This window comes from Fistularia commersonii, chromosome 3 (assembly GCF_037954325.1).
Source record: "Fistularia commersonii isolate RoL2024-O1a breed Wild chromosome 3, RoL_Fcom_v1.0, whole genome shotgun sequence".
NCBI classification, from domain to species: Eukaryota; Metazoa; Chordata; class Actinopteri; order Syngnathiformes; family Fistulariidae; genus Fistularia; species Fistularia commersonii.
The window spans coordinates 13,430,036-13,550,662 of record NC_141286.1 but is presented as its reverse complement, the minus strand read 5'-3'; the positions used below and the strand labels follow the sequence as shown (position 1 = coordinate 13,550,662).

General features: G+C 39.9%; 6 protein-coding genes and 1 long non-coding RNA gene across 10 annotated transcripts; 4 read left to right on the top strand and 3 right to left on the bottom strand.

Moving 5' to 3' along the window:
- Positions 1 to 9,934: 9,934 nt before the first annotated feature.
- On the bottom strand, positions 9,935 to 41,428 carry LOC147235583 (CD81 antigen-like). The gene is made up of 8 exons (XM_086143693.1): positions 41,148 to 41,428; positions 28,381 to 28,495; positions 14,846 to 14,943; positions 14,687 to 14,761; positions 14,421 to 14,540; positions 13,831 to 13,926; positions 13,339 to 13,422; positions 9,935 to 12,368 (listed from the first exon to the last, which is right to left on the bottom strand). The coding sequence occupies exons 1-8, from the start codon at positions 41,211 to 41,213 to the stop codon at positions 12,306 to 12,308; spliced, it is 717 nt and encodes a 238-aa protein (XP_085999819.1). The 5' UTR covers positions 41,214 to 41,428; the 3' UTR covers positions 9,935 to 12,305.
- On the top strand, positions 41,362 to 62,061 carry LOC147235581 (uncharacterized). Of its 2 annotated transcripts, XR_015105913.1 has the most exons (4): positions 41,362 to 41,459; positions 46,838 to 46,947; positions 51,326 to 51,470; positions 54,777 to 54,876. It is a non-coding gene; the product is annotated as an uncharacterized LOC147235581 (long non-coding RNA). The 2 variants fall into 2 exon arrangements; XR_015105914.1 differs by lacking the exons at positions 51,326 to 51,470; positions 54,777 to 54,876 and adding an exon at positions 62,012 to 62,061.
- Positions 47,466 to 56,782, bottom strand: LOC147235582 (tryptophan 5-hydroxylase 1-like). The gene is made up of 11 exons (XM_086143691.1): positions 56,522 to 56,782; positions 54,790 to 54,936; positions 54,304 to 54,487; positions 53,621 to 53,721; positions 53,465 to 53,532; positions 52,365 to 52,561; positions 51,524 to 51,659; positions 51,317 to 51,443; positions 50,837 to 50,932; positions 50,092 to 50,225; positions 47,466 to 49,599 (listed from the first exon to the last, which is right to left on the bottom strand). Exons 1-11 carry the CDS (start codon positions 56,555 to 56,557, stop codon positions 49,425 to 49,427), a joined length of 1,401 nt encoding a protein of 466 aa, XP_085999817.1. The 5' UTR covers positions 56,558 to 56,782; the 3' UTR covers positions 47,466 to 49,424.
- A 5,211-nt stretch (positions 62,062 to 67,272) lies between the features above and the next one.
- On the top strand, positions 67,273 to 88,578 carry LOC147235580 (AP-2 complex subunit alpha-2). 2 transcript variants are annotated; one of them, XM_086143689.1, is made up of 23 exons: positions 67,273 to 67,530; positions 69,068 to 69,136; positions 71,821 to 71,963; positions 72,056 to 72,249; positions 72,979 to 73,108; positions 73,192 to 73,293; positions 73,899 to 74,007; positions 75,094 to 75,244; positions 76,514 to 76,682; positions 76,947 to 77,084; positions 77,167 to 77,349; positions 78,183 to 78,280; positions 78,735 to 78,966; positions 79,278 to 79,442; positions 79,573 to 79,659; positions 80,299 to 80,432; positions 80,760 to 80,842; positions 81,308 to 81,398; positions 82,051 to 82,173; positions 82,260 to 82,376; positions 83,983 to 84,052; positions 84,580 to 84,714; positions 84,803 to 88,578. In XM_086143689.1, the coding sequence occupies exons 1-23, from the start codon at positions 67,464 to 67,466 to the stop codon at positions 84,878 to 84,880; spliced, it is 2,868 nt and encodes a 955-aa protein (XP_085999815.1). In that variant the 5' UTR covers positions 67,273 to 67,463; the 3' UTR covers positions 84,881 to 88,578. The 2 variants fall into 2 exon arrangements, with proteins under 2 accessions (XP_085999815.1, XP_085999816.1); XM_086143690.1 differs by lacking the exon at positions 79,573 to 79,659.
- On the bottom strand, positions 87,467 to 93,459 carry LOC147235579 (protein C19orf12 homolog). The gene is made up of 3 exons (XM_086143694.1): positions 92,404 to 93,459; positions 89,101 to 89,282; positions 87,467 to 88,579 (listed from the first exon to the last, which is right to left on the bottom strand). The coding sequence occupies exons 2-3, from the start codon at positions 89,258 to 89,260 to the stop codon at positions 88,314 to 88,316; spliced, it is 426 nt and encodes a 141-aa protein (XP_085999820.1). The 5' UTR covers positions 89,261 to 89,282; positions 92,404 to 93,459; the 3' UTR covers positions 87,467 to 88,313.
- A 143-nt stretch (positions 93,460 to 93,602) lies between these two features.
- LOC147235578 (tumor protein p53-inducible nuclear protein 1) lies at positions 93,603 to 97,570 on the top strand. The gene is made up of 4 exons (XM_086143688.1): positions 93,603 to 93,741; positions 95,484 to 95,617; positions 95,806 to 95,953; positions 96,709 to 97,570. Exons 2-4 carry the CDS (start codon positions 95,491 to 95,493, stop codon positions 96,935 to 96,937), a joined length of 504 nt encoding a protein of 167 aa, XP_085999814.1. The 5' UTR covers positions 93,603 to 93,741; positions 95,484 to 95,490; the 3' UTR covers positions 96,938 to 97,570.
- Positions 97,571 to 97,698: 128 nt separating this feature from the next.
- On the top strand, positions 97,699 to 114,004 carry ccne1 (cyclin E1). 2 transcript variants are annotated; one of them, XM_086143686.1, is made up of 13 exons: positions 97,699 to 97,871; positions 99,372 to 99,536; positions 108,190 to 108,240; positions 108,464 to 108,551; positions 109,079 to 109,141; positions 110,051 to 110,196; positions 110,682 to 110,817; positions 110,907 to 111,053; positions 111,387 to 111,482; positions 111,654 to 111,788; positions 112,199 to 112,310; positions 112,407 to 112,564; positions 113,021 to 114,004. In XM_086143686.1, exons 2-13 carry the CDS (start codon positions 99,439 to 99,441, stop codon positions 113,189 to 113,191), a joined length of 1,401 nt encoding a protein of 466 aa, XP_085999812.1. In that variant the 5' UTR covers positions 97,699 to 97,871; positions 99,372 to 99,438; the 3' UTR covers positions 113,192 to 114,004. The 2 variants fall into 2 exon arrangements, with proteins under 2 accessions (XP_085999812.1, XP_085999813.1); XM_086143687.1 differs by lacking the exons at positions 97,699 to 97,871; positions 99,372 to 99,536 and adding an exon at positions 106,864 to 107,704.
- Positions 114,005 to 120,627: the final 6,623 nt, after the last annotated feature.

Below are 120,627 nucleotides of genomic sequence, written 5' to 3'. Positions count from 1 at the left end.
AATTATTTCCAGACTTTATTCTGCACATTGTGAATAGTACATACATACATGCAAACATCCTTTGAAAGTTTTTTTCTAATTGCTTGAAAAAAAGTCTTGTCATTATGCTTTCTGGCTGTTGCGTCATGTCAACGTTGCCACCTAAGGAACAAAAGACCAAAAACACTTATTTGGACAAAGAGAAAGAGAGAAATACCCCAAAATAACACTAATGTGTTATTAATACTTACCTAGTTTAATTCCTTTCTTTTATTTTTTCAGATGATAGTGGCAAATTGGTGACTGGTAAGGGTGGTACCTGGCTTCCTCACCTGCCCTTGTGACCCTTTGTCCATGTAGAGCTGGCAACATAGCTAATTCACAGCATATACTACTAAATTGAATAACATATAATGCTTAAGATGCAATGCATTCATGAATTCATTCAATATCTATACCACGTATCCTGCACTCAGGGTTGTGGGTGGGAGGGAACCAATCCCAGCAGTGGGGTTCACGCCAGACTGGTTACCATCGCAGTGCCACATATAGAGACATACAATCACTCACTCTCTTTTTCACAGGTCTGGAAAATCAGGGTCTCCAGTGAACCTATTTAATGTCTGTTGACTGTGGGAGAAAACCAGAGAATTCGGAGGAGAGCCACACCATGCAAAAGATAAATACTCTACACAGAGAGGCCTCCTATTGGATTAAAACTTGGGAATTTAGCTGTGAGGTGGAAGCCCTATCCTCAGTGTTAACATGTCACCTGTTGTAAATTTCTGTAAAATGAATTTTTAATAATATTAAAAAAATATCAAGATAAAAATTAAATGTTTGTGTGGAGATAAACAGTATCCAGATCAGACCACTGATGATTATTAGATTATCTCCAGATATTTGGATCCCTATTGTGTTGTTTGTGTAAAGAAGGAGAGTAAAAGATACCATGTTCTTTCACATCACAGCTTCTGGCCCTTGTGTCTCCCACCACACACACACACACACACACACACACACACACACACACACACACACACACACAAACACACACACAGACTGATTTTCAGCGCAAAGCAACACATTTACTGTGGTCTCCGAATAAAACATATGAAGATATGGTCGCAAAACACATTTCAAACAAATTCAGTACAAAAACAACAAAACAACATATTCACAAACACAGGTAAATTTCTAAAAATACGTCATCACTATCAGTGTCAAAATTCTTTGCTGTGGTGACAAATATTTCCCAGTGCCTCTGCAGAGGAAGAGTGGGAAATGAAAAGCACTCATCGAATGAACAGATGATGTGCAATAATACAAATGAATTCAAAGATTGTGTCACAAGCCTGGCCTGACTTTGCTTGAATTAGAAGCCTAAATATTTAGAGGAAAAATTATATACGATTGCCACAGACAGTCTGATTGGTATCTGATAGATGAAAATTTGATGTTGAAATGAGAAATATTTTTGTGTAAAAAATAGCTGCTCTTTTTCAGTAAATTAATCCTTAAGCGAAAGAAATGTGGCCTCGGATCAGATGAGGGAGAGAAAACAAGAGGCTGAAGTGGTGCATGAAAAAATACTGTATATTACACTGTAATACAGTGACTATATAGCCCATGATAAGACTTAATGAGAAGGCTGTTGTATATTATTTATCTCCACAATGCAATTATAACCAAATGGCATATCCATCCACTCATCCATCTTCTTCGGCTTATTCTGCACTCAGGGTCATGGGTTATGCTGGAGCCTATACTAGCTGTCATTGGGCAAGAGGCGGGGTACAACCTGAACTAATCGCCAGTCAATCGCAGGGACATATAAACAACCACTCACTCAATCATTCGGGGCAATTTTCCCAGTTTTTTCCAATTAACCTGCATGTTTTTGGACGGTGAGATTAAACCAGAGAATCCAGAGGAAACCCACACAGACACGGGAAAAACATGTAAACTCCATGCAGAAAGGTCCCCTTGTAATAAAAAAAAACGTTTGATGTTAATTATAATGACTACATTTTAATCAGTGGAAAATCTAGGTTCTTCCATCACCAACCAATCTTCATCAGTGGTTTGGTGAGGATCCAACTTTTGGTCCAACTTTGCTCCTCAGGCACATTCCCACAGGGTGCAAAACCAGCCTCACCCATGGATGCTACATATGGCGTCACAACCAAGTCCTGGCAGCCACCTTAGAAGAGAAGCGAGCCACCATCAACTCCACCCAGCTACATCTGAAATGCTATGGACAACCTTTGTATGTGAAGGAACCGAGGCGACTGCAAGCATATCGAACCTAGCTGAATGAGCCCAGCCGGGCCGGGCCCATGACTGGAGAAAGAGGGCAGACATCAGCCACCACCTGGTGTTTACCCGTAAAAGTGCCATCACAGCCCAGAGACCTGACCTGGTGCTCTGGTCCCCTTCTCTGAAGAAAGCATATATCATCCTGTATACCATTTTTATTTTTATTTTATTTATTTATTTATTTTTGGTTCATGGTCATGGCAGGTCCGTCAGTGGGTCAGAAGAAAACTAAAACCATTTTTAGCCATTATTTGAGATTAGCAATAGCATAGATTAGCGTTCAAAGTCACACAAAGCTTAATATAAATTCAAACTCTCAGCACATCCAGTTCAACAGCTGCTCAAAATAGGGAACACTGGCCAGAACTAAAAATTACAACTGTACTTAAAATGTTTTATTTTCAATTTAGTTTCTTCACCCCAACAATTAAAAATACATGAATCATGTAGATTTTATCAAGACAACATAGTTAAAACATTTTTAAATGCTTTTAATTTTGGCAGCTTCCAGAGACAACTAAGAGGTCTCTGCCAAAACAAATTTTATTTTCATTTTCATTATTGTTTCTTTTTGGGGAAAAAGCAAAATAAAGAAATCAGTTAATGTACACAGTACCTACAGTACATTTTCTTCTATACTTTCTTTCTATTTTCTTCTTCAGATTTCCACAGAAGAAGGGATAGACCTAATATTAAATGATAAAAATGACCAATGTTCAGATGAATTTCACAGATATTTATTCTACAACCAGTGAGGTCCGAGGCATAAGATTAGAGTTGTGTAATGAAGGTGTGATTAGTGGGAAACTGTGGGGTAAAACAGGCTATGGACAAAATGCTCCTGATGCAACAGGATAAAGATCCAGCTGGATTCTTTTGTCAACATTTCAGTATGAACTGAGGTTCTGCAAGCAGCAGCGTCCAGCAAACGCATTCCTGGCTTTCGTGTGGAAACAGTGTGAGGTCGTGACCTCAGCGGAGAGTCTAATGCCCCCAAAAATGCTTCTTTTATCATTAACCAAAATATTGAGAACTGAGTGGGAAGCCGTTTGAATGCAGTTATGGACTGAAAAAAAAAAGTTAATAACACTTGTCTTTTCTTTTTAAGTCAAATCTAAATGTTATCCTCATATTTTCTTTTCTTTTGTCACTCTCCCATTTTTTTTGTAGCTGCTCACTCGTTTTGCTAATTTTCAGGAAATGTGTTTTACATTGTCTTACTGAGCAATTTCTGAGTTTAGGTCACTTTTCACTACTTTCAGGTTGTTTTTCTAGTTCTTGTTTTAACTTCAGTGACCTTGTCACGGTGGGGTTTGTGCATTCTTGATCCATGACACGTGTTACTAAAATCGCAGACACTGGCACACAAACATGCATGCATCCGCACCAAGTTTGAGCCGGTCGATCCCTCCCTAGCCTCTTTCGTTGGGACAGATTACCTCCCCTCAGGATCCCTCCTGAAGCTTTAGATGAGATTATCTCCACATTCCTGCGCCCCAAGCAGCCTCCCCTTCAGCGGAACACTGTTCTTACATCACAATTTATCTGAAATATCAGAAAAAAATAAATTAACCCGAGCCATGTTGGCCTTAATTTGTATTAGTCTGAATTTGGAGGCGTCTCCTAAGTGACCCCTGTTGTGATATCACTGTTAATCTGAAGTGTTAGTGTTTACAAAACTCTGACCCTGAGTCAGCACTTCTCTCTCTGACGCCTGCTTTCTCCAGTATTTGGATAATGAAACTCCTCTTTTGCAAAGATTTTCTAGATTTCCCTCAAGCAACATGCTGATAACAGCTTGAATGTTGTTACAGGACTATTAAAGACAAATCACAACAGGATTGCCATTACATCCTCTCATGCCAGAGGCTAAAAATAAGATTTAAAGTTAACTTGGGATCAAAGAGCCACGGGATGTCTAGTTCTGTCAGTAACTGAGCACCATTTGCATCCAAAGAAAGAGCTGTGTGTCAGGGACTGATTTCTCCCTCATCTGCGGGGAGGGGGACAGACCTGTGGCAGCAGATGTATGAATTCTGAGCATACTTGACCCAGGGAAGCAACTGCCTCCATTCAGAAGGGTTGGTGGACGTGAGGCGTCCGAGGGTGGCCTCAAGTTCCTGATTCATCCGCTCTGTTTGACCGTTTGACTGTAGATGAAAACCAGAGGTAAGAGACTTTGGCGTTGAATGCGAGGCAGATCTGTTTCCACACCTGGGAGGTGAATTGAGGTCTACGTTCAGACAGAATCTACTGGGAGATGGAAGACATGTTTGACCAGCAATTGAGCTGTCTGAAAAGCTGAGGGGAACAAGGTGACATGCCTTGATGAAACTGCCTGATGGTGAGAATGGTAGTCATACCAGGGGGGAAGCTTGGTGACAAAAATCAATCTCAATATTGGACCAGGGTCTTGTTGGAATGGTTAAGGGTTTAAGGAGTCCAGAGGGAGGTTGATGGGAGGATTTGTTGCAAGCACAAACAGGACAAGCGAGGATGCAGTCTAACATCCCTGTAGATCAGGGGTGTTAGACTGCATGCCCGTTAGTCTTTTTAATCCGGCCCGCCAAAGATTGATACAGAATTCATACTTGATGTGAATGATTGAATGATTGGATCAACGAATGTGGGAGCTCAAACTGGAGATTATTTCATTTTTGGAGCTACTTGAGAATTTTCCTGAGCTGAATGACACAAACTGGCTTTGTGATTTAGCCTTTACTGAGGACATAGTGACACACATGAATGAGGTGGATATGAAGCTACAAGGAAAAAACTGGTTCGTGCATGAAATGCAAACAAACATCAGAGTCTTCAACACCAAGCTGTTTTTATTTTTAAAGGAATTGTCAGACGAGTCCGATATGTATTGTTAACAAATGCGTTTTTTTTTAATATATGTACCGTATCTTGTGCTCACCCACCCCGTCCGTCAAATTTTAAAAGTCAATCTGGCCTCTGAGTCATAAAGTTTGCTCACCCCTGCTCTAGGTGGATGGCCACCAGAAGTGTCGGTTTGAGGGCAACGGTTCAGCAAATACCAGGATGCCCGGAGCACTTGAAAGAGCGGACCCAGGGCAGACTGAAGTAGGGATGTATTTCCTGCCTGCTGGACCAGTGGCGGGGTCTGGTTTCATCTGGAGTGCGTAGCTTATGACATCTTCAATGCAACAGGAAAGAGCCCCAGGATGGAAGCCAGGGTCTGGTCGGTGTCATCTGCAGAGCTGGCAGGAAAGGGCATCTGACTTGGTGTTTTGGGCACCTTGGCAATGAGAAAGAGACATTGAACCAGGAAGAGAAGAGACTGACGCGAGTTGAGAGGTCTGGCTGACTGTAGCTAAGACAGGGTCTTATGATCTGCCTGGGGTGGTCAGCCCCCCCAACCAATGCCGTGACCCCTCAAAAGGAAGTTTGATGCCTGGTAGTTCCAGATTCCCCACATCATAATTCCTTTTGGCAGGGGACAACTTGTAAGAGAAAAAGGCACCAGGGTGAAGTTTCCCCCCCCCATCAGAGTCTGTGCGTTGCGATGGGGCCGTACCAACCCCCCTTTCAGAGGTATTGACCTCGAGAACAAGATTGTTTGCGGGGGTCAGGCTGGATGAGGACAGGTGCTTAGGAGAACCTCCTCTTCAGGTCCAAGAAGGCCGAGTTGGCTTTAGAGGACCATGAGAAGTGATCTAGGTGGAGGTGAGAGCACTCCATGGGGAGGCGTCCTGACTAATTTCATAGGAAACAGCGGTAGAGGTTGCCGAAATCCAAGAACCTCTGGGGCAGTCTGTGTGTGTGGGACTGTCCAATCCTGGACCGCCTTCATCTTCTCAGGACCTATGCAAACTTGTCCGCCCTCTAGGATGTAACCAAGAAAGGAGACCACTTATGGAATTCACATTTCCTCAGTCTTGACGTAGAGACAATTCTCTAAGAGTAGCTGGAGGACCAGGCGAACATGTCTCTGGTGGTCAGCTAAAGTTTTGAAGTAAATAAGAATGTCACCCAAGTGAACTATATAAAAATAGTCAGAAAGTCACAGAATGCATCGTTAATCAAGGCTTGAAACACAGCTGGGGCATCGCAAAAGCCAAAGGGCATGACTAGGTACTCAAAGTGTCCTATGGGGGTCTTGAAGGCTGTCTTTATTCATCTCCCTGGAATATGTTATGTTTACTAAAGACTTTACTGAACTCATGGTATTCTTCAAGGATAAGGGACAAATCCACTGTGTCAGTACTCTCGGGGCTCGCGGGAGACGGACGGCACACTGTAGACAGCAAGAAAGGCAGTTTGAGGACAAGAAGTGATCCTGGGTTCTGACCAGTTAGTGTCGATTGTGGCATTGGAGCCAGACAAACCCAAGTAAGATGGATGACTGTGGGGAAGACAAAGATAGATACTTGTTCACGGTGCTTTCTGGAAATTAAGGCCTTGGTCTCGTGGTTGATGTGGGGCAGGGCTCTTCCATTCAGGGCAGTGACATTCAACAGAGTAGACAGAGGTATGGTTTCAATTTTGGACTGCAGGACCAGAGAGGGATTGATCAGATTCAGCTTGCAAACAGAGTCAAGTGCAGTGAGACAGAGTGTCTCCATTAAAAAGAAGAGTAGCAAGGCATGAGTTGAGGAGAGGTACCAATTCTAAGATGGCCTTCCAGCATCTTCTGGCATACCTGCTCTCCACCCGGGGCTTTAGTTTCATCCAAGGGAGCCAATGCATCCTTCAAGGAGTCATTGAGGACATGAAAAAAGGTGCTCTTAAGCATGAGAGCATTCCACCCAGATGCAGCAGCAAATGTTCTTGATTTAATGGAAAATTCAGAACGTGTTTTCTGGCCTTGTTTAATTGTCACAAGATTTCTTGACAGGGCAATATGATCTGAATCCTCACTTAAGGTCTGTTTGAGTTCTTGAATGAAATGCTTAAAAGGTGAAACCAAAGCTGAAGGATCTCTTAGGGGTTTGCCAAAGAGGAGTCCAAGGAAGAATGAAGTATTGGCGATGTCATGGGGGAAGCAATGTGGTGAGCTATTGAAGGCTAGGGTGCACTGTAAGAGAAACCCCCCACAACGGCCTACTTCTCCTGAGAATTTTTCCAGAATGGGTGAGCTAACATCTCGGGAGGTGCAGAGGGCCTGGGAGACTGGTGGGACAGTTGGGACCTCTGTAGGAGAAAGATTAGAGAACTCCATTCAGATAGGCTTCTCCTGAGAATGTCTGCAAGGTAAGAATGGCTAGTGCATTCAGTCACGGTTTTCAGAGGGTGTGCCTGACCCAAATGCAAAGACAATTGAGGGAGGTAAGGCATTAAACGTGTTTATTTACAAAGCAAGAGGCTCCTTTTAAGCTTGAGACCTGATGAGCCGCAGGTGTCCACTGCACCCTAGCTCATATCCATTCTCCTACTCAATCGGGCTCGCTGTTGAAGAACTCCGGTGAAAGGAGCTGCACAAAGACACATAACCTTGGATCCCAATGCATTTGGACAGAAAGTTGTATGTAACTGGCCACAAGTTGAGAATGTCATCCCATGACTCTGCATGCAAATGCTGGAGGCAGTGATCCATTATTGCAGCACCGAAAAAGGGATTATCTTCCAGATGAATGGTCTTCCCCTAAATGTAGACTTTACCCTCAAGATTTTTTAATGCTTTTCTGTCATCAATATGAATCAGTTCTCAAGCTTTTCTTTAACAGGGTGTAATGTAAATAATGCTCTTAATTTTCTTTCTCCGTTCCTTTCATATCAACATCAGCTGACATCATCGTCAGTCCGCCCAGAGGGAGAAGGAGTTTACGGGTGTGACGCTTCAAAGACATTCCTCACCCCAGATGCAGTGCAGATGCTCATCTGGAGCCAATTGTCCAGGTACTCAAAAAACACGGCAGGTCAGGAATACCTGCCCAGTCCATCTGGGTGAGGTGAAACTGTTCAGAACATTTAATTTGGTGTGTTCAGGGGCTGTGGGACCATTGGATTTGATCAAGTCTCTGCTTTTTGCAGATGATGGGGTTCTGTTGGCTTCATCAGGCCATGAGCTCCAGCTCTCACTGGAATGGTTTGCAGCAGAGTGTGAAGCGGCTGGGATGAGGATTAGCATATCCTATTGCGAGACCATGGTGCTCAACTGGAAACGGGCGGAATGCCCACTCCGGGTTAGGGAAGAGGTCCTACCTCAAGTGGAGGAGTTAAAGTATCTCAGGGTCTTGCTCACGAGTGAGTGAAGGATGGAGCAGGAGATTGACTGGTGGATCAGTAAGGGGTGCAGCAATGTTGACTCTGTACCTGTTTGTCATGGTGAAGAGGGAGCTGAGCCAAAAGGCGAAGCTCTCAATTTACCGGTTGATCTATGTTCCCACCTTCACCTATGGTCAAGAGCTGGGGTAAAGACCGAAAGAACAAGATCGCGGATACAAGCGGCCAAAATGAGTTTTCTCCGCAAGGTCTCTCCTTCAGAGATGGGGTGAGAAGTTGGGTCATCCGGGAGGAACTCGGAGTAGAGCCTATGAGGAGTTAGATTAGGTGGCTGGGGCATCTGGTCAGGATGCCTCCTGGACACGTCCTGGGGGAAGTATTCTTGACATGTCCTTCTGGGAGGAGACCAAAGGGGAAGACCCAGGACATGCTGGAGAGACAGTCACCAGGCTGGCCTGGGAAACCCTTGGGGTCCCTTCAGAGGAGCTGGACCATGTGGCGAGGCAGAGGGAGGTCTAGGCCTCACTACTCCAGCTGCTGCCCCTGTGCCCGGACTCTTGGACGGATAATAAAGTGTCATCAGGGACTCAACCCTTCATCCATTAAACACATATAGGGTTGTATGGCAACATAGTGATGCCCTTGTGGTTCATGTTGTCCTTTCATTATCATTTGAAAAATAGGCTGAAGAAATAAATTTCATCAAGTTACGGCTTTAAATTTTTTTTTTTTCTAAAACACATGCCACAGTGGCGCTGGTGTATATTAATATACAGTATTTATGAGACTTCATTCCCAAAACTTTCTTTGTTAAACAAGTTGTAAGATGAATTTCCCTTTAAATCAAAGGAACATCTTGTGTTCCGTCAATTCTGAAATACCGTAAAGGTAATTTTATCAACTTTTCATGAGAATTTGCAGCTAACGTCTGGATAGATATTTGTGGAACTTTCACCAATTTTCCAGTAATTATTTTGTGGATTATTTCAGTAACCTCAAGCAAAACTTAACACAAATTCTCTTCTGTGCTCAGGAATTTTCCATTTAATTGTGGTTAAATGAAGTCTTTTCTTGATGCGGACCAGCTATTTCTGTTTGGGGGGAGACGATTCCATTAACTCCCAACTGTAATTGCCTGCTGCTTCTATGTGCAACTCAGACGCAAGACATACTCTACGGCCTATATTGTCAAGACCCCTGTATTTTGAAATTCGTGTTAGTTCTGCTTTTTACTATCAATGGCACTGCATATCGGTGTGTGTGTTTTAGACGTGTGAAAACACACACACAGCAGACGGCAGACGGCAAGCCAGGGGCTTCAATGTCTCCCTTGCAGAGGTGGAGTGCCTGGTGGACTTTTCCCCAACCTTTATCCCAATGGCCCCTTGGGGACAAATATTTTTTTTTACTAATTCTGTTAGGAAAGACGATGCAAGACAAGGAAAGATTACTTGTAAAATACATTTAATCCCTTTATATTTGGGCAAACAAAAGTCTACATGAGTAGAGGACAGGGGGTGGAATAGGATGTGAGGGTTGGAGTGGCAGCCAGTCTGAAATCAACATGTCAGAAGACACTAACATTCTTCTTTATCAAGAAAAAAAAAATTATCAGCTGGACCAATGGGTTTGGAAACTCAGTCACAGTCATCGTGCCACTGACCCCCCTCCCATCCCCCCGACCCTGACCCTCCACCCTCCACCTTTTTACCAGACTACTTCAACGTACCAGACAAAGATAATCACAATATAAAGAGAAACAAAGGCATATATTGTCTCCTACAGCCGTCATTTTTTTTCATTAGTACAATACGTCAAGAGCTGTTGATCACAGGACACTTCTGTTTCTCAGGATGTGCAAGACAACGTCATAGCATGGAGGGTTAGACCACATAAGGCGGAACGTTAGTGTGTGTGAGATTTGAAAAGGGTGGCATGATATACACCAGTGGAAGGAGCCAGCCACGGAGAGCAAAAGGTTAATTGCCGGGCCTCTAGGTCAGCAACTCCTGCAGCTGTGTACTTTTTATTTAAAAAAATGTGATCTGACAAGACAAATATTTATATGTGCAATAACTGCAAATATTGCCTTCCTGTCAGATATCTACTATCAATATTTTTTAATCTATTTCAAGCTAATTTGCTTTTAATCAGTTTACAGTTTTATAGGGGGAGGGGGCAAATTTCTCATTTTAGGTTTGACAAGCATGTGTAAGCTTGTGCATGTTATCTTGCCAGTTTTTGTAACATTACAATTTTTTCCATGATTTAAGTTCAATTAAAACTAATATATAGACTAAATAGGAATAGCCGAATGGATTGGCACGTTTTTTTGCGGTGGCTGACTCCCCTGTCTGGTGGTTGAGGGTAATGTGTAATTGACAGTCACACTGCCCCCTGCTGGAGATGTTAGTACTGCAGGTTGTTAAAGACGAGTAGCTCGATGGAACCCCGGACGGTCTCCTGCCACATGGGAGTATTTGGAAAAAATTTCATAACATTCTGGATTCGTGTTTCAGAGCCAGCCACGTGGACGGACTCGACAAAACTGAAAGGCAAACAACATCACCTTGGTCTTCCCTGTCTTAAAAAAAGGAATACTCCCTGATTTTATTATCTGACCAGAATGTTAATCTGTAAGGATTCAGATTAGATTGATGCTTTAGCAGGGAATTGAAACCGCTTGAGAACTCACACTGTTTCGAGGGGAAATTCAGGCATTTGTTTCACAGAAAATACTACATGAACCTCAACGGAAACACTTGTTCTTATTTTCCTGGCAGGTATGCAGTGCCGTATGTCAGGCAATTATGGCTTTGTTTTCATGGTCTCTGGGCAGGAGTTTGTTCTTGTTTCCTCTACAAATGGCTGACATCCAGGCAGACAGGAATGTCTCCTTCCAATTGAGATCAGTTGACTTTTCATTTAATTCCACAGGAAAGGAAAAAAAAATTCGGGTTTGAGAAAAGATGACGTAAAGCTGCCTAACAGCAATTTCATTCTTCCACTTTTAAGACTTTTCTCATAGAATCATAGAATTTAAGATGTTTTCTGAAACATTAAAGGAAACCAAAATATCCTTCTCATTTTCAGGTCCAATAAAAGATCTTGCCATTAGATTAACAATTTAAAAAATAAAAAAAACTTCTCCTTTATTAAGACTCAATCCGCAAAAAATGTTTGGGCAAATTTGAAAGCTCTAAGACTTCATTAAAGGTGAGAAAAGGGTCCAAAATCTGGATTTGGGTCGTAGAAAAGACTTAAATGTTTCATTCAGCAAAGCTCCGACTGGTCAGAGTATGTAGGTTAAAAAGCCAACATGACATGATGTGGGACCCTCCTGACTTTGGTTCCAGCTTATAGAGCAAGTTCTTGCTTGGCCATATTGTGGGGGAGATGCTGCAGACGTGGGCATTTGTCTGGTTAAGAGTTGGGAGAACAGGCAGGTAGAGTACAGTTGAATACGCTTTTCATGCTCAGGCAGTCATAAAGCACTGTTAATATATATATATATACAGTTTATACATAAAACAGTGAAAAACATCCATAAATCTGAGATTATAAGAGCACGTTGACGGGCAAGAAAGCGTAAACCATTAAGGATTAGAGCAGCAGCCGGAAGGTGTGACTCAGTGTGGTATCTACAGAGTAGGGGACGCAGGTCAGCATCTGGTGCTAAACACAACTTCACTGACAGTGTAATAAAAAAAAAAAATCCTCCGAGCCGACTTCATCCAGCAAGCTAAATATGTGATGTCTCCTGCTTAGAAAAGAAAAGAGAATGAAACGGCGAGCTGGTCCCTCCGTCTTGCAGTGCCTCAGTAGACTGGGCTGTTACGGATCCCGCAGCACAACACCATGCTGAATATCATTTCGAAGATCTGAGGAATAGACACATATGTTTACCGTTAACGACCACAGGTGTAGTGACCACATGTGACTGCAGGTGTAGTTACTTGGGATATAGCTGGTTTATTTTCAATAAAATTAATATGCTCTTGTCTTTCAAGTAAACATTAAGGTTCATAGCAGGTTATTTTCTCAATTGTCGGTTTGTAATTATAAACTAACATTTGGAGGCACTTTTAATCAATACTCAACTATTTTGCCTTTCTTATTTCTTTCTATAAGATAACAGTGTCAGGGAGCATGGTGGTTGTAGTTAGTGGAAATAAAAATGCCAGGTGGCCATGCTAGTCTTTGCATTAACCCTGAAAATAGCCGATAGGATCAATGGAAAAGAAACAGTGCTCTGAGTGGCTTTTAGGCTGATAAAAATCATGTCACAGTACTAACTGCTGATACTTGAGAAATTAATCCAGTTCATCATCCGGTTACTAATGAGGCCGGTTGATGAGTCACATCCTGATTTACTGATTGAACTGTCACGCACACACACAAGCACACGCACGCAGGCGCACGCAGGCACACAGACACACAGACACACACACAACTGGATTTGATTTAGGGGCCACTTTATGTGCCATCGTGTGAAATGACACAATAAATAACGCAAGAGTAACAATCGAGTCCACTAACAAAAAGACACTGGAGTTTCATATTATTAATACTGTAAGGTTTTGTTAAAAAAAGGTTTTCTTTTTATAATTTGAATAAATAAACTAATCATCTAATCATGTGACTGATAGTCACATGGACAATAGGGATTTTAAGATAAAACCAAACTCTCTCATATATCCCATATAATAAGTATACGTATGCACACACGCATACACACACACATAGTATGTGTGTGTGTGTTTTTGGGCCTGCACTCCTGTCACATCTGCATCAGTTACAGTTGACTATTGAGTTTGCATCTGCAGTCGATGCATTGGTTTTGATACTCACCATGATAACAGCTACCACAAGGGCAGCGATACCAATCAGGTAAATCTTATCTGAGAACAGTTCTTGAATTCTGGTGTGGCAGCTCTGCAGGGACAACAGTATATTGCTCATACATCACATTTCCAAGGAAAGTCAGTAATATAAACCAGAGTGTGAAGGATTGTCAAATGATAAAAAGATAATTTTTTCAACAAAAAAGCAAGATTTTACAGTGGCAACAAAATGGTGCCTAGAGTTGTACAGATGTTTTTATTTCATCATTTATAAAAACAAAAAATACTTTAAAGTTACAAAATCAATTTAGTTTTTTTTTTTATTAATTTCTACATCATTGATGCGAGATCCAATTTCTTGTGAACATAAGTGCTTCAAGTGCTCCAATGGGGCCTGAGTCCATAGTCAGGAAATCCTGTTTTAGTATGTAGACTCCTGAACTGACAGTGACATTCTCTATGGGAACACAGAGGGGTTGAGGTTCCCCGACCAACTCACAGTTAAAGCTCCAGAGGGGCAGATATCGGTGACGCCCACTAAGTCAGTCAACCGGGTGAAGATAGTCGAACCCTGGCCTTTTCCGCAGCACTGGAGCTGCAACATGGACACAAACAGACGAGTGGTGTTGTTATTGTATATCCAAATGTCCCACCTAGAGGTGCCCATCAGTCTCGTAGTTGAATACACATAGGTACATCAATCATCTCGAGTCTGGCTGTTAGTTGGATGGTTGAGCTCAATGTGACAGCATGAAAAATCTAATCAAGTATTCAAAGGCTGCTAAAATATTGATTGATACTGTGATGTGTATCAGAATTGGTGACTTTAAGGTAGTGTTGTGGTAATTTGGGAGCCATCTATTTCTCATTTTGTAATCTGATTTTTCAGTTATTCTTTTTACAAATGTATTTGAGATTTTCAGGTTTTTAACTAAGTGTCTTCCTTATGTTTTAAAGGATTCTTTAAAACCCACCCAATTTCAGATTACAGCCTAATTCAAAACTGATATACAAATTATCTTTTTCCTTGTTTAGGCTTACATAGAAACACAGTTGACGCAGAACAATTGTAGTGTATTTCATTCTTACCGTGTCATGGAAGACCTTGAGCACAGTGGCAGCAGCCGTCTTCTTTTCATTATCGATAAGGCTGTCTGTGGTGGCTTTGTCGAAAACTGAATCGTAATAGTTGATCATCTCCTTTGACACCTAAAAAACAGATGATGACATTTAAGTCTAGATTACTTAATGTGCTACATAATCATTACTATAATATTACAAGCGGCACTTCAAAGGTAGGTGTGTGTGTGTGTGTGTGTGTGTGTGTGTGTGTGTGTGTGTGTGTGTAGTCTCACCGTGTCTTTGTGCATGAAGCCCCAGATTCCAGCGGCCACTTCACAGGCGAACAGGATGACGAGGCAGGTGAAGAACTGCAGAGAGATACATTGAAAGTGACTTACACAAAAAATCTTACTTGACTTTTGACTGAAGATGTCGAGTGGAATGAAACTCACAGTTCCCAGCAGACACTGGGACTCCTGGATGGCACCATAGCAACCAAGGAAGCCCACCACCATCATCACGGCGCCAACAGCGATCAGGATGTGGACACCTGGAGAGACAGAGAGCAGAGTGACCTTAAATCTTCAGAAAGCTCAGAGCCTGCCGTCTTTGCTGAAAATAAAGTTAAACTTAGTTTGTGTAGTATTGCCAATAAAAGAAAATCCAGCACTTTTACTATTTTGCTATTTTTTATTCGAGGTCTAAACATGGAATCAGATTTCTTACAAGTCAGTATTGAAAATATGACATGTTTGTAAGAGCTATAAACAGGAACAATATCTCAAGATTTACACCTTTCATATGTTCTTTGGACCCATTAACTACAAAAATAACCAAAACAAAAATGTTGACATGACAAAACAATTATCAAACTCTACAGGTCTTGTGTAACTATGTATAATTGATTACCCCCATTAACCAGACCTGCAAAAAAAAGCTCAGGTTCAGAATCTGCGAGTATCTGAGATTTCTTAGCCTATTTTCAGAGCATTATTTTAACATGAAATATATTTGTTTTATATGGTTCATGTCACTATATCCACTTAAAACGCAACCACAGCCACATAGCTTTCTCTCAAAATCTAACTATGATTGCTTTCTATAGCGAGACGTCTCTAAACCACCAAAAACCACAGCAGTATCAAAACATCCTGCGTTATCCTACAGTGTAACTACTTGTGTTTGCCGGCAGGGGGAGCAGTATCGTTTTCCTTTGCACAACACACATTTCCTAGTTTTGCTCACAAGTCAAGTTCAACATATTTTTTGTCATCTAGGAAGATGGGTACATCTGACCTCAAACAAACAGAAAAGGAAATGTAGTCACGAGCCAGTGTGTGTGTGTGTGTATGTGTGTGGTGTATTGTGTGTTGTGTGTTTAGTGGTGAAACGGGTACATTTGACCTCATATCACCCGTAGGTGATTGTCTCTCTAGATTGAGTGCGTGCATGTGTTTATCGGTTGCCTCTCCTTATCTGCTATAGATTTTACTCTCAGCTTGATTCATCATGGGTGTGTGTGATCATAAATACTTGGTTGGGATTTTACAAAACAAGATTAGAAAAACAAGTGACAAACAAGCTGCTGTGAACTGAGGTCAATGGTCCGACTTTCCTGCATCGCCAGGCAGAGTGCCAGAATGATGGCTGGATAACTGAAACCAAAGAAGAGACCAAACATCTGGGAGGTCATAATGTACGGGATCATGATTTAAGAAACCTTGAAGAAGATAACGAAAGTGTCATAATAATGAGTTAATTAAAACATGTCCACTTGTCTGAAAGAAAACACTCATTTTACGCCATTCTCTGAAGATTACACTAAAAACACAGTATACAAGAGCCTTCCTGAAAGGTGGTTCAAAGAAATTATGTTCTAAAGTTTACAATGACTTACCATGACTGAACAGGAGATAACCTCCACTGACATGCATGCATGCATGAATGCACACAATCAAGAAACTGCCCTCCCAAAAATAAAAAAACAATTCGAGAAAAACAAGGTATGATCGAGAAAATAGTTGAAATTGAAAATTACTTGATGTGACCAAAATGTGCAAAATATATATTTTTTCCTAATATAAGGATTACTTCAAAACTGAAAGTATCCTGAATATCACAGCATTTGTTTCATTTTTCCAAAATTTAAAGCCAGTGGGGCCTGAAAATGCGAAATTTCAGATAGTCAGACAAAGTCAGTTAAATATAACAGGGAGTTTACCCGTTTTTTTATTTTTAATGTTCTAATATGCTTACTATGCATTGCTTTCTGATGTTTCACAAGTTGTTTCAAGTGACCCATTCATTCTCTACCGCTTATCCTACCCAGAGTCAGGGGGATGCTGAAGTGTATCCCAGCTGCCATCAGGCAAGAAGCGGCGTACACCCTGGACTGGTCGGAGGGACAGAAAGACACATCACACATTCGGACTCTTTTACCATTTAACATGTGGCATGTTTTTGGACTGTGGGGAGACTCAAAAAGGTGCCCTGTCGGAATTGAACAAAGGCCCGTGCTGTGAGGCCGAAGCGCTAACCACTGTGCCACCATACCAACTGATAAGCTAGACCATAGCTAACTTGATGAAACTTCTGGATGGACAGATAATTAAGGTAATTTGATTTAAGACACAAATAAATATTCTCTCCTTAATGTTGTGGTGCAGGAGGCAGGCTCCCTCACCTAGTCCAAGCTCTTCCCCTTTAAGAGTGTCTGGAAAGGGATTTCGGTCAATCCCTGTCCAGACACTCTTAAAGGGGAAGAGCTTGGACTTTACCAAGCAACATTATCATACTCCTCCACAACAGCACAAACAGAAGCAGATTCCATGTTTGTTAGCAGTAACTACATGTTATTAAGTCTCATTTCGTATAAAACGGATACCCCTAATGCTCCATACTGACTAGAGCAAGATTCAGTGTCTTGATTTCATAATTTGTTGAAATATTTATACCCTCGAGGGGCCTAAAAGAGCATTGGCATATTTTTTGGTTTGATGTTCACTTGGTTTTACATAAGAAAGCAGTGACAATGACTTTTCAGACCATCATTGATGCTGTGTCAGGAATTCAAGTCTTGAAATGCCTGTGGAAGTTTTTAATCCTGATGGACATATTTTCTTCCAGGCAATTTCATGATTGAATTTGTTGCAATATTTTAGGGAACTTCAGATTTTTTAAAGTCATTCTGCTATTTTTATGGGTAATTTTGAAATTGTGTTTTGATCATTTCAAGATGATTTTTAAAATCTTAATTCAATTTCAGAAATTTCTTTCTCATTTTTTATGTAATTATTTGTTTAAGTAATTTCTTGCTGACATTTGATATACAGCAGATATACAGTAAATGTTGTCATATCTATTCCCATTAATTATGGAAGTAATTGAGTTAAAAAAAATCTTCAACATTTATTTACTAAATCCCCCCCAACAAAAGAAAGGAAAATCAAAGTGATTAAAAATCCCTAATATGACATTGCAGGTGTTAGTCAATACATATTGGAATTTCAGCTGCACCAACATTGTGGCTTGAAACAAGGGGTGACTTAAGCGACAGGCATTCTTCCAGTCTCTGGTCCAGCAACAAGGACCAAAACCCTGGCATCATTACTCCTGCTTGTCAGCTTGGACATAATTCAATTGGGTTCTGCCGGCCAGTCCTGCCTCCACCTTGTTCTACCCTCACACACTCGAGCTAATATATAAATTGATATGTTGGCCACAGACCAGACACAGCCTCCATCTCCCAGACTACCCTCCCCCCACGACCACACCACCATCGACCAGCAAATTTCTTCTTTTCAGACGATGAGCTCAATAATTCCATTTACTTAGATGTCTTTTCCTGTCTGTCCTGATTAAATCTGTTCATGGCTCATCAGCCTTTTGTGCTCTGCATCTGCCTCCATTCACGGGCCAGTTTGGGGAGGAGCTGGTAGCTTTCAGATTATAGATGCCACAAGACTCGGTCTGTTTTCCAAGCTGCAAATTAATATAATTAATACATATAAAAATAATACAGTTGTTGCTGCAAATTAATGATACCACAGTTACCAGACAGTGGCATGAAGAATGAATTGGACTTCTTTTTGCTGACTGGTAAAAATGTTCTTAAGCTTTTTCCTACTGTGTTGCTTTTTCTAAAGCAACTTCTAATTGTCAAACTAAAACACATTTTTTAAGTAATATGACTCTTTAAATTTAGATGAATAGGAAATGACCTATAAATTAAAAGGTATTTTCCAAAAAATTTCAAGAACAGCAAGATAGTATTCATAAAAAGAAACAGACTTATGCAACCAATAACCAAGAGACAGTAGCAGAGGACTTAAAATTCGGGAAGGTATTACTAGAGTAATTTTTATGATCAAAAAAGCCTCAGGTTCTGAAGAGGCTTCACAAAATCAAATTGTCCTTTTAGTGCGATATGATCAGGTATGCCCTGCACCACTGACGCTAGGCAAACACTACGACTGCTGTGGCCTTTTTTTTGTAAGTGCATTGACCTTTAGGGGATATAAACCACCATACGAACTTTGTTTAGGAAATATCCAACATAAAGTATAGCCTATTGTCACTGTACTTCCGCAATTAGCTTATAAATTTGGAGGACCTCCCTTCACATCAGGAAAAACCTACAATGTATGTTCAGATATTTTAACCAGATGGGTTGAGTACCTTCTTTGGAATTATCCGACTATTGTTCATTAATGAAATAACAATGAGGCCTTCCTTTCTGCTGCTTCCTGTTATCGGGCTTCTTTTTGGTAGTTTACTATTTATTCTGCAGTCCGGCTATGTGATTGTGTCACGTATCCAGGGTGAAATCCAAACAGTAGGAGAGTAAAGATGAAAATACATTTAAGAATGTCATAGTACAAAAATCTATGTCCGCAGACAAACTTTTTCCATTTCAAAGTTCAACCATGGAGGGGGAAGGATCGAGGACTCTTGATTCAATTAGTATCAATGATTAATATCAATTAAGTTTTTTCATTCTGAAATGAAAGCTCACAAATATATTCTTTACAGACTACAGTGGTGTATAGCATATGTTGTATGCTTTACTATATTTTGCCTTTGTGAGATTCTTTATTTTTCTTAATTATTTTAGTGAGTATTTTAGATTGATTTTAGTGATTACACAGGTGACAGGGAGACTGAATCTCACCCAAAGAGTGCTAGAACTGGCTCAAGCAAATGTGTCCCAGTGAGCAGGCAAAGCTGAATATTCTTATTCGACATATTGAAATGTAAGCTCCCACTAGTGTTGGGAACTTTCAGGTTTCTGATGCGTTTGAACCTTGTCTTCTGAATTGTTGAATAGATGACAGTGAATGTGGATGCTGGAAACAGGATGCAATGACTAACCTCTTGCCTGGAAGTTGTCCACTTCAATAGAGGGCATCCTATTGCATGTTTCCCGACTCTAGATTCTACACTATGACATCCAACAATCTGAACTGCTTTTGCGTTTTATGCATTCATTAAACACAGTGTTCAATATGCACGAGTTGTCTAAGGTTGAGTCCCAATATCTGAGGCCTGCACTAGTTCAGCCTGAGTTGAGTGGGTTGTCACCCAAGACGAATTACATTTGAGTAATTGTAGTTGGGTGAGTTCTGGTTCCTTCTTGGGCATCCTGTTTTAGTGTGAGATGATAACAGCAGAAGAAGCATGTCACTTAAAGTGGAACATGTCTGTTCTCCAAGACAATAAATTACATAATGGTAATAAAGCCAACAAAACTCAAGTCCAAATTATAAGGGGTTTCTGTAGAGCCTAAGCTGGCAGACTCCAAAACGGTCCCCTGATGCCAGCTGCCACTGTCTGAAGTTTTAAGTGGTAACTGTGTGGCAGGCTGTTAAAAAATAAAGACATGGTTTTACATTGTGTTTTTAAATGGGACTTTTGTTCTTTTATTAGCTATCTGATTAAAATATGCTGATGTTGACGATAAGTTTATCTAAGATTACAGAACTGTAGTAATAGCTGATATTTCTTAGGGATGCGATAGACATATCTTGTTGGGACTGCAGTACAATGCCTGTTCTTTAATAATAATTGGTAATACACGTGTGAAAAATTCTGAGTCCAATATTTACATCTCAGGTTTCTGTGTTGTCCTAGACCAGTTAATTCAATTCCAAACCCAAGAGAGGAATCTGGGAACCCAAGCAGGGATATTCCTCTGACTCAAAAGCTATTTTAGGGATCTGTTTCGGTGCTCTACACTGGATGTGAACAAAAACAGAGTCTGAAGGAAACAATTGTTCCAGTGTGTCATACTGGCTTTCAACTTTTCTGAGAATCACATTGTTGTCCACATTAACAGCACCAAAGTCCATTCAGTAGCTCAGATTTCCATGGAGACTGTGATCATTGATATGGTTGCATTGAGCTCTTTGTTGGTCTTCTGTTGTTAACTGGCTTCTTATCATTTTTCAATCAACAACTCTGTAGTTTTTTTCATTTAAGGTCGAGTGACAGTGGAGTCATTTCAGAGCTTTTGACTTGGATTAAACTACTTTGCTCAAGAATGGACTGAGTGAAAGACTGCACTTTTTTAATGGATCAGTAAAATGCTTTAATTAAATTAGACTGATCAAAATAAACATGTTGGTATCATAAATAACATCAAAAGAAATGTCCTTGGTATTAGTTCCAGGCCTCCTTGGAATTTGTAAGAATTCAGAAGGGAAGAAGTGAAAAATAGTTCAAATAACTGAAAAAAATTACCTGAAAATGAAATGGTTCATCTGCATCTGATTTTTAACCAGGAATTTGCAAAATGAGAAAAACAGAAAGATCCCAATTATTTACAATCAGTCTCTAACAAGTGCTTTGGTGTATTGAAGGATGAGCCTTGTACAGTGTGACTCTGTCCAATGTATTGTAACACTGCCAGCTGTGCAACTTGCCCTTCTTGACTACCAATGAAATGAATTTCATTGGAAAGCAATGAAAGCTGGAAACCGGACGCCAGATGTCAAGTATAAAGTTAGGCCTTCTCAAATGTTTTGTGCTTTCAGGATTTACACAAATGTGTCATTGTTACTCATCAATATTCTAAGGTAGTGGATGATTCGAGGCGAACATGTGTGGGCGAATCGGGGTGAGAGAAAGGCGGGAAACGAATGTAGTAACCATACTGAAATTGTTCGTGGCTATGGGGGGGGTGGAACTGGCGGCTTGGGGGTGGGGCGGGGCAGACAGAGATACAGAGAAGGAGTGGAGGACGCAGGGAAAATAAAGGGAAAAAAGAGACAGCACGACTCAAACACTAACCACAACCAGATGGGGAAGTGAAGAGGGGGAAGGTGGAAAGAAGCAAGGCAGGAACAAGGAAAGTTTTCCAGTGGAGGGAGGAAGAGGAGGGTGGGGCAGTAAGGAGGGGGAGGATGGCTAGTGAGGAATTTTTTTCCTATAACTAGCATCTTTTTCTCCCCTCCTTGCGAATGAGAGGGAGCTTTATGTAATGGGAGGATGCAGTCACTGAGTGACTGGTTCTCCCTTGACTGTAGCTTCATTAAGCTACAGAGGCATCTACCCTGTTCGTCCTAGGCCTGCGTAGTAGATACTCAAGGGGGATTCTAGCATTGCTCAACCATGGCCACATTTATCTATTTAGGTCAGAATGATCAATCGTAGCAAAATTGTTGTGTTCCTCTTTGCTACAAATAGGCTTGGAATACTGTTTTCAGTGTGGCGCAATCATCAGGGACACAGGTTTTGCCCTCTAGACAAATCAACTGATGTCCATCCATCCAAAGTTCAGTCATATTTATTTATATCACGACACGCGCTGGTCCCCAGACTGGCGGGACTGACTGCACTCCCACAAAAAGCCCTCGACAGTTGGAATTGAACTAAAATAGTGCAGAAGATAAGAGTGTAACAGAACACCCAATATCTTAATTTACATTTGAAAAAGATTGTTTTACCTAAAGCATATCTTTGTTTTGCATTTGATTGAAACCAATTGTTACTCAAATATTCTGAATGCTGTGAAACATGATTTAATGTTCTCCTCTGCATCTCTGCAGGAATTCAAAGTGCCAGGAGAATACAGTGTGTGGAAAAAATAACCTGCTAAATTGGTATTACAATAACCTTCTTCTTCTCCTCCTTTTGGCTCTTCCCTTCAGGGGTCACCACAGCGAATCAACTTTCTCTATCTAACTCTATTCTCTGTATCCTCCTCTCTCACACCAACTACCTTCTCTCACGACGTCCATAAATCTTCTCCTTGGTCTTCCTCGAGGCCTCCTGTCTGGCAGCTCCAAGTCCAGGATCAGTCTACCAATATATTCACTATCCCACTCTGTACATGACCGAAACATCTCAGTCTGGCTTCTCTGACCTTCTCTCCAACACATCTAACATGTGCTGTTCCTCTGATAGGCTCATTTGTGATTCTATCCATCCTGGTCGCTCCCAAAGAGAACCTTAACATCTTCATCTCTGCGACCTCTAGTTCTGCCTGCTGTCTTTTGGTCATTGTAACAGTTTCTAGGCCATGTTGTGAAAAGGTGGAATCTCTACAAATAGTAGCAGGGAAAGGGAAAAAAGCACAGAAGTGTAAAGAACCTATTTTGCTGAGGAACATAAAATAAGTCTAAGGAATTCAGGAGTTTTTTTTCTTTTTTAATGATGTTATACCAAAATTTTTAATGGACCTTGAACTTTTTAGGTAAGAATTAATGATATCGAACTTCAATGTTCTTTTAGTGGATGAGGAAGTGGAGTTGATTTTTTGTATTGATTACAGCAAACTTGAAACACCGCATATTCTTAAGAACTGTCAACATTCCACTACGAGACTGAGGCTAATTTGCTATAAGTCCCTTAACTATAGCATGACCTACAGAGACTGTTCTCTGTGAAGCACTAACTTACCATGGCAAGAATTTTGGGCTGAGTCCCATCAGAAAATCAAAACACAGCCTCCAGCTCACAAAGCCAACTAAAAAACATCCTCACAAGACGGCGCCGCCATGACAAACATTAAATAATGTATGACGTCACCTGCACATCCTCTGTTAGGTATACAGATGTTTTCCTTTGAGGCATGCTTTGCAGCTCAAAGAATGTATCACAATACATCGAAATGTCATCTCGCCAGACCTGAAATTTAGATATTTTCCTCAAAGGTTGTTTTTCAGTCCGGGTGATGCAGACTTATTTCATTTGCACAAATGATTCTTAATTGAATTATTAATTTCCTGTTTGATATTTCTTGCACTTTGGCATTGAGTTTGTAATATTTTGTAATGTCAGCTGCCACAGAAGAACGCTTTATGTGTTGCCTCTGATCGTCCCCAGTCTTTCATCCCTTTGGAGGCAGATGACTTGGGTTTTTGAAGCAGGCGGTATAAAGTGGGCGTAGACTGGGAGGTTAACCTCATGTGCAGCCTTGAACAGAGTCATATGATGAGGTGCGTGCCCACTGTTAGTCCTGGTCACAAGTGTCGGTTGGTCTCCATCCACCCAGTTTCACACCAGCCTGAGATTCTCATGTTTGAGTTACTTTTCTTTCCACAAATACTGTAACCAGGCTGGGTGAGAAATATGTTGACAGGGCCCCACATCTATTGTATAATTGAAATAACAAGACACGGTTATAGTCTAAATATAAATTAATAGGGCCCTTGTGGTCTGTTTTATCTCATCTCTCCAATATATTGACTACAAATATTCAATGATATATGTATTATTTTGTTATTCATTAAAGTGGTACTGTGTCTCTAATTCTTTGACAGGTTAAGTTTAATTTCATTTTCTTACAATTTCTTGTTAGTTAATAGTAAGAAAGAATAGTGGGGAACAAAAATCACCAAAAGTAAAAGAAATTGGGACATAACAAGCCCTTTATCAATTTGAATTAAAAATAGAGTTAAGCAGCAAAGTTCAGCATCAAAACTTTAAAAATAATATAATTTTGAAGCAGGTTCTACTTAATAAACAATGTAAACTACTTTTATTGAGCATAAATGAGGAAAACTTTATCAGGAAATCAGAAAAAATGTCCCAAGTAGATTTTTGGATCTCATTTCCTACATTTAAATGATATTGTGAATTGTGTTATAGGTCTTAATTTTTAAACAACAGTACAAGATACATGTTTTTTAGCAGTAATATTCAACCACTGATCAATAATTCAAGGGCTATGCCGACCGGCTACGACACTGAGGAAAGGAATGACGAATCAAAAAAAATGAGGCATGGAAATGTCTGCAATTATTTTCCATCTTAATGGCTCTCTCTGGCCTGCACAGCTGAGAGCAATACCTTTTACATTTTGGGCGAAACCAGTGAAGGAGGGGTTACGCTGTTTTTACAGCTGGTTGATCCAGTAACTGAAGCAGCTGGTCAGGAATGATGAGACCACCAACCTTATGACCTCTGTCACAGTCTTTCAGAGTGAATCTGTTGCCCAGCTAGACTCTTCAGCATGGACAACTGTCTCTGCAGTGGCCTTTTTACATCTATACTCACTGCATAAAAGTACATAAAAGAGACCGTCACTTTGATACCACAAACAGATTAATAATGAATATCACATTACCGTATTTTGCGGCCCATAAGGCGCACCGCATTATAAGGCGCAATATAAATGAATATAAATATTTTCCAGTTATATGGCGCACTGCGTTATAAGGCACATGATAAAACATACGGTATATAAAGTGAAACAATACTGTCAGTTTAGTCGAACTTTATTAATCTCTTTCATCTCGCTTCATTCCCTTGGAAACTCTGTTTGGTCTTCTTTACTTGCCGCAGTTCATCTGTTTGCTTCCTCCAGTTCTGTACCATTGATTCATTTATGTTAAATTCTTTCACTGCAGCTCTATTCCCATGATCTACTGCATGACTGATAGCCTGGAGTTTGAATTCCCCTTCGTAAGCATGTCTCTCAACAGTTGCCATTTTTGTGGGTCCTCATACTCAAAAATGTACAGTAATATGTTGAAGCACAGTATGTACCGGTATTACAAAACAGTTGCCATTTTTGGGGGTCCTCATACACACAAATGTACGGTAACATTATGTTTAAGCACAGTATTTACCAGTATTACAAAAAGTGGCGAAGGTAAACATACTATGTACTGTTCTCAGATTGGTTAATTGTTGCAAGCGATAGCAGACAACTGAAGTTAATGTGAGTAAGCGCAACAAGAATTCATTACGGCATGACCACAGACATAGCAATGTGTTGGTATTTCACTCAAGATAAAAATTTGCTTTATAGCCTTTTTAGTGGAACAATTGACACTGATGACCTGATCATTAGATGTTTTTTTCCCCTTTGAAATCGGTCAGAAATATTTTGGTGATGTTGCTCTGCTGATCTCATAATTGAGAGAATAGAGACTGACAGTCTGAGTATCCTCGCTACAAGTACGAAAGAACAGTGATTATTGGTAAGCAATCTTCTATTCTCTTATTGTGTCACTTGTAAGTGGACGGATATAATAACAGGGTTCCCACGCTTGAAATGATTTTACAGGATGTTTCTCCTCCTAAAGTATGACAGAAAAGTGATCAAGTCACACAGTAAAATATTACCACATCCCAACATGCGTTGCAGAAGACTTCTTTTCTATACCGGAACATCGCATTTGCTACATCTCACCAGATTGATTCGATGTAAATTCCACTTGCGCTGCCAGAGATCTGACCTAAAAGATGTTCAGTATTTGGATTTCCAAAAATCTCGAATAATTTCATCTATTCACATTTCAATGCTCAGTATGCACTGGTTCACAGGTACAATTTTCCATAATTTCCTAATTAATCTTAGTAAATATTAATTAACTTGTCAAGCATTTGAATTGCATTTGTATTGTTCAAAAGTTGCAAACTAAAGAAACATTGACACATTGACTGATTTATTGTTGTAATGTCAATACTACTGCCTATTTTTCACATTTCTATGGTGTTCCTCTTCTGTGCAATCTGTGTGCTCCTCACTCGGGCGTTACCAACTGCTTTCATTAAATGGAAGCTAGTTTAACATCGAATGAAAAGTCTCTTGAATTTCTTTTCTCTTCTGTGCAAATATATAGTATTTTTAATGTAGCTGTATTCTAATAAAGTTGTTATTCACTTACTTTCTGTTGTCAGACAACAAAACAAGTGTGAAACATGGCCAATTTAAGACAACCTGTTAACTGTAGTTACTGTATCTTGAAGGAGCTGCTTTGCTGAAATCAAGTGTTTCATCTTAAAGAGCACCGCCAACACAGTATGAAACAACATGCCCACAACAACAGCTCTCTGCTGTTCCTATGTCTGCCAACAAAGGAGACAGAGAGAGAAGCCTGTGGCGAAAGAAGAAAGTCCTTACACTTGTGGACCAATACTAGCAACACTCAACATCTGAAAATCATTAATCTTGTCTCTAGGCATTTCTTTGAGAAAAAGAATTCTTAAAGAAGTCTGAAACTTTGCTAAATAAAGCCACACTATCAAATGGAAGCACTGCTCTGAGGGGAACATGCAGATTTGATTGGCTGGTAGCATCATGTAGGGCAGTGACCCCCAACCCCCGGTCTGCAAACCGGTGACGGTCCACAAAGAAGATCTTTCTTGGTACAAATTATATTTTTTTCATCAGACCTTTCAGATCTTATTTTGGAAAATGACTGTTTCCGCCTTTGCCATACTACCACACTTAATATTGTAACTGCCTAATATACTGTAAAGAGTAATCATTGTATTCATATTAAATACTGTGAACTGACAAATCTTTAACATGTGAAACCCTGCGCCTCTAACCGGTCCGCAGAAACATTTTCATGTGTAAAACTGGTTCCTGGTACCAAAAAGGTTGTGGACCAGTGTCATAGGGGACCACACCAGTTAGATGAAGAGAAATGCTGTGTCTCAAGTTTGCACATTGACGATAGAATGGCAACAGACATGTGCATTATTTTTAATCCTTTGCATTCATTCACAAGGCAGAGAGGCAGGGGGGGGAAAGAATAATATTCCAGGACAAGTGAAGCTTTTCGAGGTCATTGACATTTTGTCTCATATTCTAGGAGTTTTCCGTGACTTGAAATTTGGTCATAATTTTCCAGGTTTCCTGGTTGGGAATTAAGCATTTCTTTTGACAACATGCCCACTGGCGAAGAGTGCCCATTTTAGGCCCCTAAACTGATTAAAAGCTGACATATAGCTTTTACCTGCATATAACCCCAAACATGCTTGGTTTTGATTTTGACATTGGAGGTCCATACTACATTCTTTGAAGCACTTCTGTACAAATGACCCACAATCCCCTTTCAACAGGATCAGTGTCTAGGGACATCTGCAAAACAGTAACTTTTCTTGGACATGCACACCACAAACACAATAATTTCATATTGTTGTAAATTTAACAAAGTAGTCCAGTGCTTGGTAGAAACAGTTAAATGAAAGTCATTGACATCAGTGCCAACATAAATTTGTTGTGTGTCCTCAAACTTATTTTTGACAGCCATTAATTATACCAGACACCTTGTCATCTGGGTGAAATTAAACTAAGCCCGAATGCTTCCTGCACAGACAACCGAGAAACTGCTATCAAAAGGATATTTTGTTTTGAGCTAAAAAACAATGAGATCAAGCTCTGCTTTTTAATTTTATTCTGTGCACAGTCCTTACACCACACATGACAAGTATTTAACGCGTTGAATTTTGCCGGCCTTCTCCAGTCTTGATGGATTTTAAATACAAAATAATATCTTCCTGCAGGCTCAGCAGAATGTGCCTGTAACTTGAATAAATAAAACTCAGTAGATGTTTCCATTTCAACAGATACATAGTTGAGTGCAACTTGTTTTTGCACTGCAGCACAAAGTGCAGAGCTGCTCAAGAATCTTGTCTTTAGAGTTCTAGATGCAGGGATCTTTAACACTTTCTCAGGTTGACAGCTGACTGATGGATTGTATTTACAGGCTGAAGCCACAAATTAAAAAAGAGACAGTGAGGTACGTACTGATGTAGAAGGTGCTGGGTGCATAGTTTCCTTCAAAATGAGTTTGTAGCAAGTTGCTGGTCTGGGGGTCATGTCTCAGCCATAAGGCCACACCCAGGATCACACCTCCTGCAAGCTGCAACAAAACACAACACATGCAGCTCTGTAAGGAATTGATGTATTTTTCCACATACCATATGCAAAAAAGGCAAATAACAAACAGGACATATCGATGTTCAATAGATTTCATGAAATACAAGTGGAAATTAACTGGGCTGATTGTCCAGTGTCAGAAAAACACCATAAAATCTTCAACATGTGAATCAGACATGGTTCTTTGACCAGCACAAGCCAAGTGATACTTTTAGAATTTCTTTGTTACCTCAGTTCATCTTTTAAAACCCTGATGTACAATATCAACCCTAAAAATTAACTATATTAATTATTTACTCTCACAAAAAATTGGAAATGATTCACCATTTAAATTGATGTGCCAGATGTAAACAACAGCAAAATATCTAAGAAATAAGAAAACAAATTAAAATAAGTGTCTGAAAAAATCTCAAGGAAATTCAGAAAAAAGAAGAGACCAAAAATAATAACTACAAAATAATAATAATAATGATGCCACTACTAGCAATGACTATTATCACAGGCAACCAAGAAATTAAACGATCAACCATACTGGAAAATCCTTTAATCTTTTTCTCTGTCTGTCTTTCTTAGTCATTCTGTCTTTCTCTGTCTGTGTGTATCGCATTCCTGTTTTTAGTAATTTCTTTGGAACTAAGATACTGTGCAATGTTAAATAAAAGGTTAAAGGATTCTGGAATTCAAATTCATTAAAATACATACAAAGGCTTGAGCAGTTATTGCAAGAGAAGTTCCCCTGTATGATGCATTTCCTGTTTTGTCTGCAACAACAGATAAAATGTAAATCAATCAGTACGATGCAGTTTGCATTTCTTATTTTTTATGGGAAAAGAAAAGGCTTCAGTCAATTTGATGTCTTTTTCAAGAAAAGTACAGTTGTAAACTAATTTATCCACGGTCATCTCACTTCTTGAGATAAGGCGTATTTTCCTGTGAGCTTGAAACACTCTCGCTGATTAAACTGTTAAAGTTGTTTGGATGTTATGTAGACAGAAGACCCTGAATCTGAAACCGAGGACAAGCATACCAAGCAGCAAAAAGGCCATTTGTGTTGTTTCATTTCCAAGTTGCCCCAAAAGCCAATTTCCTTAGGGAAACCCTGTGCTTCTGTGTACACATGAATGTACACAGACAGCAATGTGTAACTTTTAAACATAAACATGCTTTACTTTCAGACTTCTCTGGTCTTTTGTTTGAACCGGCACAAAGATTGTGAAAACCCCTGTTAGCCTATATCTCAACAGAAACACTAGAACAAACACAGCCCTCACAAATGTGCTCACATACACACATACAAATAAACCCCTGACTTGACAACCATCCAGCCCACATGGATTTGAAGCTCTGAGGATTTCCGTAGGAAATACTAACACAGAGAAAATCTCGGCTTAATTGGTCAACATTGGTATTTTTAAGTTTTCAACAGAGCTGCCTCCCCTCCCTCCTCCTCTCTTCGTGAGGTTCATTCCAGAGCACAGAACTCCTGCTGCCTAGCAACGAGATCAACACCCGAACTGCCCCGAAATTCAACACAACCACACTTGCACACTTGTGCGCGCGCACACACGCACACACACACACACACACATACAGATACAGCAACACTGTAGAATGTCAAATGTTTGGACCATGTGACTTGGCATGAAGATTAGTCGCTGTAATGCAAGAGGGTGAAGTTAATTTTACCAAATAAGTAATTTAATGTGTTTTATAAGATGTGTTGTCTGGTTTTATAAAGGTTATCAGTTTATAAAGTACCTCTTAACTTATTTCCTTGTCTTCAGTGTAAACATTAAGGCTTTAACTGCAGCCCTCCTCAGCTTATACACACTTCAGTTACCATGGTTACATTCCACTTACATGGTCTCATTCAATTTGATTTGCATACTTGATAGCCTTCTGTGTTTTCTGTTGTAAAATTGTTATGAAAAGAAGTAGAAACGTATACTTTTGTTGAAGAAAACTAGATAAAGGAAAGTACCTCTTGATTTCTGAGCCACGCCAGTTACAAAGCAAAATGCAATTATTAAGTTAACAGTTAAAAAAGGGTGGTTGAGAAAACAGAATAGTGAGAGCAAGTAAGATGGTCATGAGCAACATTAAGGACTCCATCAACATCACTGTGGACCCCCACCAATATGCCTACAGGAAGAACCGTTTCACAGAGGACGCCATCTCATCGGTGATACGAACAGCCCTCCCCCATTTGGAGAGCAGGAACTCCTACGTCCGTCTGTTCTTCCTGCATTTCTCCTCAGCCTTCAACACTATCATCCCATTGACTCTGGTGCAGAGGCACTTCTACCTAGGACTGAGTCCCACACTGGGGAACTGGGTCCTGGACCACCTGACCACCAGGCCACAAACCGTCAGGATCCACAACACCATTTCCTCCTCCGAGACCCTCAGCAGTGGCTCACCCCAGGGCTGTGCGCTGAGCCCCCTCTTGTTTACTCTGCTGACGTATGACTGCTCAGCAAGATACCCGAGCTGTCATATTGTGACGTTTGTGGATGACACTGTAGTAGTGGGATGCGTCACAAACAATGAGTCCAATTACATAGAGGAGGTGGAACACCTGGTGCAGTGGTGCAGACAAGAACCTCTGCATCAATGCGCATCAATGCAAAGAAAACCAAGGAGATGGTGGATTTCAGAAGGGAAAAGCGCCCTCCCTCTCTGTACATCGAAGGAGTTGCTGAGGAAATGGTCTCCAGCTACAGATACCTGGGTGTGCACATATCTAACAACCTCATCTGTAGTACCAACACTTCTTGGCTGGTGAGGAAGGCCCACCACCACCTCTACTTCCTCAGGACACTGCAGAGAGCTGGGCTTGGCAGCCCAGTCCTGAGGAGCTTCTTCCACTCGTAGAGAGCATCCTCTGCCACTGCATCTCTGTGTAGCGTGGCAGCTGCACTCTTGTTTTTCTCTTTTTGCTCTTCTATTAACCTATTTTAATGGCATGAAACAGCCATGGGTAAAAATTTCGTACCACATACTTTAAGGGGTGCTGGTATGACAATAAAAGTTCCTTGAATATGAGTAGTGGAATGGTAAGAAAATACTTTTTTCAAATAAAACATTTCTTGCTAAATGTTCTGTACCAACTGTTGATTGAATTCAGCAAGTTACGTGATTCAGCAAGTTATGTGTCAGCACTTCTTTGGCAGACCTCCATAAAACTGTTGCATCCTCTTTTCCAATGCTCAAACAATTTTTCTTTCCACATTTATAACCATCAATAACCTTGTATTAACACATGAGGGAGTTCTTAGGTCGTTAAGGACAACCACTTAAACACTGAAGGGTTTTCCTAAATAACATCCTGAGGAAATCCTTATGACGATTACATACACCTCTTTTTTGTTTTGAGGTTACCTTACATTAAAATGATGGCCATCCTAAGCCTGAACACTTTTAAACTACTGGCACATGACTTTTACAGAGGGGAGGCGGTGGCATCCTTTTCACATATTAGCTAGAGTTTCAGGGGTGTGACTCAAACACAAGTAGGGATCCATACATACTGTAATAAAGTTGTTAATGGTACACCCACATGATGCCTTATTTGAGCCATAATTTTGGTATTTGGGAAGGATGAGTCACAGGAACCCACTTTTGAAAAGGTTTTGCCGCAAGCCACAGACTACTATGCACCGGGCCCTAGACTGGCACAGATCGGGCTCTGGATGTAGGTTTCTCCCAGACTAGATCAAGAACCGTCCCTGACCAGTTTCTAAAAAGGATTACTAGTTACCAAACTGCTTCTTGATAAAAGAATATAACATTTATTATTATTGTCTACAGATATACAATCAACCATATGTATTTTCAAAGCTATATTGCGGCATATTATCGTAAACATGAGAAATATAAAATTGCTGCCACCACAGGCAACATTGGCTTTTGGTCAGAAGAAAAAAAAATCCCAGATATACTCCCTGCACCTTTTTCTATGATTTATAACATTTCTGTTTTCAAATCTGTCGATCTGCTGCTGATTGTACTCAGCACTGGTTATCACACATTCCAAGCAGAAAAGCAGCATTCACTCTAGGCAGCACAGCAGGAGAGGAGCCTTGAACACTCAGAGATCAAGTAAAGATTTATGGGAATGTCTTGCAAGCTCACATTTGTTGGAGTACAAAACTAAAGATTGACTGGTGGTGGATCTTTAAAGGTTGACCTATTAACAATAGTTTGAAAGACCAAACCTGATTGACTGTATTTATTTGACCTTTTCAATCTTCTTCTTCTTTCGGCTTTTCCCTTCAAGGGTCGCCACAGCGAATCAACCTTCTCCATCCAACCCTATTCTCTGTATCCTCCTCTCTCACACCAACTACCTTTATATCCTCTCTCACTAGGTCCACAAATCTTCTCTTTGGTCTTCCTTGAGACCTCCTGCCTTGTAGCTCCAATTCCAGCATCCGTCTACCAATATATTAACTATCCCTCCTCTGTACATGACTGAACTATCTCAGTCTGGCTTCTCAGCCTTGCTCTTCAGAACATTTAACATGTTCACCAAGCACTTTCCCACTAGTCGCACTTAGCTCCCAACCCCCCCTGAAAAAAACACAAAACAAAGAAATGAATGTATGTATGTATATGGTTTTGAGATAGCTATTTGGTAGAGTGGTCACTTCTGACTTCCGACAACTGGTACTTCGGATCTTCGGTGACTGAATGGCACTTTTTGTGAGTGCTTTGGACAAAGCATCTGCCAAATGACTGTAATGTAATGTGCTGTTCCTCTGATAGACTCATTCCTTGTCCTATCCATCCTGGTCACTCCCAAAGAGAGCCTTGACATCTTCATCTCTGCAACCTCTACCTCTGCCTCCTGTCTTGTCGTCATTGGAACTGTTTCTAGGCCATACAGCATCGCTGGTCTCACCACTGTCTTGTACAACTTTCCTTTCATTCTGGCTGATAGTCTTCTATTGCACATGACCCCTGATACTTTTCTCCACTCATTCCAACCTGCTTGGACCTGTCTCTTCACCTCTTTTCCACATTCTCCGTTGCTCTGGACTGTTGACCCCAAGTACCTGAAATCCTCCAACTTCTTGATCTCCACCCCCTGTAGCCTCACCGTTCCACCTGAGTTCCTCTCATTCACACACATATACTCTGTCTTGCTATGTCTAACTTTCATTCTTCTCCTTTCCAGCGCATACCTCCACCTTATTTGACCTTTTCAATATTTATTAAAATCAGTGTGAATGAGATGAGCTGCACTCCAGTAAGATTGGAATGCAGGCTTTTTCCTTAAAACTGATTCAAAATCAGACTACTTAAAGTTTACTCAAAAGCTTCTGTGAGTTAAAGACAAAAGACCGTAAGAAGCTCTGTCAGAAATTAGGCCTGTTGCTATACAATAACGTCATACACACAGAACCCACTGGATAGAACTATTGTTGCAGAGCCCTAGACAACCAATTTCTGATGCAAAGCCAGTTGTGAGAAGAGGGGACACAACACCATGCTCTTGGCTCTCTGGGTTGGGTGGAATGGATAGCAGAATCTGTTGGTGTCCCCCTTTATTTCCATCACATCCACACCACATTACAATCTACAATGACTGGCAGAGCAACTATGGGTGCAGAAAAAATAATTACCGTATTTTTCAGACTATAAGTCGCACTTTTTTCATGGTTTGGCAGGTCCTACAACTTATACTCAGGTGTGAATTATAAATTAAAATATATACGGCTATTTCACATGTTCGTTATTTTCTCACTGACAGTTGCGAGACTGCGATCTTGGCTTGTGTCACAGTAACCGCTACTCCTATTACTCATGTACCACAGAAAATTGAAACATCAACTTAAAAATACAACTGAGAACACAAATACCCCTAAAAGGATGCTTGTCAATGGTGCAGTTACGTCTCCACGGCCAGGTAGTTGCCAAGGCGATAAATATAAATACCTTTACGGGAGGACTTTCTTGGTATTATCACTTCATGCTGCGCAACCACCTCTCTAGTTAGTTAGCTATCAGTTATTTACTATTGAATCATTCCCAGTTTATGATAAATATATGGTATATAGCCAGCATTAACCACCCTTTGCAGTGGGGGTACAGGCTGAGGTCACCTCCACAGCCCCTGCTTCTTCAAGGAAATCCCACAAAAGCAGTAGAGTGGCTATGTGTGATCCATAATGGCATAATGGCATGCTGTGAAGACATTTTGCTATAGGATAGAGCTTTATTTCATTGGGAAATAAAAGCCAAAAAAGTCAAGGCATTTGACTGCAACCAATTTAAGGCAGCTATGTTTGTTCAATTTAGGTTTGACATTCAAAAAAAGATTCTGACAGGGAATGGGTAGAAGAATTTTAAATTCTACTGCTTATCGGTGAAAGCAAAACACATTTCACAGAAGTTGACAGCAGACCATGGTTAATAACATCTTAAATGAGAGATGTACTTATTTCATGATAGTTTTGTTTGAAACTATCTAAGAATTTTCTGGCACAGCAGAAGGTAATAATTTGTGGTTACAAATATCTAAATGGATCAAAATTTACTATTTATTATTGTCATTCACACAAATGTTCTAAAACTACTTATTTCACAAGACAAATAATCGCTTCCAATTTCTTTTACTTTTTTCAATAGAGGAATGGGCTGACATTTTGGTGACTTTACTGACTTTTTTCTGCAGCACTTCCCCTTTTTAAATGACAATGGAACGCAATAATGGAAACCCTTTACATCAACAGCTCAAGACGGAAGCATGAGTGAGAAATGTGATGCAAAGTGAGATCAGCAGTTCAAACTGTAGCCTGCCCCCTCTCACGTCTATTTCTGTTCAGGGGGTTAGAGAATGTGGGGCATGCTGGACTTGGAATAGTGGGGGATGGGGTGTGGTCAACATTTTCCCATAAGACGCATATACCACTCCCTGCCAGACCCCCCTTCCCCCAACTGCCTCTTCACCCTCTCAGTGTCCGGTGTGATTTATGGAAACAGGAGGTCTCCCATTTTAAAGAGGCAGCAGCCACAGAGGGTGCAGAGCAACCATGGTCGGATTCATCTGCTCGAACAGGTAATTCACAAAGCTCTTTAGAACCGCCAATAACACTAAAAGGCCTAAAGTGGTCTATGTGTTAAACAGAGGGGTGGGGCCCCTTAGAGGCACTGAGCACCTGATAATGCATGTCCTCAGATGGGTGATCATGATTTACAACTGCACATAATCCCAGCAATTAGCACCCATCTGCAATTTACCTAAAAGATTAAGACCAAGCATGTTCAACAAAATCAACCCTCACATTGGACCTCAATCAGTATGGGTCTGAGGAAAAAAAAATCAGAAAAGAATCTGGTCTTGAACCAGCAAAGTACTTTATAAACTTACAAAATGACTTATGTCTTTGGATGGGTATTTTATTTTGTGTAACTTATAACACAACATGTTATTCGCCTCAACAGTGTTGTTGGTGTTTCAATCAAATAGCTGACATTAGATATCCAAATACTGAAGTTACAACCAAATCAACTAAATGTCAATATATATGATAATGTTGGTGTGCAGCTAATAAAGGAGATAGAAAGTGATTGTTAAACTTGGAATTGGTGCTAGACATTTTTAAAACATGTAAAAATAAAATCTACAAGCGAAAAGTGATTTCTGATTAAAATGAAAAAAGGCCCTTTAAATATAATTAATGTTACTTTATAAAACTCTTGAAAGGATCAATACAACAAAAGAATGACTTCTGTTTGGAACAAACATAGAACATAAAATTTTACATAACAAATATCATTTAGACTGACAATTTTTCTATGATGCAATTTCTTATCCTTCCCTTAAATGTTTTCCCAAATATTAACAAGCAAACCTTCTTTATGTTGCTTACCCAACAAAATTGTTTTTGGACAATAAATATTAAATATTATATTTTTAATAAAATGGCCCCCCAGTCTTTTTGTAGGACCTCCATGTGGCTGCTAGCTTGCACATTACAACAAAGTTAGAACAAGAAAATGAAAAATTAAAATGATTGTTATCACCCTGAAGAAAGAAGAAAATGTAGCTATTCTAAGAACAAAGCATTTTAAGTTGTTTGCTTGTTGAAAGTGCTTACAGCTGCAGTCATTGGCCTTTTACTGAAGAGAAACCCATAAAAGTTGCATTTAGATGCTAAATCATAGTATTTATTTGTTTGCTAGATAGCAACATCATTTTAGAAAAAGAAGTGAACTTAACGGTCCCTGTGGGAATCCTTAGAATCAAAATGAGGACTGTGACAACTGAACACTTTAAAGCAATTTATAGTTAGCCTCTTTAATGGCAAATTGACATTTAAGACTATTTTGACTACTGTCCTGATGTTAAGACAACATCATTCAGCATTTAAATCTGGCAAAAGAACCTTTTACATTCAGTGACACAGTTTAAATGTTTCAGTCACACAAACTCTTAACTGACTTGGGAAATTTATTGACAACTGCCTCTCCTTTCCCGTTCTTTTTGATTTTGAAAAGATCGCACGGTATTTCACAATTCCATTTTGTGCTGGGACATAAAAGAATGGAGATGCATAGTGACACCCTCTCTAGACATCCTACACAACACAACTACTACCAATACTACTAATGGGGCCTTTTGTCAGTGGAATGCAGGCAGGTGAATTAACTGTCTTTATCTGGGTCCTTCATGCATAGCTACTTGTATCTGGATCACTAGCGTTAGCACCCTGCATAAGGTAAGATAGCATAAATGGCATTGTGGTCAGCTGATAAGGTTTGGCAGGCTAATGCGTAAACTGATTGTTCACTTGCCATAAAGGCCAATAGTTGAGATATCCGGGCTATTTTGATTTGTTGATTAAAAGGCTGAGATTTGTTTCTGATGAATAAATAAGTAAGTAAATACATAAAAATCAAGTTTGTAAAAGCAAGTTCTACTATCCAAATGGATTTTATCACTTATTATTAATTAAAGGCAGGAATTTAAATAACATTACCTTAAGCAAAGGTGGCAATATTAATTGTACTTATTCCATTTAAATCACAACACTGATAAATATAGGCGGTGATAGTTGATAGTATGAAAAATCTTTCATACCTGATCAGGCTAGCAGCAATTCTCCTCAGCCTTTAAGTGTTCCATATGCCAGCCAGCATATTTAAAAGTTGCTAAGAAAATATCTAAACACAGTATGTATGTTTTCAGAATGTGTGTTTTAATAAATGATTTCAAGGTCATATCATTAATTATAGACTATTATTCAAGGTGCAATGATCTCGTATTTTGGGAAGCTAGATGCGTCTCATAATGGAGATTAATTTAGCGAAATGATCTTGGTGTGATTGTGAGAATCTGTGCTTTACTGTGAAAGTGATGAATAACAAAGTTGCCATAGGAACTTTGAAACATACATTTGGAGAGGTTGAAAAACATGGATAAAAAGTAAACAAATACTATTAATTCATAAAAGACAACTAATTTGTGAAATGTAAGCTTGTCAGAAGCCGGATGAGGGTGAGTGATGGCTGAGAAGTTACGCAAATGTTGGCACTGTGACCCGGACCGTTGAGTGTCACAGCTACAGGAAGACGGACTTCCCCCAATGTCTGACTGGGTTACGTGTACTATTGCCACATTAACATCCATCAATCCATCCATCCATCAAGCTTACCTACCGCTTATCCTGCAGCCTATCCAGTAACCTGTGCAGCATCCCAACACAAACACGGGGAGAACATGCAAACCCTGTGAAGGTTCTTTCATGCTGTGTGGTGGAAGCATTAACCACTACTCCACCCTCTCATATTACCAGTATTGTTATATCTTTATGTCAGGCAAGAAAAATCCACAGCATTTTAATATCATAACTCAAGACTCATTATAAATTATATATCTGATATTTTTCAGTTTAAAAACATTCGGAATTGATTACACATATACTGAATGTCACTGGCTTATTTCTTTACATTTCTAGATATTCATATCTATCTATCTTTAGACCTATTTATATATTTGTACCAATATTTTGTTTTTCACAAAATTCAATACAGAATGAAAATTTTCTTTTCTTTTTCAATAAACTGCTGACATGTATATATGCTCTGAAAGATTTCTAGCTGGCTCTTATGAATTAGAAATCTGTTGAACATGCTGGTAGCTTGATGAAAATTTACGACATAATATATTGTCAGTACCTATGATGTTATCTGTTTTAGGGATGAAAGACACTGATCTCGGAGTCAGATATTGTAAAATTTTCTTTAAAATGATTGAAAGTTATAAAACTTAAGAGGATGTTACATGAAAGAAAAAAACAACAAAAAAATACAAAAAAGGTGACAGAAAGTTGGTCAGGAAATTAGAAACAAATTAGCTGATTTTTTAAATGACTACAAAGTGTCCACATCTATTACAAAGGTAAAAATTTCAAGGAGTCATGACAGTTAGTGGGGCACTGGGTATAATTTAGGCTTAGGGACTTATAATGTTAGTGACAGCTTGCTTTAACTTATATTCAAGGCTTGTGTGAAATTACGTTTTTCTGCTAGGCTCTGCAAACAACCCATGCCCCATCCAGAGCCTTTGCCTGGACCACACCCATCCTCACACTGCTCCACTATCATCCCAGCAACATAAATATCAAGTTTTAATGGTTGCATCGTGCAGTTACATTGCTCGTCCCAAAAGATATGCTGACAAGACATTGAAACACCTGTCAAATAGCTCAAAGCTGGCCCCTACACCTGCTGAAACAGAATGGGCGTCTCCAGGGTTCTGTATTTCATCTAATTCAGGGATGTCAAACTCAGTGCCTGTGAGCCGGATCAGGCCCACACACAGGTTTAATATGGCTTGCGAGGGTAAAAGACGCCAGGCTTCAGGATTTAATTAAACAATGGGTACATTGAAAGTAGTTAGCAGGCCATGATTTTACCCATTTTACCCACTTGAGAATAGATTTTCCTCTATGTGGCCCCTGAGCAAAAATTAGTTTGGCAGCCCTGATAGATGCACCATATTACATAAAATTATGACTATATCACAGAGCAAACCCACGCTGGTCTGATATCTGCTGATGAGGCAGAGTCTAAATTGAGTGCCATGTCTATAATACAGAGTGTCAAGAAGGGCAGGAAGCCTTGTCGGTAGACACCGATTGAAGATTAGGCAACTTGTTGGCTCATGTACAGAAGACGTGTTTAGGACAAATACAACCTCATCCCTTTCTGTTATTATTATCCATCCATCCATCCATCTTCTGCCATTTATCCTGCACTCAGGGTCACGGGTGATGCTAGAGCCTATCCCAGCTGTCATCGGGCGAGAGGCGGGGTACAGCCTGGACTGGTCGCCAGTCAATCGCAGGGCCACATACATAGACAACCATTCACTCACTCACTCATTCGGGGCAATTTTGCCAATATTTTCCCCCATTAACATGCTGCATGTTTTTGGACTGTGGGAGGAAACCGGGGAACTGAGGCCGAAACGCCAACCACTGCGCCACCGTGCCGCCCTACTGTTATTATCACTCTTTCTTGATTATTCCATTATTGCAGCAGCCTCAAGGGTGACGTCAGTAAGTGGCCACAGCCCCTGTTCCCTGACAATTTTGTTCTGATACTGATACTCTGTTGCATTTATGGTTCTTAATGGTTTCTCGGAAAAAAAGAACAGGAAAAAAAAAAGCAAAAGCAGACTGTGCGACAGAAAAAAAAGGTCACAACATTTTACATGTTACTTTCAATTTCCATTTTCCTCTTCTCGGTAGTTACTACTGTCTGAAGACGAATAACTTTATCTTAAATAAAACGTTGATTAAAATGGTTTTGAATTAAGAGATCCAGGAGACTCACTAGTAGGCTTTGATCCACACACACACTCACACACGCACACAATTTTAAGTATCTGATGAAGTAGATTGGGGGAGGGGAACATATTACGGCCTGTAAAACAGTGAGGCCATGGAGATAAAGGGGCAGAAGGGGAAAAAACCGAAATACTCAGCGGTTCTTAAACAACAGGGGAGTTTTTCAACAACAGGAGAGAACACCCACAAAAATGTTTCCATGATTCAGTTCGAAACGTTTGCGGGGCCTTGACTCACCAAACGGAAACCACCGTGGGTCCCCCTTTTCTCTTCTCTCTTTCTCTCTCTCAAACACACACGCGCGCACATAAATTGGGTGGAGGAGGATTTCAATCAAGCCTTTACCCGCCCAACATGTAAGATTGAATCAGACCTGCTAGCTAAAAATACAATTAGCTGGGAAATAACGCGGTGAACCATATCTGTCTGTTTTACTTTTCTCTAACTGGACAAATAACCCGCTATTCGATGTTAACGGGAGTGCGGTCATTTCGCCGTGGGTTGCGTAGCAATAATACTGGCCACCTCCAGATTCTTGCGTTGTGACGTTAGTTTCGGAAATTAACCACAGCCCCTCGCCCCCCACCCGGTTCCGTCCACATTTCATTTAATATTTGGAGGTTGACTTAATAAGCTCGTATAAACAAATAAAGCCAATATCGGTTCCGCTCGGTACTTGGCGGCCAGCACCCCCGAACGGACCCCAAGAACGATCGCAAGCGTCCGTGCGGGAGGCGGAGGGGACAAACGACATGGAAGGAATACGCTTCTCACCCAGAAGATGAAGTTGAAGAAGAAGAGCATGTACTTGATGCATTTGGTGCAGCCTTCGACTCCCATGGTGGTCCGTTTGATGAGGATATGCGGCGCTTAGATAATGAGACGGCGGTGGGCCTGGCAGCTCGGCGAATTACGGGGCTGTGCCTTAAAAGCAACCTTGAATGTGGACTGGGATACAGAGGCAACACCCAACTCCTCCCCCCGCTCACTCCCGTCCTCCTCTACCACCCCGACTGGGCTCCCGCCATTAGTCAGTCCCAAGCGGCCCTCAGCCTCTTCCGGTCAAGGCTTTCAAGATAATGCAAAGTAAGTCCTGCACTTCTGCTAACTTTCTGATTGCTCTGCATGTTTCCATGTAAGGCAACACAATCTGGTACAAGACATGTAAACCGGTGGTCCCCAACGTGTTTATCACCGCGGACCGGTCAACGCTTGACAATGTTTATATTGAGACTGTAGTAGTAAACGTAAATCCCACAGTGTACTCGTTTGCATCTTTATTAGCAGGTTCCTCGTAACACTGAGCCAACAACATAATATTAGTATAATGAAGGCTTTATTGCCTCACTGCCGCATAATATGCAGAGCCGCTTGGTCTGCGGGAATCACCTGTTACGATAAATTCGCATTTCAAGTAGAACTCCTGGTATTGTCTGTTAAAATCTTTCTTTTTCTTGGAAGTTGTAGGCGGGTCCTCTGTCTCTTCACTTGACCCTTTCTCCTTCGAAAATAAACTTTCCTTCGGACTTTTGTTTTTTACTCATTTCGCTAGTTTGTGGGATACATTTTTGGCGCTCAAGTGACCGAGATGTAACCGAGAGATTCCGGTCATTTTTCAAAATAAAAGGACTGTTCAGACTGCGAATCCAACGGAAATAATTGATTACCTGATACCCGGTACCGGTCCGCGACCCGGGGTTTGGGGACCACTAATGTAAACAATAACACCAAGACATAAAGCAGCTCAAGAGGAGTAAGGAAAAGACGATCAGAGGATTTACCTGTGGTTCGACGATGTGTTGTATGTTGAGCAATGCAGACAAGACACATGTTTTGAATAAGTAATGTAGTAAAGATATTGGATCAGCAAAGCACATAATCGATCTCCTTATTTACCTTAATATGAGGATTTATTTAGCATGTGTAGCCCAAACATGTGATTCAACCATAATAACTAGATCATACCGGATCAGTCAAGGCCCAGGTTAGCAACGACCACAATTAGTACCAATGACCTAAAGCAAACCAATGGAAACTGGACTACTGTAGGTCAAAGAGGAAGAAGAGGAAGAGGAGAAGAGGAAGGCGCGTTCGGAAGCAGAGAGAGAGGAGAAAAGGCAGGAGTCAGGGGCTGAGAGTAAGGACTTTGAATATTGGAACTATGACAGGAAAAGGTAGAGTTGGTGGACATGATGCAGAGAAGGAAAGTAGATATACTGTGTGTCCAGGAGACCAGGTGGAGAGGTAGTAAGGCGAGAAGCTTAGGAGCAGGCTTTAAGTTGTACTATCATGGTACTGACAAGAAGAGAAATGGAGTAGGAGTTATCTTCAAGGACGACTTGTTAGGTATGCTCTGGAGGTGAAAAGAATGTCAGATAGACTTATGAGTCTGAAAATGGAAATTGAAGGTGTGATGCTCAATGTTTTTAGTGGCTATGCCCCTCAGGTGGGATGTGAATTTGAGGAGAAGGAGAAGTTCTGCAATGAGTTAGATGAAGTGATGGTGAACATCACCAGAGATGAGAGTTGGTGCAGACTTCAATGGACATGTTGGTGAAGGCAATCGAGGGGATGAAGAAGTGATGGGCAGATTTGGTATACAGGATAGGAACGCAGAGGGACAGATGGTGGTAGATTTTGCAAAAAGGATGGAAATGGCTGCTGTGAACACTTTTTTCCAGAAAAGACGGGAACATAGGGTAACTTACACTCACCTGCCACTTTATTAGGTACACCTGTCCAACTGCTCGTTAACACTTAAATTCTAATCAGCCAATCACATGGCGGCAACTCACTGCATTTAGGCATGTAGACATGGTCAAGACAATCTCCTGCAGTTCAAACCGAGCATCAGTATGGGGAAGAAAGGTGATTTGAGTGACTTTGAACGTGGCATGGTTGTTGGTGCCAGAAGGGCTGGTCTGAGTATTCCAGAAACTGCTGATCTACTGGGATTTTCACGCACAACCATCTTTAGGGTTTACAGAGAATGGTCCGAAAAAGAAAAAATATCCAGTGAGCGGCAGTTCTGTGGGCGGAAATGCCTTGTTGATGCCAGAGGTCAGAGGAGAATGGCCAGACTGGTTCAAGCTGTTAGAAAGGCAACAGTGGCTCAAATAACCACCCGTTACAACCAAGGTAGGAAGAAGAGCATCGCTGAACGCACAGTACGTCGAACTTTGAGGCAGATGGGCTACAGCAGCAGAAGACCACGCCGGGTGCCACTCCTTTCAGCTAAGAACAGGAAACTGAGGCTACAATTTGCACAACCTCATTGAAATTGGACAATAGGAGATAGGAAAAACGTTGCCTGGTCTGATGAGTCTCGATTTCTGCTGCGACATTCGGATGGTAGGGTCAGAATTTGGCGTCAACAACATGAAAGCATGGATCCATCCTGCCTTGTATCAACGGTTCAGGCTAGTGGTGGTGGTGTAATGGTGTGGGGAATATTTTCTTGGCACTCTTTGGGCCCCTTGGTACCAATTGAGCATCGTTGCAACGCCACAGCCTACCTGAGTATTGTTGCTGACCATGTCCATCCCTTTATGACTACAATGTACCCAACTTCTGATGGCTACTTTCAGCAGGATAATGCGCCATGTCATAAAGCTGGAATCATCTCAGACTGGTTTCTTGAACATGACAATGAGTTCACTGTACTCAAATGGCCTCCACAGTCACCAGATCTCAATCCAATAGAGCACCTTCGGGATGTGGTGGAACGGGAGATTCATGCGCATCATGGATGTGCAGCTGACAAATCTGCGCCAACTGTGTGATGCCATCATGTCAATATGGACCAAACTCTCTGAGGAATGCTTCCAGCACCTTGTTGAATCTATGCCACGAAGAATTGAGGCAGTTCTGAAGGCAAAAGGGGGTCCAACCCGTTACGAGCATGGTGTACATAATAAAGTGGCCGGTGAGTGTATAAGAGCGGAGTTGGGAGCACGCAGGTAGACTACATCTTGTACAGACGAGGTAACCTGAAAGAGATCAGTGACTGCAAAGTAATTGTAGGTGAGAGCGTAGCCAGACAGCATAGGATGGTGGTTTGTAGGATGACTCTGGTGACAAGGAAGATGAAGAGGACAAAGGCAGAGCAGAGGACAAAGTGGTGGAGGCTGAAAAGGGAGGAGTGGTGTATGGTTTTCAGGGAGGAGTTGAGAAAGGCTCTGGGTGGTCAGGGAGATCTTCCAGATGATTGGACAACTACATACAGCTAGTGTTATCAGGGAGACAGGTAGGAGAGTACTTGGTGTGTCATCTGGAAGGAAAGTAGATAAGAGACTTGGGGGTGGAATTAGGAAGTGCAGAAGTATATACAGAGAAAGTGGTTAGCAAATAAAAAATGGGACACTGAGGACTGAGGAGTGTTGTATGGTTTTTAGGGAGGAGTTGAGAAAGGCTCTGGTATTGTATGTGGAAATCTGGAGTGACAGAGAAGTATGTTAGACTGGTGCAGGACAGGTGTGCTAGCTGTGAGACAGTGATGCAGTGTGCTGTAGGGTAACAGAGAAGTTCCAGGTGGTGGCACTCGATCACTCCATCAGGGATCAGCTCTGAGCCCCTTCTTGTTTGCAGTGGTGATGGACAGGCTGACAGATGATGTTAGACAGGAATCTCCATGGACCATGGTGTTTGCAGATGACATTGTGATCTGTAATGAGAGCAGGGAACAGGTTGAGGAAAATCTAGAGAGGTAGAGGTATGCATTGGAAAGGAGAGGAATGAAGGCTAGTTACAGCAAGACAGAGTATATGTGTGTGAATGAGAGGAGCTCAAGTGGAATTGTGAGGCTCCACGGAGTGGAGATCAGGAAGTTGGAGGATTTCAGTTACTTGGGGTCAACAGTCCAGAGCAGAGAACGGAGAATGTGGGAAAGAGGTGAAGAGGCAGGTTCAAACAGGTTAGAATGGGTGGAGAAAAGTGTCAGGGGTACAATGTGATAGAAGGCTATCAGTCAGAATGAAAGGAAAAGTGTACAAGACAGTGGTGAGACCAGCGATGCTGTATGTACTAGCAACAGTTACAATGACCAAAAGACAGGAGGCAGAGCTAGAGGTTGCAGAGATGAAGATATTGAAGTTCTCTTTGGGAGTGGAATATCAGAGGAATAGCACATCTTAGATGTTTTGGCGAGAAGGTCAGAGAAGCCAGACTGAGATGGTTCGGTGATGTACAGAGGAGGGATAGTGAATATATTGCTAGACAGATGCTGGAATTTGAGTGGCCAGGCAGGCAGGTCTCGAGGAAGACCAAAGAGAGGATTTATGGATTTAGTGAGAGAAGATATGAAGATAGTTGTTTTGAGAGAGGAGGATACAGAGAATAGGGATGAGGATAGATGGAGAAAGTTGATTTGCTGTGGCAACCCCTGAAGGGAAAAGCCGAAAGGAGAAGAAGAAGAAGAAGATTTAACATGTTCAGCCATCCTCTGACTTCTCAAAGTTAATGTCCAGAGATGCCTTGGTTTCACCTAGCGTTCTTTATAAACGTGCAATATAAGAATGATTGTACACACATATATATATATATATATATATATATATATGAATAGTTTTGTTTTGTTGTTTTTTTTTAACCATAAAAGCCTTGTTTCTAATTTGGGGGTTGTTTTGCACTCAACTTTGAATAAATCAAGTACAACGTCTCAGGACGTCTCAGGCAAGCGACGTGCTTCCTTGCCTCGTATGTGGCGCCATCTGTTGGACATCGTGTCTCATGACAGCCAAAATTGTGGCTGCGCTGCTTGCGTCTCGGTACCGGGCACTTCCCTGTCGTGACGCACTTGCAGGACTAGAAATTCTTCAGCCGTTGAGGGGTAACCAGGAATTACCTGATGCGAATGAAACTTGCGCAAGCACACTTGCGAGTGTGCTTGCCTGTCCTCTCCAGCACTTGTATGAGACACGTGTGCTTTGAAACTTGAAGTAAAGACAGTTTTTACTGCCCAAATTATGAAGGCAGTTCTTTATTTAAAATCCCACGTCTTTTCAGCTGACAATTCAACTTTTGAGCTCTCTTTACATTTATTTATAATCACTGGGAATAATTACGGCAAATTTTTTCATTTGTGTTATTATGATTGTCGGCGTTTCATGGCAAATTCACTCCATAATGCGTCGGTCTTGTATAATCTTAGATGCGAAAAATGCAGCCAGTTACCGTTCATCCTTGAGTGCTGGGCAGTGCTGGGTTGCAAACAGACCAACAATAGACACTGCTCATCAACACGATCAGACAAGCAGACTGCAATATTATGGGTCACACTTGAAACGTTCTCTCATTTTTAGAGGCAGTTTTGTTATTGTTGTTGTTAATTTATTTTTGTGGAGGTAATTTTGTTCTAAGTATTGTATTGCAGTTTGTTGCTATTTCATTTTTTAGAAGATGTATTTGACTTCTTTGAATAATTTTGTGTTTAATCTGATGTTCTATAATTTCTTGTCTGTGTCTAGATAACTACTGATGTTGAAGATTATTCATGCATTCATTCATTATCTACTGCTTATATCGGACTTGGGGTCATGGGATTCTGGAGCCTATCCCAACTGCCATGGGGTGAGAGGTGGGTTACACCCTGGACCGCTCGCCAATTGATCATAGGGCTACATAAAGAGACAAACAATCATTCACTCACTCGTTCACACATCTAAGTAATAACTGTATAGGTCTCCAATTAAACCTTTGCATGTTTTTCGATTGTGGGACGAAGCTGAAGAACCCAGAGGATACCCATGTATCCTCCGGGAGAACAAGCAAACTCCACACAGAAAGGTCCCCTGTAGAAATCAAACCGGGGTCCTTTTTTCTGTAATGAAAGAAGGATGTTGTGTGTGTCAATGTCTGACATATTGATTAATGTAGAGTTATTTCAAATGTATTTTGACACATTTTATCATTGATTCATAAATCATAAATCATTCATTCATCATCTAATCCTGCTTAGGATCACGGGGGTGCTGGTGCCAGTGGCCTAACCAGTTAGCTGTCGATCACAGTAATGTCTACATAAAGGGGAAAAAAATTATGAATTGCAAAACTGTAATGTAGCACCCTATGTTCATTTTCATATTTGCCTTTTAATTGTGCACTGATATCTTGCATTTCACAGCAATATAGATTTGATCACAGCATTTTAACTCTAAGTCAATTACACATTCACACACCACTACCACATCATTTGGTCATTTGATAACATTTACAGCCTCCAGGACGTAATAACGCATTGCAGTATATTGTGACATAAATATATTCGACATAAATTTATTCACACACTTCTCATTCCATAACACAGGAGGGCGCCATGGTTTCCACTGATTGGTTTGTTGCCTTCCCCAAGGTTCACTAGTCTGCATTAATTTAAAGGGAAAACCTTGAAGAACTTGATCACATATTAAGAAAGGGAAACTGTAAGAAGCCATAAAATTGTTGTATACAATACAATCACATGTAGAAAAATTAATAAATTAAAACCAAAGCATTCTGATGAACAAAAGAATGTTTTTACATTGAATGTATGCCATTTTCGGACTGGACACTAAATAAGTTTATCCATTGCCAGCAATTTAGTCTGCACAACTTTTAACCATAGTAACTGAAAATCATATAACTTAGTGATTTATTCATTTATTTTTGTTGATGTTGTCTTTGTTCTGACCAGCAACGATAGCAGCAGGTACATTCTGCCAGGTTTAGTGAACATTGCGACTACTTTTATCCCACAAATATTATATTTTAGTACAAAGGACAAAGAAATAAAGTGTGATACGGTCGCTAGAGCTGTAGGGAAAACAATACAGGAAAATTTGCATATGCATTGTCTGCGACTTAAACCATTATAAGGTACGATACGGAGGCAAAGAAAAACAGTTTCATGTTCTTAGACCCTTATTTGATCTTCAGGTCAAGATGATCAGGCCAAATCTTTGCTTAAAGAAAATGTTCTGAAACCATGTATTTCGCTTGAAACATATACAACTGAAACAGTTTTGTACATATAGGTACTGTCCTCCTGTTTATCACTCATACTTACTTTGTGGCTTGAATTACTGTAAGATAAAAGTATACATGATTTGACAAATGAATTCAAAATCATAGACCTTGTCATCAGCAGTTGGTGACTTCAGGCCACCAGACTAATTTTTTTCTTCCTGCATAAATTATGAATTTGTCACACAGACAATACTATATTTCAAGCAGAGATTAATTGCAAACAAGAATTATACACATCATCTATCTTCTTCTTCCCTCGGCTTTTGCCTTCAGGGGTAGCCACAGTGAATCAACTTTCTTCATCTAACCATATTCCCTGTATCCCCCCCTCTCACACTAACTACCTTCATATCCCCTCTCTATGTCCAATAATCTTCTCATTGTTCTTCCTCGAGACCTCCTGCCTTTCAGTTCCTGTTTCAGCATCAGACTATCAATATATTCACTATCCCTCGTCTGTACATGACCAAACCATCTGAGTCTGGCTTCTCTGACCTTCTCTCCAAAACATCTGACATGTGCTGTTCCTCTGATAGACTCATTCCGGATCCTGTCCATCCTGGTCACTCCCAAAGAGAACCTTAGCATCTTCATCCCTGAATTATATATATTATCTATGTTGCTGGTAATTGAGACAGACATGATACATTTTTTGACATTTGTTTGCAAATATATTTCTGCTCTGCTTTTATAACCACAAGGATATTCTTGATCAATTTAACAAAATATGAAGGGTCAACGGTAAAACAGTTTAATATACACCTCCAAATTGATTGCTTCACTAAATAGTTGATCGGTGGACATTTTTTTTCACAGGTTTTATTATTTTCTGTTTGGGGACAATCTCAAATAAATTCCAAGGTCCAGTTTTTGTCTCTAATATTGTTTCTGTACCTTTGACTCAAACCAAAGAAAGACTCTAGCAGGACAGGATTCAAGGTCATGTACGTGAGTATCTCTTATTAACCCAACTTAGCAGCTCTGACTGAATCTATCCTCATCTTCTTTCAACCCCTGGCTCTGCTCCCCATCCCCACACCTCAGCACCTCTCAGTTGCTGATGTGTCTGGTGAGTCTGTTGAGCGCATCCTCGACAATGTCCAGCTCATGGCGGATGCCTTTCACCATGCTGTTGATGGTGCCAGTGTCCTTCAGGACATCCATGCTCTGGGTATAGGGGTTGTAGTTGACTGTGAATGGGCGGCAGATCGTCTTTGCAAACTCTCTGTGGACGCAGAAGACAATTGAAATCATCAGTACGTTGCCTCAGCGCATAGGTATGTGTAAGCTGAATAAGGCAACAGTCACTATTCACAAATACCCACTTTCTACGGCTGAAATACACACAAATGTCCGATAAATGTTTGTCCACAAACAATTTTGAAAACTGAAAAAATTATTGGAAAGTCTTATTTTGCCCGTTTTGTCCAGGCTCATGAGAAACATAGGGCAAATGCTGTGTATCCAATTGATTCCTGTTAACTGGATCATTACATCCATCTTAGCATGTGACCTCTGGTTAGAACAAAAATCATAGTTACCTATCAAGTAACATGACAACAGTCGACTTGACAAGCACAGAATATGCAGGCCTGTGGATTTGCCTGAGTACTCTCAAAATGTTTATACAAGGTTCTTTGTAACAAACAATGAGAAGACTGAAATACATTTTTCCTCCATTGGGAAAAGAAGATACACAGAACAGACTCCTACTCGCCTCATCTGGTTCTTGGCTTCTTCAAAACTCTCAGACACAAAGTAAACCTCTTGGAATGCAGTTATGATGCACTCCTGATGGCAGGTCACCATAGGGTCAAACGGAAGGATCAGTGCCTTTCCGGATAACGCATGCTAAGAAACACACAGATTTACACTTATTGACACATTCTCAGCTCATAAATCCTGGCGGAACATATCGGATGAGTTGATATAATATTTGAGGATCACATCACTGATGCTCTGAATATGTTTTTCCATGTTCTGGACCCTGAGTTGTCTATCAATAAGACTCAGACCCCCTTCTAAATAGAACATACTCAACATGAACCCTGATATTTAACAAAGTTGGGCAAATGATGCTGTCACTTATCAAAGGCAGAGGAACTTTGATTGGCCTTATTTACGTTAAGGGCACAATTTTGTCAAGATTCACAAGCAAATATAATTGAAAATCATTTTTTTTACAAAAACAGAAAAAAATGCAATGAAAACAGCTTAAAAGTATTTTAAAAAATACAAGAAATGACTGTGTTGCAATAAAATTAGGTGGTATTGTGCAAAAAGGAAAGAATTCAGCTTTAGAAAATTCTATATTTGAAGGTGAGATGATGACACAGTGTGGGTTTTTTCATTTGTGTACACAGGGAGATAAATTATACACATCTGCAATAAAACACCATCTTTTGAAAGATGGAAAAGTCTTTACTACAGCCTTCAACAGCCTTTAAAAATGACAGTCTTACCTTGAGTTCGTCGGCGGATGACAGGAGTCCGGCTCCATAGGCCCTAAGACGGTCATCCTGCTTGCAAAGCCCAAACTCCACAGTAAAGAAATAACACTGGAACAAATCAGTATAAGCACAGTACTTCAGTTTCACCCCGGAAATTTCATTATCACCAAAGTGTCTTAAATTTCAGTAGTAAATGTTAGCATGGTGACTGATGTTCTCTCTCTGGAGTATGAAAAGATCTGTGATCCTTGTTTCTGCAGCTTTGGTGTGTTCTAGTCAATAATGATTTATTTTGCCAATTATTTCTCAGCACAGTGGTTTGTTCTCCTTGAGAAAAGTATGTAGTCTCAAACACACATAGACACACTCTGATGTGAGTCAATCATAGCTAGAATCAGCACTTAAACTTGAGAGATCTCATTGAAACCTTATTGGTTTTTTTTTTATCAAAGGGAGATCATGTGTATTTATGCGTGTGTTTGTATCTCTCACTGTGGCCAGTTTCTGTACGTCATCATTGGAAGCTCCCAGTGATGCCAGACCAATCTCCTGGGAGAACTGAGCAAAGCTTGGCTCAGCAAGGAGGGGGACGTGACCAAGAAGCTCATGGCACGTGTCTCTGTGTCTCACACACACACACACATGGGTGAGACTTCACAGCATTATTTATCACCATAGTAAAAGAATCTATGTACTCACGGCTCAGGTGTGTAAAGAGGTGCAGAACCATGGCGGATGTACTGAGTGCAGTGGAACACTCTGAAGGCCAGGCCAGCTAGGAAGTCTCTGGGTGAGAGGTAGCCTGCTACTGGCCTGATAGTGAAGCCAGAGTGCTCTACACACACACACGCACGCACACACACATGCACACAAAAATATATTTATGTGTTGGCCTTGAGAGATTAATTTATTTTGAGTGAATTTATTTTTTCTGACTTTGCTGCATTAAAAGGTGTTGAAAATATGTAGAACTTCTGTCACTGCAGAGCCACTCATTAATGTATGTTACTACTTTTATACAGTACATTTAATATTGTTATTATTATTTATTTAATATCATTAACATTTTTTATATTTCATCAGTTGGTTGTTTTGATATTAGTGGGAAATATGTTGCAGGTAAATTTTAGCAAGACATTGCCCGAGAATTAACCAGGCTTCCATCCATCCACTGTCTACCGTCTGACTATCTTAAAAACAGATTTGCCCTGAATTTTTTCAGAAATTATTTAAAAATCAGCAATGAATTCCCTGTAACTTTCATGATCATTATGTACAGAACAGCAAAATCAGATCAGATATAAATAGCCACATCCATTTACAAATATTTGCTGCTCAAAGAAGCATCTGGAAGGTTCCTGACAGAAGTTACAAAATTTTAGACGGACAGTCTGAAAATGAAGTTGCCATGATTCTCTGATTTTCATACTATGGGAAAAAAGGCAATAAGATCAATCAGACACTTCACAGCCATGATGGGCAGTGATGTTCATCTTGATGGGAACTGCTCAGTGTTTATGAACTGATTTTGGATTCGTACCCTTGAGGAAGCGAGACACATCCTCCAGCTGGGGAATGTTGTCCTCACTGTAGTTGCAGTGCTTGACCAGCAGTGGGAGGTTCTTCAGGTACTCCTTGCAAGCGTGACTACTGTAGAGCTTAGTGAGTTCCCTGAATACCACACACCATGTTTGCACCTCCTCATCAGTGAAGTCCACACGTGGAATGGGGTCCCCACTAATCGACAATCATAATAGTAATGATTAAAATTACAATAGCTTTACTGACTGAGTACTAACTACCACTACTTCTAAGTACTGACTACTTCTTCTACTACAAATAATAAGAATAATAATTAGAAATAGTAATAATAATATGAGAAAGAAGAGGAAGAAGAAGAAGAAGAAGAAGAAACACTGATTCAAAACGTTTTAAGAACATGGAGCTATGTACATTTAGTGTATCTAAGAAATGATAAAGTGTAATTTTGGTTTAATTTATTCCCAAATTATCTATGTTTGTATCAGTTTTTACCAGATTATAGTTTTTAGTAGCAAGTTCTTGGGATAGAAGTTGCAGGGCTGTTAGAAAATATACTTTGATATATTCTTTGTTAATTAGTATTTAATTTGTTTTGATATTTATATCAAAAACGCTAAATCTGATGTAATTTTACAAGGAAAATTTGCTAATTTTGATCTCTCAATTTCATTTTCAGTATTGAACTGAAAGTCATCACTCATCAAATCCTAACACTGTATTGTCATCCCTCTAACAAACAGCAACCAAAATGATTTTCCATTTAAACTCAAATCTCTGATGGTGCCCTCCACAGTTACTTAAAATTGAATGTCAAGTGCAGTTATATTGAATTCCATAATGCCTTCTGTTCACATATGAGGATGGTAAATTCGGTGTTCTCCACAATTTATTGAACTTGATTTTTACTTGATGCCCTCAAAGTTACATCTGCCAGTGGCAGCAAAAGCGAACAACAGCATTTGGTGTAAAAACAATATTTAATCAATTTGAGGCAGAACCTCAACACAGTGGAGCTGTTGCAAAAACTTATTTGTATTTGTCATTTAAACTTATCTGATAGTATTTGCAGCTTGATGTGCATGATCACCTGAGACTTACTGTTTATAGCTCATGGCCAGATCAGCAAAATATTCCCTCCTCTTCCGGTAAATGCTGTCCTTAAAACCCTACAGAAACAGATGAAAGGCACATTAGAAAGGAGAGAAGCAAAACTAGAAAATAGGTACTAGATGTTAGACTGGCCGCCAAACGTACCGGATGATCTGCGTCTAAATCTGAGCCATACATCAGAACTCGGTTTGCACACAGATCCAGGTCAGAAATCTTCTTTGGGAACCAGGGCCAGTCAGACGGCTCTGTGTAACAGTTACATTTCGGTGGTTGTGAGTCATACGCCTCGGGCAAATAAAAGAGCTAATCACTATTATTTAGAAAATGTCCAACAACGGTATTGCATATGAATATGTTTTCGGTTTTCTTTTGAAGAGATTTATTTCAACCATAATTTATATCAACACTTGAATGTTTCCTCAAACTGAATTGATTAGATATTACTCTCACAAAATGAGAAATTACACTAATTAGAGGAGCCTAAGGTATATTAGACAACTAGTGCTATGCAATGTCATAATATACTGTAATATACAGTATCTTATTTTTTGTACTGTATTTTGCTTTCCTAAGTAAAAATCACAGGTCCTTGTGCCAATTAGCTGGTACGGCACAATATAAAAACGACAAATAAACAAATGTAAATACCATATCCCAAATCACCTCACCCTCCTACCTCTGAACATTTATTTAAAAGTTATATATAGTATGGTGGTTTATTATTATAGCATTATTTCAAATTATAGTATATCACAGCGCGTGGATTGACAAAAGTTGCTTGTAAAGTTATAGTTTAATTGAAGTACAAGTATGTGGTTTTGTATTACCCTCTTTAGGTAGGGGAGGCTTGGGGGATGGTGCGATCTCCATGATTTCAGCATGCTTTCTCAGTAACTGAGTCAGCTCCTGCAGCTGCTCATGGTTGGAGTCACAGCCCACAAAAATCTCAAAGTCCGAGTTCCTGCGTTTCGACTTGCGGGACTCAATATGTACAAGGTTGACGTGCTTTTCCTGCAAAAGTTGATATGAAACGTCTGAAAAATTAACATTCCTCAATGCAGAGTGGGAATCCATGAGGTGCAGAAACAAAACACAGAAAAAAACTGAAATTTTAAAAAGCGGAAATTCTAAAAATAAATCATGAAGTCATGAATACATTGCAGGGGAATTAATAAAAGTGATGTAACGGTCAAGTTGCAAAACCCATTGCAAAAACGAAAAAAGTATTGCCTGAAAATTTCCCGGACTTTACTATCAATTTGTGATTCTGACACAAACTTCCTGGCTTTTCATGTCCAAGACCAAACACTCACCTGGAACAGCTTCAGAGCCTTGACCAGACCCCCGATCTCGTTTTTAAGGGAGAAAATGATGGTTGCACCGTCTTTCTTCGACATCCCACTGCAGGCGGTACTGTGGTCTTTCTTCTCATCTGTTTTACTGACTGTAACTTTACTCATCTGTGGGTTAAGATATATATATGTATACATATTTGTCAGAAGCATGGTGGTGGCACAATGGTTAGCTTTTTCTGCCTCACAGCACGAAGGACCCTGGTTGAATTCCCACACTTTCTGTGAGGAGTTTGCATGTTCTCCCCCGTGTCGATTCATCGGTTTCCTCCCACAGTACAAAACTTGGAATAATTGGGAAAAATTGCACCAGTGTGTGAATGAAAGTGAATGCTTGCCTGTCTCTGGATGTGGCCCAGTGATTGACAGGTGCAACCCCTGCGACCCCAAGTAGAATAATCGGTCAATAATTGGTGGATGGATGGATATATATTTATACAAAGTTAAAGCATGATTCACTGAGACTTGTCTGTGATGCAAAGAAGCCCTAAAGTAACACCACCTGTTGCTGCTGCTTAGTAATAAAATGTAGCAACTAAAAAAACAATATTTTTTCCCAATCATTTATTATCAATTTAATGAATAGAAATAAAAATAAAAATGATCATGGACTTGAAAGTGAAATTAGCAAACACATCAACAGCAACAAAACTAAACTCATAAAACAGGCAAACAAAAATACGTTTTAAACTATCAATAAACTTGCAAACCAAAAAGTCATAGCTTTAAAGCAAAAAAGCTTTAAAGAGCCATCATGTTGTTGATAAACAGGATTTAAATCTCTCCATGAAGGAGTGATTTCCAGCAAAGTTACAGGTTCAGAATCAGTGGAAAGACAGAGAAGAGTGACCAAATCCCTTTTCTCGTGTTACTGTCATTTAACTATAGTCCTATTTCTAATCCCACTGGGATTAAGACCAAGTGTTACTGGACTCATGGTACATTAGAACCCTTTTAACACTCTGACAGGGAACCAGGAGCTGTAAACCAGAACAAACACACCTGCAAATAACCACAGTACATCATCTATAAAAATAAATAAATAAATAAATAAAATAAAATAAACTTCCTGTGATGTATCAGTGACTCATGGGTTGACTTTTAAAGGAGATAGCAAATTGGATTAAAAACAAAAATTCAAAAAATTATCAGCATAGTTGCAGCTTCAGCTTCGGGAGTTGGTGCTTCCACGAAAATATCAACTAACTTATTTCAACAGCAACATAAAAAAGATAATGAAATAAACTGAAAATGTCAGGGAACATTCGATTAAAAAACATATACATCACCGAAATTAATGTTTGGCAGATTTAGAAGAATTTAAAAGTAAAACATTCAAATTAACATGTTATGTGAATAAATACATTTCATTTACATAATCGCAAATGTGAAATACTGACTCACTATTGGATACAACTGAAACAAATTATTTTGAAAAAATAAAGTAATCGAGTCTAAAATCAAGTATCTAAATGGATTCTGTCTTTTAGAGTATCTATCTTTACAATTTTATCTTTACAAGTGCTTAATTAAAGAAAATCAATTATGTTTTACAAGGAGCTCTGGAATATGAATGAACATTTAAAACTCACACAGACACACACACACACAGACACACACACACACACACACACACACACACACACACACACACACAAAATCATACATAAGCATCATTTACTGTGTTACTAACCTTGCTGCTGAGCAGCTTCTCCCCAGAGTCTGACATCCCTCCCTGTTGCTGACAGTAACAGATCAGGATGCTGTAGTATTTATAATGCTGTGGTGGGTGGGATGGAGGGAGCAGAGGAGGAAGATTAGAAAAACAGTAACTGATTGCATTGTGGTCAAGTAGGCTCACAGGAGAGAACCACTACTTTAAATGACCCTGAGGTCTACCATCATTCATTTGTTGCTTAAGTACATAGAAATGATCAGTTCGGAAAGTTTAACCCCTGAGTGTATTTCCCGATCATCCAGGGGTGTGAATGACTGCAGGAGACTTAGGTTACAGGAGTCACATCACTATGGTATTTAGGGGAAACAATAAATTCTGTAATGTAAAACAAAGACTGTCTGGTCTGACAGACTTACATGAAGTTAAGTCTGCAATTAAACATTGTGGTAAATGTGTGTCTGCACACTTATACTGTATGTATTTTGACTGCAGTGTCTGTAGGTCAGTATATCTGTATCCTCTTTATGTATGTCGCTGTGTTTGTGTGTGTGTGGTGGTGGTGGCAGGGGGCTTTTGCCCTCCTCTGATTTCAGGCCAACATCTTTGTGTCAGTATCCGGTGGTATCCCCTCCGTGTAGGTCATTATGTGTTTTACTGTCTATGAGTGTGTGCATGTGAATAGGTGTTTCAATGCATATTGTTACCTGCAGTGTAATTAACCATCCCATTGCTCTGCTTTTTTTAAATCTTTTTCTTTTCATATCCTGTAAACATTTGCATCTGTTATCAAAAATTACGCCAGTTGTCGAAAGTGTGATACAATTATTCGCCCTGATTAAAGCAACAGCAATAAAACCATCACAGTTGGAATAATGACACAAAGGGTAAAGCCCCCATTTTGGTCTTGAATGTACTGTAAAACTCCCTGCAGATGAACATTTAGTGCAGCACCTGCCCACGGCTTTATTATGACATTTTGCTTCAGCTTCAATTTTGAAGAGTTTGAACAATGAGGAAAACATTAAAATGGTGATTATACATAGCAATTGCTCCTGCTCTGTGTGTGCTGGCTACTTGCAACCTAGATGTGAACTGGCACTGTGCAGTGTTGCCACAACTGGCTTACTCTATAGTGAGCTGATCGTTGCAGCTCGCATTAGCGTCACTCTTTTTTTTATTATCAACTAAAGATCTCCAGATATACTTGAACCTAGAGAACCGATCTATCTCATCCAGGATAAAAGGGCTGTATGTGTTAGTTCTAAGTTGCCTGCCTGAGTGTGTGTGTATTTTTTTGGGGGACCTGTGCTTGCAGTAAGATTAAATTTGTGGTTTGGGGTCGGTGGTGAGCCTCTACATGTATGACTTTTACTTGGTTATTATCACATTAAGCTATTTTAGACTTCAACTGATGGAAATATAATGTGATAATGTTTAATGTTAACTTTGGATTATAGATTATCATCACTCTATTGTCCTGTGCCATCTAGCTTTTACAGTGAAACTTAATCTCTTGATTAATGGGTTGCAAATGCTCTGCTTCTCAAGAGAAATTAAGTTAAGTAAATTTCATCTTCACAAAGCGCCGTTAAGTGAAAAGTGCCCTCATTGTGCCGCAACAATCATCTTGGAGACAAAACAACAAAACAGCATTGAAAAAAAGTATGTACGGAATTCCTCCTCTTTTGGATGTTGGTTTACTACCTAGATGCAATTGAACTAGGAATTTTCCCTTACAATTCATTGTGGCATGACTGCACTTTTGTTAATCCTCAGGATACTATGAAAATATAAATAAATACATTTTTTTATATAGATATATACAATCAAATATTAGCAATGAAAAATGTTGGTGTCGTAAGATTAGAAATAGTTGAATGTCTAACATAAGAATTCCAAATGCAAAAAACAAATCTAAAAAAATGTTAACTTTTCCCCCACAATTCAGATGCTTATTTTTTTCTTAATTTTCATCTTATTACTGTTCATATACAAGTATTAAAACCAGTAATTTACTGGTAACCAGTAATACCAGTTTATTTATATATTTCACAGTCATATTTTGTTGGTTGGGACCCAGTTTTGTGTATATAAACAAATGGCAGAAAACAAAAAAACAGAGGCCCTGTAAACTAAACACATTCCAAATATTGAAAAAGCAAAAAGTAATGTGAACAAAGATTCATCAACAACAGCAACAGTTACCTCAAACGGGGGGACAATACAACAGGTTTCATTCTGTTTCTTCTTTCATTATTTATCGTCCCTTTCCTGGAGAATATATTTAGCCATTGTTCTGACTGATTGGGTGAAAATGTTGTGAAGGAAAGCTGAAATGTTAGTTTCCTTAAGGTTCCATAATGGGCATTTGTGACAAAACAATTATTTACTTTACTCTCATAGATTTTGGGTATGAAACACCTCTGCTTGTTTAGGCTACGGACTTTTTGTATTGCTTAATTTAGTGCTTAAAGTTGCTTTTTCTTACCTGCACATTCTTTTATTTGCTTCAAACATATTTAAATTTAAGTAAAAGTAGTAGTTCATTAATAATGATATAATAACAATAATGATGATAAACTTAGTTCTAAACATGTAGTCTAATTATTGTGTAAAATTCACAAGAAGTTGTGATGACTTTAGCCTCAAGGAGTAAACTTATATGAATGCACCAAATCACCAGTTTGTTTGTTTTTATATTTATCCCTCTCTTTTTGATTTAAGATTGAAATGTTGGCTAATGAGGAAGGCTGTGTGGTTATGTTTAGCTGAGAAAGTAACCAGATAACACACTGATATTAAATTCAGGTGGGTGTCTGGCATCCACATGCTTGTTCATATCAAAACATCTTTCCATGTTTGTAAAACCAGGGTTAAGGTCTTCCAAATGCTCCAATTTGTACACACAGTTTATCATCACTGATCTGCATCCGTAATTCTGTACACATCAAGAGACAGGAAGTCTTTCTATGGCTGGTAAATTTTCTTTCAAACTGTAGCTGACTCTTGCAGGCTCCATGTACAGTATCTGTAAACACATTTACAGCCGGATATGACCTTCATCAATCCTCTGAGAAGAAAATCACTGATGCAGGTTGGAGAAGTAAATCTGACTTTGATGCAGCTCCCCTCCTTTGAGAGGCTTAATGAAAACCAATCAGAGGAGTGTAATACATCTGCTGTCTCTTTACACAATTACACATCCCAGGACTTTGTGTTGCACTGTTTGTCCAGGGAACAAACTGGTCTACACAGTCATCCTTCAACCATTTGTACTAATTTTTCATGAAGTTTATTATTGCAATGCAATATTTAGACATACGTGCCATGAAATATATTGTAGTGAGTCACGAATGTTGGAGTTTATGTTGATGCTTGTTTTCTGTGTGATTTTGGGGTTGCTGGGAATGAAGTGGTTGTGATTTGGGGGTGCAATGAATTCTGGGGTATTTTATTTGGAATTAAACGGGAACGGCTAGTTATATTGCAGTCTCATGTGGCATGGCTGTGGCAAACAACAGCAATTGCTCATTAAACAGACGTTTTACTGTCACCTGAGTGTTTCCCTGACTAAATTTCCTGACAATATGCACCTTCCTATCACATTAAAAATGTGATAGGAGGGGCTCCATCAGAAGTATTTATTCTTTGATGTGAAAATGCAATCAGGAGGAAGGGGGGAATCTACGTGTGAATTTACAACATGATTGCTAAACACACCAGTTCTGGTGCAGTTTATACATATTGTATGGCTTTGCTGCTTTTCTGTCCAAACTCAAGAAACATTAGCTCCAAATAACTATTATTGAGAAAACTCTGCCAAACAACAAAAAGTTGTGAAACTATCATTAAGTACAAACTTTACATTACTACCTGCAGCATGAAATTGATGCAATTGCTAACAGCTAGCCCAGCACTATTTCATTAGCAAGCCACATTTAGCCACATTAGCAACTTAGAGTACTCACACACACACACACACACACACACACACACACACACACACACACACACACACACACACACACACACACACACACACACAATTGTTAACTGTTAAGGATATGCTAGCCATCCATAGCCAGATATATTTATTAGTAAATTTTTTGTAATGAAGCAAATGCAGTGATGTAGTTTTCATTAGATCTAACAAAATACACAAAATACTTTTTACAAATTCCTTTTTTTTCATCTATTTTTGCAGCAACCCAAAATCTAGCATAAGATGTCTCCTAGACATTAAACTTTGAACCTGCTCATCAAGAAAACATATTGTCTGACTTCTGATCCAAAATCTTAACCCAGGTGCAAAGGTACCAAAAGCAATATCAGCTATAATGATTTTCAGTTCTCTTTGGGACTGACCAAATTGCTATTACATCCAAGTAATAAAATCTGGGTATTTCCTTCCTTCAGATTAATTTAAAATTTGAGAGAAAGTATTTTCAAGCATGAGTGCCATGAAAATATCAAAGGCACCGAATTAATTTTAAGCATATAAAAATGAAGAACATAATTTGTCTTTAGAGCAGTCACTGCCATTTTTTCAAACAATGCCTGGCCCTGTCAGTAGACAGAACTAATTTCTTTGCAGCCAGAAGAATACTCTGAATCAGGCATCATTCAATCCTTTTCAAATAGATTAATGTTTGATATATGGGTCAACAGTTTATGAGTACCAATGCCGCTTGCAATTTAGGACAAATGGAAGCTGCAGACCGGACAATAATACTAACAGACCTTGGATTAAGGTGAAGTTTAATTAGAGCTTTAATCTTACTGCCTGAAAGCTCCTGGGGACAGTGGCAGTCCAAGGACAAGTTGATAAAAAACGTCATTACAGATACAATCTAAAACATCTCCCCCATCACATTTCCAGTCAGAAATCTAGTGTCACTTAATTTACGATCTTCTCATTTTTCTTCTGTTATTGATGAGAGGGACAAGTCAGATGTATAATTGAAACAACAAAGAAATTGCTGTAAAAAATTGAAACTAAGGAAACATGCCCTGCTTCTTTCATGCCCTGAAACTTAAAGAATTTCTCCACCAACTTTCACAGCTTCCCCATTTGATCACACCTAAGTTTGTTTGCCAAACTGAAATTTGCTCTCATAGTTGGAGAGCATGTATTAAAATGTCACAGGCCACCATTTCTGCTCATTTTCCTATGTATATTTAAGTATGTCAACAGGTGGAAGCTGAAGGGTACAATTTTTCTTTGAGGTAAATGACAGACACATCACCCAATCGGCACCCTTATTACACAATAAAATAGAGGTGAAATTGCTTGCTATTCTCTTTGGACTGGTTGATGATTCCTAGTTAGATTTTAAGTGTGGAGAGCGAGGGAGTGCCAGTCCAGGAGAGCATTTGCTAGAGCAGCTGTCCTGCTGGTGCAGCTGATGAGGTGCAGCTGGTGGGAACCAAATGCCATGTGCACTGATGACCAGAAAAAAAAAATCAACAATATTACAAACCTTTTTTTTTTTTTTTTTGTTACAGCAGTAACTTCGGAAGGACAACCAGGGCACCGCTCCAAAGTGACAAATAAACCATCTGATGGTAAGCAGTGGCGCAAACTGGATGGTTCCCATTGCAGCAGGTTATTTAAGAAACCCCACATTTAACAGAGCACAGGTACAACACCTGTTGAAAAACAACTTTGAATTGAAGCAGAAAATCTAAAACTTTCACACCAGAAGAAACCCCTTGTAGAAAAGGTTTAATTATTAATTATTTAGAATAATTTGAAAAGTATTTCTTATAGCAAAAGGGAGAAAAATTCCATATCATATATATTGCTTGTTGATCTAATAGATATCGAATAAAGCATATAGCCGAAAATATTCTATGAGAATCCATTCTTCTTAGTGTCAAATTTAGATGTGTAACAACCCGTCTTTCAAGGAGGTTATTGTAACCATCGTTTATGAGGTGCATTAGAGGAGAGGATTTCCTCATTGAAGGGAGTGAATAGAAACCTCATCCAATTATCTCCTAATTTTCTTTAAAGTGTCATCTCTCTTCAAACTGTTTGTAAAAGGGGCCTTCCCAGACGGTTCAAGTTTAAAAATCACATGTATGATCAATCTATTTTTTCTTTGGTCTAATTCTCAGTCTAATTTAAATATCTGAAAATGTTTTTTTATTCCCATGAAGTACACCAATGCTCCGCAGAAGGTCACAACTACAGCATTTTACTAAATAACCGCAACAAAAGATGGTGGCAAATTCCCCAAAACATGTATACCTGACTCAATGCCTTACAAACTACGTTCATTGTTGTAAGAAGACACAGGTCCGGGTCCCAAAAAAGATGTTTTAAATTTTTGTCTTGCAACATGTTGGTCTTATGTATTGATACATACTGGTAATAATAATGTAAACAGATGTACCAAGAGCAATCAACATATTCAGTAAATCTGATGTTCTCTGTCAATAACATTTTAATAATTGGATTGGATTATTATAAGATATATATTTTGTGTCTTTGGTTTGTTCTCTACAGTGGTTTTGTTCAAATTGATTTCTGATGATCAAATCTTGGATTTTGAGAATAAATGAGTGAGGAGATAATTACAAATTAATACCGATTATATTACTTTTCTGTCATCACAGAAAGGGAGACTCATCGGAATTACTGTACTTAACCTATACTGTAATTTTGAAACACAACATATATAATATCCGTGTTTAATCAGAAAAATCCCAATTTTTTGTTAGTTTCTGTTCAATGCTGACAATGCTGGGCTGGATGAAATGAGAGAAGGATAATCAAGATATTAACAAGCCTATTGATTGTTTCAATATAAATAGTTATCTCTTCTTTAGAGAAGCCACACCCCAAAACTCAAAATATAGCGAGAGTGTCCCTAGCTAAGTTATGTTCGATTTAAAGGCTTAATTTGTATCTTCATCTTCATTATTGTAATACATCTGTGCTGGCTTCTACAGTATATACTTAGTTTTAAGTATTACAAGTAGAAATAATATATTAGACATAAATTATATTTTGAACAATTAGGTCATTTTCCAATATTTGGCTAAGATCTGATAGAAATGCAGCCTCAGGGCGGCACGGGCAGGTGTCTCAATGAGACGGTCCCAATCCCCAATAAATGCAGAGGGTTACGTCAGGAAGGGCATCTAGCGTAAAACTTTTGCCAAAACCAAACATGCGAATCAAACTTAATAACCACATCAAACCGAATCGGTCGAGGCCTGGGTTAACAATGACCGCCATTGGTACAGATGACCTACAGGAAAGCAATGGAAATTGGGCTACTGTAGGTCAAAGAAGGAGATGGGGAAGGTCTATTCAGAAGCAGAGAGAGAAGAGGAAAGACAAAAGTCTGGGAGTGAGAGTAAGGACTTTGAATATCGGGACTCTGACAGGAAAAGGTAGAGTTGGTCGACATGATGCAGAGAAGAAACGTGGATATACTGAGTGTCCAGGAGACCAGGTGGAAAGGTAGTAAGGCTAGAAGCTTAGGAGCAGGCTTAAGTTGTACTATCATAGTACTAACAAGAAGAGAAATGGAGTAGGAGTTATCCTGAAGGAGGAGTTTGTTAGGAATGTTCTGGAGGTGAAAAGAATGTCAGATAGATTTATGAGTCTGAAACTGGGAATTTAAGGTGTGATGCTCACTGTTGTTAGTGGCTATGCCCCGCAGGTGGGATGTGAATTTGAGGAGAAGGAGAAGTTCTGGAATGAGTTAGACGAAGTGATGCAGAACATCCCCAGAGATGAGAGTGGGTGCAGACTTCAATTGACATGTTGGTGAAGGCAACTGAGGGGATGAAAAAGTGATGGGCAGATTTGGTATAAAGGATAGGAATGCAGAGGGACAGATGGTGGTAGATTTTGCAAAAAGGATGGAAATGGCTGTAGTGAACACATTTTTTACAGAAAGACGGGAACATAGGGTAACTTCTGAGATTGGAGTTGGGAGCACGCAGATAGACTATATCTTGATGAGGTGTAGACGAGGTAACCTGAAAGAGATCAGTGACTGCAAAGTAGTTGAGGTGAGGGTGTAGGCAGACAGCATAGAGTGCTGGTTGGTAGGATGACTCTGGTGACAAGGAAGATCAAGAGGACAAAGGCAGAGCAGAGGACAAAGTGGTGGAAGCTGAAAAGGGAGGAGTGTTGCATGGCTTTCAGGGAGGAGTTGAGAAAGGCTCTGGGTGGTCAGGGTATGCTTCCAGATGATTGGACAACTACAGCTACTGTTATCAGGGAGGCAGGTGGAAGAGTACTTGGTGTGTCATCTGGAAGGAAAGTAGATAAGGAGACAATGTGGTGGAATGAGGAAGTGCAGTAGTATATACAGAGAAAGCGATTAGCAAAGAAGAAGTGGGATACTGAGAGGGCTGAAGAGAACAGACAGGAGTACAGGGAGATACAACAAAAGGTAAAAATAGAGGTAGCAAAGGCAAAACAAAGGGCTACGATGACCTGTATGCTCGGTTGGACGGTAAGGAGGGAGAGAATGATCTATACTGGTTGGCGAAACAAAGAGATAAATATAGAAAGGATGTACAACAGGTCCGAGCAATCAAGTATAGAGAGGGAAATGTATTGACAGATGCTAGAAGAGTGATGGGAAGATGGAAAATGTACTTTGAAGAGCTGATGAATGTGGAAAATATAAGAGAGGCAAGGGTAGAAGAGGTGACTATTGTAGTCCACAGAGTAGCAGAGATTAGTAAAAGTGAAGTGAGGAAGGCATTGAAGAGAATGAAGAGTGGAAAGGCAAAGGATAGGAACGCAGAGTCCTGATGATATACCTGTGGTGGTGTGGAAGTGTCCAAGAGAGGCACTGGAAGAGTTTCTGACTAGATTATTCAACAGGATCTTAGAGAGTGAGAATATGCCTGAAAAATTGAGAAGTGTGATGGTGCCCATTTCTAAGAATAAGGGGGAGCTGCAGAATTGTGGCAACTATAGAGGGATAAAGTTGATGAGACATACAATGAAGTTGGGAAAGTGTAGTGGAAACTAGACTGAGAGCAGAAGTCAGCATTTGTGAACAGCAGTATGGCTTCATGCCCAGAAATAGTACTACAGATGCAATATTTGCTTTGAGAATGCTAATGTACCGAGAAGACCAGAGGGAGCTGCATTGTGTTTTTGTAGACCTTGAAAAAGCATATGACAGGGTGCCAAGAGAGGGGCTCTGGTATTGTATGAGGAAATCCGGAGTGGCATAAAAGTATGTTAAACTGGTGCAGGACATGTATGCTAGCTGTGAAATAGTGGTGCTTTGTGCTGTAGGGGTAACAGAAAAGTTCAAGGTGAAGGTGGGACACCATCAGGGATGAGCTCTGAGCCCCTTCTTGTTTGCAATGGTGATGGACAGGCTGACACTTCTAGTGTTAACTCAAATTTTGGCGCAAAGAAACAATTAATTAATAAACATGTAAATAGACCCATGCTTGCTTTACATTTCCTTTTTATACAATTCATGACAATTGTACTATTTCATCCTCAGCCTGGTTTGACTTTTAACAATTCTCTATCTAGCATGACTTGGCTTGTACTGAATGTGTTACAGATGTCCAGATCTGACAATTGTGTTTGTGTGCTTGATATCTGACATAAAAAGGAGGAGCACATCACTCGAACGCTGACAATTTTGTCAATGTTTGTTTTCAGATGATGGCAGCCGTCTTGACATGTCATGCAAAAATAAAACAGTTTGTGTGTCAAAAAGTGATGCCTGCTCATGTCGGAGTTATTACAGAGGTCTGGTATAAGACATCAGTTTTACTGGTGCTGAAATAAAGTTCCAAAATCACAAAACCAGATTCATGTTTATTTGTTTGTATTTGGCAGAATAACAGTTCTAACAGATTCCTATATGCTTCTGTCTGACATTGATTACTGCGTATAGCATTATGTTGTGTATTTTTATCCATCATATTCTACTGTATTTTGTTTATTCCTTTGAATTTACTTGAATTTTCTCTTTTGTTAAGACTAGTTATTGTTATTCTGATGTTCTTCTTTCATTTGCTCTCTTCAGAGGTCGCCACAGCAAATCAACTTACTTTATCTAACCCTATTCTTTGCATCCTTTTCTCTCACATCAATTTATTATTACCAATTTAATATATTCTTTTTATATTTATTCTTAATCATGTATCATAGTACCCGTTGCTGCTGTAACGCTGCAGGTTTCCCCGCTGTGGAACAAAAAAGGTCTAGCTAATCTAAATTTAATCCAATCTAAATGGAGATTTGACTAGATTGAGTTATTTCAAGCGCTAAATGAACTCTAGCGGCAAGAATGGAAACTACAACTACTTCATGATCTTCCCTTCATAGATCTTAAACTATGCCAGCTCTGTGCATAACATTCAGAAAAGTTCTGTTTTTTTACTTTGGTGGAGGAAAAGTCCTGATTAGACCACTGTGTAAATGATAAAAAGTATGATACATTTTCTGGAAAATAAAATCTTTTTTTTCCTTTTTATTTAAATGCAATCAAATGCCAAATCCTGAGTAAATACAGTATAAGCGGGATGAATTGGAGTAAACGATTAAGCGGACCACCATAGTCATTAAAAGTCAGTGGATGTGACAACAAACAATGAAAAAGAAAAAGCCGTTCTGTTTTGTGTTTATTAGTGCCATTGCAAACCTTGCATGATGGTTTGATGAAACCTTCACATTCTATAATTGAACGAATATTACACAGCAATCTCTGGATGTTTTTTCCCTTTTCCATGGGATCCATCTGAATGGAACGCAGCCCAGCGGTGAGCTGTCGTTCAGTCTCCTTCCAACTGTGTTCCGGACGCAGCCGCAGTGCGTGTAGTTCCTGTCTGGGTCGACCGTCCGAGGCTCGTTAACTGCCTGGCAAAACAAATCAGAGACTAACTCGTAGTACGCGGTTCGAGCTGTTGTGTCTCACGGGAAACAGCGACTTGTTCACCGGGAGCGGACGACATGCCTGCGGTCTCTAAAGGCGACGGGATGCGCGGCCTGGCCGTGTTCATCTCTGACATCAGGAACTGTAAGTTTGTTTATCACATTCAAACATACATATTGGTTAGCCTACAATAAGTTCGCCGGTAGTCCGACATTACAAACACCCAGTCCGTCTGAGAGTGTATTCGGTCAAAACCCCTGTCGTCCGAACTTTCCGCTGAGTGTTTCGCTAACTCTCTCGTGAAAATGCTCATTATGACACCCTCTCAGCTGGTTAGCCGACAGCGCTAATTAGCTTCTAGCCTCCAGATGCTAACGTCATGCAGAAGGGCGTGGACCCACCCCGCTATCTGGAGACGCCGCCAAACTGGCATTTTTATTAACCGTGGCGTCTGCCCGCCGACTAGGACCTCCATGAAGCTTGAGGTGACTTAAATATCGTCAGCCGCCACGAAGAAGCTGAAAGTGGTTGCTTTTCACATTGTTATTTGTCTACTATTTGACTCAGTCTCGCCTTGCAGTTGAACCAGTCGTGATGAAGGTTGCTTCAGGTCATGGACACTATAAGGGATCATGGCCGGTTCGTTTTAATCTGAAATTTGAACGTCATCGTATCTTGATTTCGATTTATATAAACTTTTATATCTATAAAATTAGAGTATGCCTTGATATGAATGAGAAATATAGGATAAAATACCAACATCAGCTTTTTTTAACCATCATCTGTGATCAGTTCTCATTAGGTGTTGTACGACATATAAACTCATATTGAGCTTAACCTAACACACTTGTGATGACAACATTATTATTATGATTTATTTATTACACTTATCTGGATGCACTGTGGACGGCAAAGTAAGACGTTCATAAAACAGGGAAACATGTTTCCATACTGTACATATGACAAGAAACACCTCTGAATCTTTGGATCTTTAATCTTGAATCTTTTCAGTTGATAGTTGTAAACATTTTTCAACACCACTTATGTATTTGCACATACACAGTATCTGTCATTTTGTCATTATCAAATTTCTCAACTGCTTTCAGTAAAAAAAAAATAAAAACATCTCAAAATTCCATCTCAGTTGAGCTGTAAAATGTACTTAAACATGGAAATTTTTCTGGATCTAGAATCTTGGAAGGATATTTGTTTATCATCACATACATTCATCTTTTAAGCTTGAACTGAACATCTGCAATACCTCTGTGTAATTGCAGAAAGAAAATTAAGTTCAAATTAAAAATTAGGTTAATTTTAAAATACAAAGTGGAACTTGAAAGGTAATTAAAGATCAGTGTGTGGACATTAACATCTGGGTGTTCGCAAACTTTCAAGCTTTGTTGATTAACAGCTTAAAACCAAAGAAATAAGACATTGAGTTAACATCTGCCCCTAAATAACGTGTAGTTATTAGACCTATTGACATTGACAGCACAATTTATGTTTCGCTGAATATTAATGTCTAAACTATGCTGGTGCTCAGCTGGAAATATTGTTGCAACAAGGTATCCTATTTTGAGGGTGTTATATAAAATCTCAGAAACAAGTCAATCAGTGATTCTGTTCTTTTCATTTTCATCATGTTAAGACATAACACACAAAAAACTTTATATACTTACAGGTAAAAGTAAAGAGGCTGAAGTCAAGAGGATAAATAAAGAACTGGCGAATATCCGCTCAAAATTTAAAGGTAGGTGAACAATCACAACTTTTCAGTACCAAGATAAGAGGGCTTGCCTCTGATTTTCAATGGAACTTCAATGGTCACCATCAAAATACTATGCTTTCTCACATTACTATATTTATCCATCAAAGATGAGCTTAGTATTTAGAAATAGTATTTTTAGAAGTTTGTTTTTCTTATGGGCTGAACAGTGGGCAGTGGCTAGCCCTTCGGCTTCACAGCACGAAAGACCCTGGTTCGATTCTGACAAGGGGATCTTTCTGTGTGGATTTTGCATGTTCTCCCCATGTTTGCATGGGTTTCCTCCTGTTTTTTTCCCACATTCTTCCCACATTCCAAAAACATGCTGCTGGTTAACTGGGAAAAATTGCCCCAAGTGAGTGAGTGAATGTTGTCTATCTTTGTATGTGGCCCTGCGATTGAATGGCGACCAGTCCAGGATGTATCATGCTCCTTACAGGTGGGATAGGCTCCAGCATGCCCCGGGACCCAAAGTGCAGGATAAGTGGCAGAAGATAAATGGATGAATGTTATTTAATTTTAATTTATACTTTATTAATCCCTCGTGGGGAAATTCGTTTTCTGCATCTAACCCATTGTGGATGACCTGTGAGTAGTTGGTTGCCGTCCATCGCCAGGGCAGCAGTCAGGGTTTCAGTGTTTTTGCTCCTATATTTGCAGGCCAAGATAGAGCAAAGAGGCTGTTAAAGTAATGAAATTGTTTTTTCCAGAGAACTAACTGCTCTTTCTGTAGTTTAGACATGTCAGCTAAATTTAAAACCTGATGTATACTTCAGGAATCAGCGTTGTCCTTCACTGAGTGGTAGACATAGAGACAGTTTTGTAGTGTGTGAGTTCACCATAACAAAAATATTTGCACTCTTTTCTGTTTACAGCTGGATGAAGACCAATAAATATTTTTTCTTGTCCTCTTTTTTTTCAATTTGTTAGTCAGTTTTATTTATTTTATTAATTATTTTTTAATCACTTAACTAATTACTCATTTTCCACATCACTGGAAAATTAAATGAATAAAGGAGTTTGGTCATCAAGAATGAAATATAGAACACTGCATCCAACAAAATCATCCAGAAATGTGTAAGCAGTCAGAGAAAAGTAGATAGAAAAATAAAATGAAAACTAGAAAACTTTCTTAATATCAATACTCTCTTTTGTATTATATTTTAAAAGTCACAACAGTGATGCCGTATTTGTAAAGTAATTATAATGTAATATAGTGCAGATTTGTTGAATGGTGCCAAGCTGCAGAATGTGACACCTAACTAACTGTATCTGAAAACTCTACTTTCATATAAAAGAGTGTTTTAGTCTAAAGAGTCAATTCTTCACCTCTAGTCTGACTTATCATAAGGTCCTTCATCTTGTCATGTATGTTTGTGTCTTAACTTCTCACTGGTGTTGTTTGTCCTGCCACCTGTTTCCCACTGCCTAAAATTAGTGCCGCTTCCTTGGCCCAGTGTCCAGCATTCTGCCCTCCTGTAAATCCTCTGGTGTCTGCTGCGATTTTTATTTGTACAGTACATTGCAATAGCAGGGCAAATCAGTTTACAGAACCATGATTCAGAAGAGCAATAAGACAGTATAGAGTAAATGCAGGGCATAGAAAACTGTTCAAAAGGATTGTTTTTACTTGGTTGTTTAGACCATAGGTTTATCTCTCATTGGGGTTAGTCCAGGTTTTGTTTAAAAACAAAACACTGCTTCACTAAGCTTTGTTCTGACTCTGGAAAATGCAGATACATAACCCACCATTTTAACATGGCACTGAGTCAGACCAGAGACCTTGGGATAAATATGAAATCTTTTTCAACAAAAATTAGATGCCTCATTTCTTATCAACACAGTGCAGGCCAACATGGCACATGATATGAACAGCTGACTTTGAATCCATTCAGTGTGTACAATTATTGTGCAAAGTTTAGTTTGGCTCACAAAATCTATGTTTTATGGCCCACTTGTCAAACTCAGGCCCGTGGGCCAAATTTGGCCCGCAGTGTAATTGTAGTTGACCTGCGAGATCATGTCAAATGTGCATTAAAGCTGGCCCGCCACATGTACCGCTAATACAACAAATCCCACAATGCTTTGCTAGTTTGTTGGTGTGCAGTCAAACCCACAAGTGCTCCTTTTTTCTGTTGACAGTCATTAACAACCATGTTAGAGTCACATCGGGCAAATTAATTTCACCCTCCACAAAAATGGCCAAAAGAAAGATTGACAACAGGAGCTTTCAAGACAGGTGGGAGGCAGATTATCTGTTCATGAATATGAAGGACAGACTTGTTTGTCTTGTGTGCGGAGCTAGCGTGGCTATAATGAAAGAATATAACTTAAGAGGACACAACGAGAATTACAAGGACCTGGACGTAAAGCAGAGGCTGCAGAAGGTATAGGATTAAGCTATGCTTGTTCCATATTTAGTTTTTAAGTAAAACATGTTTGGGTTCATTGTTATATCTAGAGGAATATTTTTTTCAATAAATATCATTGTTGGCCCGCGACTGTCCCAGTTTTGAATTTTGGCCCACTGTGTATTTGAGATTGACACCCCTGTTGTATAGGATTGCTTCAGTACCTCAGGTTTGTAGCATACAGATAAATATGAATGCTCATATCCCTTTTTTATGGTGTGTGTGTGTGCGCGTGTGCGTGTGCGTGTGCCTGGACAGGAGACAAGGCACTGGATGGCTACAGTAAAAAGAAATATGTTTGCAAGCTTCTCTTTATCTTCCTTCTGGGCCATGACATTGACTTTGGACATATGGAGGCCGTCAACCTCTTGAGCTCTAACAAGTACACAGAGAAACAGATAGTGAGTAGAAAGAAGCCCAAACAAGTGGAAAATTGTGAATGTGTGATTGTAGTGTAATTCAGTGAGGCAAATGGAAATTTTTCTGTCTCCAGGGTTACCTGTTCATCTCAGTGCTGGTGAACTCCAACAGTGATTTGATCCGTCTGATCAACAATGCCATCAAGAATGACCTGGGCAGCCGCAACCCTACATTCATGAACCTGGCCCTTCATTGCATCGCCAATGTGGGCAGCAGAGAAATGGCTGAGGCCTTTGCATCGGAAATCCCCCGGATCTTGGTTGCAGGGTCTGTACAAGAACTCTTATAGCCAAGGAACTTGCTGGTAGCAACTAACTAATCTCTTGCTATTAGTTAGTCAGATCTAACTAGGCCTTTAGTTTAATATATAGTCCAGTTTTAATTTCATGGCCACTTTATAAAATGATAAATTGTATAAATTGTAGACTGACTGAATCATTACTCAACAAATTTTCAAAAAAAACAAAAACAAAAAACAAATAAAAAAAACAAACAATGAAAGTCATATTCATGATTTAGACAATAAGAACAAAAAAAAATCCATAGAACAAATCAGCCAAAATGATCCTCATCAAAATCAAGATCATCTGTTAAATTTGTAAACAAAATCTGTGAAAGAAGTGTTCATACTAAAATTAGAACAAATGAACAATGTGAGCAACTGATAAAAACATAAAACATTTGTCTAAATTATTATTATTATTATTATTATTATTATTCAGAAATTATATAAAACACCCATTATTTATCCAAAATCAGCTACCAACATTTCCAAAACCTATCTGAAATAATTGATTAAAAATTTCCCCTGTGATGGTAAAAATGCATGAAGGTGAATTGTCAGAGAAAAGTTTTTGTTTAAAGCAAGATTTTCCATGTCTGTATTTAGAAAGTAAGCAGTGGGGGTCACAAGTCACTAGACCCTTTGTTTCAAGGATCTAGACTTGAGTTGTTTTATACATAGTGACGTTGTGTTGCTGTTGGTCCTTGGAGCAGTGATACCATGGACAGCGTGAAGCAGAGTGCAGCGCTTTGCCTTCTTCGGCTCAACAGGACGTCTCCAGACCTGGTGCCCATGGGGGAGTGGACTGCCAGGGTTGTCCATCTGCTCAACGACCAGCACCTGGTGGGATTCACATCTTCGATGTTTGCCTCGCCCCAGTGACATTTGTTCTGGGGGATTACATTTCAAATATGTTCTGTCTGCAGGGCGTGGTGACAGCAGCCACTAGCCTCATCACCACTCTGGCTCAGAAGAGTCCTGACGACTTCAAAACCTCCATCTCACTGGCCATTGCAAGACTCAGCAGGGTGGGACTCTGGTGAAATATGTCATGGGTCAACTGTACATTGTTGGCAACTACTTGATGAGTCCTCTGGATTACAATAAAGAAAACAATGTGTTACATCCCAAACGTGCAGGTGTAACAAATATGTCTCAGTGAGATTTAAAAAAAGTAAGATAACCTACTCTGTGATGCTGAAGAATTGACTCATAGAACTGAAAAAATGTAAACCCTGTAAATTCAAAGGGGTGTAATAGATGACCTGCTATTGTGTCTGATATCACTGATCTGCGGAGGTTGGGGTGGAGAAGTTGGGGTTGGTGTCAGGCTTTAGCTGTAATATCTTATATTTTACGGCAATTTGTGGAAATTGTGGAAGTAATTTGTTGGCAATTACTTTTAATGTTTAGTAAACTTTTTAACCAACATTCAGGTAACAAAAAGACAAGGGGAAAAAAATTACAACAAGATGAGGCAATCTGCTCCTGTGTCTTTGAGGAATAGTAAAAACTTGAAGAAAATTAGTCTAGGAAATAAAGCAGAGGACATGAATCACTTTTTTTAACTATATGAAATTTACCAACTTTGGACTCCCTGTGTGGGTTCACAAACTAATCCTTGTCTGTCCAGATTGTGACTTCAGCGTCGATCGACCTGCAGGACTACACCTACTACTTTGTGGCAGCGCCCTGGCTCTCAGTGAAGCTGCTGCGGCTGCTGCAGTGCTACCCCCCACCTGGTAGGATACGCTGCAGATTGGTGTCACTCGCTGCAAAGTAGGAAGGAGAAGAAGGGAGGTTCTTGGGTCTTACTTGATGACTCCCCAGTGGGAAATGAATATATAATAAATATAAAACTTTGTTCTTCACACAGTTGTCATCACGCTTAAAACATATATGACATTGGCTACTGAATGATATCTCTATATATTTGATTGTGGGGCCTTTGATTCCATCTGACTATAGAGAGAGTTATTTTTAGGAAAATAAAATCTAAGTTTAATGAGACTTAAGAAAATAAATGACATAAGATACACGATAATAGTTGCTACAGCAACAACTTGTTTTAAGCAATTTCTTGCTAATTTTCAGTTAATACAGTATATGGGGGATTGTAATGCAGTGTGTTGTTTATGTGATGTTTATCTGCCAAAAGATGGTAAAAGTACTTCTCATTTGTATATCCTGTATTGCACTTTACATGTATGGTATATAGTGTATCGTATAGTACTGTATATAGACGAACAGAAGTGGCTCCTGATATTAATGAAATAAGAAACCATATGTTATTTTATGCCTTTGTTGTCATTTAATCTAGACTCTTTCTCCCTACACAATTCACTTTATTCACATTTATGATTTTATTTTTGTAATAAGATATTTTTTCTCTTCCATCATTGCTGCCTTCATACTCTCATCATATCACACTTACACTATCTAATTTGACCACATTACACAGTCAGTTTCATCATATTACCTGGTCCCTTTACTCTTCAAACCCTCGAAATGACTGTAATATTCAATGGGGATTTTCCAAATTAATTCAAATGTGAACCTACAGATAACATTTCACACTGACATTTATTAGTGATCATATAATCAGTGTCTTGATATGTATATGTCCATCTCAGATGGTTTGACTACAGTCATGACTATGGGATTGACAAGTCAATCCAGAACTCTTTCCTCTTTCCATCTCTTTCAGTCTGTCACCCTCAAAAGTGACAAACCAGCAAACCAAATGAAGGAGCCAGAAAATGATTCTCTGTCACTGTTGAAGCCTAATGAATGTTCAATGCATAACTTCAACACTCTTGATGCTGCAGAGGATGCAGCGCTGCGAAGTCGTCTGACTGAGTGCCTGGAGACCATCCTGAACAAAGCACAGGAGCCGCCAAAGTCCAAGAAGGTGCAACACTCCAATGCTAAGAATGCTGTTCTGTTTGAGGCCATTTCCCTCATCATCCATCACGACAGGTTAGTTAGACTCAGCTGTTGTCCTCTAAACCAGAAATTGCTGCAGTTCAGATTGCGTGCCTGATGAATAGTGTTCTACTGTTGATGGCAGCAGTCTCTACCTATCCTTTCCAGCTGAAGTTTCTCTGTTTAAATTTAATCCTGGAGATATACTCTGCAGACTGCTGCACAAATAAAAGGATAAAAATAAACAAAACTTGGGATTTCCTTATTTATCATATTTATTTTATAAATATAAAAATGTAATTTGATAGTAATGTAAGAACTTCCGTATGAATCTGTTAAATAGAAAATTCCAAGTCTGGAAAATTTTGAATATTGCAATGGTTAGAATCAAATAATCAAAAACTGATTTTAATAAATCTGGTTTTAAAAAGCACATAGCACAATAAAAGAGAAGTGTGGACAATGTACAAAGGATGAGTCACTGTTGCTGTGAGAAGTCTTACAAGCCTTTTGCTGATCTTAAGCAGCATCATTGAGCTTAGGTTCAAAATAAGGTCCCAGAAGTACAAGCTTTTAAATGGTCTGCTCGTAATTTATGTGACAATACTGAAATTCCAAACATGCTTACTAATTTGCAATATATTTTTAGCTAATATCTTGAATATGTTAGTTGCTTTAGATTATTTCTCATTTCAAATTTGTACTTTGATGTTTTTTGTAATTCATAAGATCTGACTAGTTCTTTATTTGATCTTTTATTTAATTATCTAACTAAATGCCGGTATACAAAATTAAATTAAATTACTTTATTAAATTAAAATTCCATCCATCTATCCACCTATTATCCACCTCTTTCCCTACTTCCCAGTTGAGGTAATGTTGATTCTATCCCAGCTGTCATTGGGCAAGAGGGTACACCCTGGACTGGTAGCTAGACGGTTGCAGGTCTACATATGGAGACAGACAACCATATACTCTCGAATTCACACATCTGGGAAATTTTTTTATTTTAGTCCGATTAACCTCTTGCATATTTGTGAGAGGTAACCGGAGAACCAGGAGGCAGACACAGGGAGAACACTCAAACTTAACACAGAAAGCCCTCCATGAGAATCGAACCAGGGTTCTTTGTGTTGTTAGGGGGAAGCTAATAAACTAATAAAGAACACTAAGACGTACAGTTTTATTTTTTAGGGTGTTTGGGTAACAGACATGTTAATGACTCCAGGTTTTGTTGTATAGTTTTCAGCCATGATTTCGCTTTAGTTTATTTTCAAATAAAGTTCAGATTGTTCAAGGCACTTGTGGTGTTTTATCTCCCAGTGAGCCCAACCTGCTTGTTCGAGCCTGTAACCAGCTGGGTCAGTTCCTGCAGCATCGGGAGACCAACTTGCGCTATCTGGCTCTGGAAAGCATGTGCACGCTGGCCAGTTCGGAATTCTCTCACGAGGCAGTGAAGACGCACATAGAAACTGTGATCAATGCTCTGAAGGTGAGCTGCAGATGCAAATGCAAAGATAAAACATGCACCTCTTGACAAAATTAAAGTCACATTATTAAGAAAAAGATAGAGGAAAAAATTTTGTAAAATTGATAATGAAGAGGGACATAAGGACTGACAAAAGAGGTGTCACCATCTTTTAATGATGGGAGCTCTTTTGCTTTATATATGTTTAAAATACCTGTCTATTATTCTGGACGGAAACCAAGTCCTTACAGCGCGTCAGTAAAGTTTAAGTATCTTTTCTGTTTGTAGACAGAGCGAGATGTGAGTGTTCGCCAGCGGGCGGTGGACCTGCTCTACGCCATGTGTGACCGCAGCAACGCCAAGCAGATTGTTGCAGAGATGCTGAGCTACCTGGAGACAGCTGACTACTCGATCCGGGAGGAGATAGTGAGTCGTTTGTAGGGGCCTTGCAACATTTTTTACCCCTCTTCCACCTCTTGACCTCACCCCACAATCTCTCTTCTTCCAGGTGCTAAAGGTGGCCATCCTGGCGGAGAAGTACGCCGTGGATTACACCTGGTATGTGGACACAATCCTAAACCTCATCCGCATCGCTGGGGACTATGTCAGTGAGGAAGTGTGGTACCGTGTCATCCAGATTGTCATCAACCGAGATGACGTCCAAGGCTACGCTGCTAAGACCGTGTTTGAGGTGAGCCTGCCTTTACGCCCTGGTTCCACTTAGTTTAAGGTCTGAGGAGACATTTTATGTCTTCAAGTTCCTGTGACATGTTCACTCACTGGGCTCATTTCTCAAGTCAACATAAACTCCATGTCTCTGCACGAACTCAGTCATGGCAAGAAGGTGGGAAATCTCAAATATTTTCAACCACATAAATGACACATTCAGTTGTCTGCATGTGTCCAGTGTCTACAAGTCAAATTTTTAACTATTTAGTTTAGTGTAGTATTTTCCTGTACCTGCAATGCAAATTAATTGTTTTCATGTATTGTCTCTCATGGGTCGCTACCGTCAGCTATTTGTATGTTTTTTTTTTCCATCTAGTTAATCGTTAATCTAAATCCTAAAACCTATACTTGGTCATTATAAAGTAGTTTGTTTTTAGTAGGTTTTCATGTTGTCAGATGTTGTAAGGCTCCAATTTTTTCATGTACGTACCCTATTTCTCTGTTTACTATTCAACCACGGTACTTGGATTTTGGTGGCCAAAGGTAACATATATCACATTTTAACCCAGAGCACATTAATTCCATAACTCATATCTGTGGACGTTCTCAGTCATTCATGGTTATTTCTTGTCTTTGAATGAGAGGTGAAACATTTTCATGGAAAGAAAATCAAGTCAGGTTGCCACAAGGAGAAGATTTTGACAAGAAATGCCCAGCTCATACTGACAAATGACTTGTAACCAGATTGTTGCACTGTGGATTTTTAGGCAGAATGTCACAGCCTAGTATCATAACAACTTAAATTTAAAGACAGGCATATTGTCTGACATGTTTTCACTGTCTGAACCTTCTCAGGCCCTTCAGGCGCCTGCCTGTCATGAGAATCTGGTGAAGGTGGGAGGTTACATCCTCGGCGAGTTTGGTAACCTGATTGCCGGAGATACACGTTCCAGGTACTAACAGTGTCTTTAACTGGCTTATTGTTGTGCCCTGAAGTAGAATCTGTGTCCCTCCTGATCTTTTTTAGCTGTTCGGGTGTTTCAGATCCCATGTTCCTCTAAGAAATGTACCTGACAAAATACTGTAGTTCTCTCAAAGTAAATCATAAGACCTACTTGTATTGTCTCACAGTTTACTGAAGAAACTCACAAGTTGTGTTACACTTGGACTGAGAGAAACTGGTTTTAGCCTCACCATGGATTAGGATAGTTTGCGAATGAAAAAGCCTGAATTCCCTCTGGATTGAGGGGATTTTTAGATATACAATTGGTGTGATTTTAATGATAGAAATGATCAGGAGTATGAATTAAGCAAGTTAATTATATGATCATTTCAGAAACTGTTTCAAATATATATTCTATCTGAGAACACAGTCATGACATCCTGTATGGGTTTTCCCTCCTTCAGTCCCCTCGTGCAGTTCAACCTTCTCCACTCCAAGTTCCACCTCTGCTCTGTACCCACGAGGGCACTGCTTCTTTCTGCCTACATCAAGTTCATCAACCTGTTTCCAGAAGTGAAGACTACCATCCAAGACGTGCTGCGTTCAGACAGTCAGCTCCGCAATGCAGATGTTGAGCTTCAGCAGAGAGCCGTGGAGTACCTGAGACTGAGCTGCATTGCCAGCACAGACATCCTGGTTAGTGATTGAAGATTTATTCATTTTGAGTCATTTTTCAGGTGATTTGGGATTTATGTTTAACTCTTTTATCTTCTATTGTGCTTTAGTGAGCCTTCAGTTTAAGTAATGGTAATCAATTTTTTTCTGGTCCCATATTTGGGAAAAAAATTATGTAATTTTGTAAAATCATAGATACACAAGGTCTTGTAGTTTCTGCCCTTTTAATGCAGACCAGTAGGGGTTGGCGTCATCAGCAGGTCAGTAACTCGAACTACAGCAGGTTTTGTGTTGTCAAAGCTCTCTCACTCTCTATCCTGCTTGGCTCTTAGGCAACCGTGCTGGAAGAGATGCCTCCCTTCCCAGAGAGAGAGTCTTCTATTCTCGCCAAGCTGAAGAGGAAGAAGGGTCCTGGCCATCTTCCTGACATTGACGACCACCGGAAGAACGTGAATGGTGCTGCAGAGCACAGCGAGACCCACGAAGCTGCCAGTGTGGTAATTAATCGACCGCTAAAGACAGTGTAGCTCTCTGCTGCCTACCCTTTATTTTCTTCATCCTGCTTGTCCTTCTCAGTCTTTACTGCTCTCTTCTTCTTCTGCTCTTTATGCTTCCCCTTTCCATCAGTCATCTCCTTCACTGATCGCAGACCTTCCAGTCAACAGACCCCGCCCAGCCTCCTCCTTTCCCATCATGCTCTCTGCTGGGAACATGGTACAGTGACACTTAGCTTGAAACCATGTGCTTCAGCCAGTAATGTAACACACTTAATACTCAGATAAAGGGAATTTTATAAAGGACTTGTTGCATTCCATAAATCCAAGTGTTAGCATCGACTTCATGAGTGTCTCTGAAAGTAAGTCAGATATGAAAGTCTCCAGGTCCAGGAAAAAAAGGGGCCGACCTCTGGCAGGAACCTGGATTAAACTGTACAGCCTGAAGACAGTTTCTTCATACTTGTAGGAAATGAGTCTTCCCTTGAACAAATAATCATCTGTTAAGAGATCAAAGTTACTGTGCCTGTAGGATGCATGTTTTTGGAATATTCAAATCTTCATTGTCTAAATGCAGAGCAAATAGATACTGAATAATATGTTATTATTGTTTGTAAAGGTTGGAAGTTAAACATTTTCCCTCTCTATGAACTACTCTTGCTTCTTTTATTCTCAATCAAATTTCATTCCAGAAGTTGTCTAATGGATAACATCAACTATTGACATTGATTTTATTTTAACTGTACTAAGTGTTCAGCGGTGGAGCTCGAAGGGACTGATCTAAGTATTACACAGCAAAGACTCATTAAGCATTATACTTGATATCAGAAATTATGTCTGTTCCCCCCCCCCCCCCCAGAGCTCCGCCCACCCCTTCACTGACCTGCTCAACCTAAACTCCACCACCCTATCGAGTGGCAGCCTGCTGGTAGACGTCTTCTCTGACAACACCACCGCTGCTGCTACAGATGTTGCCGAGGAAAGTTTCACCAGGTTTGAACACATAAGGTCATCGTCTTACTGGACCCCCAAGTGGCTGTAGAGAGATGCATATCTCAACTCTTATTCCTTGTGTTATTATTAACACAAAACTTTGGCAAAGTGACATGTTGAGTGACATTAATCAGTTTTGTAGCAAATATCAACATGACAAGTGCTCTCCATGGCAGGCAAAGAAGAAAATTCACCGTAATAAAAATGAGATAATTATCAGGAAATCAAGCCAGGAAGCGACCATTAACCTGAGGATTGTGTGCTAAAATTTCTGCAAAAAATAAGCCATTCATATTTCAGGTTATTCTTCATGTGTGCTTTTGTCAGGTTCGTTTGTAAGAACAATGGCGTTCTTTTTGAGAACCAGCTCCTGCAGATTGGACTCAAATCGGAGTACCGGCAGAACCTGGGTGAGCAGTGAAACAACGCTTTTGGTCATCAAGTGTTTGTTCTCAACTGGATTTGAAGATTGTATTAAAGGGATAGATCATCCCTGAGCTTTTGATCCATCCACACAGTTTTGGTTAGATGTAATGAATCTTTAAAGAGTTCCTCAAGAGGATCTATACACTTCTGAACAGTTTAAAAGATGAAGAAAATAAATGTTGCACAGGTTTTAACACTTGAAGTGTCTGATCACACATTTCCTGGTGAAGAAAGATTGTTAACACATTCGCAACATGATAGATTGACAAATGATTGACACATGCTTGTGATCTGCTCAGCTTCAGGTGAAAAGACACTGTGTGACACCATAGGTTCACCAGGCCACCTTATGATCTTGGCCCTTCCAGATACTGGACCTTGATGTAGAGGAAGGATAATGAAACCGTAACATTATAGACCTCTGCCTTACTCGTGGTGTCATCTTCTAGGTCGTATGTATGTCTTCTTTGGCAACAAAACATCCACCCAGTTCCTCAGTTTCTCCTCCTCTGTGACCAGTGATGAACAGCTGAGAACCCATATCCTTACTACTGCTCACTCATTTGTCCCGCTCTAATCCTGAGGCTTCTTCTCGATAATGGTATACTGGTCCCTCAGTAAGCTGCCGGCCCTCATTTTCTATTTGCTCAATTGTGAGATATTTGGTCAACATACCTTTATGAAAGACTTAAACACAATATATGTGTACATTTTCGGGTCGGATCTGTCATGCTGAATGGGAAAGTTAGGAGAACCAATCATTCCTTCAAAATTCTCTTTCTTTCAAATATGTCCCCAAATGTATAGATTTTTTTTTTTCAAGTTTTGAGAGGTTTTACTGAAATTATGTAAATATTAGGATCAGCGTATTTGGTTAAAATGATGAAAAAGCACCCATGAATTATTTGTTTATATTATATGCAATTTTGTGTGAATTACATTGAAATGTATCTCACAAGTGTAATATATATATTTTTTTTGCATTTTTAAGCTCAGATCACTTATTCTAAAATGCTCCTGAAACCTAACATGTAATTTGATCTCCATCAGCGGTAAAGGATGTGGATGAAGCTACTGATTGATGTGATTTAAGACTTCCACTTCAATGATTGTGCGTTATGAGCTCGGTCGCCAGCTCCGCACGTTTTTGTTATGTTGGCCTCAGAGGGTTTTCTTAACTGTTGCCTTCACAGCTAAATGTCCATGCAAAGGTTGTGGACCCAGTCATTGAGGGCGGGGCTCAGGTCCAGCAAATCCTCAACATCGAATGTCTGTCCGACTTCACAGCAGCTCCAGTGCTCAGCATCCAGTTCAGGTTAGAGCTGAGATTCTTGCTGCTGAGGAAGTAACACATGTGATTCTCTTGTGTAATCCATCATGGGATTGCGTCTGTGTAAGCAGGTACGGTGGCGCCCTCCAGAATATCGCTGTCAAGCTGCCCATCATGCTCAACAAGTTCTTCCAGCCCACAGAGATGAAGTCACAGGACTTCTTCCAGCGCTGGAAGCAGCTTGGAGCGTAAGCTGCATTTTTTTTCCTCAAGCTGTTCCTATTTTTTTCCTCCCATTACACTTACCATAATTTATGGACTATAAGCCACTACTTTTTTCAAATGCTTTGAACACTGCGCCTTAAAAAATTAGGAGTCTATTTCATCGATTTTTACAGGCTATTGGACAATTGTGTCGGAGAAATTCTGAGGTTGTTTAATTCCAACACGGAAGACGACAACGTCAGTGGTTTTAGTGCACAGGATAAAAATGAAGATAGCGATCAATTACTTTTCCTGGTTGGCTGCTCAGAAAAAAGCGTTTACCGTATGTATTTAATTAAAAGTAAAAAAATCTTTCTGTGTAAATATCTTACGCTACAAATGGACACTTGCAGCATATATATATGCTATTTTTTTTTCTTTTCAAATTTAGTGGCTGCGGGGTATATGCTGGTGTTCTCAATCGTTCGAAAATTACAGTATTTTTTCCTCCATCTCCACCTGTGATAGTGGTTGACTGAGAGTTGCAAGTGCCACAAGCAACCACCTCCATAATACCTCTATAAACATCAGATTCAGTTGAAACCTAATGGCGAAAAGAATCACGCCAGGGATGGATCTTCCATCCATACATCCATCTTCCCCCCGCTTATCTGGAGTCGGGTAGCTGGGGCAGCAGCTGGAGCAGTGAGGCCTAGACCTCCCTCTCCCCCGCCACATAGTCCAGCTCCTCTGGGGGGATCCCAAGGCTTTCCCAGGCCAGCCTGGAGACATAGTCACCTCCGGCCCTCTCTTCACCTGAGTGTCCAGGACATGCAGCCACAAGTCCGACGACACGACCACAAGGTCAATCGAAGAACTGTGGCCTAAGGTGTGTTGTTGCCAACTGCACATTTGGACACCTCTATGCCTGAACACGATGTTTGTTATGGACAATCTGAGATGAAGTCCAATAACAAGGCACCACTCGGGTTCAGATCGGGGAGCCGTTTCCTCCCAATCACGCCCTTTTAAGTCACACTTTAGAGCGATCGTCCTCAGAACCAAACATCCCTGGTCCAATTCCCGGCTCCTCCTAGAGTGACGAAGAGTTCTTGAGCAAAAACACCCAACCCCTAACTGCTCCTGTGGCACCGCTAGATGGTTGCCAGCTGCATAATGAGTTAAATCCGGAGAGAATTTTCCCACAACGCATTAATAACGTATAATAAAAATATATAATAGCAATACAATGATAGTCCAGTGTGAGACTAAAATACAGACCAGACCGCAGGATAAAAAAAGGTCTTTTGAAGTACAAAAGTGTCACAGGATTTAGTTCCTCAAATTTTGTGGGGTAAGGACAGCTTTGCAGTTCCAACCTCCAAAACCTCCAGCTGCTTCATGTGTCCTTGGGTTCAGTTTTTTTAGCTTTGCGCTGCAGATAGTCTTATTGATAAGAGAAAATTGATGAGAGAATAATTCTCTTGTTCTATTACCCAATCATGCAGCAACACATCCAGTGACGGGTAACATCAAAAAGACTAAATGTAAAAGTCCTTCTGAAATGTGATTTCTTTATTCATGTTCTATAAATTGTTGACTATTTGGTTTCATGGTGAACATGAAGGACTAAAGTGTGTTTCTCTCCAGTCCTCAGCAAGAGGTTCAAAAGATCTTCAAAGCCAAACACTCCATGGACACAGAAGTTACTAAGGCAAAGGTAAATACTACTTTTCTCACTCTCATCACCAGCTGCTAACTCCCCACACCTCCTTTCCCACATGAAGATCACATCTTGGACAAGTGCTGACTTGTTGCTCATCTTGGCTTTCCATCTCATTCTATCAGAGAGACTAATTCCATTACATCCTGAGTCAGGATAGAAGCACAGGATAGAGTGTCACATTCTCCTTTTCAAAAAATCCTCCCTGAGAACTTTGTTTTGCCACATCTTCCAGAATGTCATTCCACACCATCCTCTCTTTCTGCACTTTCAGACTTGTTCGACCAGGCCAATCCCAGTCTAACAAGTCCAGTGCATGCAGTATCCTACTAGAATTATACATCACAATTCTGTTGACTTTATGTTGCAGTTCATTTCTCAGCATCTCAGGGCAGTTTTTAATATTTTCCAATTCTGGCATGGATCTTTTTTCATTTACATTCACATTTTCGAATACCGATCCACTGGGTTTGGAGAATTTTTTCTGTCATCCACTTCCTGACAATTTTTGCTGTAACCCCTAGATTCTGGGCTTTGGTGTAGCCCTGCTGGACACTGTGGATCCAAACCCTGCCAACTTCGTGGGAGCTGGAGTCATCCACACTAAGAGCACCCAGGTGGGATGTCTCCTCCGGTTGGAGCCCAACACGCAAGCACAGGTGGGGACTCACACACACGTATGAAGAGAAAGACATACATCTCTTTGTGTTGAGCTGTTCTTACAGTGCATGACTGTTTTTTCTCCAGATGTACCGGCTGACGTTCCGGACCAGCAGGGACTCTGTGTCCCAGAGGCTGTGTGACCTGCTGTCTGACCAGTTCTAGACTACACGTGAACTACACTCCTCATCTCACCTTAGATCTGATACGATGCTTGTACAGTGTAAATTCTTTTTTTTTAATTTGACTTAGTCGATGTGTAAATGGATAGAAATGTATTTTTGGCACATAGCTTTACTAATAAGTCACTGCTTTAAAACCTGCCTGAACTGGACCGAGTTGCCTAATGCAGGAACAACCGCGCCTGCACATCGAAAGAGTTTACCCACCTCTCATTGTGAAAACATTTCCAGGAGGATTTTGGATAGTGTTTTTTGAAGATCATTGCACAAAACGTATGACCCACTCTGCACTTGTTAGCTTAAGAATGAAATCACATCAAGAGAATTTTGATTTTAGAATCACAATTTGAACCAGATTAAGCTGGTGCCACTCTGTCCGACGTATGTGAAATCAAATTATGACAAAGTGTGGAAATAGTGATCTCACGAGAGCTTTATTTTTTAATCCAAATGAAAAGGTCCAGCTCTGGAGGAACAGCAGCCTTCTAAAAATATATTATTGGTATGAGTCCACCGTGTGTTTTTTCCTGGGCTGATACTGAATAGGCCGATACTCTGCTGCAGAAAATTTTGCCAGTCTGAATTAATGGTTCACAAAGTTTGTATGAAACAAAATATTTCATGTGCATGCTATTAAAGCTTTGTAGGAAAAAAAAAATCAAAGTAACACATATTTAGTCAGTGTTTCCTTCAAAACCTCAAGTGGTATTGTAAAGTTGAAATACTGGACCACAGCATCCTGTCAAATTGTGACCCCAGAACACAAGAGTCTCCTGGTTTGTGTGCAAAAAGATAAACTAAAAAGTTAATCCTTATCTGTAAGAGACTTAAACAAATGCCTTTACATTTGCAAGACATTACCACAAAGTTAGTGAAAGCCAATTAATTATTGAACCTAATAGTCAGCAGTCTGCATCCAGAGGTACATGAAAATGGACAAGAAATAATGTGAGAGCAAACTAACACTGGGCAGTTAATTCTCAATAAAAAAAATTAAAGATAATGCCTTGAATCACAAGAAATGACTAAACATTTATTTTGTTGATAATGGATCATTTATAATAAGAATTCTTACAGTATATGAGGGTTCTCAGTCATTCAGGTTTATCACTTTTTGTCAGATCTCACTGTGGCAATTGGACTAGGGTTTCTCCTTGAACATGTTTCACATTTCACCTAAGAGGCTTCACTACATATTCCATGTACCTTGGAAAAACAGTGTCCAGTTGCCATGATAAGACTTGACAACAATTCTGACTAAATCATATCAAATGTTCTCAATATGATTGTTTTTGCACTGAATATTTGGCTTAATGTGAGATCCATTAAAACTGACTATCAGCTGAATGAAAACTCAACCAGTGACTCACAGTCCCTCCCAGAGGAGCAAAGCAGTACTATGGTAGCAGTCTGGCACTAGCTTGTTCAGGTGTCATAAATTGTCCTTTTAATCCCAGAATTCTCAGATCACACTAATGTATCACTTCACACGTCTCAGGAGCAACAAAAAACAGCTTTGTATTGTGGTGTTTTTCAAATTTCATTAAGCATTAAAGCAGGGAGCCTCGTTGTGCACATTTTACCCAGACAGTTCTGCTGCAATTGTAAAGGAACTTTCTACAGATTCCAAATGTGTAGCTATTTTCTTGCATAGTGCCTTTAGACTGATAGAGAACCAGCACAATGCCTCACTGTTTGCCTTCAGTCACTGAGCACTGCCACTCTTTCTATACTGCAGTAAAGAACAATGTATTTTCCATTTTATATATTGTACTTTTGTCATAAACTTCGTTGACATGAAACAGTGTCCTTTTTATATATGTCCTTCCTATATATATATTTTCATTCATTCATTCATTCATTATACTGCTTCTCCTGCTGTCAGGGTTCCAATGGGGTGGAGCCAGTCCCAGCTGTCACTAGGCAAAATACACAACACTGCATATGCATGGAGAGGGAGAGAGAGAGACAGATATTCCCCAATTCTCCTTTTGGTCTGGAAATTTCTTCAAGACAATGCCTGACCCATTTATCAATTACTTCTCTCCCTTCAAATGCACTTGGTTTTCAAAAACATTGAAATGAATGAATCCCATGAATAAGTTATTTAGAGATCACCCAAAAATCAGGAAAAATCTAATCTGAAATGAAACAGGAGCCAAACGTTGCTCTACAAAACACAAGGGAAAGGGACTGCTTAAAGGTTACGTCTGTTAAATGATTGAAGCTGTCAGGATCTTGTATTAATATGAGAGGAATTATTACCTTTTGTACCACAAAACCTCAACACATGGTAAAGAAATATGATTTATATGTAATAGTCATAGATTTTCCAGGTGTAATGTGAAACTTTTCATAAGTACTTCGACCAAAAGCCCCTGCCCCCTGTTTGAGATAGTTTCTGAGAGAATGTTTTTTTCTTCTCTTTTTATTGTCCATGTCGCTGAAAACAGAATATACATGAATACATCTTAAGGTACCTGCACTGTTGATGCATCATAGTTCATAAAACATATCTTCATTTTCACAAGCAAAATTTTCATCCAAACTTAATTCTCCAGGCACCATGTGTTAAAAAATAAACCCAAATCAAAAACAATTGTTCAACGTTCATAATTTAGAAGTCAAACCACAAGATTTTGTTGAAAAGTTTTTTAACATTTTTTCCATCCTAACAAGCAGTTGTAAAAATATTGATTTACTTTGGTGCCCCCCTCTGTCGATAATTGTAAGTGCATAGTCTGAATGGTATCACTCATTCAGGGGCCAAATATAAAAACATGATTTTTTATGATGAAAAAAATAAATAAATAAACAGTGGATTATATTAGCATAAGATGGGACTCCAAAGCCTGAACTTTGCAATTCATGAGACCTTTTACTCTCTAAAATGGCTACATGTACTCTTGCATGTCCTGTCATTCCCCGGGCTGCATATCTAGCTGACCCTGGTTTTTGGTTTGTGCTGCTTCTGTGGTTGTAAAATATTCCCATGTCTGACCAGGACAAAACAATGACAATCTCCTGAACTTTGAAGTTCCAAATTAGACCCTTGGACGAGGTTAGGCATCATTTTACTACTTTCGTCCATTGGTTGCTTGTTCATGTTATTGGCTATTTGATGCAAGTTTTCTAAGTATGCTACAAGACTTTTAGGCTAATTGCGTATCAGGGGAGCATTAGTGGACACAGCTCTGGTATGATTTTCATTCGATTAACCAACTTGTCACGACATGATACCGATATCGTCACCTGGTTATGCAGATACAAACTGGATACAGGGTGAAAACACATGTGAATATGAAGTTGGCACAGATCGCAATAGGAACATCTCTACTTGGCAGCGAGGATGTGAGTTTGCTACACACAACCTACACATCCTTCTGTTTCACGCACACAAAGTATGAGCAATGCGTTCAGTCTGTGTAAGCGACCTCGGCTCTCAGCTCCTTGGTGACATAGTTGAGTAATGCTGCAGTGACCTGCTGCTGCAGGGTGGCATTTCCCATCACTAGGGCAACCAGCTGTACAGCGTCCATCCAGTTCAAGCTGCCCAAGACGACCATGATGTCTGTGTAAAGCTTCTGCTGCTCGGCAGGAGGCAGTTCCATCAGGATCTGAGGCAGGGGCTTGAACTGACCACTAGTCAGCCAGCTGCCCAGAAGACCCCCCATCATCCCACCTGACAAAGAGACAAAAATTTTACAGTAAAAAATAAATCTGGATCAAACTGATTTGAATGTGGAATGACTTTCAACATGAATATTGAGTTAATATGATGCATCTCCATTGAAGCACTATCACCATCATGGCTGAACATGGTGGAACTGAAATGAGTCTGTGCAGGATAACATAGTTTGAATGACAAAACAGATAAAGTTCTTGAATATTTTTTTCAGAATTTAAGTGACGAATAAATGAACAGGTTCAACCAAACTCCCTCTGACAACTCCCAAAGACAGTAATGAGTGTAAAATCAACTTCAAAATAAGTAATCTCCACAAACCATGTGTTTATATCTGTTAAATATATAAAGATGAATAGAATGCAGCTGAGGTTTGATGGTAATCATGAATTTATTAATGAAGTATCAAAAATTTAAAGAAATTATGAAATAGAGATTGATATTCTAAGTTTCTTGCACAACTAAGAGCACATGGTTTCCGGATAATGAAGAAGAAGATGATAATGAAGATGACTTACCAATAGCGATCCCCGGAGGGCCTGCCATCAGCCCGCCTACAAAAGCAGTTCCTCCTGCTACCACTGCTCCTTTGGTAGCATTTTTGACACACACCTTAATCTGCTGTTGAGCTGAGATTTCACAGCATAGACGCATGATGTCGTCTATTCGAGGAGCCATGATGGAAACGATGAAGATGAGGCTGTAGGGACACCAGAGGTCTCACTCATTCTCTTCCCCCTCAATTGCAGCACAATTGCAACATCAACTTTGTAGGGATGACATCAGTTTATTTGACATAGATTTCTATACGATTTCTTGCATTTTTGGACAGTGCAGTCAAGGTAATATGTACACATTACAAATAAAAAAACAGTAATGCAGCCTCAGGTTGGCACGGGACAGTGTCTCCCCGAGCCACCCTTGGGGAGGCACAGACCAGTGTCTCCCTGAGCTGGTCCCAAGCCCAGATGAATGCGGAGGGTTTTGTCAGGAAGGGTATCCGGCGCAAAACTTTTGCCAAAACCACACATCAAACCTAACAATCTCATACCAGATTGGTCGAGGCCCAGGTTAACAATGTCCACCATTGGTACCTATGACCTACAGGGTACCGGTGGAAATTGGGCTACTGTTAGTCGAAGAAGAAGGAGAGGTAGAAGGCGTGTTTGGAAGCAGAGAGAGAAGAGGAAAAGCAAGAGACTGGGACTGAGAGAAGGGAATTTGAATATTTGACCAATGACTGGAAAAGGCAGATTTCCTCATAGAATACCAGAGCTCCTCTCTTAGCACCCTGTCATATGCTCTTTCTAGGTCTACAAAAACACAATACAGCTCCCTCTGCCCTTCTCTATTCACATTCTCAAAGCAAATATTGCACTTGTAGTACTCTTTCTAGGCATGAAGCCATACTGCTGCTCACAAATGCTGACTTCTGCTCTCAGTCAAGTTTCCACTAATCCTTCCCATAACTTCATTGTATGGCTAAACAACTTTATCCCTCTATGGCTGCTGCAATTCTGTACATCCCCCTTATTCTTAAACATGGGCACCATCACACTTCTTGTCAATTCTTTAGGCATCTTCTCACTCTCTAAGATCCTGTTGAATAATCTAGTCAGAAACTCTACCGCCGCCTCGCCTGGACACTTCCGCGCCTGCACATGTATATCATCAGGACCAACTGCCTTTCCACTCTTCATCCTCTTTAATGCCTTCCTCACTTCACTTTTACTAATCTCTGCTTCTTTGTGGTCTACAATAGTCACCTCTTCTACCCTTGCCTCTCTTTCATTTTCCACATTCATCAGCTCTTCAAGGTACTCTTCCAATCTTCCCATCACTCTTTTATCATCTGTCAATACATTTCCCTCTCTACCCTTATTCACCTGGACCTGTTGTATATCCTTTCCATCTTTATCTCTCTGTTTGGCCTACCTGTATAGATCATTTTCTCTCTCCTTACCGTCCAACCGAGCATACAGGTCATTGTACGCCCTTTGTTTTGCCTTTACTACCTCTATCTTTACCTTTTGTTGTATCTCCCTGTACTGCTGTCTGTTTTCTTCAGTCCTTAGTGTCCCACTTATTATTTGCTAACCACTTTCTCTGTATATACTTCTGTACTTCCTAATTCCACCACCAAGTCTCTTATCTACTTTCCTTCCAGATGACACACCAAGTACTCTCCTATCTGTCTCCCTGATAACACTAGCTGTATGTAGTTGTCCAATCACCTGGAAGATCTCCCTGACCACCAAGAGCCTTTCTCAACTCCTCCCTGAAAACCATACAACACTCCTCCCTTTTCAGCTTCCACCACTTTGTCCTCTGCTCTGCCTTTGTCCTCTTCATCTTCCTCGTCACCAGAGTCATCCTACAAACCACCATCCTATGCTGTCTGGCTACACTCTCAACTACAACTACTTTGCAGTCACTGATCTCTTTCAGGTTAGCTCGTCTATACGAAATGTAGTCTACCTGCATGTTCCTACCTCTGCTCTTATAAGTTACCCTATGTTCCCGTCTTTTTTGGAAAAAAAGTGTTCACTAAAGCCATTTCCATTCTTTTTGCAAAATCTACCACCATTTGTCCCTCTGCGTTCCTATCCTGTATACCAAATCTGCCTGTCACCTCTTCATACCCTCTATCGCCTTCACCAACATGCCCATTGAAGTCTGCCACTCTCATCACTGGGGATATTCTGCATCACTTCATCAAATTCATTCCAGAACTTCTTCTTCTCCTCAAATTCACATCCCACCTGCGGGGCATAGCCACTTACAACATTGAACATCACGCCTTCAATTCCCAGACTCAGACTCAGAAGTCTATCTGACATTCTTTTCCCCTCCTAAACGTTCCTAACAAACTCCTCCTTCATGATGACACCTACTCAATTTCTCTTCTTGTCAGTACCATGATAGTACAACTTAAAGCCTGCTCCTAAGCTTCTGGCCTTACTACCTTTCCACCTGGTCTCTTGGACACACAGTATATCCTCTTTCCTTCTCTGCATGATGTCCACCAACGCTCTACCTTTTCCTGTCATAGTCTCAATATTCAAAGTCCCTACTCTCACCCCCAGACTCTTGCCTTTCCTCTTCTCTCTCTGCTTCTGAACGCACCTTCCCCCCTCCTTCTTTGACCTACAGTAGCCCAATTTCCATTGCTTTCCTGTAGGTCATCTGTACCAATGGCGGTCATTGTTAACCCAGGCCTCGACCGATTTGGTTTGATGTGGTTGTTATGATATGATTATGAGTGATTCGCATGTTTGCTTATGGCAAAAGTTTTACACTGGATGCCCTTTGCAACCATCTGCATTAACCCCCCCCCCCCCCCCCCCCCACCCAGGCTGAGTTAAAACGAAAGAAATAATACTCACCTACAAACTGAATTTCTAGTAACAAACAGGGGACTTCTGTTAACAATTTTTTTTGGTGATAACGACGGTTTAAGTACCTTAGTTACATTATTGTGCTCCTGTGAACACGAGTACGTTTACATTAGACGTTAGCAATGTTTCTACCTGTTACTTGTGCTTTTGGTTAGACTTGAAATGAAATTTCGAAGTTGGGAATGAACATATTCTGACGAAATAGTGATTTTCAAAATTGAAACAAAAATGTTCAAGACTGTGGTGAGTTTGCTTTCTCTTTGGAAGCCCTCACTTGACTGATCGTTGATTCCACCATATTTCTTTGGCTAATGTTTTATCTACATAAAAATCCCAGCATAGAACACGCTTCCCGGAGTCATCGTTGAACTAAAATGTGTCGCTTGAGGGAATACATGACCTTTCAAGAATATCGAGTCTTACCTTTTGATGTGTCAGTCAAACAGGCGTAATGTGAATAATCGTGGCAGTGACTCCATCCGGCAAACTCCCACTTCCTGTTTGCGATGGAACAGAGATGAAGTAACATTAACTAGCTCAAGATAGTTCACCTCCCCAGATGGCGAAAACACAAACAAGTGCTTCGTAAATCCCTAGAATCATACACAGAAGCAGATGTGTAGACACATATGCAAGACATAGACAGGTACAGCTGCATTCAGACATATATTCTGACATCTAAATATACTGATGTACATACATACACGAAAGTACAAACATACATTCAAACAGACGTGTGAACAGAGTTATCCCATATTTCCATCAGTTTACACATACAAATATACAAGCATAGATAACTACATACATACATACATAAAACACACACTCATATATTCATAAATACACGCATATACCTTTATTTTTAGTTTTAGTTTTCTATCTGTACTGTGTGAGTATGAGCTACTGCAACAGAGGAATTCCCCCCTTGGAGATCATTAAAATATTCTGATTCTGACATGCATACTATACATTTACATACAAATAGGTGTTTTTATTTAAACACCGCATCCATCTATCTATCTATCTATCTATCTATCTATCTATCTATCTATCTATCTATCTATCTATCTATCTATCTATCTATCTATCTATCTATTAACGCAACATGTAACACATGTACAAACATGTAAACAAATCTATGGAAATATACAAGTTCAAACATCAACCTATAAACACATACTAACATACACATGTGTGCATATTTTGGAGAGATATGTACAAACAAACATTCATGTTGCACACACATCAATGTTCATAGGCATAGACACGCATACACAAACAATTTACATTCAAATTATTTCAAATAAATTATAATTAATAAGATAAATAAAGGTTTAAATTTTGTATTCCATCATATTACTGTACGTACGAACCATAGATGTAACTTGAACAGAAGTAAAAGAAACTATTTGGTCAAATCAGAAAGAGCACGAAAACAAAAATAACGACAATAAAATAAGTGTGTGTGGGTATTTGTTAAACAAAGTAAGTCAACACAAGGGTAAAAGTTGAAATCTGTAAAATGACTACAACATGAAGACGGAACTCAAATTTGAAAAGCTAGTCACATGACGCAGGCAGTGACGCAATCATCTCGCCCCGCCTCATTGGGTGGGCCTGGTGACGTCAGATAACACTGGGAAGGGTCTCTTCGATAAACAACTTTTTAGATCAAAACAATCTCAGAGAAGCAGCATCGAATAACGCCTTTAACGCGATCACAGAGGGGAAAAATATCGCTTATCTTATCTAACTTATCAGGTAGGAAAAAAAAAAAACATCAACATTGAATCTCGCCTCAACCTGGAGCCGATTGTTGTTCTTATTTTTCTGCTTCTTTTTCTCATGTATTTGTGGTGCGGGTGTGTTGTGATAAAAATACTTCATTAGTCAAAGCATTAGAGGGAAAAAGATACTTTATTTCGAGTTTGTATGTAAATATTGTGAGTTGTTGTATGACGATGGGTGACAGACAGTCTTGAAGAAGGGGTTCGAAAGGCGGGGGATATTTATGGATACATTTTCGAAATCACCTTGTTATTACCGCTAATAATACATGCGGTATATGATTTCAATTAATGTGTGTTTTTAAGGTCACAATCCTAGTACGTCAGAAATACATGACTTAAATAAAATCCATAGCAATACTTCAGCAACAGTAGTGTTTGACCGTAACATTTTTCTGGAAATTTTTCTAAGTTGCTTGAAAAACCGTGGATGATGAATTGATCGGCAGACAAACCAACAAAAAAGAGGTCCACTTAAAAATGTCTAAAGGTGGTCATAAAATTATCCGCACTAAAAAGATTTTTTTTTTTCTTGTAAGTCAATCAGAAGTATAATTACAATAATTAAGAAATTGCCTGAAAATCGATAAATCTCTTCAAAATGCTCTTTGAATCAAGTCACTCATTAAATAACACAATTTGATCTGAAGGTTCACAAATTATACTGTGAACAGTAATAAAACATTGAAAAACAATTAACAAGGTATGATATAAACATTACAACCAAAAGCTGAGCAAGAAATTACCTAAAGTAGTGCCACAGGTTGTCTGAAGAATGGCATGAAATGACCTAGTAGTGTTCCAAAAACAAATATCTTGAACAGATACTGAATTTAGCTAGATTGTTGGAAAAAGTTTATATTATTTCAAAAGTTGGCGAAGATTTAACTGAACACTAACGCTTGTTTTGACACAAAATATATTTTTGGCAATGAACCAGCAATTAAAATTGTAATTCCAAGAAAAACAATCAAATCAGTATTAATTTTTTAATATATTTTTCTTATTTTATAGAACAGAAACTTTTGGATATGTAGCAAATACAGCGACATTTAATAATTAATTGATTAGATATACTTTTTAAATAATCATATCCCATTCCTGTCAGCATCTAGCAGTTTCTATAAAGTGAGGGAAATATGTCTTACAAAAGATTGACATTGATTGACAGATCTTGCCATGTTATATATAAGTTGGCGGGGTCATGCCCTTGGGAGCAAAGATCAGTCAAATGTCCCTCCAAGTCAGGGATGAGTCCTCTCTGTCATGGAAGAAAAGTAAAGCACCAACTGTTATATAATCTAGCTGTTCTTGTACCATCAGCTGTATCTGAGCCTGCATGGCGCCAGATGGTTAGCTGGGTGGGTTTGTTTGTTAAGGAAGATGTTGAGAGAAGTCGGTTTTGTAGTTCCTTAGTTGACCACTAGGGGACGCCATTCAATCCATTTTATTTAATCAATATTGAGTAGCATTACTAACAGTCTTTAACATTAAAGTAGTCTGTGTGTGTGATTGATTACAAGATTTTGATATTATTATTCTTCAAATTATGGTCCAAAATAGAGGATTTACTTCAATTGAATGTTGATAGTATGTTTTCCGTCGATGGATACGTGTCTACCTCTGAGAGTCACCCTTAGCCTCACTGTGAAGATTCAACAAAGATACAGTTCATCCCAAATTTTGTGTTGTTTACTCTTCCTTATTCCCTCACAGTCCGAATATGATTGGAAAGATTCTGTCGCATCTCCTCGGCACGAGTGGCGAGGACACTGAGCAGCCCACTGGCGACTCCTTTGAGGAGCTGATGGAGTTTGAGGAGGGCGGATGGGTCATTGTCAACTTACCAGGTTAGAGGTCATTTCTACTAGACATGTAACTTACTGAATTGGGTGGATTATCAAATATATTTCATATATTAAAAACTAGTCGAAGTACATTCATCTTCTCTCCACAAGTCAATGAAACAGATACCAGTCCAGTAGTATATTTTCATTACAGATTTAGATGATGATGATGGAACTCTTTCTCTTATCAGAGAGCAGGACCCTGTCGACCCCTGAGGTTGACCCCTTGGAGAACCTTTTGATAGAACATCCCAGCATGTCAGTATATCAGATGAGACGTAGGATGAGCAGCACCGAGGAGGAGGAAGTCTCTGATGACGATGAAGATGATTCATCCAGGTTGATTTTCTTTGATGCTTTTGTTTCCCTGAATTTTCAAATAGTTGGTCCAAAATGAATACTTTGTAACAACTGTGAAGCACTTAGTCTCACAGTCCATATGACTGAATCATGAAGACGACACAAACGTGGAAGAGTCATTTTCTGATTTAACAGCTTGATATCCCGTATTGTATACTTGATTTAACCAGATAATCTATTTAATTTCGACTTAGCCCCAAAAGGCAGCACTATACATATCTGGAACATATTATATCTTAATGAAAATCAAGAAGAAATAACCAGAGATATATTTAAAAATCATATGCTTTAAATATGGAATACGAAATACAAGTATATTATTTGAAGTTTTGTCTTTTCACTTTTTTGGAATAAAAATTTGGAATTTACGGAATAAGCTAAGAGGCCATCCCTTAACTGTGCCATACAGAAGAAGAAATAAGAAAGACTTACATATTTAAACATATACTGTCTATCTATCTATCTATCTATCTATCTATCTATCTATCTATCTATCTATCTATCTATCTATCTATCTATCTATCTATCTATCTATCTATCTATCTATCTATCTATCTATCTTCTTGTTGTGGCAAAGGTTAATTCAGAGAGCAAAATCTGTACTGTTACTCTTGATTTGACCAATAGAGGAAGACATTTGACAAATTCCATGAAAGTTGTTTGACCATTCAACCATCACTTTCTCTGTGTGTGTGTGTGTGCGCGTGTGTGTGTGTGTGTGTGTGTGTGAGCAGGCCAATGGCAGTCAGGCGTCACGTGTCATGGCACCTGGCAGCATGGGGAATCCCCCTGCCCTGCAACCTGCAGCTGCTGGCGGTCCAAAGAGCAAAGTCTCAGGCCGAGCGCAAGCAGCTGAGCCGCAACGCCCTCCAGAGGCAGAACCTGGCCAGGATGAAGCTCTCCCCAGCAGACAGACGCTATGGACATTTCAAGCAGCCGAGCCAGCGCCTCTGCAAATACTGAGGGATCGGGTGACCTCCAGCCCTGACGTGCAATTCAGAACCAATCAGGTTTCTCTTGCCTCACATTATCTCTGCAACCTACTTGGAAATCTTACACAACACAACACTTGACCCAATACACCATCAACCTTTTGGCCAGAACACCAGTTACTACCACAAAGCCTTTGGTTTGTGAGGAGAAAGAGAACGTGGAGAGTTGTTTTGTTTAGACCTGTGAAACATGTAGTTACTCTGAAAGTCTTTGATTTGCCTTGATGATTTGATTTGCCGTAGGGAGCCTAAGGTGTTAAAATGAGCAAGATGTGCATGATCTGTTTTTCTGAATTAATAAGAAAACTGTTAGAGCTATTTGAAAATAATACAAATAAATATATATACATATTTTAATGGGTTTAAAGCCCTGACTCCTTAAATCTGACATCCTGCGCTTTTGTGTGTGTGTGTAAACTCTCCTCCTGAGGTCTGTCGAGTGTCGACTTTTCTCTTGGTGCTCACTTTTTTTTATGTCACACAAATTGTTTTTGAATGTAAATACAGTTTAATATGGTTTAATACAAGATGGTTTTTCTATTCACGTGAATTATATTTATAAAATGTACAAAAAAAGTGCAAATAAATCTCGTTTCTCAATCTGTAGGATTGTTTATTGCGCAGGCATGTTTCACTGACGGGCTTCTCGAAGTTTTCGCATTTTCTCCATGAATCTGTGGACTCGCTGTGGGTCCACAGCGTTGGCCCATTCACCACCTTGCTTGAAGTGAGAGCCGATGACCATTCCGTTTGCGTCAAGGAAGTGCTCTATGTTGCTGCAGGTAACACCGGAGCCGATCAGCACTGGGAGGCAAACTGACTGGGACACTGCTGTGAACACAGAAAGAACCGTGGTTTCTCAAGTACAAGCCTTATTGAGACGGACATCAATTTTAAAATTTTAGGTGATAATAAAAATCGATCTAAAACATGAATTTATCCTGAGGGAGGTTTTGCAGATATTACCAGAAAAAAACAGCAAATTCTCAAGAACTGATAAAGATATGATCTGAAAATTTGTAAAAAAAAAAAACAGAACAAACAGAATAAACTGAAATCTAAATAAATAAATAAATAATGATGTATATATATATATATATAGCAAAAAAATGTAACAATATAACAATTCAAAGAAAAAACACAGAAAAGCATAGTGAAATTATACAAAAATAAAACCTTCACTCAAAATTCAGTAAAGAAAAAAGCAAAACACCAACTTGTGAATATGGCCACATTGTTCAGAGGGATAATCAAAGAAATGCAAAATGAATTTCACAGAAAAGAAAAAAGAAATGACGATAAATAAACCATTTCAGATAACCAAATTAAATTTAAGCTGAAAGTGCATTATGTATAATGCTATCATTAACTAGAGGTTAGAAAAAAACTCAATATAAGCAGTTACCTGAACAATCGTAATAATCTTACAAGGAACAGGAAATACACACCTAATTTTGTATGGAAATTTCCAAATATGTCCTTGAAAGATCAGAAAGTTTGAAAAAAACAGGTAAAAATATTTTAAAAAGCTAAAAGGCATCATCATAAAGTTAAAAAATTACTCTCTAGTCACAGTTGTGATTTTTCCCCTTTTTCTTTAACAGCACCAGCTTATTTGTATGTGAGACATACGGCAGCACAGAGGGAATGCAGGTATATGTCAAAACACTCCAGCCTAAAACAAGGCTTAGTTTGTTTTGTCCAGGTGCTTACAGTCAGTTACTATGGAGACCAGAGCTCTTAATAGCGTACAGTGAGACAGATCCCATCCGAATTTTAGATCCACTGACCCCTCCGACACATCTCGGCCTGCTCCTACCAACATCATGAATTCAAACCCCACAGAAACTATGGAGAAGGGGGGGTTGTTTATGTGCACTGTAATGTCATTTCACAGTTTCTGCGGCAAAAATTTGGTAAATAAAATTTAAAAAATATGGTCTTTATTTATTACCAAACATTTTACACATTTTACTTGCAATTTATTTTCCAGGAGTCCTGAAGATGGGACTGATCATTGTCATCAGTAAATTGGGGAGACATTCCATGAATTTGATATCAAACAGGCAAATAATTTATAAGCCAGCAAATAAGTGAGTAAATGACAACAATAATCATAATAATGATAATAACAATTCCAAAACTTACTAAAAGAAAGCTTAACATATATTGACTGAAATTATGTTTTTGTTACACATGTTTCCTTTATGTAAATTATGTTGAAACCCTAATCAAATATGCAAATCAAAGCGAGTTTAACTACTCACTGTTTGGCTAAGGATGCACGATTCCATTTGTATTATCTCATCAAAAGCAAGCCACGGTGAAGCTACAGAGGCAGAAGTTTTAGGGCCTTGAGGGTTAAAGGTCAATACTGAACTGCTCTGTGCTTTGCTGTTACATAGTATATAATGCAGGTCACTACCTTGGAGCTCCTGGGGATCGGCCTGCTCTCCAGTCGCTGTCCCAGTGATGATGAGCCCGTCCGAGAGGAAGAACTCGGCAGCTCGGGCTGTCTCCTTGATGCTGACGTCTGATGTCACAGCGTGCGAGCTGGAAAAAGACATCAGGTAAGGTCAAATAGAAAGGGTGTTGCTGGACGGCAGCAGGAAAAACTACAAAGACCATCCAAATGCAATTCTGCTCACCATAATGATGACCTGATCATGAATTGGTGAAGAAACACCGCTGTCTAGAGGTTACATGTGGCAACTACATTTTTCACTCGTTGGAAAAATCTTCAGGTATTTCTTTTGTTGGAGGAATGTCTAAGGTTACAGAGACAAAACCATGAAATAAAACTGGGAAGCATCACAGCAGCTGACTTTTTTTCCTCAGCATTGGAGCCCTTGATGTATGAAACAATATATCTTTTTAGTATTGTTTTCCTGGATATACTGTGTGTTCAGGAGACCAGTTGGGAAGGCTAGAAGCTTAAGAGCACGCTTTAGTTGTACTATCATGGTACTGACAAGAAGAGAAATGGGGTAAGAGTTATCTTTAAGGAGGAGTTTGTTAGGAATGTTATGGAGGTGAAATGAATGTCAGATAGGCTTAGGAGTCTGAAACTGGAAGTTGAAGGTGTGATGCTCACTGTTGTTAGTGGCTATGCCCCGCACAGCTGGGATGTGTGTTTGAGGAGATAGAGAAGTTCTGGAATGAGCTAGATTAAGTGATGCAGAATATCCCTAGTGATGAGAGTGGTTACTGGTCTAGACTTCAATGGGCATGTTGGTGAAGTCAATAGAGGGGAAGAAGGAGTGATGGGCAGATTTGGTATACAGGATAGAAAAGCAGAAGGGCCGATGGTGGTAGATTTTGGAAAAAGGATGGAAATGGCTGTGGTGAATACTTTTTTCCAGAAAAGGCCGGAACATAGGGTAACTTATAAGAGCGAAGGTAGGAGCAAGCAAGTAGACTACATCATGTATAGACGAGGTAACCTGAAAGAGAACAGGGACCGCAAAGTAGTTGTAGGTGAGAGTGTAGCCAGACACTCCAATCATCTGGGGGCTCTCCCTGACTGGGTGGTCAGGGAGAGCCTCCAGATGATTGGACAACTACGTACAGCTAGTGTTATCAGGGAGACAGGTAGGATAGTACTTGGTATGTCATCTGGAAGGAAAGTGGATAAGGAGATTTGGTGGTGGAATGAGGAAGTGCAGGAGTATATACAGAGAACGTGGTTAGCAAAGAAGGTGTGGGATACTGACAGGAGTGAAGAGAACAGACAGGAGTGCATTGAGATACAACGTAAGGGAAAGATAGAGGTAGCAAAAGCAAAACAAAGGGCGTACGATGACCTGTATGCTCGGTTGGACAGTAAGGAGGGAGAGAATGATCTGTACAGGTTGGCGAAACAGAGAGATAAAGATGGAAAGGATGTGCAACAGGTCCAGGTGATTAAGGGCAGAGGGAAATGTATTGACAGATGCTAGAAGAGTGATGGGAAGATGGAAAGAGTACCTTGAAGAGTTGATGAATGTGGAAAATAAAAGAGAGGCAAGGATAGAAGAGGTGACTATTGTAGACCACAAAGTAGCTGAGATTAGTAAAAGTGCAGTGAGGAAGGCACTGAAGAGGATGAAGAGTGGAAAGGCAGTTGGTCCTGATGATATACCTGTGGAGGCATAGAAGTGTCTGGGAGAGGCAGGAGTAGAGTTTCTGACTAGATTAATCATCAGGATGTTAGACAGTGAGAAGATGCCTGAAGAATGGAGATAAGAGAGGGATAAAGTTGATGAGCCATACAATGAGGTTATGGGAAAGAGTAGTGGAAACTAGACTGAAAGCAGAAGTCAGCATTTGTGAACAGCATTATGGCTTTATACCTAGAAATGGTACAATAGATGCACTATTTGCTTTGATATTGCTAATAGAGAAGTACAGGGAAGGCCAGAGCGAGTTGCATTGCGTTTTTGTAGACCTAGAAAAAGCATACAACAAGAGAGGAACTCGGGTCTTGTATGGGTAAATCTGGAGTGGCCGTGAGGAATGTTAGACTGGTCCAGGACAGGTGTGCTAGCTGTGAGACACTGGTACGGTGTGCGGTAGGGGTAACAGAGAAGTTCAAGGTGGAGGTGAGGCTCCATCAGGGATCAGCTCTGAGCCCCTTCTTGTTTGTAGTGGTGATGGACAGGCTGACAGATGAGGTTAGACAAGAATCTCCATAAACCTTGATGCTTGCAGATGACGTGATCTGTAGTGAGAGCAGAGAACAGGCTCAGGAAAATCTAGAGAGGTGGAGGTATGTGCTGGAAAGGAGAGGAATGAAAGTTAGCTGAAGCAAGACAGAATATATGTGTGTGAATAAGAGGAACTCAGGTGGAATAGTGAGGCTACAGGGAGTGGAGATCAAGAAGTTGGAGGATTTCAGGTACTTGGGGTTAATAGTCCAGAGCAACGGAGAGTGTGGAAAAGAGGTGAGGATATGGGTTCAAGCAGGTTGGAATGGGTGGAGGAAAGTGTCAGGGGTACTGTGCGATAGAAGACTTTCAGTCTACCAGAATCAAAGGAAAGGTGTACAAGACAGTGACGAGACCAGCAATGCTGTATGGCCAAGAAACAGTAACAGTGAAGAAAAGACAGGAGGCAGAGCTAGAGGTTGCAGAGATGGAGAGTTTAGGGTTCTCTTTTGGAGTGACCCGAATGGATAGGATCGGGAATGAGTCCGTCAGAGGAACAGCACATTTTAGAGGTTTTGGAGAGAGGGTCTGAGAAGTCAGACTGAGATGGTTCAGTCATGTACAGAGGAGGAATAGTGAATATACTGATAGACAAATGCTGGAATTGGAGCTGCCAGGCAGGTAGGTCTTGAGGAAGATCAAAGGGAAGATTTATGGACGTAGTGAGAGAGAATATGATGGTAGTTGGTGTGAGAGAGGACAGGGCGAGATGGAGAAGGTTGATTCGCTGTGGTGACTCCTGAAGGGAAAAGCCAAAAGGAGAAGAAGAAAAAGTATTGTTTTTCCTCCCACTGTTTTATAGGTAAATGCTGTATGTGGTATTTTATCCACATGTATTACAGTGCTTGGGTGCACTGTGAGCAGGTCAGTGGCATTCCGACCTCTCGGACCTCCCAGCTAGATATAGTCATAATCACCTTGACCACAGGTTGGGGTCTGGAGCCAGTCTCCTTGAGAGGGGTTGGATTCTTTTCTACTATGACCTGAGTTAGAGGCGCCGAGCAGGTGTGGACATATCGATTTCCCCTGAGCCTTAGTGCCTCTACATTGTGGTTCAATCTGGTGGGCAAGATGGTAGCCTCCTTCTGCTCTTCGTGTGGAGGGATGAGATCTGACTGTTGTTTGTACCTATGCACCCAACAGCAGTTTAGACCACCCTCCCTTTTTGGGTCCCTAGAGGGGCTGCTAGAGAGCACTCTTACCGGGTAGGGGGGTGTCTCCTTATTGTACTGGGAGACTTCAATGCTCACATGGGCAGCAACAGTCAGACCTGGAAGGGCTTGACTGGGAGGAACAGCCCCCTAGAGCTAAACCCAAGTGGTTTTCTTTTACTGGACTTTTGCGATTGTTAGGGACTGGCCATGCCAAAACCATGTTTATCAAAAAGCCCCTTGGTGTCGGGGCCCTGGGTGTGGATCAGGTCCGCCCTGAGTTACTTTAGACTCTGGATGTTGTGGGACTGTCCAAGCTGACAATGCCTCTTAGTATTGTGTGGATGGTCGGGGCAGTGCCTCTGGATTAGCAAACCAGGGCGGCGACCCCCCTCTTTAAAAAGGGACTATATGTTTTGACTGGCCTGGGAACACCGTAGGTTCCTCCCAGAAGAGCTCCAACAAATGGCTGGAGAGAGAATTCTGGGCCTCTCTGCTGCAGCTGCTGGTCCAGCGACCCAACCCCAGATAAGTATAAGAAGACTGTTAAAAGGATTTGTCTATATTACATCTTTTTTTATTTGTATATTTATATCTAGTATTTGTTTAATCTATATTTGCATATCCCGGTCATGTCTCCCTTTTTAGTCGAATAAATCGGAGACAGCATCCTAAAATTGGATATTCGAATACTTTACAGTCATGGCCAAAAGTTTTGAGAATGACATTTTCACAAAGTCTGTTCCTTCAGGGTTTTTAGGTGTTTGCCAGCTGTTTCTATGGTTGTGTCATTCTCAAAACTTTTGGCCATGGTTTTCAGGGATAGGATACTTTAAAGATATTTTGCTCCTAGTCTTAAACTAGGGCAAAAGAAATAAAATAGAAAATTAAGAGGGATTTCTTCATACTTTCTTGTGTATTTTTTCTTTTTAAATTTCAGGTAGCATAACCTTTATTTAATTCAATTTCCGATAATTTTTCCAATGACTCTTCTACATAGTATGTCATTTCTTGCCCTTTTTAATGCTTTTCTGTCAATTTTGGCCATTTCATGACAGTTTTAGGTTTTATCTCATATCGTTGATGAGAAGTAGGACTTTCTAGTCTATAGCTGTTATGATGACAAACAAACCAAGAAAACCTAGGGAGGCTCACCTGTGCTTCTTCTTGATGTCAGTGAAGATTTGCACATGCTCTGCTCCAATCTGCTTTCGGTACCTCAGTAGGTCTCCGGCACAGGCATTAAGGAGGCCCTCATCAGCGATGTGAGAAAAGATGAACCCCTCAGCCCTGATGAAGTCCAGACCTGTGCATGACAATGATGTTACCGAGTGGGAATTACATTTTTTGCTCAAATTTTAAGGGTCCTAGTCAGGGGAGGGCAAACTACGGTCCGCGGGCTACATCTGGCCTGTTGGTCTTCTTAATCCAGCCTGCCAAAGATTGGTACAGAATTCATACTTGATGTGAATGATTGAATGATCAAATCAATGAATGTGGGAGCTCAAATAGGAGATTATTTCACTTCTGGAGCTACATGAAAACACTTGAGAATTTTCCTGGGCTGAATGACACAGATTGGCTTTGTGATTTAGCCTTCACTGTGGACATACTGACACACAGGAATGACCTAGACGTGAAACTACAAAAAACTGGTTTGTGCATGAAATGTAAGCAAACGTCAGAGCCTTCAAAACCAAGCTTGTTTTATTCTCAAAGCAAATGTCAGACGAGTCTGATATGTTCCGTTAACTAATGTGTTTATTTTTTATGTGTATCGTATCTTGTGGTGACCCGGCCCGTCTGTCAAATTTTTAAAAGTCAGTGCAGCCCCTGAGCCTACAAGTTTTCGCCCACCCCTGGTCCTCGTGATTGAAATAGACAAACAGTGATGGAATTTGACCTGACTGAAATGAGAACATAATAACTGACAACCAATGAAAATGTCAGTATCAACGTACATCCACAGAAACACATTTTTCTTAATTCCAGCAGCCTGAGTTTGTTTTCTTAAAGAGTTTGACATTATGGATCTTTGCAGAGATCAACCTTCTAGCTTGTTATCCTACAGGGTTGCACTGTGTATCTGAATGGATCACTGAGGTACACTTTTTAGGTCTTATCCTGCCACACTTTCACGTTTACCTCTGATACCATATCACATTTCTTGCTAAAATTTCTATCTATATTTGTTCAAATCACCTTTATCCTCACAAGTTTAGATGGATAAATTGTTGGTTGTCTTTACAACTTGGAGAAAACAATACCTTGGAAAAAGTAGCAAACAATCACTAATAGATCAGACACTTAAACAAAATGAGTTAGAAATTCACATTCAGTGAGAAATTCTCTAAATCTGAAGAGAACAGTGTTTTTTGGGACCAGAGCAGGTTCTGAAGCCCTGTATGTAGGATACATTTTCTCCCTTTGATTTAGTGAATCGTGTCCTTCATTTAGGCTGTTTGTGTGTGCCACCATTTTGTCATGGATGATTGATTTGATTTGAATTGGAGTTATAATCCTTCGGTTAATGATAGTTTGGGCACCACTTTGTGTTGACATGCTACTGTTTTGTGCGCTCAAGTTTAGCAACTTTATGAGATCCACATTTGTATTCACAATTTAAAAGCGTATTATCCTCAGTTTGCTAAATAATTGTCTGGCTGAAATATAGCGTTAAAATAAAAAGGTCAATGCTCCAGCTAGGCAGACATTAACAGTACACTTACACTGCCACTGCGGTGGGGAACAAAGCTTTTCACACCAATTACATCATACATACAAAATCAGATCTGCCCTTAACCCCTGTGGAGATACACTCAATCTGATATTACTAAAACTGTGCGGCCAACATGGGTGGCGCAGTGGTAAGTGCTTCCGTGTTACAGCACGAAGGACCCTAGTTTGATTCTGACCAGGGACCTTTCTGTGTGGAGTTTGCATGTTCTCCCCGTGTCTGCGGTTTCCTCCTACAGTCCAAAAACATGCATGGTTAATTGGGAGAATTGCCCCGCGAGTGAGTGAATGATTGTTTTATCTATATATGTGCACGATTTACTGGCGACCAGTCAAGGGTGTATCCTGCGACCCTGAGTGCAGGATGGATGGGTGTGATTTTTTTCTTTGGCACCACGGTAATAAAACAACCTGAAGCCAGCGCTACAGCCAGGGCCTGCTGGTTGGCTGAGGACAGGATCTGTACTCCAAGTGGCATTGAGGGACACACGCTCCGGACAGCGGCACACACCGAGGTCATGCAGGCGCACACTTCAGGGCCCACAGAGAATGTATACGGGATGTCATGCATGTTCTCGATGATCACACCATCCTGGAACATGATAATTATGTATTTAATGCTCAGCTGGAAAAAGTTCTGAGTTATTCAAACAACTTGAAATAACTTACGAGCCCCGCATTGCAGTAGATTTCTGCCTCTCTACAGGCTATGTCAATGATTTGGGGCATTTTCATATGTCCCAGAGGCGTCCCTGGGAAAGGTCAGGGACGTGATTACTACTCCAGTCAACAAAACAGGGAGAATCTTCTCTCCTATGTTCACACAATTACTTAAGAAATATATATTTTTAATATGTAAATTATGTAAATATATGATGATGCTAAAAATTAATGAAAAAAAATGAGAACAACTTGAAAAAGATAATGAACATCAGATATCGAGGAATTACCTATATAGGATTCAGATGCTCGAAAAAAACCAAAGACATCAAACTAGACTTAACAATTTTGATACATACTTAAAGAACATCTAAAGATCTGTTTGACACTTTAATTCTAAATTCATTAAATGTTATTTAGTCACTATTTACCCAAACCCGCACAAATTACCTAAAAATGAACAAGAACCCATAAATGTTAGATTACCTGGCAAAGCTTTAACATGAATCATTCCAATTACAACAGATTTTAACCTTCCAAAGAGATCCAACCACTTCATGCTTCTTTTCTTGTGGAGTACCCAGAAATCAGAGCAGAACTACTTTTGCGCGATGAGTGGGGATCATGTGACTGTCCAAAGTTCAACCGCGTTTTTGAAATTTGCAAAATATTCAATTAGTATGTACACCGAGCAGTAATAACGCAAGGATAACGCAACGTAAAAGCAGCAAGTATAATGCCTTCATCCAAATTTTCCCAACCCGCTGGTTAAAATTAAGTTAAACTGGGAAAAGGGCTTCGCCTGAAAAACCAACATTGTCGGGAAAGGGGGATATTAGCTTTCTTGGCAACCCGTGGTTGAAATGGGCGCCTCGACAGCAGCATCCATATGCTAACTTTGACCGGTTTTTGCTAAATAATCGTTGCGTCTAGGGTGACAGCGACAACAGAGCATGTTTGAAGTGTCTAGAACCGAACTGCGTCACGAATTAGTCGATATTTGTCGGTGGTGCGATTTATTCTACGCTTAAATCCAAGCGGTATTGGCTTTGTTTACATCTGACAGACTAGCCACGCGGTGCCCGGGTACTTCCTCCTCGTAAGCCCCGCCCTTGCAGCTGTCACACACCGCCACGCCTCCTCATTTACCGGCTAAAAGTATAAATCTTGTGCTTCTTTTTCATTCTCGTCCACGTCGAACGATAATATTAATTTAGGAAAAGCGCATGGATACTTTAATCGTGAAAACGGCGGCGATCGGGGCGGGAATGCAGCCATAGCGCGGTGGCTGGGTCGGTATTTTAGCGCCAAGTTAAATCTCCCTCCTCCCGGAATTTTTTGACGCTCCAGTCATCTGGTGCTCGTCGCGCCCGCTCAGAACGACCTGCAGCCCTGCCTGGACACACGTATGACCACGGTGCTACTCTGTTAACAGCAACCCAGCCATTACACATATTTATTGATCAGATTCGAGGAGAGAGTGAACTTCAAGGGCGGGATCTTGAGGTGAGTTGGACCGGGGTTAAGTTTCTGATGCGAATCAAGCTAAGTATAAATCTCAAATACTGAAATGTATTTTAATTGTAAATCGTCCACGTGCGTACAGCTATATTGAAGTCGAGACCGTTATTGTTTCTGCTAATTCATCTACAAAATGGAAAAGGGCGACCTAGTTGCACCAGGTTCGGCCATTATGGGACCAGCCAGCTGTCCAAACTTAGCGCCATAAAATATCCACTCTCCCGGCAAAAATATGCGAAATCGCAGCCCTTGGCATTTAATATTTCGTGTGTCGTTAGTCTCGTTCGAGTTTGATGACCATTCCGGTCATTTTTGACACTTTTTAACGACTTATAACATTGCGTACCGTCTCCATTTCCCCGCGCACGGACTAGCTGGGCTTTGTCAGAAGGAGGGAGTTGAGAGTGGGGGTTGGGAGTGTGTGAATGTGTTAGTTTTAAACCCTCAAATAAGACATTTCTCATTCACAGGTTTACTCCAGAGCTGAATCACATCTTTCTGAGTATAATGCTAGGAAAACGGTGAGTTTGGTGACCATCGAGCCCGCGTCTCTTGTCAGGCTCGTCAATCAAAGTCCGCGGAGGCGGAAAGAAAGTTGATGAGCTTTAGCTGTTCGAGCTAGTTAGCTTGATGCTACGGCTTCTTGTTTTGACCACGTTAGCGTGTTTAACTAAGCTTGCGGAAATGTTTGCGTTGCCCGTGCCAACTTAACAGCGACATTTGCCTTCTGTGGTGTGGTTTTAGGGAAGAAACAGAACCGAAGTCTGTTCCTCCCGAGCTGCCCAAGGACAACCCAGTACGAGCGAGAAAGAGGAAGGCAGATGTTGCCATTGTAAGTAACTGAGAATAAAACTCCATCCCCGTATGAGGCTAAGCTAACTCTCAAAAGCAGGCCTTTAAAAAACGAACTTTAAAAATAGTGCTGCCAATGTCCACAATTTAACCTTTGACAAGTCACATTGTCAAGTACTGTCACTGATTTAATATTGGTCCAGCAGTACAGTAGTAAAGAGGTGATTTCATTATGGGACAGTATCTGTCTGCCTCACACCTTCATTGTTTACTGCCAATGAAGTTGTGCCAAAGGTAAAATGGCCACTTTGTTCTTGTCCTGAAGATGTGACCGCCTGTTACAAAGAGGCTGGGATAAACGACAAAACAATACAAACTATCATCCAAATTGCCCATTTGAAACTCTTGAATTGGTATTTGGTCAGGGTCCTCTAAATGGTGATTGTCACTTACTCTTTCAAAGAGGCCCAGTCTCCCAAATGGCCTCTTCAGCTGTATGTAAATTTGTCAGATTTACCAAGCCCTTTACTATGACCTGACAATTCTTTTTCTTTGTCTGATCCTCAGTATTTACAGGATTTGGATGAGGAGGTAGCAGAGATGACGAAGAAGAAGCAGCGGGACTGTGAGGTATATATTGAACATCGACAAAAGACATTCATGTTGCACCATTGTCCTCACATCAATTCTTCTAACATCATGCAGAAGTGTGATCCTGTCATGATACTCAGGTTCACTATCTCACACTAAATAGGGAAAAAATAAAATCTCTTGGCATTTTTTGGCCGAAGTAGCCAAAATATTGCAAGAGATTAGGTAAAACCAATAAAGTATGGTTTAAAAATTACCAGAAAATAATTGCAGTGACTTAGGACCTTGTTAAAATCTAATCACCTGAAGGGGCACATTCACAACATTATCAATATTAATTCCTGTTTCAGTGCCAGTAAACGATCATACCAAAGACTCATACATCATGACACAATCATGCCTCGAAAGGTCAGTTTGCTGTGACAGCATTATTCATAACCTGAAGAGGAACAGAACATGCAGTGAAGGAAAACTTGGGTGTTTTTAATATGTCAGAGTAATCGTCGAGTTTAACTCTTGCCAGTGAACTTGCACTATGAACCTGCTGTGAGGGGAGAGCAATCCTTCATGGCTGATGACAACGCAAATAGAGACCTCTACTCTGTATTTAGGATTCTGTGTGTTGTTTTGGCTCCCTAGATCCTACATGCACAGGTCACACTCAGCTTGTGCAGCCGAGGTTATGTTTCAGCTTCAATGTGGCCCAGGGAAGGATTTATACCCTTCATACTTTTGTCACATTTTTTCACTCTGCTTGTAACCAAAAGTAAACCTGCCTTGATGTCCTACCTTAGGGCCACAGGGTGAAATTAATTTAACTGCCCACAACTAATAAAATAAACAAGATCATGTTAAAAAAATTAGAATAAGGAAAACTTTACAGTAAAACTGCTAAATATGCCTGACTTCTCCATCTTGCATATGTTTTTGTGTCCTCTCCTATAACAGAGCTACACCAGTCCCCAGCGCTGGATGCCCACCCCTGATCAGGATGAGGATCAGCAGGTCACCCTTATCAACGTCGGTTTCCCCCACTACAATTTTAACAATGTATTTGCAACGCCAGTTCATTGTGCACCACTTCCTGCTCTGTGGTGAGTTTAATCTTTTAATTGTTTGATATGTCACAAAGAGACAATAATATTGTTACTTTTTGGTGCAGATCTGCTTTACTGCGCATTGTACTGGCCACCCCCTTCCAAGGAGACATTCATCATCAGAAACAATCAGTGGAAATAAAATTGTAAGATATTGCAAAAGTATCCATAATTTGACAATAAGTCTAGATATTTCAATGATCAAAGGTCGGGATTTGAGGGGAAAAAGCAAACTAGAAAAATAAATGACCATGCCAAAGCCTTACCAGGAAAATGGGATTCTGTCCGTTCGGTTTTTAAGACTTATTAGTGTTCGAAAAATATAGATTTTAGTGAAAGAACTACTTCCAATTAGATGGAAGCAGAAGCCCTTAGAAAAAGATAGGACATCTAAGCAGCCTAAACCAGTTCATCAATCTTTTGTTTGTGCCAACCCCCAACTGTTCTGTACCTAAAAACTATTTCTCTGTTTTTATGGACAGTTGGGCCAGTAAGGATGTGGTATGGAACAACATGCTGGAAAAGGACAAGACCTATACACGAGACGTCAACATGATGGAGAAGCATCCTCATCTTCAGCCCAAGATGAGGGCCACGCTGCTGGACTGGCTTATGGAGGTCAGCAAACTGCCACATTCCCATCAGACGGGCTTTAACAAAGATATCAGTGGTTGTTGACCTGCTGGGGGTGTGTTTGGGTGTTTCAGGTCAGTGAGGTATACCAGCTGCACAGGGAGACCTACCACCTGGCCCAGGACTACTTTGACCGTTTTATGGCCACACAGAGGAACATCTTCAAGTCTACTCTGCAGCTCATTGGCATCACCTGCCTCTTTATTGCTGCCAAAGTGGAGGTCAGTGGAAATTCAATTCTCATTTAAGATAACTCAAAGTTACATTACAAGCAATGTTAATTCACAATGAGGTAAAGTAACAACTACCTGAGAAACGTTTTCAAAGTAATATCCACTGTGTTTATCTAATTTTTACTTAGCTATTTTGTCATCTCATTTGTTTAAACTACATCATTTCTAAGTTTAAGGATTTTTTTCTTGTTTAAAAAAATCCAATGAGTGGTTAAGATACCTTCCATGAGACTGTCTCAAGGCCTGTGAACTTTGTGTTCACAAAGGTCAGTGTAAGACTAGCTGTGATTAATATAGATATGCTTTGTGTTCCGGCCTCAGGAAATGTATCCCCCCAAGGTGCATCAATTTGCCTACGTCACAGATGAAGCCTGCACTGAAGACGAGATCCTCAGTATGGAAATCATCATTATGAAGGTAACTGATGATCACTAGCTGATGTTTAACCTAACAACTGGCCTCCCCAGCAAACTTAATCCTGAATTGCCTAACCCTACGGCCATGACTTCAATTACTTCTGTTTACAAAGTGAAAGTTTTACAGTGTCTTGCCTTGTCTCATAGCTTTTTTTTTTGTTTTCCATTTCAGGAGCTGAACTGGAGTCTGAGCCCCCAGACCCCTGTCTCTTGGCTCAATGTTTACATGCAGGTGGCCTACCTGAAGGAGACAGACGAGCTGCTCATCCCCAAGTACCCCCAGGCTACCTTCACCCAGATAGCTGAGGTACCTGACCCTTTTCTGTATATAGGTTCCAACTCCAAGATAAACATTGATACATGACACCACTACTTCTGAAGTGTGTGCGTGTGACATAACATTTAGATACCTTTTTCTTTTTATGGTTACCTGCTTGAGCAAATTCTTTCTAAATTGCAAGCGGTATTTTCTTACAATAGTCACAGTGAGTTGGAGTGGACAAAAAAAATACAGGACACAAAAATAATTGGGTGAATAAGGCTTCTAACTGCAGATTGGTTTGTCTTGTAAATGTTAGTATATTTGCTTCTACTAATTTAAGTTTGTTTGACCTCCTCTGGGCTTTGACTTAAGAGTTCTTACACCAGACATTTAGTAGCTGGTAACCAGGCTGCCTTGACAAAGATTCAAGATCTCTCACTCGTTTTCTCTAACAGTTGTTGGACCTGTGCATGCTTGACATGCGCTGCCTTGAGTTCTCCAACGGTGTTCTGGCTGCTTCAGCATTGTTTCACTTCTCCTCACTGGAGCTGGTGGAAAATGTCTCTGGTAAATACCAAACTGCTTGTGTTTTTTTTCAGTCTTATAGTCTTATACTTCTCTATAGCCCCAACTCATTCATCTCATCCCATTCATAACCTGTAGCTGTAAAAAGGGGGGAAATGGAGGCGTGTGTCCGATGGATGGTGCCCTTCGCCATGGCATTAAGAGAGCTTGGTGGCATGCCACTGAAGAAATTCACAGGGATCCCCGTTGATGACATGCACAATATCCAGACCCATGCCCCTTACCTGACATGGCTGGTAGGTAACAAAGCTACCTGCGAAAAAAAGGATGCATCATGATGCTGGTTATGGATTTGCTGCATCACGTTAACTGTTCACTGACCTGGGTTTAAATTGACTCCTGTAAAATTAGATTCATTTAGAAATTACCTGACATTTAGCTTACATTAATCTGACATCCAACGAGAAATGAAAATGTGCTATAAATATTCTTGATGTGTTCTTTAATATGAGGATGTGTTAGTTATTTACCAGGATATGAGGTTTTAGAAAAGCAGAATATATCACTTGAAAAATTTGCTGCAAACATGTAGTTTTAAAGAAACAAAACAAATAAGGTGCCATCAATTCTACAGATTGATCAAAAGTGATAATCTCCCGAATTTCATAAAGCGCTCCTTGTGCATCCAAAGTGCATCTTGAGCGTAGCAGATCTGACTTGTTGTCTGTGCCCCTCTGTGCTTCTTTGTGCAGGAGAAGGCCAACTCTTACCAGGAGGGGGAGCTGGAGTGTCACAGCAGCTGTCACGTCCCATCCGGAGTCTTAACTCCCCCACTGAGCAGTGAGAAGACAGACGACTTAGTCCGAGTGGATGGGACAACACTAAAGATGAGGCCTGGGATGCTGCCTTCATCGCCACAGTAACCAAAGTGTGCTTCTCAAACAGCGATGGAACCATATCTTGATCCTACATTCACTCGTGCTTGGATTACCCTCCAGGATTTAAATGTGTGGCCCCACAGCGATGAATTAAGTGGTTTGAGATAAATCCCCCCCCCCCGCCCCAGGAGTGTGTTGGTTTGATGGATATTTCACCTTGTTGCATTAGCTCCTAATCATGCCTTCAGTTTGTGGTTGCCATTTTCTGTCTATGCAGATCTGAGGGCATTTGACCAGTCTCTCCATACTTGATGGTGTTTTTTTCTTTCTTTTTTTTTGTATTCTCTTAGACTTTTAATCTTTCTCGCCTGATTTGCCCCAAAACTATTCCTAGAGTCATCAGGACTCTATGTGCTGCTATAAAAGTGGGCTTTGCTAATGGATGGTGTGTGTGTGTGTGAGAGAGATTCTATCTCTGATTGTGTGTATGTGTTCGTGGTTGAACTCTTGCCATTTTCTGGGACTAAATGTCGTGTTCTGCATAGGGACCAGTAGCTTGGCTACCTGCATGACAAGTGTGACAGCCAAGCTTCAGAAGCTAAAATGTTGATTGTATTTAACAAGGATTTTTATCCCGACATGCAGTTTTGTTTTTTGTTTTTTCCTCCCACCTCCCAATTGTAAGATTCCTTTTTTAAAACAAGAATGCTGCTACATATTTTTAATTAAAGATGTTTTAAATTTAACTTGTTTTTTTTTTCTATTTTCCTTTTATGGTATTTTAGAAGATAGTGAAATCTTTTGCTGTGGGTAATATCAAAGAGGGGGATGTACTAAAGTCAGTCAGTTTCCGTCTTCCACAGATCTACCACTTCTGTTGATGGACAAGTTTTATAAACCTTTTCTTTGTTTATTCAGAACATGAATGTGACAATGAAATTTCAACAAAGCAGAACCTTTATTTGAAGGTTGAAATGTTTAGTTCAGCTGAATATTTTTTCTTTTTTCTTAACTGACAGCCCAAAAGTATCCCATTAAAATTAGTGTGACAATAATCACTCAAATATTACCAGCCCCACACCCTCCCAATGCACTACCTCTGAAAATCCACCATCAGTTTGCATGAAGACTAACTCAAATCCACAATTTTTGCTATGAAGCCGAGTCAAATCTGTTCTAAATAAATATTATTTGTTTCTGGTTCTATATTTAAACAGTGATTTTAATATTTTTATAATTTGCTTCTCTAAAGTCTAAATTCAGTATCCAATAGTCCCACTTTTTAAAGGATGGATAGAGATGACTGCACAGATGCTGTTTTCTAAAAAACATGGGAAATTTTTTTTTAAGTCCTTCAAATTCCAGTCAAATTTTGGTCACTAAGAATTATCAGACATATCTCCAGGATCTGCGACCTTTGGAAGTTTCAAGTTTCATATTGTCATTGTTGAAATTGTGAAATCAGACAATTAAATATATGTATGCCATATATATATATATATATATATATATATATATATGTATTTGTATAGATGCTTTCAGTCAGCTTTAAAATTTAGAAAAAAGCAAACAGATACTGATGACAGTGAAAACCTTTGGTGATGAACTCAACGATGGCAAGGCTCAACCTACCACTGAAGCAGGAACAGAACCGATAGGAACACACTGTCACTGAAAATGGGATCCTGTTTTACTCACCTCAGAGATGTTCACCATCATCAACCTCATTAATTTGTAGCGAACCTGAACGCTACATAGGTTTCAGTCCACTAGATGTCAGTGCGACTGCAGGTTTTCTCTTTACCATACATTGTATAGATAATTTGGTGTCAAATTTGAAAAGCAAGCTTGTTTTCTTTCGACATGTCCCTGAAAGAATCTGGACAAACTTTAAAAGGTAAAAGGCAGAATAGAATCAGTATAAAATATATTAAGGTCCCCAGACTGTGTTGCCAAGTGTTTGAGTTTCATTTAATATGTCAGTTTATTTACTCTGTCAAGTCACTTGACCTAATTTGAAAATCAGTCATATGAAAAAAAAAAAACAATGAGGTTGCCCAAAATGGTGTGGAGGGAGTGAGAAAAATCATCTTTAACCCAGAAGGGGTTAAAGAAATACTTTGAAGTTACCTTGAAAATTGCACAGATCACAAAAACTAATTATTGCCAATGCTGAACAAAACATTCACTAAAAAACATAAGCAATGACAATCCCTGAAGAGTCACAATGACACTGTCTAAAAAAAGGTTGATTATAACCTTCATTTCAAAAAAATGTTTTTTTTACAAAAAGTAACCACTTAAAAAAATATGTACAGCAAAATTAGAACCAGTGATGGTGCAAAAATGCTGATGGAAATTATATAAAAAAGTAATAGATATCACAAGAAGCAGATTAATAAGCATTTAGGGATAGACCTAGATAGATAGATTACAATAGACATAGACTGTATACACAGATTGGCAAAACAGATAGAAATGGAAAGAATGTACAGCAGGTCTGGATGATTGAGGGAAATGTATTGACAGATGCTAGAAGAGTGACTGGAAGATGGAAAGAGTAATTGAAAGAGCTGATGAATTATGAAAATCAAAGAGAGGGAAGGGTAGAAGAGATGACTAGAGTAGACCACAAAGTAGCAGAGATTAGTAAAAGTGATGTGAGGAAGGCATTGAAGAGAATAAAGAGTGGAAAGGCAGTTGGTTCTGATGATATACCTGTGGAGCTATGGAAGTGTCTGGTAGAGACAGCGGTAGAGTTTCTGGGTACATTATTCAACAGGATCTTAGTGCCTAAAGAATGGAGAAGTGTGATGGTGCCTGTTTTTTAAGAATAAGGGGGATGTGCAGATTTGCAGCGACTATAGAGGGATAAAGTTGATGAGCCATACAATGAAAAGTTATGGGAAAGAGAAGTGGAGACTAGACTGAGAGCAGGCTTCAGCCTTTGTAAGCAGTAGTATGGCTTCATGCCTAGAAAGAGTATTACATACGGTATTTGCTTTGAGATTGTTAATAGAGAAGTGCAGAGATGGTCAGAGGGAGCTGCACTTTGCACTTTTGTAGACCCAGAAAAAGCATACTACAGGGTGCCAAGAGAGGAACTCTGGTATTGTTTGAGGAAGTCTGGGTTGGGAGAGAAGTATCTTAGACTGGTGCAGGACATGTATGCAAGCTGTGAGACAGTGGTGCGGTGTAACAGAAAAGTTCAGAGGTGTAACAGAGGTGGGATCAGCTCTGAGCTCCTTCTTGTTTGCAGTGGTGATGGAACAGAGAATGTGGAACCGAGGAAAAGAAACTGGTTCAAGTAGGTTCAAATGGGTGGAAAACAGTATCAGGGGTATTATGCGTTTGAGGACTATCAGTCTAGCAGAATGAAAGAAAAGGTGTACAAGACAGTGGTGAGACCAGCATTGCTGTTTGGTTTAGAAACAGTAACACTGACAAAAAGAGAGGAGGCAGAGCTGGAGGTTGCAGAGATGAAGATTTGAGGTTCTCATTGGGAATGCCAAAGATGGATAGGATCAGAAATGAGTCCATCAGAGGAACAAGACATGTGAGATGGTTTGGAGAGAACATTAGAGAGACCAGACTGAGAAGGTTCGGTCATGTACAGAGGAGGGATGGTGAATATATTGGTAGATCGATACTGGAATTGGAGTTGCCAGGCAGAAGGTCTAGAAGAAGACGAAAGAGAAGATTTGTGGATGTAGTGAGAGACAATATGAAGTTAGTTGGTGTGAGAGAGGAGACTGTGTCGACTGTTGAAGGGAAAAGCCGAAAGCTAATTTTAGCACATATTTGATTGTTGTGTTTTCTGAATGCCTCTTCTAAGTTTGAAAACAATCAATTGACTGAATTGTTACAACTCAGTACAATCGTCGGGAGTAAAACCTTTAAGTCGAGGTTCTTGGGAAAGCTTGAGCCTCCATATTGGTGATCCTCTGAAAGGCGACCGGCAGCCACGGCGGTACTCTTGTTAACCACCACTGCATCTCTTGTTTGTCTCCAGCGGCGAGTTTCTTCCCCGCCATGTTTGTCTCTGCGTCAGAACCAGGGCAGGCCTCCCTCCGGGCCTTGCCACCATCGCATGTAAACAAGTTGCTTCAGTGTATATTAGAGGACTTTGATGTCACCAGCTGACTTAGTTTCTCTTCTCTTCAATATTTTATTAAGAGAGGAAAAAAAGAGAACAAAAGCAGTATGTATCCCATAATGATCACATGATGCAAAGCTAAGCCTGGAATGCAGGTTCTCTTTGATTTGTGCTGCTGGAGGCAGGCTTATTGTATTCGGGCCACAGAAGCACTGAAGGGCCCTTCAGCTTATGAGTAACAGACAAGGGCCTCTTTGCTGTATACGCTGCCTTCAAGCGCTGTCGGTCGCCCTCTAGTGGCCACTTTAATTTAACACAGGAGCACTTGAGAGAAACTCGTGCTTTTTTTTTTTCTATTTAGATAACTTAAGAGCAATAAAAAGAACAAAATCAATCAGAATGTATAAAGGTAGAGCAGAGAAGTGTAACAGACTTGCTTGTTTAGCATCAGCATCACAATGGAAATAAAATGAGAACATAAAAATTAAACAACAATAGTCAGACATGAAGTCAGGTTTACACATGATCATTGGAAGAGCAAGGAAGAGAAGTGACATATATCATTTTCTCAGGACTGACAGATTAGACCCATTTAATACAATGTTTTCATATCAGACTGGTGGTTTTTCTTGAGAGTGGCTTCCCAGGAAGCCTCCAAATCCAGTCCGGGATGAGAGTCATATGTCTCGGTGTAGTTACCACAGCACAGGATCATCTTTTAACTCCGGTGAGTTCAGTGTGACCAAAGAAGCAGCGAGTGATTGTGAGGCTCAGTGTTTTGCTGTCAGTCCTGTCAGTGGTGTCAATCCCCAAAGGGTTGAGAACTAGGGCAGACCTTTATGTCTCTTTGTTCCCAACTCTGACAAGGACAAATATTAAAAGTAAACACCTTTTTTTGTTTATCTTTAAAAATGAATGAAGCAGTATCTGCAATAGTAAAAAAGAAAAGAAAAGGGGATTTTCTGAACATTTGTTAGATGTAACAGGAGGAAGCTATTACTATAAAACATTACAATCTACAAAAAGGAACAGAACCCTGAACATTAACAGAAATGTGATATGACCAAGAAGTCCTTAAGTTCAAAAGGTGTCAACGACAGAATTAATTTGTAAAAATATCCTTAAAACCAGCAAAAAATAAATAAAAATAAATACAGCACTTGTTTTGAGAGGAACCACATCAATAATTTAACAAAAAAATGACAAAGTAGTGATCTCAAAAATTCCAAGGGGGAAAAATATAATACATGAATAAATAAATAAATAGATTGAATAACTCCAAGATATGCAAGCCGTAACCCCCTCCCCCCCCAAATAAAATAAATACAATCTGTGTATTTGCTGAGTGTCCTGCATGTAACTATATATAACCAAACCGGAATCCTATCTCAGACATGATGACATTTGGTTATGCTCTTGTGTGATTAAGCCCTTGTTTGAACCATTTTAAATGCTCTATCCAATACCTTTTTTTCAATAAAGTTGCCCAGAAAGGAAACTACAGGACGCCTGCATATCCACTGATTTGATTATCAGTGGCTTTAAGAGAAACTACATTCTCTCAACAGGAAACAGCCCTTGACAAAGCCTATGAATCATCTTTACTTTGTGGGCCATCATTTCCGGAAGGAAATGCCACTGTTGAATTTCTCGAATTTGATTTTTTTTTTTTTTTTTGTCACTTTGAGCTTTAAAGGAGAAAATTTGTGTCGTTTGACAGTTGTGGTTCATAATTCTGGCATTCAGCCACCCACAAAATCAAAGATTTTAGTGTGAACTGGCCCTTTAGGAGAGTCACAGAGGAAACACAGTAATTAGCTAGTTATTGCTATTGTTCTATCATGGCTGCCCAGTTAGGATCAATGAATAGCACGATATTCAGAAGCCCACATTTCATTAGTATTTTATATAACACCATCTGTCTCTGTGAAGTAAAACACACGGCAAACACACAAACATACACACTGAGTGAGTCCCCATTTTCCTCTTTTACCATTGCAATTCATTGCTCCGTTTTGAATTTGTATTTCCTTTTTTTAAAGTGAAAGATGGGTTTTAAGAATGCCTGGCACATTTTAGGAACAATTTAAATGTATTTTTAATCAAATAATAATAATAATTCATTCTTTATTAATCCCCCTGGGGAAATTCGTTCACTGCAATTTACCCATCATGGATAAACCATGAGCGGTAGACACCAGTGCCAGGGGGAGCTGTTAGGGGTTCAATGTCTTGCTCAAAAACACCTCAACACACTCGGAGGAGATGGGAATCGAACCAGGAATGTTCGGTTCCAAAAACAATTGTTCCACCTCCTGGCGCTCAGTATTTTGCTGCTATTTGTAAGACCATTTCTGGCAATGTTTCCTACAAACTTCAAGGATGTTGTTGTAGATTATACGAAAACACAGCTCCGGCCGCTGCCCCCGCGACCCGACTCCGGATAAGTGAGGGAAGATGGATGAATGGATGTTTATGAAAAAATATATTTCAAGGAATATACAAGAAGATATGTCCTCATATATTTCCGATAAAAAACAATATATTCAAACATTATAAGAGTTAGATAGTGAATGAGATGATAAATTAATGAATGCAAAAAGAATATACGTGACAGTGATAGTGTCACCTTTTTAAAATGATTGCCTAAGTCTTTTATTGACATTTTTTTTTTCAACTCCTAATTCAACATATGGCTCACGTAACCACGTAACCTTACCAAGGTAATTATTTTAAGAGATGGCAGAGGGCAGAGATATTTGAATATGTTGGCGTGAAGTGTAAAAGATGATGATTTATATTTGATTTTAGATTTTAATGCTTTCCTTTAAACTCCTTTGTGATCTGTACACGACTGGATGCTCCAGTGGGCGGCATGATGTCACAGTGGTTGGTACCTCTTTTCTGTATGGAATCTGCATGTTCTTCCTGTGTCTGCATCGGTTTCCTCCCACAGTCCAAAATCTTACAGAGGGTTAATTGGAAAAATTTGGGAAAATAGCCTTATGTGTCCCTGCGATTGACTGGCGACCAGTCAAGGGTGGCCTATCCCAGCTGCTACATATCTGCCCAGTGGCAGCTGGGATAGACTCCAGCGTCCCCTGTGACCCTAAGTGTAGGAAAAGCAGTGAATAATGGATGGATGGTTGTCACGGTGAGTCCTGACTGGTGTGTGGATCAGTTCCAACTGGACCATAGAAACGGTTCCTGAGTTGAATCAGGATACTGGAACTGGGTTTTTGATAAATGTCGATTAACTCCCGTGTTGGAGCAAAGGCCGGATCACTGGTTGGCCTCCAAGTGGTGAAACAGCAGCAAAGGACTACGGTAACGCAGGTTTGTGTCGTCCCTTGGGTGAGCATCAGGCGTAGACTTGGTCTGTGTT

Excerpts from the sequence above, each read along its gene's own strand:
- LOC147235583 (XM_086143693.1), bottom strand. The coding sequence starts at position 41,213 with ATGGGAGTCGAAGGCTGCACCAAATGCATCAAGTACATGCTCTTCTTC. Across the intron at positions 14,762-14,845 it reads CCCAGTGTCTGCTGGGAACT|TTCTTCACCTGCCTCGTCAT; the intron begins GTGAGTTTCATT and ends ATCTCTCTGCAG. Across the intron at positions 14,541-14,686 it reads GCTTCATGCACAAAGACACG|GTGTCAAAGGAGATGATCAA; the intron begins GTGAGACTACAC and ends TCTGTTTTTTAG.
- LOC147235582 (XM_086143691.1), bottom strand. The coding sequence starts at position 56,557 with ATGTCAGACTCTGGGGAGAAGCTGCTCAGCAGCAAG. Across the intron at positions 54,488-54,789 it reads AGGCTCTGAAGCTGTTCCAG|GAAAAGCACGTCAACCTTGT; the intron begins GTGAGTGTTTGG and ends CAACTTTTGCAG. Across the intron at positions 51,660-52,364 it reads TGTGTCTCGCTTCCTCAAGG|AGCACTCTGGCTTCACTATC; the intron begins GTACGAATCCAA and ends GTGTGTGTGTAG.
- LOC147235580 (XM_086143689.1), top strand. The coding sequence starts at position 67,464 with ATGCCTGCGGTCTCTAAAGGCGACGGGATGCGCGGCCTGGCCGTGTTC. Across the intron at positions 67,531-69,067 it reads CATCTCTGACATCAGGAACT|GTAAAAGTAAAGAGGCTGAA; the intron begins GTAAGTTTGTTT and ends ATATACTTACAG. Across the intron at positions 82,174-82,259 it reads GTGCTCAGCATCCAGTTCAG|GTACGGTGGCGCCCTCCAGA; the intron begins GTTAGAGCTGAG and ends CTGTGTAAGCAG.
- LOC147235579 (XM_086143694.1), bottom strand. The coding sequence starts at position 89,260 with ATGGCTCCTCGAATAGACGACATCATGCGTCTATGCTGTGAAATCTCA. Across the intron at positions 88,580-89,100 it reads CCCTCCGGGGATCGCTATTG|GTGGGATGATGGGGGGTCTT; the intron begins GTAAGTCATCTT and ends TCTCTTTGTCAG.
- LOC147235578 (XM_086143688.1), top strand. The coding sequence starts at position 95,491 with ATGATTGGAAAGATTCTGTCGCATCTCCTCGGCACGAGTGGCGAGGAC. Across the intron at positions 95,618-95,805 it reads GGTCATTGTCAACTTACCAG|AGAGCAGGACCCTGTCGACC; the intron begins GTTAGAGGTCAT and ends TTCTCTTATCAG. Across the intron at positions 95,954-96,708 it reads GATGAAGATGATTCATCCAG|GCCAATGGCAGTCAGGCGTC; the intron begins GTTGATTTTCTT and ends GTGTGTGAGCAG.
- ccne1 (XM_086143686.1), top strand. The coding sequence starts at position 99,439 with ATGATGAGCCCGTCCGAGAGGAAGAACTCGGCAGCTCGGGCTGTCTCC. Across the intron at positions 108,241-108,463 it reads AGTATAATGCTAGGAAAACG|GGAAGAAACAGAACCGAAGT; the intron begins GTGAGTTTGGTG and ends GTGTGGTTTTAG. Across the intron at positions 111,054-111,386 it reads TTATTGCTGCCAAAGTGGAG|GAAATGTATCCCCCCAAGGT; the intron begins GTCAGTGGAAAT and ends TTCCGGCCTCAG.